Source organism: Oncorhynchus masou, chromosome 23, assembly GCF_036934945.1.
Source record: "Oncorhynchus masou masou isolate Uvic2021 chromosome 23, UVic_Omas_1.1, whole genome shotgun sequence".
NCBI lineage: Eukaryota > Metazoa > Chordata > Actinopteri > Salmoniformes > Salmonidae > Oncorhynchus > Oncorhynchus masou.
This window is the reverse complement of record NC_088234.1, coordinates 55000221-55144399: the sequence shown is the minus strand read 5'-3', so window position 1 is coordinate 55144399 and position 144179 is coordinate 55000221. Positions and strand designations below refer to the sequence as shown.

Genomic DNA, 144179 nt, shown 5'->3' with positions numbered 1-144179 from the left:
ATGTGTATTCAGCACGAGCACACCAACACAAAGGAGCCTATCTCGAACTGTCGGAAATATTACATTTTTTCTGCTCTCGTCCCCGAGGTAACAGTGAAACAGAAAATAGAAGAGAGTCGCACACTCTAGGAGCTCAGATGCAAAAATGTAATTATCAACGTTTCGACAGCCAAGCTGTCTTCATCAGGGTATGATCACAAACACTGCGGGATGACTCGTTTATATAGTGTCAAAAGACACAGGTGTCTGTAATCATGGCTTCAGATCAAAGTCTATGTTGAGACCGAAGGGAGCAAGGGTCTTTAAGTTTAAGCTCCCTTCGGTCTCAACGTAGACTTTGATCTGGAGCCATTCTTGTGATTATTGTGACTTTGCCATTGTAATTGTTTGTAAGCTTGTGTAGTCTAAAATGAATCTATGAACGTATGCTATCCAAATCAAATCAAATCAAATTTTATTTGTCACATACACATGGTTAGCAGATGTTAATGCGAGTGTAGCGAAATGCTTGTGCTTCTAGTTCCAACAATGCAGTAATAACCAACAAGTAATCTAACTAACAATTCCTAAACTACTGTCTTATACACAGTGTAAGGGGATAAAGAATATGTACATAAGGATATATGAATGAGTGATGGTACAGAGCAGCATAGGCAAGATACAGTAGATGGTATCGAGTACAGTATATACATATGAGCTGAGTATGTAAACAAAGTGGCATAGTTAAAGTGGCTAGTGATACATGTATTACATAAGGATGGAGTCGATGATATAGAGTACAGTATATACGTATGCATATGAGATGAATAATGTAGGGTAAGTAACATTATATAAGGTAGCATTGTTTAAAGTGGCTAGTGATATATTTACATCATTTCCCATCAATTCCCATTATTAAAGTGGCTGGAGTTGAGTCAGTATCAGTGTGTTGGCAGCAGCCACTCAATGTTAGTGGTGGCTGTTTAACAGTCTGATGGCCTTGAGATAGAAGCTGTTTTTCAGTCTCTCGGTCCCAGCTTTGATGCACCTGTACTGACCTCGCCTTCTGGATGATAGCGGGGTGAACAGGCAGTGGCTCGGGTGGTTGATGTCCTTGATGATCTTTATGGCCTTCCTGTAACATCGGGTGGTGTAGGTGTCCTGGAGGGCAGGTAGTTTGCCCCCGGTGATGCGTTGTGCAGACCTCACTACCCTCTGGAGAGCCTTACGGTTGAGGGCGGAGCAGTTGCCGTACCAGGCGGTGATACAGCCCGCCAGGATGCTCTCGATTGTGCATCTGTAGAAGTTTGTGAGTGTTTTTGGTGACAAGCCGAATTTCTTCAGCCTCCTGAGGTTGAAGAGGCGCTGCTGCGCCTTCTTCACGATGCTGTCTGTGTGAGTGGACCATTTCAGTTTGTCTGTGATGTGTATGCCGAGGAACTTAAAACTTGCTACTCTCTCCACTACTGTTCCATCCATGTGGATAGGGGGGTGTTCCCTCTGCTGTTTCCTGAAGTCCACAATCATCTCCTTAGTTTTGTTGACGTTGAGTGTGAGGTTATTTTCCTGACACCACACTCCGAGGGCCCTCACCTCCTCCCTGTAGGCCGTCTCGTCGTTGTTGGTAATCAAGCCTACCACTGTTGTGTCGTCCGCAAACCTGATGATTGAGTTGGAGGCGTGCGTGGCCACGCAGTCGTGGGTGAACAGGGAGTACAGGAGTGGGCTTAGAACGCACCCTTGTGGGGCCCCAGTGTTGAGGATCAGCGGGGAGGAGATGTTGTTACCTACCCTCACCACCTGGGGGCGGCCCGTTAGGAAGTCCAGTACCCAGTTGCACAGGGCGGGGTCGAGACCCAGGGTCTCGAGCTTGATGACAAGCTTGGAGGGTACTATGGTGTTGAATGCCGAGCTGTAGTCGATGAACAGCATTCTCACATAGGTATTCCTCTTGTCCAGATGGGTTAGGGCAGTGTGCAGTGTGGTTGAGATTGCATCGTCTGTGGACCTATTTGAGCGGTAAGCAAATTGGAGTGGGTCTAGGGTGTCAGGTAGGGTGGAGGTGATATGGTCCTTGACTAGTCTCTCAAAGCACTTCATGATGACGGAAGTGAGTGCTACGGTGCGGTAGTCGTTTAGCTCAGTTACCTTAGCTTTCTTGGGAACAGGAACAATGGTGGCCCTCTTGAAGCATGTGGGAACAGCAGACTGGTATAGGGATTGATTGAATATGTCCGTAAACACACCAGCCAGCTGGTCTGCGCATGCTCTGAGGGCGCGGCTGGGGATGCCGTCTGGGCCTGCAGCCTTGCGAGGGTTAACACGTTTAAATGTTTTACTCACCTCGGCTGCAGTGAAGGAGAGACCGCATTTTTCCGTTGCAGGCAGTGTCATTGGCACTGTATTGTCCTCAAAGCGGGCAAAAAAGTTATTTAGTCTGCCTGGGAGCAAGACATCCTGGTCCGTGACTGGGCTGGATTTCTTCCTGTAGTCCGTGATTGACTGTAGACCCTGCCACATGCCTCTTGTGTCTGAGCCGTTGAATTGGGATTCTACTTTGTCTCTGTACTGACGCTTAGCTTGTTTGATAGCCTTACGGAGGGAATAGCTGCATTGTTTGTATTCAGTCATGTTACCAGACACCTTGCCCTGATTGAAAGCAGTGGTTCGCGCTTTCAGTTTCACGCGAATGCTGCCATCAATCCAAGGTTTCTGGTTAGGGAATGTTTTAATCGTTGCTATGGGAACGACATCTTCAACGCACGTTCTAATGAACTCGCACACCGAATCAGCGTATTCGTCAATGTTGTTATTTGACGCAATACGAAACATGTCCCAGTCCACGTGATGGAAGCAGTCTTGGAGTGTGGAGTCAGCTTGGTCGGACCAGCGTTGGACAGACCTCAGCATGGGAGCTTCTTTTTTTAGCTTTTGTCTGTAGGCAGGTATCAGCAAAATGGAGTCGTGGTCAGCTTTTCCGAAAGGGGGGCGGGGCAGGGCCTTATATGCGTCGCGGAAGTTAGAGCAACAGTGATCCAAGGTTTTTCCGCCCCTGGTTGCGCAATCGATATGCTGATAAAATTTAGGGAGTCTTGTTTTCAGATTAGCCTTGTTAAAATCCCCAACAGCAATGAATGCAGCCTCTGGATAAATGGTTTCCAGTTTGCAAAGAGTTAAATAAAGTTCGTTCAGAGCCATCGATGTGTCTGCTTGGGGGGGGATATATACGGCTGTGATTATAATCGAAGAGAATTCTCTTGGTAGATAATGCGGTCTACATTTGATTGTGAGGAATTCTAAATCAGGTGAACAGAAGGATTTGAGTTCCTGTATGTTTCTTTCATCGCACCATGCCTCGTTAGCCAAACGGCATACACCCCCATCCCTCTTCTTACCAGAAAGGTGTTTGTTTCTGTGGACGCGATGCGTGGAGAAACCCGTTGGCTGCACCGCTTCGGATAGCGTCTCTCCAGTGAGCCAAGTTTCCGTGAAGCACAGAACGTTACAGTCTCTGATGTCCCTCTGGAATGCTACCCTTGCTCGGATTTCATCAACCTTGTTGTCAAGAGACTGGACATTGGCAAGAAGAATGCTAGGAAGTGGGGCACAATGTGCCCGTCTCCGTAGTCTGACCAGAAGACCGCCACGTTTCCCTCTTTTTCGGAGTTGTTTTTTTGGGTCGCTGCATACGATCCATTCCGTTGTCCTGTTTGTAAGGCAGAACACAGGATCTGCGTCGCGAAAAACATATTCTTGGTCGTACTGATGGTGAGTTGACGCTGATCTTATATACAGTAGTTCTTCTCGACTGTATGTAATGAAACCTAAGATGACCTGGGGTACTAATGTAAGAAATAACACGTAAAAAAAACAAAAAACTGCATAGTTTCCTAGGAACGCGAAGCGAGGCGGCCATCTCTGTCGGCGCCGGAACTGTTGTTTGTATGCTGTTCTTGGTTCGCCATTTTAATATTTGATAATTAACCAATAATATTAGGCCACTCTTGGCCATGATTACAGACACCTGTGTCTTTTGACACTATATAAACGAGTCATCCCGCAGTGTGATTGTGATTATACCCTGATGAAGACAGCTTGGCTGTCGAAACGTTGGTAATTACATTTTTGCATCTGAGATCCTAAAGTGTGCGGCTCTCTTTTATTTTCAAGTTTTCTACTCCGCTAGCCAGCACCTCGCCTAAATAGGTGTGCGCTTTTTTTTTCTAGATAACTCTGAAACAGAAAACAAATATGAATGCAGTTTTCAGCATAGGCTTTGTATTTGTATTTTGCACAGGTACATGAGTCGTAGGCCTACTTTCAAATGATCTGATTCTGGGAAGAGTTTGAGAGAGCGAGTTCTTGGAAGTGTAGAGAGAGACAGACCACCCTTTGTGGAGAATGAAGTTAATAGGTTCCTCAATGGATTCGATAGATCTATAACATAGAATGTAAAATCAGAGATCTCCAGTTTTGACTTTCCACTTATGCAGAGTAGAGTGCCCTTTTCCTAAGCCTATAGAGCCCCACAGTGTAGGATTCACAATACCCATAAACCTTAGTGTTCAAACAGGGAAATGGTTCCAGTCATTTTTCCCAACATTCATTTTTCCCATAGGGGATTTTAGAAACACTTAAAACAAGGTCTGTGTTTCGTATAGGCTTACGCTAGCATAACATTTTGATGACCATACAAATATCTCTCAGACAATGGGACTTTTACCGATATATTCGGCTCTATTTACTCTCAAATCAAAAATACTAATTGGCATCAATGTAGACATCATGCAAGACGACAAATCCCTGCAAGCTCCTGCACGTCATCTCTACCTGACACATTTGCTAACAGGCATGGTGTCAATTTAACAAGATAGTTCACAGAATTGTAAATGAAAGACATTTAGCTAATTTATTCATTACTACATTTAGCTAATATTAGATAGTTCAAACGATCGGACCCTTTTTTTCAATTTTCACCTAAAATGACATACCCGAATCTAACGGCCTATAGCTCAGGCTCTGAAGCAAGGATATGCATATTATTGATACCCTTTGAAAGGAAACACTATGAAGTTGGCGGAAATGTGAAATAAATGTAGGTGAATTATAGCACATTAGATCTGGTAAATGAAATGCAAGAGAAAGGCCATTATATGGCGGCAGGGTAGCCTAGTGGTTTGAGCGTTGGACTAGTAATCGAAAGGTTGCAAGTTCGAATCCCCGAGCTGACAAGGTACAAATCTGTCGATCTGCCCCTGAACAGGCAGTTAACCTACTGTTCCTAGGCCGTCATTGAAAATAAGAATTTGTTCTTAACTGACTTGCCTAGTAAAATAAAGGTACATTTAAAAATATCACTGAGGAGTCTAGACTCAATTTGGATTTTGTCCACTAGATGGCTGCAGTGCATGTGCTGATCCAATGAATCACTGCATTACTGCCAAAATGTGCCGAATTGATAAATCTTCAAGTACATAACTATAGAGAACATACAAGAATGATATGGTAATAAAAAATGTCAGTTTACACACTCCCAGGAATGTCATAAATGGTGAATAATTAGCTTCCCTACAGAAAAGACACTAACCTTCACACATCTAGATGGGAGTAGGGGGACACGACAGGGGTTCAAACTGTAGAACCCAGTTTCTATATTTGAATATAAAAACAGATTTTATCAAACAAAACTATGCTACATTTTATCTCTGGGACCCTCAGGATGACAAATCAAAGCAACATTACTGAATGTAAGTACATTATTTACCTTCAGAGGTGAATGTATCAAACCAGTTGCCGTGAAAAAAGTTTGTTTTTGTGCACTCTCCTCAAACAAAAGCATGGTATTTTGTCACTAATAGCTACTGTAAATTAGACAGGTCAGTTAGATTAACAAGCATTTAAGCTTTCTGCCCATAAGTCATGTCTATGTCCTGGGAAATGTTTTTGTTACTTACAACGTCATGCTAATTACATTAACGCACGATAGTTCAACCATCCTGTGGGGGGGACACACCAATCCCATAAAAATTAATCCAGAGAGATCCTTATCTTTTCCTCAATTCGACAGTCTCGTCATGGCATTTGTAGGTCTTTATGAGAGCCACATTAGGATGTAATTAGGGGGGGGGGGGTAAATACAGGTGACTATATTGATAAATGTAGGAGTGTAACGTACTTAAGTAAAAAATACTTTAAAGTAGTACTTAAGTAGTTTTTTTTGGGGGGGGGGGGGGTATCTGTTCTTTAAATTTTTGGCAACTTTTACTTCACTACATTCCTAAAGGAAATAATGTACTTTTTACTCCATACTTTTTCCCTGACACCCAAAAGTACTCGTCCAATTCACACACTTATCAAGAGAACATCCCTGGTCATCCATACTGCCTCTGATCTGCCGCACCCATTAAACACAAATGCTTCATTTGTAAATGATGTCTGAATATCTGAATGTTGGAGTGTGCCCCTGGCTATCCAGAAAATTGTGCTGTCTGGTGTGCTTAATATAAGGAATTTTAAATGGTTTATACTTTTACTTTTGATACTTAAGGACATTTTTAGCAATTCCATTAACTTTTGATACTTTGGTATATTAAAAACTTTTAGACTTTTACTCAAGTAGTATTTTACTGGGTGACTTTCACTTTTACTTCAGTCATTTTCTATTAAGGTATCTTTACTTTTACTCAAGTATGACAACTGAGTACTTTTTCAACCACTGGATAAAAGCCATATTGTCCTAGAGAGATTTACACGGTTATCAAAATGTCACGCCAGGGTAAGCCTACAGGAAACACAGCTCTTACTGTAAGTGTTTCTAAAATCCCTTATGGGAAAAATGAATGGTGGAAAAACGATTGGAACCATTTCCCTGTTTGACCGCTAGGTTTTATGGCTATTATGACTCATACTGTGGTACTCTATTCCTAGAGTTGTAAGCAGATTTCATTTTTTCCTGGTATGGTACGCTACCTTCTATGCGCACCAAAAACATGTGGTGGCCTAAACAAAACATATAGCATCCCTATTAATTTAATACAATCTCTGTGGTCCTAATAGTAAAGATTTGTCATTTAACTTTGAAAATCTATTACTTTTTAATGTTTCATTAACATAATGTTTTCTTTGGATTTTAATTTGTATTTTATTTGACCTTATTTTGACAAACAATCATGGCTCCTCTAAGCCTGACTACTTGCACACGTTAAAGCACAATAACATAGAATGCCAGCTGCCGATAAACCCCACAGAAGAAGGGGTTTTCCTGCAGGCACTGTTTTCCCGCAGTTCTAATGATGGTGAGGGCCGGTGTTCGTCAGGCGGGAGTGAAAGACACTGTGTGCTAGCTTAGCCAGCTGGTCCTAATGAAGACTCCAGTACACAGCAGGTGGGAGGCGACACCGTGTGCTATCTAACTAGAAAGCTAGTTAAAAAATGGTGTCACGAACTAGCATGGTAGCATACTGTGTCACAGCCTCCCCGCCTGCTGTACTAGCGGGAGGCGGGGCAATTGGTAGACAGTGTCCTTTGCCCCCGCCTGTCGGGCACTGTTTTCTCGCAGTTCTGTTAACGATGGAGAGGGCAGGTATTCGGCAGGCAGGAGCAAAAGACACTGTCTATCAGTGTCGCTCCCACCAGCTAGCAAGGAGGACTCTGGTAGGCAATGGTGAATAAACTATGGAGTGCTCAAGGGTAGGGTGGGGGGGGGGGGGGGGGAATCATGTAGGAATCTAATTCATGTAGGAATATAATTGTGGTCTGCAGATGCACACTATTGAAAAAATGGCCCTGTTACTGTCAAATCACACCACATTCTGGAGCATATTACACACATTTGAAATGAACAGCCTTCACCTCAGACAAGGGCCAAAGCTTCTTGATCATTCTAAAGCCCTTGAACCTGATTCTATGCCCTACAACTCACACAGAGCAAATCAGAGTGGATTTTCACCCAAACCCCAGTTCACTGGAGGCGGAAAAGTATCATTGCCTCTGAAGCAACAACATGAAAGATATATTCTCATCTTTGATGCCTATTGGATTTTGCAAGCACAATGCATTTCAAAGGATCTCCCTGGTGGAGGACTATTTTGGTTATTCTCTGGAATGGCTTCAGGTACAGACAACACACCTACAGTGTGAGTGTATATATATATATGTATATATATATATATATATATATATATATATATATATATAGATAGATAGATAGATAGATAGATAGATAGATAGATAGATAGATAGATAGATAGATAGATAGATAGATAGATAGATAGATAGATAGATAGATAGATAGATAGATAGATAGATAGATAGATAGATAGAGAGATAGAGAGAGAGAGAGAGAGAGAGAGAGAGAGAGAGATAGAGAGATAGAGAGATAGAGAGATAGATGGATAGAGAGAGAGAGAGAGAGAGAGAGAGATAGATAGATAGATAGATAGATAGATAGATAGATAGATAGATAGATAGATAGATAGATAGATAGATAGATAGATAGAGAGAGAGAGAGAGAGAGAGAGAGAGAGAGAGAGAGAGAGAGAGAGAGAGAGAGTGAAGGCAGTCAGTTGAAGTCGGAAGTTTACAAACACTTAGGTTGGAGTCATTAAAACTAGTTTTTCAATCACTCCACAAATGTATTGTTAACAAACTATAGTTTTGGCAAGTCAGTTAGGACATCTACATTGTGCATGACACAAGTAATTTTTCCAACAATTGTTTACAGACAGATTATTTCACTTATAATTTACTGTAGCACAATTCCAGTGGGTCAGAAGTTTACATATACTAAGTTGACTATGCCTTTAAACAGCTTGGAAAATTCCAGAAAATTATGTCATGGCTTTAGAAGCTTCTGATAGGCTAATTGAAATCATTTGAAGTCAATTGGAGGTGTACCTGTGGATGTATTTCAAGGCCTACTTTCAAACTCAGCGTCTCTTTGCTTGACATCATGGGAAAATCAAAAGAAATCAGCCAAGACCTCTGAAAAAAATTGTAGACCTCCACAAGTCTGGTTCATCCTTAGCAGCAATTTACAAACGCTTAAAGGTACCACGTTCATCTGTACAAATAATAGTATGCAAGTATAAACACCAAGGGACAACGCAGCCGTCATACCGCTCAGAAAGGAGACGCGTTCTGTCTCCTAGAGATGAACGTACTTTGGTGCGAGAAGTGCAAATTAATCACAGAACAACAGCAAGGGACCTTGTGAAGATGCTGGAGGAAACAGGTACAAAAGTATCTATATCCACAGTAAAACGAGTCCAATATCGACGTAACCTGAAAGGCCGCTCAGCAAGGAAGAATTCACTGCTCCAAAACCGCCATAAAAAAGCCAGACTATGGTTTGCAAGTGTACATGGGATCAAAGATTGTACTTTTTGGAGAAATGTCCTCTGGTCTAATGAAACAAAAATAGAACTGTTTGGCCATAATGACCATCGTTATGTTTGGAGGAAAAAGGGTGAAGCTTGCATTCTGAAGACCACTATCTCAACCGTGAAGCACGGGGGTGGCAGCATCATGTTGTGGGGGTGCTTTGCTGCAGGAGGGACTGATGCACAAAATAGATGGCACCATGAGGTAGGAAAAATATGTGGATATATTGAAGCAGCATCTCAAGACATCAGTAAAAGCTTGGTCGCAAATGGGTCTTCCAAATGGACAATGACCCCAAGCATACTTCCAAAGTTGTGGCAAAATGGCTTAAGGACAACAAAGTCAAGGTATTGGAGTGGCCATCATAAAGCCCCGACCTCAATCTTATAGAAAATGTGTGGGCAGAATTGAAAAAGCATGTGAGAGCAAGGAGGCCTACAAACCTGACTCAGTTACACCAGCTCTGTCAGGAGGAATGGGCCAAATTCACTCAACTTATTGTGGGAAGCTTGTGGAAGGCTACCCAAAACGTTTGACCCAAGTTAAAGAATGTAAAGGCAATGCTACCAAATACTAATTGAGTGTATGTAAACTTCTGACCCACTGGGAATGTGATGAAAGAAATAAAAGCTGAAATAAATCATTCTCTCTACTATTATTCTGACATTTCACATTCTTAAAATAAAGTGGTGATCCTAACTGACCTAAGACAGTGAATTTTTACCTGGATTAAATGTCAGGAATTGTGAAAACTGAGTTTAAATGTACTTGGCTAAGGTGTATGTAAACTTTCGACTTCATCTGTACAGAAATGGTACTGAGCAATCAGCATACATCACACAGCATACATCACACATACATTTCACATTTCAGTCAGTGATTCAGCCACCATGCAACAAGAGAGGAGAGGTTTTCCATCATATAGCGCTCTGGTCATCTTCATTGGCTCCAGTCAATGACTCCTTAATTGGTTTACAGCAGGTTTTAGAGAAGTACTCTACCTGAGTGATCCCTGTTGTGGTTGGGATAGTAAACAGGAAGTTAACAAGCAAGGAAAGTAAATAGATAATTTATATTCCTAACCTTGATCCATATCTACATGTTTCCTGTTGGATCAAAACACATGTTATATTTAGTGCATCTCTGAAGGTTTACTCGTGTCTGAATCAGCTCAGTGGGAGGTCCACACCACTCTCATCCTGCTGAAACACAACAGGGATCATAGCAACATCGAATGGCAGATAAAATTGTCACAAATACAGCCCAGGACGACTAGCGTACTATCACTGTTGTGACGCCCCCATAGTGCAGCGGACCAAAAATTAGATGCCACATCCACCCAGGAGGGCGGAAGAGTCCCAGGACCACGTGGTCCAGGCTGGGCTGGTGCTCCTATGATGGAGAGGGTAATTAAAAGTGGAGAGAGAGCTTCATTAATACTGTATGAGGGAGGAAGAAGAGAGAAAGAGGATGTAAATTTGATGTGAACCTGAATCCCCAGTGTTAAGCATCATTCCCTCTGTCGTCCCCAGCTGACTATGGACACACACTCAGGGGACCAGACAGCAGGGGTCAGGCTGTATACAAACACACCCACACACACAAAGCCAAGTGTGTTGTTCCTCATAAACAAAACACCCATGCATGCACACACACACACACCTTGATTAACATTCTCCCGATTTTCCAATGAATAAAGCAGATAAACAAGCAATACTTTTTTTCTCATTTCTATTTGCCCATCTATGTTTCGTTTGTCTGAGATGGAGCGAATGAGAGGAATTGCATATGTGAGCAGGCGTAAAGGGGGAATAGATAGACGCATGAGAGAAGCAGAGTTATCTGTTCCTCCTGATGGTTAATTTGTTCCATGTGAAATACTTTTTTTGTGGTTCAGGTGTAGTTGTGCCTGAAGGGGGTGTTAAATTGGGTTAGACAGAATTAAGAAACTCTAACTGAACTTTCCATACTCTATGAAGCAGACTTAATGGAACCAAAAGCTTAGCAAGAAAGAGTCACGCATTGTTGTTTTCAGATTTCCAAGCAAATGTTTAAGTCACGCATGACTCCAGAAGCAAAGGAGTTTAACACTGTTGACCTGTGCTACATGATCCCTTTATGCCAAAACACTTCACTCCATAATATTCTTTAAGGTTCATGAATGCTGTCAAATACCAGTATCTTCACTTCTATCTTCCCGTTACTGAATTAAGAGCAGAGAGTAAGGCTCCACAATGGGCAACATTAAATGTGCAATATGCAGAAATCGCTCAGCCATTTCCTAGTTGCTAAAATTAGAATAGTTGACCAAATTTCAGTTTATGTGGCAAAACAAGCAATGTGTAGTGTAGAAAATCAGTGCACCATCTAAACCACTGTGAAATATCTTCTCATTAAGCAAAAATATTGTATTTTCAGCTTTTTGAAGCTGGTGTACAAAACCGAAAGCAAAAGAATGCAAACATGAAACTTAAGAACGAGAAGCATAGAAATAGCGCACATAGAACAGCTCTACCACTTCTTAGATTTGCTTTAGATGAGAATGACACACACTACATTATCAAAAGTATGTAGACATACTTGTCAAACATCTCATTCCGAAATCATGGGAATGAATATGAAGTTGATCCCCCCTTTGCTGCTATCCACTCTTTTGTGAAGTCTTTCCACTAGATGTTGGAACATTGCTGCAGGGACTTGCTTCCATTCAACCACAAGAGCATTAGTGAGGTCGGGCACTGATGTTGAGTGATTTGGTCTGGCATGCAGTTGGCATTCCAATTCATCCCAAAGGTGTTCGATGGGGTTGAGGTCAGGGCTCTGTGCAGGCCAGTCAAGTTCTTCCACGCCGATCTCAACAAACTATTTCTGTATGCACCTCGCTTTGTGCACAGGGGCATTGTCATGCTGAAACAGAAAGGGCATTCCCCAAACTAATTTGGAAGCACAGAATCACCTAGAATGTCATTGTATGCTGTAATATTAAGATTAGCCCCTTAGAAGACCATTATTCTTCCTCCACCAAACTTTACAGTGGCACTATGCATTGGGGCAGGTAACGCTTTCCTGGCATCCGCCAAACCCAGATTCGTCCGTCGGACTGCCAGATGGTAAAGCGTGATTCATCACTCCAGAGAACACGTTTCCACTGCTTCAGAGTCCAATGTGGGAGAGCTTGACACCACTCCAGCCAACGCTTGGCATTGCGCATGGTGATCTCAGGCTTCTGTGCGGCTGCTCGTCCATGTAAACCCATTTCCTGAAGCTCCCGATGAACAGTTCTTGTGTCCTGACATTGCTTCCAGAGACAGTTTGGAACTCGGTAGTGAGTGTTGCAACCCAGGACAGACGATTCTTACACGCTTCAGCACTAGGCGGTCCCGTTCTGTGAGCTTGTGTGGCATATCACTTCGATGCTGAGCCGTTGTTGCTCCTAGACGTTTCCACTTCACAATAACAGCTCTTACAGTTGACAGAGCCAGCTCCAGCAGGGTAGAAATTTGATGAGGGTGACCAATAATAAACTTGTCCTGACATCTCTAACACTAAGAGCATTGTGTTTGGTACAAGTCATTCCCTATGTTCTAGACCTCAGCTGAATCTGGTAATGAATGGAATGGCTGTTGAACATTGAGTTGAGGTGACTAAATTACTTGGTGTTACCTTAGATTGTAAGCTGTCATGGTCAAAACATATAGATTCAATGGTTGTAAAGATGGGGAGAGGTCTGTCTGAAATAAAATGAGGCTCTGCTTTTTTGAGACCACAGTCCAAAAAGCAAGTCCTGCAGGCTCTAGTTTTGTCTAATCTAGATTATTGTCCAGTCGTGTGCTGCAAGGAAATACCTTGATAAGTTGCAGCTGGCCCAGAACAGAGCGGCACATCTTGCTCTTCATTGTAATCAGAGGGCTAATATAAATACTATGCTGCCAGTCTCTCTTGGCTAAGAGTTGAGGAGAGACTGACTGCATCACTTAATTTTATAAGAAACATTAACGTGTTGAAAATCCCAAATTGTTTGCATAGTCAATTTACACACAGCTCACCAGACATTCCACCAGGGGTCTTTTCACAGTCCCCAAATCCAGAACAGTATTATATAGAGCCATTATTGCATGGAACTCCGTTCCTTCTCATATTGTCAAATGAACAGCAAACCTGGATTTAAAAAAAACAGATAAAGCAACACCTCACGGCACAACGCATCTCCCCAATTTGACCTAGATAGTTTGCGTGTATATATTGATATGTATGATACGTGTGCCTTTTAAAAAATGTATTTAGTTCCATCCTTGAACTGTTCTTGTCTATTAATGTTCTGTATTATGCCATGTTTCAAGTTTTGTGTGGACCCCAGGAAGAGTCACTGCTGTTTTCGCAACAGCTAACAGGGATCCTAATAAAACACCTGCACGACAGTAGCGCTCCAGGAGGAAGGTTGAAGGAAGGTTGTCTAACCCCTGCTAGTTTAGCTGGACAGGAACCTCCCTCTGCGTGGCCTCCCTCGGTGTGGTTGTCTCACTCCTGTGTGGTTCACAGGTGGCTGATAGCACCTTAATTGGGGAGGACAGGCTCATAGTAATGGTTGGAATGAAATGAATGGAACAGTATCAAACACAGTTTCTGTGTGTTTGATACCATTCCATTCACTCCATTCCAGACATTATTATGAGCCATTTCCTCTCCAGGCCTCCTGTGGTGTGGTTGTTTCCTCTGCCCCTAGGCACAGCAACTTCACAGGGCACCTAGCCAGAGGGGAGGATTAATATTAATTCCCTTTGAATAACTCAAATATTCAATTATGCAAGATAATGCAAATACAAGGTCTTTCAGGTCTGTTTTTCTTTTCAGAAATCCACCTCTTTAAATAGCATCCCCCTGTATAACGCTGACACATCTGTGTCTCCTTCAGTCATGCAGTTTTCTCTTTCTACTTCCTGTGTGACATGGGGCTGAATGGGCCTTTCTGTGATGTGTCTGGTGTCATAACTCTCCTGTAACGATCTGAAGGATCAGGTAACAGTGGGTCCACTCTACAGCGTGCTCTCGCTCAAGAGAGCGGGAAGTCGGCTGTTTTATGACGGTCGTAAAAATTCACTGCCTCTATGCTCTGTAGTGTTTGAGATTGGAATGTAAATTGTGGAACACAGAAAGACAATTGGATGTCAAAAGTTTGAATAATTAAACAATATTTCTATTTTTGAGAATGTGGGAGTGGTCCGTGGACACTTCTCATGAAGGACAGGAAACCCACATTACTGTATCTCTGTTTGTGCACACTTATCAATTATCAGGTTTACATCTAAATGTTGTTAAACGTATGTGATTACATATAAAACTATTTGTGAAAAGATTAAATGTGATGTTAGCTTTCTAAATGAGAGTATGGATTTTCATATAACTTCATATAATTTAACTAGTCAGTGGCCACACCCCCGTGAGCCAGACATTACATCAGGCATCATGGAACCGCCCTTTTCTACTCCAGAATAAAAGGACTCGTCACAACATTTACATTTAGTCAAGATAGGGAGTTCCCACATTGAAATGGCTGGAACTCTGACATTTTCAACAGAGAAGAAGTAATACTCGATGCCAAAGAGACCCACGGTAAGCCGGACGTCTCGAATGGTTAAGAAGACCAAAAAATATGACGCTACATGTTGAAATGGTTAAGAACTACAACTCTACCAAAGGAGAAGACCAGAGAACACCAGGGACCTTTTCTTTGTATCATGTAGCACCCAATGTATAACTAATTGTGTGTGTGATTATGTAATTCTGTGATTGATTAAGTTAGTTAGTAAGTAAACAATTTAACCAATTTGTATATTGCTGATTCATGATTTAGGCTAGGGTTCGTGCAGATAACCAAGGGTTTGCGACGTTCAAGAATATGACTGATGAGGTAATAATACTACATTAATACAAGACTGTACCTGATAAGATATAAAAATATATTTTGAGTTATATTCAGAAGTTGAAACTCTATAAACAACATATTCCCGTGGTGCCCCGACTTCCTAGTTAATTAAAGTTACATGATTAGTTTAATCACATAATTAAATTACACATAGAGAATTGATTTGATAAGATACAGTCTTCACATTTAATGATAGTCAACGACACGATATTTGATGCTCCCATGTGAGGAATCTAAGATAGAATGAGGCATTTATTTTGATTCAGCCTATATAAAATTGAAAAGCAGATTGCATTATACACCCATATTATGTTAAACTGCAGGGGAGTTGTAGACAGGAATTATTAGTTGTGTGTGTTTCCCCATAGAAGTTGTGCCGGTGTCATGTATCTGATAACGTCTTATGAGTTGGTAAAGCACGAACCACTGCTGAAAGCGCGAACCACTGCTTTTAATCAGAGCAAGGTGACTGGTAACATGACCGAATACAAACAGTGCAGCTATTCCCTCCGTAAGGCTATCAAACAAGCTATGCGTCAGTATAGAGACAAAGTAGAATCTCAATTCAACGGCTCAGACACAAGAGGTATGTGGCAGGGTCTACAGTCAATCACGGACTACAAGAAGAAATCCAGCCCAGTCATGGACCAGGATGTCTTGCTCCCAGGCAGACTAAATAACTTTTTTGCCCGCTTTGAGGACAATACAGTGCCACTGACACGGCCTGCAATGGAAACATGCTGTCTCTCCTTCACTGCAGCCGAGGTGAGTAAAACATTTAAACGTGTTAACCCTCGCAAGGCTGCAGGCCCAGACGGCATCCCCAGCCGCGCCCTCAGAGCAAGCGCAGACCAGCTGGCTGGTGTGTTTACGGACATATTCAATCAATCCCTATACCAGTCTGCTGTTCCCACATGCTTCAAGAGGGCCACCATTGTTCCTGTTCCCAAGAAAGCTAAGGTAACTGAGCTAAACGACTACCGCCCCGTAGCACTCACTTCCGTCATCATGAAGTGCTTTGAGAGACTAGTCAAGGACCATATCACCTCCACCCTACCTGACACCCTAGACCCACTCCAATTTGCTTACCGCTCAAATAGGTCCACAGACGATGCAATCTCAACCACACTGCACACTGCCCTAACCCATCTGGACAAGAGGAATGGGTCTCGACCCCGCCCTGTGCAACTGGGTACTGGACTTCCTGACGGGCTGCCCCCAGGTGGTGAGGGTAGGCAACAACATCTCCACCCCGCTGATCCTCAACACTGGGGCCCCACAAGGGTGCGTTCTGAGCCCTCTCCTGTACTCCCTGTTCACCCACGACTGCGCGGCAACGCACGCCTCCAACACAATCATCAAGTTTGCGGACGACACAACAGTGGTAGGCTTGATTACCAACAACGACGAGACGGCCTACAGGGAGGAGGTGAGGGCCCTCGGAGTGTGGTGTCAGGACAATAACCTCACACTCAACGTCAACAAAACTAAGGAGATGATTGTGGACTTCAGGAAACAGCAGAGGGAACATCCCCCTATCCACATCGATGGAACAGTAGTGGAGAGGGTAGTAAGTTAAGTTCCTCGGCATACACATCACAGACAAACTAAATTGGTCCACTCACACAGACAGCATCGTGAAGAAGGCGCCGCAGCGCCTCTTCAACCTCAGGAGGCTGAAGAAATTCGGCTTGTCACCAAAAACACTCACAAACTTCTACAGATGCACAATCGAGAGCATCCTGGCGGGCTGTATCACCGCCTGGTACGGCAACTGCTCCGCCCACAACTGTAAGGCTCTCCAGAGGGTAGTGAGGTCTGCACAGCGTATCACCGGGGGCAAACTACCTGCCCTCCAGGACACCTACACCACCCGATGTTACAGGAAGGCCATAAAGATCATCAAGGACAACACCCACCCGAGCCACTGCCTGTTCACCCCGCTATCATCCAGAAGGCGAGGTCAGTACAGGTGCATCAAAGCTGGGACCAAGAGACTGAAAAACAGCTTCTATCTCAAGGCCATCAGACTGTTAAACAGCAACCACTAACATTGAGTGGCTGCTGCCAACACACTGACTCAACTCCAGCCACTTCAATAATGGGAATTGATGGGAAAGGATGTAATATATATCACTAGCCACTTTAAACAATGCTACCTAATATAATGTTTACATACCCTACATTATTCATCTCATATGTATACGTATATACTGTACTCTATCATCTACTGCATCCTTATGTAATACATGTATCACTAGCCACTTTAACTATGCCACTTTGTTTACATACTCATCTCATATGTATATACTGTACTCGATACCATCTACTGTATCTTGCCTATGCTGCTCTGCACCATCACTCATTCATATCTTTCTGTACATATTCTTTATCCCCTTACACTGTGTATAAGATATTAGTTTTGGAATTGTTAGTTAGATTACTTGTTGGTTATTACTGCATTGTCGGAACTGGAAGCACAAGCATTTCGCTACACTCGCATTAACATCTGCTAACCATGTGTATGTGACAATTTTTTTTTGATTTGATTTGATTTGTAAAGTTAGTGACAACATTTCTAGTACTTGGATAACAATCCTGCTAACTACAGAAATTTGAGAAATAGACACCTTGGGCCAAACATGCTATTTCTGTCTCCTGTGTTTCAGAACCGGGTAGACTCGGTTGTTATTAATTTCTCAAACGAGAACACAGAGCCAGCCGATTTAAATTTGAGGAGATATTAGCTTGACAAAGCGATAATTCTATGTCCCTTGCAGTTTCAGTAGCGTGAGTAGCCTCTGTGTATTTCTTTGTTTACTGCGCCTTCCGGTTAAAAATATCTTTAAAAATATTGGCAAACAGTTTTGAAAGTAAGACGATTACTAGCAAAACTGTTCCCTTGTTTAAGGGGATCCTATGTTATGCTTCAAAGTGTACAAAGTAGGATTAGCTTGCACGATTTGCTAAGCTAACAAAGGAGAACAGCCATTTTGTTTTTCCTGTGTCACGTTGAAATTCCTCCATCTTGGGCGATGGAAGTCCCGCCCTTTGTAGTTCTGTTTGACTTCAGCTTTCTGTGATCAGTGACCCCTAAATAATTATTTAGGTGACACACAACATATACCATGTTTAACAAGTGGTTACTTATGATATCCAGCCAATATCAACTGATTGGATATCGATGTCTCATTCAATTAAACTAATAAGTAAAATTGCCAGACTTACCTTTTTCAAATGGACATGTTAAATAATATCCAAATCGATTGGTTTCTACAAATGAGACAATTTAAACTTTCCACATTAACCTTGATACAGCAACACTCTCAGGTTAATTAAAGTTTAATTCCCAAATTGCCTATACAGGTTTGATTTATCATTAACATTGATTAATCAGTCAAATTTGCTTTTGCAAAGCCCATTCAGTACCACCCAGCACTGAAGGAATTCCCGCCTTCGTGGGAATTCCATGTGGCTTCGGCCTTAGGGCTAAGTGACCCTAGTGGTGACATTTGAACTACTGGTTACACTTATGATAATTCAGACAATCTCAATTGATTGGATATCATCGTCTCATTCAATTGAATACGTTAATACGTCTAATAATGTACAAGCTATCAGAGGGAGTGGTCCCCACTCCACCGCTAATTAGTGAACCCTCACCCATAAAAGGATTGATCTCTGACCTCAGCAGCAATACCAACCCTAACTATGCCATTAGCGGGAAAAACTACAGCGTGACTACCCAATCAAGCAACCGGAGGAGTCCGGTACTAAAAAGAGTGAAGACGATAGAAGGTTTCAGACTTTGCCTCCCTCATGTGTCCCTCGATCTTCTCCTCTTGGCCTTTCGGCCCCAATTTCCCCACAGGATGCTGCCAACCCTCTCCGCCCGGTCGGCGCAGAACGCCTTGACAAACTCGTCAAGAATTTACCCACCTTTGACCCCATTCCAGGTCACCCAAACGATATTGAGACGTTCCTAGCTGATATAGAGGACGAATTGGATGGCTACCGGAATGCTACAGGTTCTGGCAGGGTTTACCTGTTGTAGCAAACGTCGAATAGACACGTGACATGTTTCATTCGTCTTCAACAGAAACACATGCAAAATGACTACGCTAAACTTGCCACAGCAAACACAATAGCTCACTGGCTAACACTGTCAAACAAGCTCGCAATTAACATCCACAAGCTTACTATCATAGGCTTTGTTCAGCTTACTTTGGCCGACTCACTGAAACAGGAATGGAAGAGCTGTTACCACTGAAACAAATGTTTCTGTCGAACATGTATCCCACCTTCATTACCTACTTGGAACCCTACAGCCCACGTTGGCTTGCCTATCTTACAACTCAGAGAGCTTGCAAGCACAGCTTTTGAGGCAACTGACCAGATGACTCCCACTGGTGAAACAGTTTGCGATATCACAGACAGATATCCTCGTCTCAGTTCGCAGGGACTGAAGAGGTTGCCACACGTGGACGCTGTGGTGACTGACAGGCCTCGACAGCCACTGAGCATTTTGAAGCACCTACACCAGGAGATTTGGTTGAAAGGTTACGGCCATTCTCATAATGCAGATGCTGACAACTTGCACATAGGGTCCGACCTTATCGTTTTGTGCCTCGGATACCAACACCAACACAAAGGGGGGGATAATAGCCCAGGCACATGGAGAGGGGGGGGGGGGGGTCGAGACTACGTGCAACACTGTACGAGGCAGCCAGAGAAGAAAACAAATCTAGTTGTAAACTCCCCTATAAGAACAGTGAGGAGCAGACAGTCCCCTAAACGGGATAACCTTAGAACACATCTAAGATATTACTAAGGTGTACGACACTGGTTGTAAAAGAAGTCCAGTAGATGTTCCACCTCCAAGACAAATGGCAAAAATAATCATGCCTTGTCATGTGTAGTTTCATCTACAATGCAACTAGTAAACTGTTCTAATCATGTGTTCCAGTAGGATAACATTTCAGAATAAATTGGTAGGACAACTGGAGTACCAGTATCAATGCCAGCATAGTCAGTCCAGCAACAAGGATTAGAACTCTCACAAGTCAAATTGCTATTGATAACAGCAATAGAGTTAGTAGCCACTCAGATGGCAACAGGTGTAAGGGAATCTCCAGAACACTCTTCTGATAGTTAACACACATGCAACTAATAAATAGAACCCTCCATTCAGGAGGAAAGCTATCAGAAGTCATGAACCATGATCCCACCGCGTACAACTGGTGAGGTTAGCTCCTCCGTGGATAACATAGCTATGAAATTGACTCCTTTATACCTATCACCACTACAATGGTGTAAGACACATTAACTTGTAGTAAAATTACTACAGGTCCCCTTTACACACCTTGAGGTCGACATCAATTCTTACTGACCTCCAGGCAATGACCTGGAAATTATCTGATGACGTCAGACTCATTCTGAACAGGTTGCAGCCTACCTGGATACTTGGTTCCTTTCCCTTGGTATGTGCGCTTGTGTAAGCACAAACACACATGTAACATTTAATGAAGATTTATGCTCGGATCACTTAAGGGTCAGAACAAAATACCAACCTTAGTAAAGTTGAAAATGTATTCTAAGTCCTTTTGACTCTACAGCTACAGTACTCACCAGTTTCCCCACAGAGATCCATAGGTCATCCCTGTAGACTGCCCGAAGCTGGGTCCTTACAGCCGTAGACTTATCATGTAGTTATCAACTTAAAATAGTGCCCTAAGCAACACACCACAAATTAGGAACGCCCTAGATATGGCATTAGACAATGCCATGATAGGGCCATTTTATTTATGCTTTCATTACTTTTCGTTTCACTTCCTTTGACACTTAGGAAGTGATAGAGCCATAAACAAGTTCCCCATACAACAGTCACTTACTGCCACAATGCCGCTTATTTGGGTAAAAATTGTAATTATGTATTTCATGAGTGTGGGTGCGTTGTTAACATCTGCCTAAGTTACTGCCAAGATCAACCAGCCTGGACGACTGGTCCAGAAAGGCAATCCCAATCCGGACATCCACAGCCCATCCTTGTGGCGGCCTGCTCCATTTGCAGAAATCCTACCCGGGTTGACCACCAGAGGGGAACTGCAACGGCAATCATCAACCAGACATCCACAGCCCATCCTTGTGGTGGACCGCTCCGCTCTCAGAGAGCCTACCAAGGTCAACCACCAGAGGGGGACCGCAACAATGATCCACAACCAGGACATCACGTGGTCATTATTGTTATGTTGGTTTGCAACTTGCAGGATAAACACAAGATATAACCCACCAGAGGGGGACAGTCATAACTCTCCTGTGACAATCTGAAGGATCAGGTTACAGTGGGTCCGCTCTACAGCGCGCTCTCGCTCATAGAGGGGGGAGAGCGGGAAGTCGGCTGTTTGATGGCGGTTGTAAAAATACGCTGCCTCTCTGCTCTGTAGTGTTTGAGATTGAAATGTAAACTGTGGAACACAGAGAGACATTTAGACATCAAAAATTTGAATAATTGAACCATATTTATATTTTTGAGAATGTGGGAGTGGTCTGTGGTCACTTCTCATGAAGGACAGGAAACCCACATTACTGTATCTATATTTGTGTACACTTATCAGGTTTACATCTAAATGTTGTGAAATGTATGTGATTACATATGAAACTATTTGTGAAAAGATAAAATGTGATGTTTGCCTTCTAAATGAGAGTATGGATTTAACTAGTCAGTGGTCACACCCCCGTGAGCCAGACATTATCAGGCATAATGGAATCGCCCTTTTCTACTCCAGAATAAAAGGACTCATGACAACATTTACATTTAGTCAAGATAGGGAGTTCCCATGTTGAAATGTCTGGAACTCTGAAACTTTCAACAGAAAACAAGTACTACTCGATGCCAAAGAGACCCACAGTAAGCTGGGCGTCTCGAATGGTTAAGAAGACCAAAAAATATGGAGCTGACGCTACATGTTGAAATGGTTAAGAACTACAACTCAAAGATATCTACAAAGAATAATTATTCAGACTGCAGCTGTTTAAATACTTTAGTCTGGTAAATGCATCCGATTCTAAGAACAATTCCGAATGGTACTTTGAAGTATCAATTCTAACTACGGCAGACTGTGACTTCTGGGAAACGCAACCAGAGACTTTTCTGTCAACTCTCTCCAGCAGATGGACCGGCGACCAGAGAGAGAGAGACAACAAGACATACGCTCGTAAATATGTCAATTGTACTTTCTTTTCAAATCAGCGGTTGTTCATATTCAAAGTATTAGCAATTTCTATGAGTGTAGTTATCAGCTATGAGTTTCCCGCTCTTGAGCTGTCCCCATCCCCTTTCCTTTGTCTACCAAGCCGTCATATCGGTTTCATATAGTTTAATCGCGTAATTAAATTACACATAGAGAATTGATTTGATAAAATACAGTCTTCACATTTAATGATAGTCAATGACACAACACTCAATAAAAGGTGGGCTGGCATCTTAGGGGTATTACCAGTGCTAATGCAAAATAATACAACTAATATCTGGCTCTGGCTTCTAACCCAGCTCAATATCAAACATTCCAGCGCTGTCATCATCAAGGTGCATCCCATGGAATGTCCTGATCAGATCAGTTCCCTGGGTATCACAGAAACTTCTGACACTCAAGAGTGCCCCAAGGTATGTTTCTGACTGTCAGCCTCTCTGAAGTCAATAAAACCACAGCTATTTTATACTGTCAAGCTAGTAACTGGGTCTTCAGATGTGGTCTGCTGGCAGTCAATCAGAAAATTCTCCAGAACATGGCAGCGTAAATTAAACAGACAGCGGAACATGGAGAAGAGAGGAGAGAGACCCCTTGAGAAGGGATCAAGAAAGAGAACGCGTACAGAGAGACAGACATTGATTGAGAAATGGAGATGGAGGGAAACAAATATCCTAAGCAAAGAAGAAGAAAATAATACTCAGAGAGGGGGAGAGCAGGAGTGAGACTACTTAGATTGCAGTGTGCACTCTCTGGTCCTGTGTGTTATTGTACAGTACATGAACTCGCCCTGAAGTTACATCTAGGGGATTGCATTCATGTTCACACCTTACACTCTAACTTTAAAAATGACAAAGTCTCTCACCTCTCCCTTTAAGTCCCTATCCACACCCTTGGCGTCAGGGTCAACTGTGTAAAAACATTTACAATCCTACTGGGATTATATCAGAGAGGAATAGGATTTAGGTTGATCCACCGTACTGAATATAAAGTCTGAATGTACAAGTTTGTAAGCATTCCCTGTTTTACTATGCATTGAAACTGTACGTGTTTTCAATCCCACAGGTAATCTGCTGTGGCTGAACCAAGACACTCCATTGGGATCAGTTAGAGCATGGGTGACAGAGCATGGGTCGTCCATCTCCCATCAACACTGTCATGCACGTGTACGCTCGAGCGCACACACACCCTAACATCCCTCTTCTTCTCCACTGAATTAAGACAGACTCACCTCCGAAGTGGGACATAGAAAAATAGAAACAACCCCAGCCTGGCTCAGATAGCTACCTAGCCCTCTATTAGTTATCTGGCTGGTCTGAAGACATGAAACAACCCCAGCCTGGCTCAGATAGCTACCTAGCCCTCTATTAGTCATCTGGCTGGTCTGAAGACATGAAACAACCCCAGCCTGGCTCAGATAGCTACCTAGCCCTCTATTAGTCATCTGGCTGGTCTGAAGACATGAAACAACCCCAGCCTGGCTCAGATAGCTACCTAGCCCTCTATTAGTCATCTGGCTGGTCTGAAGACATGAAACAACCCCAGCCTGGCTCAGATAGCTACCTAGCCCTCTATTAGTCATCTGGCTGGTCTGAAGACATGAAACAACCCGAGCCTGGCTCAGATAGCTACCTAGCCCTCTATTAGTTATCTGGCTGGTCTGAAGACATGAAACAACCCCAGCCTGGCTCAGATAGCTACCTAGCCCTCTATTAGTCATCTGGCTGGTCTGAAGACATGAAACAACCCCAGCCTGGCTCAGATAGCTACCTAGCCCTCTATTAGTCATCTGGCTGGTCTGAAGACATGAAACAACCTATTACAATGCAGGTCACACACACTTAAGAATACAGATAGGCTAGTGGCTCTTTCTGCTGTGCCAGTCAATTATTTAAGGTGCAAGATTAAAGAGGAGCCCCAAGTGTGTGTGTGTGTGGTGATGGTTGTGATGAAACAGTATTTTCACTGGTTCCCAGAGTGTATACTTCTGTGCAGGTGTGTATCTTCTTAATTTGGCGTTTCAGGAGTGGGGTGGTTTTAATCACTCCAAAGTTGGCGTTTTGTGAGTGGTTTTAATCACTCCAAAGCTAGCATAGCATTATAAGAGCCTGTGGGAGAAATGTCAGGCAGCACCACTGACAAGGAGACTCCTGCATGCGTGTGCACAGGCGCGTACGAGAAATACACTGAGCAATTATTCCAGTGTCAACAATGGAGTGTCTCCACCTGTTCACCACTATATTGAGGCACAGATGGTCAGTACTTCAGTGCTCATGCCACCTGGTGGTCATTCTGGCCAAATGAAAACCACAGAGAGGTGGCAGAGACATGAACACAGGAAGACAGGCAGATTGGGAGACTGATCTATAGTATAAAGAAATTATAGCCTGATTTACATTTAGACTGACCGGAGAGGAATTAACAATCCAATTAACCTCAGGGAAATCCACCCCCTCCCCCTTTATTACATTTATATGTATTCACATTTTATACACTTAAAGTAAACAGCAACCATCGCTTCTGATAGTCAAATCGAAATTCAGAGTTGAGCTCACTCTCACGTCTACCTGAAATTCAAACATTCATAATGAGCTATGAAAAGAAGTAACACTTGGAACTCTGGGCAATCCCTTCCATAGACATACTGTCCATCTTGACATTGCACTGAAACCATACATTTTCACAGCTTATGTTGGCATGTCTTGTCATGTTCAGACATAATCATGTGTACTGTATGTCTCCCATCTATTGACAACCACTGTTATAAAATGTCAGGTTGCCAGATATTCAAACAACTAAAGTGTTTTGTTGGTTAAAGAGGCTGGGGTATTAGCACACGTCTCTATTAAAACAGCTGTCAAGCAGGAACAGCGGTCTAAAATGTCAATATGTGGTGTTTTAAGTATAAAATGCTTGTTTCTATTGTGCAACTCAGTCCGAGTCTGTCAGGGTGAATGAACAAAGAATTGGGGGGGGGGGGAGAAGCAACACACTCCCAGAAAGCACTAACGGGGATAAACAGAATACAGTCATGCATAGTGTCTTTACACGAATACCTCAAGTTCTCTGTATAAAATGTTTGCCTCCTGAGGCTAAGCCAGTCAGTATGTTAATAGCAGAATGAATACACAAGTATTTCTCACACAATACCAGACATGAGAAAGATACAGTGGTGTACTGAAAGTAACTTTATTTGAGTTACAATTATTTACATGTAATCAAAGACAACGTCCTCAATACTGGTACAAACTTTTTTCGTCCTGTAGGGGGCTTTGTATTTTTTTGCTTTTACTTCAAAATGACAACTCAGAAATATTGTAGAAAATAAAAATATCAGTTTCAGAAAAGTAGTCTAGCATTCTAACATCCACTAACCACTATTTACAGGTGTTTACATTCTGAAATTCCTTTCATTATAGAAACCCTTTAACAACCAAACGGAAGCAAACAGAAAAACGGAACGGACCTAACTGAATTTGTCCAATAGAAACCCTTTTTTTGTTTGTAAAAACATTTCGCAACAGAATCGTCATCATGAATATATCCTAGATTTGCAACTCAACTTGCAGGTAACATGTCTGTTCAATTGCAGCTCTACAAATCAGAGGGAAATGCAAATCTGTATGGCAGTCATTCAATCAGTATCTTATTGGAGCACAGGACTAGTTAAGAGTAGCTGAAAGGAGGTTTAGGGGTACTGGTTCACCGCTCAGAGTAGGACGGTCATGTCCAACATGATGACTTAAGACACAAGGGGCAGTAAAGAAACACTACAGCCCTGCCCAGAGGCTACCACCACAAGCAGATTGGAAAGGATAGGTATAAGCAGTATGGTAGTTACTTCACTTTTCCCTCCGATAAACTAGGTAGAATTGTCACCATTTTACTATCCAGTACTCACAGACTTGGGGGTGCCTAGGGGGGTTGGAGTTAGGACAGGGATCACCAACGCAGGGTACTAGGTGTGCAGGCTTTTGATAATTACTGCAGGGCTGGATGCAACCTGCACCCCCTGTCCAGGACCAGGTGGTGAACCCTGGGCTTGGTTCTGGATCAGCGCTACTTGAAGTGATAAGATACAATGCCCACCAGAGGAGGCTGGTGAGGGGAGAACGGCTCATAGTAATGGATGGAGTGAATGGAATGGTACCAAACATGTGGCCATTCCAACCATTACTATGAGACCGTCTTCTTCATTTAAAGTGCCACTAACCACCACTGAGACCCACAGTATGGGCAAACAATGTTCAATGAGGATTATGCCAGTTGGCCGAGGTTTGGTTATTATTAATGTTAGTCCGGTTTACCAGGGTTTCTGGGAGTGTAATGAAAACCGTACAAACAGCAGTTATTATATCCAGCCACTTCAAGTGATGTGTTAGGTGGAACATGTAAAAGGTAAGGAACTGTAGAGACTTGAAGCATCTCACACAGCATAACCACAATCATAAAAACAACCAATTGCAAATTTAAAACACAAAACTCAGTTTGACTGTAAAGTCAAATTTGGAAGGGCAATGAGTAAAACAATTATTCAATTCAATTATAACAAGTATATAAGTGCCATTATTTAAAAACAAATACTTAAATAACATCAGTCATCCTGAACTGATGATTTCTTAAATGTAGAATGATGTTACATTACATGACCTTGTGAGAATAACTTAAACAAGCATTGAAGAAAACTCCAGAAGATTTCAACTTGACCGCAAGCTTATGCAAATGGTCATAATCAGAACTTCCCTTCCCTTTTCTACAGTTCCCTTCCCTTTTCTACAACCATCACAGGCCATTGTGTGTGGTGTGTGTCTTGTTCTTCAGAGTGAGAACACATGTTGAAGCAATGCCGGGGACACTGTTGGGACACCGATGATCTCTGGTGGATTCTCTGTACAGCCCGTCCTGCTGGGGACGCCACATCTGACATAACCTTGCTAAGGTTGCCAGATCTGGTGGGAACCTTGTTGGGTTGCCAGATCTGAAAAGATGTCCCCTTATCTGCACTCAAGAATGCAAAGAAGGGTTCACTAACAGTGGTCCAGATAGTCTATGACACGAGAGATGGACTTATGCCCTGTGGTGCCAAATGCACACTGAAAAAGAGATTAGAGAGAAAGTTAAGTTAGCTTGTATTGTGCTCCTATGTAAAAGGAGAAAGAGACGCTCGGTCATTATCAAAAGACGTTGCCTACTTACAGTAAGGTTCATGAAATTTAAGAACTTCTTCAGCATTTCCGTCATTATTGAGAAATCTCCCTTGGGAAGGTTTTCCCGCACAGTTGTCACATTAACCTGAGGAGAGAGAATGAAGCAAATACACATTAAGGGGTAAAATTTCCCTCTCGCAAAAATACGCAACCAGCTGAAATAACTAAGCAATGACAAGTTATTTTCAGCTCACCTTTCGGTGCATCTGCACAGATCTTGGTCAACTCTGCACCGATGTAGGTTGAGCAGAAAATGACTCATGAGGTGTTTAGGGGAGAAGGCTACGAGCTTTCCCACGAATTTCCATTTATCGATGGGCTACAACGGTACTCAAGCTTTGAACTACACTTTTATGTTACCTATATTAGTAAAAGAAATAGTAATATAAATAGTTAAAATTAGTCCAAAAAAAACAAAACTTTGTTTTTATGTATTCTGCAATTGTATTGTGTCATATTAAGTTTAATAGTTTAATAGCCTTTGACAGACTCAAGCTCTCGCAAGTGAAATCTAATGCAGCATTTATGCAACTGAACTGCAAATGAACTGGAATCAGCGATCAGGTTCTTTTTTTCTGCTTCCTCTCATATTGTTATTTGTTTATCAGCTAGGACAGAGGTAAAGGGGAAAGAGAGAGCGTTGCTGAATAAGTGTTCCGGATTCGATCGCATGCTGCAGTGGTATAGGAGTTCTCGAGACAGTGGCTTAGACCACCATAGGGTTATTCTATTCACCATGGACAAAGTAGAGCACTGCAGTTGCCTTTACTTTTCACTTACTTGTTAATAAGTATATATATATACATATATTATTATTTTTATTTCACCTTTATTTAACCAGGTAGGCAAGATAAACCTGGCCAAGATAAAGCAAAGCAGTTTGACACATACAACGACACAGAGTTACACATGGAGTAAAACAAACATACAGTCAATAATACAGTATAAACAAGTCTATATACGATGTGAGCAAATGAGGTGAGATAAGGGAGGTAAAGGCACAAAAAAAAGGCCATGGTGGCAAAGTAAAAACAAAATAGCAAGTAAAAACACTGGAATGGTAGATTTGCAGTGGAAGAATGTGCAAAGTAGAAATAAAAATGAGGTGCAAAGGAGCAAATTAAATAAATAAGATAAATACAGTAGGGAAAGAGGTAGTTTGGGCTAAATTATAGGTGGGCTATGTACAGGTGCAGTAATCTGTGAGCTGCTCTGACAGCTGGTGCTTAAAGCTAGTGAGGGAGATGAGTGTTTCCAGTTTCAGAGATTGTTGTAGTTTGTTCCAGTCATTGGCAGCAGAGAACTGGAAGGAGAGGCGGCCAAAGAAAGAATTGGTTTTGGGGGTGACCAGAGAGATATACCTGCTGGAGCACGTGCTACAGGTGGGTGATGCTATGGTGACCAGCGAGCTGAGATAAGGGGGACTTTACCTAGCAGGGTCTTGTAGATGACATGGAGCCAGTGGGTTTGGCGACAAGTATGAAGCGAGGGCCAGCCAACGAGAGCGTACAGGTCGCAATGGTGGGTAGTATATGGGGCTTTGGTAACAAAACAGATGGCAGTGTGATAGCCTGCATCCAATTTGGTTAGTAGGGTATTGGAGGCTATTTTGTAAATGATATCACCGAAGTCGAGGATTGGTAGGATGGTCAGTTTTACAAGGGTATGTTTGGCAGCATGAGTGAAGGATGCTTTGTTGCGAAATAGGAAGCCAATTCTAGATTTAACTTTGGATTGGAGATGTTTGATGTGGGTCTTGAAGGAGAGTTTAGTCTAACCAGACACCTAGGTATTTGTAGTTGTCCACGTATTCTAATTCAGAGACGTCCAGAGTAGTGATGTTGGACAGGCGGGCAGGTGCAGGCAGCGATCGGTTGAAGAGCATGCATTTACATTTAACAGTTAAGTCATTTGGCAGACGCTCTTATCCAGAGCCACTTACAAATTGGTGAATTCACCTTATGACATCCAGTGGAACAGCCACTTTACAATAGTGCATCTAAATCATTTAAGGGGGGGGTGAGAAGGATTACTTTATCCTATCCTAGGTATTCCTTTAGTTTTACTTGTATTTAAAAGCAATTGGAGGCCACGGAAGGAGAGTTGTATGGCATTGAAGCTTGCTTGGAGGGTTGTTAACAGTGTCCAAAGAAGGGCCAGAAGTATACAGAATGGTGTCGTCTGCGTAAAGGTGGATCAGAGACTCACCATCAGCAAGAGCGACATCATTGATGTATACAGAGAAGAGAGTCGGTCCAAGATTATTGCCATAGACTTTGACAAGATTCAATTTCTCTTCCTGATAATTTGCAAGGGGAAAATACTAGCACTGCACAGATAACACTATTAGCAAAAGGCTCTAAGGAAAACGCCACTAAGAGACCTACCATCAAGACAGAAGAATGGCACTGGTTTGCAGTAGCCTATACAGATGTAGGATCTTTATTTGATCAGCCTGTTGCAGGACAACATTCCTGTAATTTAAAAATTGTAGGCTATTTGAGGTTTAAAAAGGCTTCTGAGGTTCATAATTTCCACTTTGGAATTCAAGACATTTTCTGTAATGGAAAATCAAATCAACCACTAATGTCCAAGTATAATCCACATTTCCTGTTGCTGCAGGATTATTTTCTTGCTGTAGCAAACTGGTTCAAATTAAAATCCTACATCTGTACTTCAAATCCGCAAACTTAATCCAGCCCTTTATTGATTAGTTGAATCAGGTGTGTTAGTGCTGAGATGGAACAAAAGCCTGCACCCCCAATGCGAGGAATGAGGAACATGGCTGTTGCTAGTTTGCCGGAAGCTTACCTGACTGCCCTGACACAGACAACCCAGGAGCAGAGCTGTGTAGGAAGCCACAATGCTGTCCTCCATGTGCTTCCCAGCATGCTGCAGAGCTACACCACCACAGAGAGAGAGGGTGAAGGAGAACAACACTCGACATGGAGTAGTGATACTATTGGAAACTGTTACAAAAAATTAATTTTACACAGAACCACATCTTTACCTTTGTTGAGATCCAGCTCCTCGTCTTCCTCGTCTTTCTTTGTGTCCTTTTCCTCGCCATTCTCACCGTCGTTGGTTTCTGCAGCGACCCACTGGATCTCGCCCGATGTCTCCTGCCACTCCCCGCTCTGGTCCTGGGGCTTGGGGGGTTCACTGATGAGGTCATCAGTCTGCGCCTCAGCCAATATGGCTGCTCGCTCCCGCTCCAAGAAGAACTGTGGACGGAGGAAAAGACAGTCAAACTCCTGCCAGACAGACATTAGCTCTGGCCGTCGGCTAACCATCTGGTTACAGACTCATTTTCAGCCGGCTACTTATTCCACTTCATATTAACTACGATGAACAATAGGAATCTTTCTAGCAATCTATTGATAGGACAGGCTCCTGTCAGTCACAAAGCAAGCGATGACAGGGAAACACATTCTGCCTCCCAGTACAATGTGTGTGCTTGTGGTTGGTTGCCGTCAAATTTTTTTTTACAGAGGAAGAGAACATGATGCTCGTGAATCTGCATGTGGTAACAATTAGTTGAAATCCACGACGGCCTAATTATTGTTTTCTGGCACATTCATTCATTTCCTTTAGAGTGTTTCACAGTCTATTTACTGTGCTTTGACAACTGAACAGCAAGTGTTGACTAGTTTATAAAAAGGTGTCCAACAGACTGAAAAAAGTCGATCTCCTATATCCCTTTACCATTGTTAAATCGTGCAAAGTAGTTATATGTCCACGTTATCGCATTGGGGCAAGTAAACCAAAGGATATCCTAGGAGGTCGGGTTTTACCAGACAGTGATGCTAAAAGTGAGTGACTCGTGTAGTCGGTCAGTCTGGCCTAACGATCGCGTCGGCGAGAGAGACGTTAATTTGGTTCACTACTTTGCACAGGCTCCTGATGTGCCTAGGCTTTTTGGAGATTATCTGCAGATAAATTATAACAACATTCAATGAAGATGGTGAATCATCACTGCAGGAACAATAGGTAGAGGAGAGCCTCATTCTGGTCCAAATATGATCACATGAGGGCCCTCATGAAATCCAGGCATTAAAACAGAATTCAACAACATTCAAAAATGTATTGACCTTAGTAGGGAATAAACTAAATGTATTGAAAAGGCATTATTTTCCCGAGATAATCATACGACATGAACAGAATGCATGCCTGAATCCCATTTCCTGCAACTTTCTAAAAACCAACGAGAATGCCCCCATCGGTGTGTGTGTGTGTGCGCACACGTCTACCACTTTGTGTAGCCGTTAGCGATGATTTTGACAGTCAAAAATCTACATCTCAGATTTTTCCCAGACCTCAGAAGTGGTCTCATATGGCTTAAGCATTGTTGTGGACTTAGAAAACCAACTAAATTGGATGATCTATAAAAAATAAATAAAAGATAAGTGATCGGAGAGCAAAAACCTGACAAAATATAGAACATTTGGGAACCAGGAAAAAAACAATTTGACAAAACTAAACGGGATCAGGCAACAAATAAAACAGATTTTATAGGGCCCTACCTAATGATCTATTGAAATGAATTTAGGCTAAGTAAAATCAGAACGATATAACTCTTTACTAAATATTCCTGATCATATAGGCCTAGACGATATCCAAAATAACTAACACATGTAATTCATACATTTTCAGTCATTTAAATTGTAAAAGGTATTGCCTTTCGACAATTCACGACACATTTTCCAATCTGGGAGGTAAAGTCAATAATGTCGCTGTGTATTTCTGATGGAAATCAAGGCATTAGAATGTACCAGAGGACAACAAAAGAGCTCATTCGGCAAAAAGGAATTCAGCCGGGGACTACTCTATGTACTTGTGGAAGACGCAGACAAATGCACAAGAGTAACTCAATTACCTGTGTTTTTCGATCTTCTTGCTACAAATTCCCTTCAAAATGATTCTGAAGTGGTAATAACAGAACTATTACCTGCACCAGAGCAGCCAGGGCACTTGAAGAGGAGCCCTTGGTCTTCTTTTCAGCCTCACCCTCTGTAAGGGCTGCTGTAGCTGGATCTGTGGAAGCTAGGAATTGTTCAGGGGTCTGGGTCTCTTCTCCCCCTGCCTCTCCCTGGATGCCTTCAGGGCTCTGGGTCTCTTCTCCCCCTGCCTCTCCCTGGATGCCTTCAGGGGTCTGGGTCTCTTCTCCCCCTGCCTCTCCCTGGATGCCTTCAGGGGTCTGGGTCTCTTCTCCCCCTGCCTCTCCCTGGATGCCTTCAGGGCTCTGGGTCTCTTCTCCCCCTGCCTCTCCCTGGATGCCTTCAGGGGTCTGGGTCTCTTCTCCCCCTGCCTCTCCCTGTATGCCTTCAGGGCTCTGGGTCTCTTCTCCCCCTGCCTCTCCCTGGATGCCTTCAGGGCTCTGGGTCTCTTCTCCCCCTGCCTCTCCCTGGATGCCTTCAGGGGTCTGGGTCTCTTCTCCCCCTGCCTCTCCCTGGATGCCTTCAGGGGTCTGGGTCTCTTCTCCCCCTGCCTCTCCCTGGATGCCTTCAGGGCTGGTTGAACTGGTGAACTCCATGTCCACCAGACAGTGGCGGTTTCTGGCACTGTACTCCACCAGGTTAATCAGCAGACCCAAGCCCTGTACCAGCGTGCACACACACAGACAGGAGGAGAGGAGTGATGCTGTTAAAAAGGCTCAAGGACATACATTTCATTGAGACCCATAATAAAACATTGAGCACAAACAACCTGCAATTACTACATTGACGCGTCGGTTTTAATTACTACCTAGGCATTCATTAAGTGGCACTTCAATGAAGTGGGTACACAGGAACCACATGTTTCAAAGATGGGTACAAGTAACTGGATTTGTGTAATCATTTCCATGCAGGCCTACAACACACACAGCGCCTCTCACCAGGACTCTGATGTCAAAGCGTTGTTCCTGAGGTATGTAGCGTGGGACCCGTAGGACACAGTTGAGTGCTGTGATGATGAGCCGGTCCTGCTCTCCAGTCTTAGTGCTTCCCCACTCTAAAAAAAAACACAGTACAGTCCAGAGTTACCTCTCTGCCGCCACCCTGCAGCTAGCTGGGGTGTGTTATGAAGACTCTAGCACAGCTGGGATGCGATCAAAAGAGACGAGGAGCAGAGAAACAAGGCACTAGGATTGGGAACGCATTGCGCTAGCTACAATGTTGCTCGATGTAGAGGTCATGTTGATGCAGTGATATTACCATTGTCGTGGGTGAGATTGAGTAGCACCCCTATGACTGCCCTCATGCAGTCCTCAACGGCCTTGCCCACGTTGCTGAAGCTGCAGTGGGGCAGCGCCGTGCCTGACGAACACAGAGAGCTGTTCACCTCCCGGCTGTAGCGCTGAATCATGTCCTCACAGTACCGCAAACCTCTGAGAGACATGAAGCAAGAGAGAGAAATGAAGCAAGAGAGAGAAAGCGAGATGGCGCGAGCGATAGAGAGAATGCAAGATGGAGCGAGCGAGCGATGGAGCAAGCGAGCGTGGGTGTCAAAAGATTAGCATGCGTTTCAGTCTCACCTGGCAGAGGACACTATGAGCTGAGAGTCCTTGTAGGCGATCAGGTAGCCCTGGTTCTCTGGGTTCTGGACAGTCACCTGCAATGGAAGGACAGAAAGACACACTAGACTGATGTTGAAATGCCTTTTCAATTGTCAAATCAAAGCTGGTTAGATGAAGCAGAGAGTGCAGAGTCAATGTACTTCCCCCTCTTGTATTCAATGAATGGATTTCAAACCTCTGAGCCTGCCAACACTCCTTGATGTTGTACTTACACTGTCCAGTACTCTTAGACACCTCTCTGCCCCCCATAGCGATGACACCAGCTTCTCCTTGTCTTCCTCTTGGCTCAGGTTCTGAACACATTCTTTCACTGCAGAAGACAATAATTCACATGTATGCCAATGACTATGTTCTAACAAAGTAAGATGTCCTAGATAGGAAGTCTCATAAGTTGCATCTTAAGTGAACATATTATTACTATTATTATTAAGTAGTGACTTGTATTATTCAACATTAATGATCAAATAAATACAACAAATGCAAAATATTCAAATAGTTGCAGTTATTTCAATGTTTAACAGTATATGAAAAGTGTATTTCCCAGTACTGACTTTTACATGAGTCCTTTGTATTGCTGTAGACTTCACTGCCAGATGAGACCAACTCAAAGTAAAAAGGACAAATCAAACATATCATAACCTACCTGGCAGCCTTAACAAAAAATAAACTCAAGTCAAAACTGTTACAACACACACACACACACCTTTATCTACAATGTGGTCCAGGCCTCCCAGTAAGCGCAGCTCCTCTTTGAACCAGTCCCCGGCCCTCTTCGAGGTCAGAGACAACAGGGTCTCCATGGCCAGGTGACACGACTGCAAAACAAACGAAGTGCTATAGAAATCCAACTCACCATCATCAATACAAAGACATTATTCTGATTGACCCCGCGTACCGTGATGTTCTCCAAGTCCAGGTGCTTGTTGTGAACCGTCTCACATAGCTTGCGGATTTTCTCCTTGACCTTGGTCATCTCCTTGGCAGTGAGCTGGTCCTGTTGGTGGCCCGAGTGGTCGTGCTCCAGCTCCAACAGTCTGATCATCAGCTCCAGACTGGCCCGGTCCAGGTCCATGTTTAACCTGTCTCTGCTTAGGATGTACATCAGAGAGGCAGTACACAGGGCCAGGTTCTGGAGAAGAGTGAAGGGAGAGCGGCAACAATCAGTTCAAAAGCAGTTGGTTGCAGGGGAAGACCTTAAATATTGCCCTTGTTTATTCAAATTCAGGTTCAATAGCAAAATGTGAAGTGTCTACAGGACAAATAGGTCATAGCAACAAATAAGCAGAGGTAGATTTATTGAAACACACTGGTTTTGTTACCATTAGTTTGGGTCAGTTACTACAGTTTGAGTCAATTGTGGTTGTAGACGTCAGATTCCTACCGGATGCAGCGGGGCATCATTCAACATCTTGAAGACCTGAGCCACCTTCCCTCTGGCCCGTAGGTGCATCCGGAAACTGGGCATTGCACACCTTGCGGCTAAACTGATTATACTAGAGAGAGGCGCAAGAGAGGGGGAGAGTGTTTGACGAAGTTCAGAGGAGAAGAGCACATAAAAGGATTAAGTGGACAAGTAAAAATATTCATATATATATATATATATATAAAATCGCTCCATGTTGTCCTCTTGGATTGAGCACTCAGTGCCTTTGGAAGGTATTCAGACCACTTGACCTTTTCCGCATTTTGTTACATTACAGCCTTATTCTAAAATGTACTAAAATCGCACCCCCCCCCCTCAATCTACACACAATACACCATAATGACAAAGCAAAAACTGGTTTAAAAATATCACATATACAGTTGAATTCGGAAGTTTACATAAACTGAGTTTAAATGTTTCACAATTCCTGACATTTACTCCTAGTAAAAATTCCCTGACTTACGTCAGTTAGGATCACCACTTTATTTTAAGAATGTGAAATGGCGGAATAATAGGAGACAGAAGGATATAATTCAGTTTTTTTATCTCTTTCATCACATTCCCAGTGGGTTAGAAGTTTACATACACTCAATTAGTACTTGGCAGCATTGCCTTTAAATTGTTTAACTTGGGTCAAACGTTTCATGTAGCCATCTACAAGCTTCCCACAATACGTTGGGTGAATTTTGGCGGATTCCTCCTGACAGAGCTGGTGTAACTGAGTCAGGTTTGTAGGCCTCCTTGCTCGCACACGCCATTTCAGTTCTGCCCAGGAATTTTCTATAGGATTGAGGTCAGGGCTTTGTGATGGCCATTCCAATACCTTGACTGTGTTGTCCTTCAGCCATTTTGCCACAACTTTGGAAGTATGCTTGGGGTCATTGCCTATTTGGAAGACACATTTGAGACCAAGCTTTCACTTCCTGACAGATGTCTTGAGATAAATATATTTTTCCTCCTCATGCCATCTATTTTGTAAAGTGCACCAGTCCCTACTGCAGCAAAGCACCCCCACAACATGATGCTGCCACCTGCGTGTTTCACAGTTGAGGTGGTGTTCTTCGACTTGCAAGCCTACCCCTTTATCCTTCAAACATAACGAATATCATTATGGCCAAACAGTTCTACTTTTGTTTCATCAGACCAGAGGACATTTCTCTAAAAAGTACGATCTTAGTCCCCATGTGCAGTTGCAAAACGTAGTCTGGCTTTTTATTGGCGGTTTTGGAGCAGTGGCTTCTTCCTTGCTGAGCTTTTCAGGTTGTGTCGATGTAGGACTCGTTTTACTGCGGACATAGATACTTTTATACCTGTTTCCTCCAGCATCTTCACAAGGGCCTTTGCTATTGTTCTGGGATTGATTTGCACTTTTCGCACAAAAGTACATTCATCTCTAGGAGACAGAACGTGTCTCCTCCTGAGCGGTATGACGGCTGCGTGGTCCCATGGTGTTTATACTTGCTATTGTTTGTACAGATGAACGTGGTACCTTCAGGCGTTTGGAAATTGCTCCCAAGGATGAACCAGACTTGGAGGTCTACAATTTGTTTTTCGGAAGTCTTGGCTGATTTCTTTTAATTTCCCATAATGTCAAGCAAAGAGGTGCTGAGTTTGAAGTTAGGCCTTGAAATACATCTACAAGTACACCTCCAATTGACTCAGATATCATGACTTTAGAAGCTAATTGACATATTTTTAAAAAGGCACAGTCAACTTAATGTATGTAATCTTCTGACCCACTGGAATTGTGATATAGTGAATTATAAGTGAAATAAGTCTGTCTGTAAACAATTGTTGGAAAAAATACTTGTGTCATGCACAAAGTAGGTGTCCTAAACGACTTGCCAAAATTATAGTTTATGAACAACAAATTTGTGGAGTGGTTGAAAAACTAGTTAATGACTACAAACTAAGTGTATGTAAACTTCTGACTTCACATTTACATAAGTATTCAGAACCTTTAGTCAGGACTTTGTTGAAGTACCTTTGGCAGCGACTACAGCCGTGATTCTTCTTGGGTATGCTTGGCACGCCTTTATTTGGGAAATATCTCCCATTCTGCTCCACAGATCCTCTCAAGCTCGGTCAGGTTGGATGGGGAGCAATGCAGCACAGCTATGTTCAGGTAGCTCCAGAGATGTTTGATCAGGTTTAAGTCTGGGCCACTGAAGTACATTCATACACTTGTCCTGAAACCACTCCTGCATCGTCTTGGCTGTGTGCTTAGGGTTGTTGGGTTCGGGTTCGTGGTCACCTCCCTTACCAAGACCCTTCTCCCACGATTGCGCAGTTTGGCTGGGCAGCCAGCTCGAGTTAGTGTCTTCCGAACTTCTTCCATTTAAGAATGGAGGCCACGGTGTTCTTGGGGATCTTCATTGCTGCAGAAATGTTTTGGTAACCTTCCCCAGGTCTGTGCCTTGACAAAATCCTGTCTTGGATCTCTATGGACAATTCCTTCAACCTCATGGATTGGTTTTAGCTCTGACATGCACTGTCAACTGTGGGACCTTATATTGACAGGTGCCTTTCCAAATCATGTCCAATCAATTGAATGTACTACAGGTAGACTCCAATAAAAGTTGTATAAACATCAAGGATGATCATTGGAAACAGGATGCACCGTAGCTCAATTTCAAGTCTCTTAGCATAGGGTCTGAGGAACTGAATACTGCTTTTTATTTTTAATACATTTGCAAAAAAAAATAATCTAAAAACCTGTTTTCATTTTGTCATTACGGGATATTGTGCATAGACTAAATGAAGAAAATTCCTCAATGCATTTTAGAATAAGGCTGTAACACAATAACATTAGGAAAAAGTCAAGGGGTCGGAATTCTTTCCGAAGGCACTCTCTGTGTGTGTGAATATGGAAATGTTAAATAAGAGCTCTTTTTGCCAAGGTGGACAATGTTGAGTGGGTTTATCTTACCTAAGGCATCGTGTGTTGAGTGGCTGGCTGCTCTTCAGGCCTGTCTCCAGGTACTCAAAGTCATCAGTGAACTCCTGGTTTTCACCAAACTCTACCACATCGTTGAAGTGCTTCACATTATGCACAACTGTGTACAGCTACAAGGGGGAAGAGATAATGACTGACATTTACACAAGAAAATGGCACTGAACATTGAGCAAAATAACCATGATTTAAAATTGTTATCTAATGCAAGTGTCTGTGTGCATGTGTCTGTCCAAAGAAAAAAAAAAGATAACATTTTCACAGCATGTAAAGCGGCTCCACTCGATTAGTTCCATTAGCTGACTGGGATAATACTCCCTTATCAATAACTATGTGTGTGTACGCAGGCCACCAGAGGTTTTCTAAGGCGAAGACACTGCCCAACGAGATCGAGTCGGTTCAGTTCCTCTTGGTAAGGGGGATGTGCAACCAACAGTCTGGTCAAGAGCACAAAGACAAATCTGCTAGTTGTGGCTAGGCCTTAATGAAACAGCATGCTCCTCAGGAACGCTCCTGCCCATACTGTGTTTAAAATTAACAAAGACAAGCTTTACACGGCGCTCTAAATGGACATCAACAGTCTAAACTGTGTTTGGAATGAATAACGACAGAGTGGCCTGCGGGAGAGAAAAAAAATAATCCATACAAGCACGCAAACGCAAATTGTGAAAATGGCAGATAAGTGGTCGGGTGATGTTAACAGTGCAAAGATCATGCCGACTGTCGAGGGAGTGAAGCGTCACCCAGCATGCCTGGCTCACCTCCTTGTGTTCCTTCCTGCATTTGAGAGCTGTGACGATGTCCTGGTAAGGCTGAGTGGGGATGGTCACAGACTTGATGACTTTGGGCGGTGGGGGAGGCGCTTTGAACAGACCGTCGTCTTTGTGAGAATTGGTGTCCTTGTTACTTCCGCTCGACATGCTGGCCTGGAGAGGGGAATAAATCAAAAGCAAAGTTCGAGACAAACAAAATCTAGTTCCAGGTGCCCTTGGACAATCTAAAATGTCTCCTATTGGGACATTTTCAAAGTCTTGACTAAGCAGAACACAGCTAATATGGATTTATAATTTCCCCCTCTGAAATCTCAAGTAGGTGAGGCTGCTATTTGGGCAATGCATTATTTCTAGGACAACGCATTGTTATCGGCTTACTCGAGATCGCAAATGCAATACATGGTGTGCGTGCGTGAATCTGTGTGTGACCAGTGTAAGGCAGAGCCCTGGCAGTGTCATAGAGTAGTTCTCACCGGAGCAGTGTGCGCGCAGGCAAGGGGTGGCAGGGGAATCTCCTCAGGCTCAGGCTGGTTCCAGTGGCGAGCATTGTACACAGCTTTAGCAGGGGACTGCACAACACACAACCACAGGAACAGGGTAAGTACAGTAGCACTGGGAATGAATACAGTACAGCTTTCAGTAGTAGTAGAAAGGATTCATGATGAACTAGCAAAACAAACCTAGACTTCCTCAGTTTTGGGAACAGTAGGTACTAGATAAATCTGACTTATTATTAGCCTCATCACAATACTATAGGAGCTAATAGCGGAGAATTGTATAATAAACAACTTCATAACGTCTAGACTTATGAAGCTACGTGGCTCGTTTCATCAAGTTGCTTTCTGAAGACTCCTGGACAAAAACGGTTACTTCTTTTCACTTTGACCAAAACAGACTTCCAAAATAAATACATTAATCCCCTAAATTGCACCTTGGGGACATTGAAGTTCATCTTATACTATTATCCTATCATCTCCACGACTCAGGAAGCTCACTTTAATAAAAATTCTATCCATTTGGAGAAAAAAAACATTAGATCTGCTATAAAAGTGGTGAGTTTGTGATGGAAGGAATACAAACATCAGACATGCTTTATGTTAATGATACCAAATAGGTCTACCTAAAAAAAATGGGTATGTTCAGACACTGCATTCTAATGGAAAACTATCCATTTTTGAAGTCGTCTAGTGCAGGGTTTAACAAACTCTGTCCTGGGGCCCCCCCTTGGTGCACGTTTTGGATTTTGCCCTCGCACTACACAGCTGATTCAAATAACCAACTCATTATCAAGCTGTGATTCTTTGAATCAGCTTTGTAGTGCTCGAGCAAATAAAAAAAACATGGACCCAGGTGGGCCTCAGGGCCAAGTTTGGGAAAACCTGGTCTAGTGCATGTCCTGAATATGACTTGCCTATATTGAGAGGTGTTGTGATTAACACAAACCATGTGGTTTTCTTTTTAGCTATGAAACCAGCAAACCGATTGGTATCAAAAAAACATTACTTGCATCATTTCTGATTCAATTTCCCCCCCTTGCCCTCACCACCACCACCACCCACCCATGGTTGGAGAACCTGATTGAAACAGTACCCGTCAACATATTTTGGACACACCTACTCATTCAAGGGTTTCTTTATTTTTTACAATTTTCTACATTGTAAAATAATAGTGAAGACATCACAACTATGAAATAACACATGGAATCATGTAGTAACAAATCAAAATATGTTTCATAGTTTATGTATTCATTATTATTCTAGAAAATAGTCCAAATAAAGAAAAATCCTTGAATGAGTAGGTGTGTCCAAAATGTGTTGACAGGTACTGTTTCCATCAGGTTCTCCAACCATGGGTGGGTGGTGGTGGTGAGGGCAAGGGAAGGTGGTGGTGAGGGCAAGGGAAACTTTTGACTGATACCGTGTGTGTGATATATATCTCACACACACACACAAACTATAAAATATTAAGAACCCTCCTAATATTGAGTTGCACCTGGTCAGTATGTCATAGAAAGAGCAGGTGTTCGTAATGTTTTGTACACGCAGTGTAAAGTACTCCTATTTGTTCTGGACTCCAAGTGAATCGGCAAATCAACCAATCCCCTCATGTCCACAGACTAATCCTTATTTCCCTATCACAATTGTGCTACATCTTGTTTTACTGTGATGTCACAAGGGTCTTGAAACACTATTTGTACCTTGTCTACAGATATTGCCCAACAAATAAATATTTTACCTAAGAGTATAATCATATTTTCCATGAATAGACTGGTTTTTCAGATCTAACAGTACTGTTTGTAGGTTCATCTGAACACAGACATTAACAACCACTGCTAGACCTGACTGCAAATGCGAGCTACCGAAAGACAGTACAAAAAGAGATGATCTATTGATTCTGTTTCTTCATTGCAGTCTTTTCACAGAGCTGACTGTTCAATGCCCCATACATTGCACATTATTTGTGTGTAGCGGGAATTTTAGTTTAAATTGAAAAGAATGGATTGATGCGTCAAATGTTTTGTATCAGTTCATATTGTGACATGAAATCTGTTCCAACTGTCTTGAATTTTAAGCTGTATGTTGTCAAACCTCTCAACCTGAAGTGAAACTGATATATTTTATGATTCACACTAGTAATTTTAAGCCATGCATGGTTTTTGATTGGCGGCAGACAACCTAATTAATTCCTTTCTCTTTTGAGTAATTGCCTTTTACATTTTTGTGGCAGAGCTACAATGAGCGGTTTATATTTTTGCATGTTCCATCAAAACAAGTATGTGAGTAAAGTATGTCAGACCAAAAAATAGAATGACGGAGCTGATGGAAAGAGCAAATGTCTAATCCTTTCAAATGTCGACAAAACAAAATACGCTAGATATGGGTGGATAATTTGTCTTCTGTGAAATAGATCATGTGACAAATGGCAGCGGAAAAAAATTATTACCTAATTGTTGATAGAATAACTAATGTCTTGGTAAATTACTCAGACCCCTTGACTTTTCACTTTGTTACGTTACAGCCTTAATAATTAATTAATATAAAGAAATAAATATCTATATATTACAAAAAAATCCTCAGCAATCTACAAACAATACCCCATAATGACAAACCTGTGGTAAATTCAATTGATTGGACATGATTTGGAAAGGCACAGACCTGTCTAAATAAGGTCACACAGTTGACAGCGCAAGTCAGAGCAAAAACCAAGCCATAAGGTTGAAGGAATTGTCCGTAGAGCTCCGAGACAGGATTGTGCCGAGGCACAGATCTGGGTTAGGGAACCAGAAAATGACAGAAGCATTGAAGGTTCCCAAGAACAGTGACCTCCATCATTCTTAAATGGAAGGTTGGAACCACCAAGACTCTGCCTACAGCTGGCCGCCCGACCAAACTGAGTAATCGGGGGGGGGGCCTTGGAGGTGACCTTCAAGGAGGTGACCAAGAACGAGATGTACCTCTGACAGAGCTTCAGAGTTCCTCTGTGGGGATGAGTGAACATTCCAGAAGGACAACCTCTGCAGCACTCCACCAATCAGGCCTTTATGGTAGAGTGGCCAGGCAGAAGCCACTCCTCAGTAAAATGCACGTCAGCCTGCTTGGAGTTTGCCAAAGGCACCTAAAGACTCTGACCATGAGAAACAAGATTCTCTGGTCTGATGAAACCAAGAAGGAACTATTTGGCCTGAATGTCAAGTGTCACGTCTGGGGGAGACCTGGCACCATCCCTACGGCGAAGAAAGTTAGTGGCAGCATCATGCTGTGGGCATGTTTTTCAGTGGCAGAGACTGGCAGACTAATCAGGATTGCGGGAAAGATGAACGGCGTACAGAGAGATCCTTGATGAAAACCTGCTCCAGAGCACTCAGGACCTCACAATCGGGCGAAGGTTCTCCTTCCAACAGGACAACGACTCCAAGCACATAGCCAAGACAACGCAGGAGTGGCTTTGGGGACAAGTCTCTGAATGTCCTTGTGTGGCCCAGTCAGAGCCTGGACTTGAACCCGACCGAACATTTCTGGAGAGAACTGATAGGCCCCAATAAGTACACAGACGATGCAATCGCCATCACACTGCTGTCATGACTGGCCTGTGAGGATCATGTTACTGTGGATCACAGTTCTACAGAGATCTCTCTCACTCCCGCAGAGGGGGAGAAGTATAGAGGGATTGAGGTCTGTGTCTGAGTTTACAGCCCAAAACTACAGAACATCAAATTAATGGCTTGATTAGAATGTCTAGTTTGAGAAACAGACACCTCACAAGTCCTCAACTGGAAGCTTCATTAAATAGAACCTGCAAAACACCAGTCTCAACGTCAACAGTGAAGAGGCGACTCCGGGATGCTGGCCTTCTAGGCAGAGTTGCAAGAAAAAGCCATATCTCAGACTGGCCAACAAAAATAAAAGATTAAGATGGGCAAAAGAACAGACACTGGACAGAGGAACTCTGCCTAGAAGGCCAGCATCCCGAAGTATGCTCTTTATTGTTGACGTTGAGACGGATGTTTTGAGGGTACTATTTAATGAAGCTGCCAGTCGATGACTTGTGAGGCATCGGTTTCTCAAACTAGACACTAATATACTGGTCCTCTTGCTCAGTTGTGCACCGGGTCCTCCCACTCCTCTTTCTATTCTGGTTAGAGCCAGTTTGCTCTGTTCTGTGAAGGGAGTAGTACCAGATCTTTAGTTTCTTGGCAGTTTCTCGCATGGAATAGCCTTGATTTCTCAGAACAAGAATAGACTGACGAGTTTCAGAAAAAAGTTATTTGTTTCTGGTAATTTTGAGCCTGTAATCGAACTTGCAAATGCTGATGCTCCAGATACTCAACTAGTCTAAAGAAGGGCAGTTTTATTGCTTCTTTAAACCAGTTTTCAGCTGTGCTAACATAATTGCAAAAGGCTTTTCAAATGATCAATTAGACTTTTAAAATTATAAACTTGGATTATCAAACAAAACATACCATTGGAACACAGGAGTGATGGTTGCTGATAATGGGCCTCTGTACGCCTATGTAGATATTATTTTTTAAATATATCAGCCACATTCAGATACAATGTCTCCACTATCTGATCAATTTGATGTTATTTTAAAATGGACCAAAACGAATACGTGCTTTTCTTTCAAAAACAAGGACATTTCGAAGTGACCCCAGACTTTTGTACAGTAGTGTACATATTACCTCGACTAACCGGTGTCCCCGCACATTGACTCTGTACCGGTACCCCTTGTATATAGCCTCGCTATTGTTATTTTACTGTTGCTCTTTAATGATTTGTAACTGTTTCTTCTTTTCTGCATGTTTTCTTAAAACTGCAGCGTTGGTTAAGGACTTGTAAGTAGACATTTCGCTGTAAAGGCCTACACCTGTTATATTCGGCGCATACGACAAATAACATTTGATTTAACATGCACTGGATAGATACAGCAGGTGTAAACGGTACAGTGAAATTCTTACAGTGCAGAGTACTGTTGAGGAACTGTTGCTGAATTGACTCAGCTACTGTGGCTGGTGCAGTTAGTACTTATTATTGGAATTAAAACAAATCTGTTGGTCCTCTTAACTGGCTTAATCACTCATTTTCATGGTCAATCTAGGCATGTCAATTATGAAAATGGTGCAACTTTCCACTTGATTTGGTAAAATGTTTGAGTGGAGGAGAGAGGTTCTTGTGACGTTTCTGAAGAGTCATGTAATTAGGCCCGTCCCATTATTCTGCCTGGCAAAAAAACACTTTTATATATCCAGTGAAGCAAAGCAGACGTGATCCTGTCATTGATTCCAGCACAATTATGCCTTCAAAAGAGAATGTTCTCTGGCTGCTCACTCACCCTTGAGTGCTCGAAACATATTGAACATATCGTCCCCATAGTGACAGCAATTATTGCTCGTATCAGTGTTCTCATGAGCACAGCTACACACACAAACAAAACTCTTTCCATACACAATCTCCATCTCACTCACACACACATATACAATCCACACACAGAAACAGACTTCCTAACTTCCTCATAGGGATCTGAATGGTTAACCGTTAAATCGATTAGCCGCCGAAGATGCATTTGACAGGTTATCGGTCTATAGGTTAACTTGCATAATGATGTGTATTAAATTGGTGCGTGTGTATTTTCATTAGTCGCTAAGTATCTTAGTTGTCACACGCGCACAGCATACAGAGCCTAGTTTGAGGAGAGGAACAGCACCTGTCAGACAGCACCTCCTTAAAAAGCTGCCACAGGAGTAAAACATTATTTTATAAGCACCAGTCATTGCGCAATGTGTCAATACCAACAATTCTAAATGCAGAATAGTGTTTCAAACAGATGGCCACAATTACAGCTATATTTATTTCTCAACGTAATTCAAGCGCACCTCTCATTCGAGTGCATAGGCTATAATCAACAGCAGGCAGACTATCAGCGAGTCACCCACCACTTTGCAACTTGAGCTTGAGGCAGTATTTATTTTTATTTATTTATTTGTTATTTTACCTTTATTTTACTTGGCAAGTCAGTTAAGAACAAATTCTTATTTTCAATGATGGCCTAGGAATAGTGGGCTAACTGCCTGTTCAGGGGCAGAATGACAGATTTGTACCTTGTCAGCTCGGGGATTCGATCTTACAACCTTTCGGTTACTAGTCCAACGCTCTAACCACTAGGCTACCCTGTCGTCCCAATTGTTGGAAACCTAAATAGTTAATTTTACTTCAAATAATGAGGCATGTCTTTCTTACCTTGCTTCAAAGTAGCCTAGCGAAATCCAACTAGAGAAATGTGGAGGCAATTATTATTATTTTAATAAAGACATCATTTCTCTCCTGTTCTATTGGTTTTCATATCAACTTTCTTTCATTAGTCCAGAAGCACTATCCTAGTCATATTAGCGACCCATCCGAGTGGTTGCTATTGGATTCTCCATCTTCCTAAGTTTAACGCTCGCATTAGCTGCACTGTTTAGAAATGTGTTTTCCAGCTAATTGCATTTTGGCAAATATTTAATGCCGCTTTATTAGCGGTTTCATTACAAGAGTTGCGTGTTCAATAATAGGCTATAGCCTTTTGACTAAGACGATAGGCTTGCTATTATCTGTTCCTTGTATGCATGCATGCATGCATAGCAGGCTATTTTCTGTGGGTCGCCTAATTTTACTGTTGGGAAGAAACGGAACTGTTTGTTGACCAGTTAACGAGGTTAGGTTAGCTGGCAGCAAAATGGACAGAAATGTGCATCCCTCCTCCCTCACCTTTTTTGGTCCACTGAAGATCTTCCTGCCAATTTCCTTGGATGTGTCCCCTTGTTTTCCTGAATGACCCTTCTGCTCTTCAGACCCACCAAGGTTAGAGTCATCAGAAAACTCCAGAATATCTGAGTGGGGGAGCAGCACAATGAGGTTAACAGTGGAATCAACATGATAGAAATACATCTACAATAGAAATCCAGTTACATGGTGAAGGCAAACTGACAGTAAGCAAAGCATGAGCCTAACAAACTATCATTGTTCACACACACACACAAACAACAACAGTCGTGAAGAGGGCACGATAATGCCTCTTCACCGCCAGGAGGCTGAAAAGATTTGGCATGGGCACACAGATACTCAAGAGGTTCTAAAGCTGCACCATTGATAGCATCTTGACTTGCTGCATCACCACTTGGTATGGTAACTGTCTGGCATCCGACAGCAAGGCACTACAAAGGGTAGTGCGTATGGCCCAGTACATCAATGGGGCTGAGCTCCCTGTCATCCAGGACCTCTATACCCAGGCGGTGTCAGAGGAAGGCCCTAAACATTGTCAAAGACTCCAGCCACCAAAGTTATAGACTGTGCTCTCTGCTACCGCATGGCAGGTGGGGCCAATGCAACAAGTCTGGAACCAAAAAGATCCTGAACATCTTCTACCCACAAGCCTGCTAAATTATTAGTCCGGGTAGCTATTGGTTAACTATCTGCATTGAACTATCTGCATTGCACAAACTTTTAACTCACATACGCTGCTGCTACTACTGTTTATTATCTATCCTGGGGGCTGAATAATTTTGCACGCCCAATTTTTCAGTTTTTGATTTGTTAATAAAGTTTGAAATATCCAAAAATTTCGTTCCACTTCATGATTGTGTCCCACTTGTTGTTGATTCTTCACAAAAAAATACAGTTTTATATCTTTATGTTTGAAGCCTGAAATGTGGCAAAAGGTCGCAAAGTTCAAGGGGGCCGAATACTTTCACAAGGCACTGTAGCTGTATGAAAAACAGGTGAGAGAGGCTAAAGCCTTTTTTACCTATAGACAAAAAAAAACAGTATATATCACCTGTATTGCTGCTGCTCTGGCTGTCCTGAGAGTCGCTGGGCTGAGGGCTATCCACACTAACAGCCATGGCTGCTACCGCCACTGCTGCAGCCTTCTTGGCCTTCCTCTTCACTTTGACATGGGTGCCATCCTCTTCGTCACTGTCACTCTCGCTGAGGTCGTCAAAGCCAAAGTACTTGATCTTGTAGCTGCTGCCACCGGCCGTGGGTTCCGCACCATCCTCCCCCTCCTGGTCACCCTTGTCCTCAAAGCCGAAAAATTCCAGCTTGGTCTCCTTCTTGGATTTACTCTGGGTGGTGCGGAACCTGATGTTACAAGAGGAGAATCATTTAATTTCAAATCAGCAGCTGACATGGAACACATGAAAACATAGTCGAAAGATTCAAATGTCTTCTAAAAGCAAAGAGGTGCTTAAATTGGGTCTCAATGTAGTAGAACAATTTGGTAAACCACATATAGAAAACAATTATAGGGGCAAACTAAAGTAAGTGGGTATAAGAGACATTACGTGCTCAACGGTAAATGTATACCACCGTTCAAAAGTTTGGGGTCACTTAAATGCCCTGGTTCTTGAAAGAAAAGCACATTTTTTTGTCCATTAGAATAACATCAAATTGATCAGTAATACAGTGTAGACATTGTTAATGTTGTAAATGACTATTGTAGCTGGAAACGGCTGATTTTTAATGGAATATCTACATAGGCGTACAGAGGACCATTATCAGCAACCATCACTCCTGTGTTCCAATGGCACGTTGTGTTTGCTAATCCAAGTTTATCATTTTGAAAGGCTAATTAATCATTAGAAAACCCTTTCGCAATTATTTTAGCACAGCTGAATGCTGTTGTGCCAATTTAAAGAAGGCGACTCCGGGATGCTGGCCTTCTAGGCAGAGTTGCAAAGAAAAAGCCACATCTCAGACTGCCCAATAAAAGATTAAGATGGGAAAAAGAACAGACACTGACCAGAGGAACTCTGCTTAGAAGGCCAGCATCCTGAAGTCGCCTCTTCACTGTTGACGTTGAGACTGGAGTTTTACGGGCACTATTTAATGAAGCTGCCAGTTGATGACTTGTGAGGCATCTGTTTCTCAAACTAGACACTAATATACTTGTCCTCTTGCTCTGTTGTGCACCAGGGCCTCCCACTCCCCCTATTCTTGTTAGAGCCAGTTTGCACTGGTCTGTGAAGGGAGTAGTACACAGCGTTGTACGGGATCTTTAGTTTCTAGGCAAATTTCTCGCATGGAATAGCCTTCATTTCTCAGAACAAGAATAGACTGACGAGTTTCAGAAAAAAGTTATTTGTTTCTGGTCATTTTGAGCCTGTAATTGAACCTGCAAATGCTGATGCTCCAGATACTCAACTAGTCTAAAGGGCAGTTTTATTGCTTCTTTAAATCAGCACAACCATTTTCAGCTATGCTAACATAATTGCAAAAGGGTTTTCTAATGATCAATTAGCCTTTCAAAATGTTAGACTTAGATTAGTTAACACAACATGCCATTGGAACACAGGAGTGATGGTTGCCGATAATGGGCCTCTGTATATGCCTACGTAGTATTCCATTTTTTTTTTTAAGAAATCTGCCGTTTTCAGTTACAATAGTAATTTACAACATTAATGTCTACATTGTATTTCTGACCAATTTGATGTTATTTTAATGGAGAAAAAATCCAATTATTTTCTTTAAAAAATATGGACATTTCTAAGTGACCCTAAACTTTTGAACGGTAGTGTACATTTGTACAATATCAAGCAAGTAGTACCAAGCATGTCATGAAGGACCAGTGGGAGGGAGGAGATAGAGTGTACTCTCTGGACCACAGCCAGTGGAGTAGTTTACCTGTTGGGTTTGGCTGGAGGTACGTCTGCCTTCTTCCTCAGCCGTCCCACCTCCCCCAGGTCAGTAGGGGGTGTGCTGGTGATGAGCTCGTCCATGCTGCGCTCTATGGAGTCCTGGATGGTGACGTTACACACCGACAGGCAGGATGGATGCAGCACCGTGTAGTCCCGTACCCGACCCCTGCCAGCAGGTTTGGCCACCGTCGTGCTAGCATTAGCACCGCCACTACCGCTGGCAGCGGACACACTGTTGGACTTCAGTGCAGCCGGAACGCTGGCGGCTACAGGCAGTTTGACGTCGCAAGCAGCAGAAGAATCTGGAACGTCAGAGGCCTTGTTGGGTTTGGGACGGATGTATTTCCTAGTGTTGCAGGGCCTGAGGAGGAACGGGGAGGGGGGAAGGTTGTCAACAACAGGCTCGGCCGGGGCCTCCTGTTGAGCACTTTTCATCCCAGCTGAGAGCCCATCCTGGGAAGAAGAGAACTGTGAGTCTCCGCTAAACCCTGGTGCCTCAGCTGAGTCTTTTTCCTGGAGAGGGTCCATACTAGAGGTAGAAGACCTCTGGGTCCCTATTAAGCTCCATTCCACATAGGGGTCCTTGGGCACAGTCTTTGTAACAGAGGACTGAGCAATAGGCTTCTGGTTACTGTCCGATTTACTTCTGTACAAGGACTGGCTACTCTTTTCTGCACCCTCATTAGACAATGTTTGCTTGCCTGTGAGCACAAAGCAGATGAAAGAGCAAGTTAACAGAAGGAAGCATTATACATTCTACACAAGCATTATATTGTAAAATACAGTTTCAGACTTTGTTCAACACGGATTGTTTGGTTTGTATCATTTCTAAATCAGGAATTCTAAATGAAATGGGTACAGACCTGCTGAGACGATAGTGTTACAGTAAAGCCTGATCTCTCTTTAGAGCTATCAGGGAGAGACAAAGACGAGATAAGCTGACACAGAAGCTGCTAGCAGAGTGTAACAAGCTCACAAGGGAGCCCTTCACTTTATCTGCTCCAGAAATATCCACACACCACCGCTCTCATCATAAGCAATATCACAAGGATCATGTGAAGCAGTTGTCCTTACATAATAAAAACGCAACAAAAAATGAAATACAAGAGACATGCATGGTGTTCTTTAGCTACTGTAGACATACAAGTATTCTACAAGCACCTGTGGAAACATGTTCCCACCAGACACATAGCGCACACATCAGCTCTACTGAAGGTGGTTGGTGCTGCAAAACACTAGCACTTTAAGACAGACACAGGCTCAAGCTAGACTTTTGAGTGCCTCCTCACATGAAAACATGTCCAACATGTTTAAAGCCAACAGTAAGTCAGTTTTCTTGCATCCAGTTCTTACCTGTAGCTGTGTTCCTACTGTTATCCACTGGGACTGTGGATGTAGCAGGTGGCGTATTACTGGCCTCAGCTTCAGCTGGTTCAGACTGGGGCACACTGTGGGAGGTGACAGGATTGGACTCATCGCCGCTGTCAAAACCAAAAGGATCCTCTGAGCTGTCGTCATCCTCAATGCGGGGCCTCTTGAGTAACTCGACTACCTCAGGCTTTTGAAGGGGCCGCTTGGAGCCCAGCTGGGCCTTGTAAGTGGTTTCTCCCCATTTGGTGCTCAGTGTGGCCTTCTTGTTGGAGAAGACCTCATCAAATTTGGAGTTGGCCTCCCCTCCCTTACGGCTGTAGGTTTTACCAAATCTGGATGTCATGTTGATGTATGTTACATATTCTCTGTGGGTGTAACACGAGAAAACAATACATTTAGTTAACTAGAACAATATTTATCTCATGCAAAGCTGGTGGGTGGTGTGAAGGCCTACCTGCAAAATAGATTGGATGTTGTTTTTCCCTGAATAGTTTATAATGTAGTAGCTGATTAAATCAAACGACTAGCTATCAGCTTTAGCTCTGCCGTTGAGGTTCGAGACTACGTTGCTAATAAATTAGGTGTGTTGGGGGTCATTGCAATGTTGGATTCACTAAAACCACAGTAGCTACATACAGCATCTAATTAGCCGACTAAGCTCAAGCAATGTTAGTTAATTCGGCTAGATAGCTATCCAGCTCTCGTTAGTTAACGTTTCCTTTCAACACTGATCTCAATCTATGATATTTTCAGCACTAGTAACGTTAACAGCTAGTTAACCAGCTAACTAGTTACACATCGGCGCGATGTTGCGTAGCCAGCTCATTGGCCAACTAGTAACGCTCAACTCATGACACGGCTGACTGGGACAATGTAAGAAAAAGGCCGGACATCTACTAAAAACCAGCATTAGCCATGTATAGTAGTTAGCTAACGTTACTGCTAACTGTAGCTAGCTATGTTTACATGTCTAACGCGTTAACGTTTGCTAGCCAGCAAATGCAACGTTAAATATGTTATTTTCTGTAACAAAAAGGTGTCGAAATGCATCTCTCAAAATTAGGTACCTAGTTACATATTAAAACAAGATATGGTCCGAAATGCGCTTTAAAACACCGAAAACACACCTCTCTCAACTCAGTGGGACCGCTTCTTCTGCACCCGGCTGGGCCTAGTCTGACTCCGGCGTACTGTAATCGCACAAAACAAGCCTTAACTTCGTGAAACAACGATAGCAACCGTTTACAAATACGACGCAGATGTACCAGGAAAAAAACGCGTTTAAAGAGCTACATTGATAACCGAAATTGTCATGAATTCTTCCCAGATTCCGTACTTAATTTATTTTACAGCGCCAGTGACTGCCATTAAAATTTACCCTCCCTTTGACTTCGGATGTGGCCAAGAAAATTGCGTCACTTCTCCACAAGATAGCCGTTGACCAATCATCGAATATAATGTTTTGTCGTGCCCAAGCGACTTTGAGGAGTTGTATCAGTAAACGTGTGTGTGATTGGATAAAAACTTAACGAAAAGTGTTTTCGATGGAGCGCAAAGAGAGGGTGTGGGAATACATTTCTGCATAGTTCTGCAGAAGTATACTGCCCCCAGTGTGGAATGAGCACATAACTACTGTAACGCCATAAAATCTGATATTTGAGATCAGTGTTTGTAAATTATAACGTCCTTCCTTGACGATAAAATAAAAATGTGCCCTTTCTGGAAAATCCAGTTTACCTGGTTGACCAGCTTGGTCAAGCTTGACGAGCTTGGTGAGCTGGTTGACAAGCAGTAGCGGTGCGTGCCTCCACTATTCCACTATTAGCCTACAACCGACCCAAAATTCGAAATAAAGTTGTAGCATGTATAAAAGCATTTTAAAATACAAATAAGCTTTATTTAAATGAACACTGCTTCATGAACAGCTTTGGGGCAAGTGGTCAATGCTGAAATCACTGGCTATTACTCAGACTGTAGGCCTACGTCTGAGCAAGGAGAATGTAATGATTGATGTACAATCACAGAAACACAAGTGGAAAGCTCATGTCCAACCACAGGTGAGGGGATGAGGGCTCTTAATAATTCCTGGAATGGAGTAAATGGAATGGTATCAACCACATGGAAACCACGTGTTTAATGTGTTCGATACCATTCCAATATCCAATTCCAGGTGTTACTACCTCCCCAATTAAGGTGACACCAGCCACCTGTGTGTAGAACATGACTCATTGCGACTGGTAGAGATTGCCAGGGGACTAATCTAAAACACAGGTATCATAACCCCTAGAAGTCAGTTTAGCTCAGCTATGTGCAAGACATCACATGGCGATGGTTAAAAGAAAGTGATTTCGGCCTCCAAAGAAAAGTATTTGCATAAGTTCCTCTGACCTATAGGTACTACATCAGGCTAACAAGTCTGAGGACTATATGATCAAACTAAAATGATTTCTGGGTTAGACATGGACAATGCTTAGTCTAGGTAGATACATTTAAAATACAACATTTTACACTACAAGGTCTAGCCAAATGTTTCTATCTAGATCAATCTCTGAGTTTGATTACACATGTAACCAATCTAAGCCAATTAACACATATTGACACAGCAGGGCTAATACACAAGAGGCATGAGCTAATGCCGTCATGGTCCTTATGACTGAATGTTTGGACACAAACCCTGGCTTCATACATAGGCACGCCTTGCCCTTCACAGCTGAATACACCACTAGACTTATGGAGTCACATGTGCTTGATGTTTTCACTGTCTCTGGGTCAGTTAGCAACCCCACTGGAACAATGTTTTTGCAGAGTGATGTGAAGGCTATTAATGGAACACTTTCAAACATCTGTGTGATGGAGAAAGAAAAAGTCAAGTTGAATCCTCCATGAAGTATTTTCATTGTGTATAAGGATGTAATGCTTCATAAAACCATTAGATGGTAGCAGTTGCTTAACTTGCATTTCCTTTTTACTGTTATTGAAATGCGCTACCACACTGTTTCTTGATACACATCTAACGTATCATAGTAGATCCGCTCTCCTATACATTTTACTCTGTGTAACATGTGAATACTGCATTGGGAAGATTACAATTCTGAGCCACAACATCTGTACTGCACTAGGTTGGCTCAAGTGGTCTCTGTCATTTATGCCCAAGGATACATCCTTTTTATGCTATTCATCCACTGAAATCAGGTATAATCTAGGCCTACATCAACTGAAAACCATCACTTTTTGGGATAATATAACATGTTGTTCCCTATACCCAAAATATTATTGTATTTATGATAACACACACAAGTGCATACAGTGGGCAGTTTACTGTGATCATGTCCTGCCCATAACCTGCTTGCCATGATGTCTAGAATGTGTACCAGTCCTCTTACATGATTGTGTTATGCCTGTAGGCTATGCCTATGAAGTGATGGCAGGGACTTTTAATAGTACGACTGCATCGTGATGTATTGGCAAAGGACTTGGGTAGAGTGTCTTCATGTGAGTGTCTCATCATCCGTAGGACCTCATCTGGATCACATTGGTTGACCATTCCCCTCCCTGTGAGGTCAGCCTACAGCCAGGGCCCCTGGCCCAACTGCCACACCAGGCCAGTATCAAACCCTTATGGAGGCAGTACAACTAAATTAAAAAACAACCCCGCATCAACTTTGTCTTCCTCGTGAGTGTGTGTGTATCATGGCAAAGCTCATACTCACTCAAATAAAATATTGTAAACCTAACCTGTCAGGATGCAGTCCATCACAGTGTGTGTGTGTAAATGAGAGAGATAGAGAAAGAGAGAGAGAGAGTGCTTGAAAAAGATTGTCAATGAGAGACGTGAGCCCTGCATGTTGATCCTTACATTTCCAACATTAGAATTACGATCATAAAACGCAGTTACAAGTCTTTATTATCTTCTTCGTAAATGTCATTGACAAACAAACCATAAAACTACAGTACTTAGGTAAGGAATTTAGAAAACAATAATTGCACAACTCGCCCAGAGCTGCTCTCCACATTGTTTTAGATTGCCATGGTGGGCCTCCATCTGAACAATCAGTCAGTATAAAACAACAAAACAGGCAGATCACAACAGGTCAACTGTCTTGTGTTTAACAGTAAACAGTAGTAGAAGCGTATAATAATAAAAGTGTAATACACATGGATGAGGAATTACAACTCTGCTGAGATGCTCTATACAAGCGTTCCTTTCCAAAGCAGTCTTAACCTGGCTGGACGCATGGCGCCACAAAACCCTAAAGGCCACAGATACTCCATGGTGTGTGATTAAAAGCACACGTCCATATAAGGTCTATTGGTGATGGTAATGAGCACCAACTCATTGGTGCGGCTGGGGGGGTCAGGGGTCGATCTCCATGGGAGTGATGGTGATGATGGAGTCCTCGTTACCACGGCGAACCACCACCTGCAGCGTGGTGTCCTTCTTGATGATGGTGCTGACGTCGGTTGCAGAGGTGATCTGCTGGCCGTTGATGGAGATGATCACATCATGCTCTTTCAGACCGCCACTAAGAAGAGAAGGACACATCATAATGAGAACTACAGAAAGAAACACGCTGGATGGAACGGTTAGGTATAATGCTGGGCAATATGGACAAAATATCAAATCAGAAGATTTTTCAGATTTTTTACAGTAATTTATGTTTTTTAATAATAAAAGTTCTAAATATTCTTTATGAGTAGTTCATTACCCAAGACCCAAGAGTGGCAACACATACATTATATGTGATTTCAATTGGGTTTTCTCCAATCTAATCATACTGTCTATGTGCAGGGGTACTGTTCAATCCAACTTCAAACCCCAAAAATATTTTCAGCAGTTTAAATCCATTTCTTGCACGTTTGTCGTAATTTCCTCAATGTGCACGACATTTTTAAAATAGAAAAACAACTAAATGTACAATGTTTAAACCACATCAGGAGACCGCTTTTAAAGTTGGAAAAAACATGAAACACGTTTTTGATTTTTGAGTTGATTGATGCAAATAATCATGGTACCATTCTGTCCGGTAGGGATAAGCTACTTTGTAGCTAGTTAACATTTAATACGGTTTTGGGGAAAGCCTTTCCATCTACCAGAAGACGAAGGCTACCAGAAGACGGTTAGGTCTATCATTAGCACTGCTATATTTTTCCGGTTCCTTCATTGTTTGAAAGCTGGATGTTTAACTTCATCGTAACGTTAGCCTATAGACAAAAATCGCACCATAGAAGTGTGGAGGCAATTATTTTATATGACTTTATATGCGTTCTCCTGTTCTATTGGTTTTCTTTCATTGTCTAGCAGCCAATGGCATTATCCTAGTCATATTAGCAACCCATGATAGTTCTAATGGATATATATTTCATATTTACATCTCTGTCCATGAAACCACTTGCATGTGCGGTGTGCATTTTAGAACACTGTTTTCCTGTTATTTGTATTTTGGAACATTTACAGATTGGCCTACCACTGTGAACCTTGCTGCAGTGAAAATGTGTAGAAATAATAGTTTATCAACATTTTAAGCTAAACATTCTGAAATATTCCATCAGACGTATTAATTCATATGGCGTATACGTACCTCTACTACACTACCTTGATACGCACCGTGGTAAGAAGTGAGCGTATGGGTATAATGCGTACACCATTCACTACAACACTGCTCTTAGTACTGTACATTTAGCCACCTAGCTAGCCAGCAAACTAGCAATTGACATTGGCGGCTAATAAGCTTTATTTCAGCCAAGAAAAGACAAACACAAAATAATAGTGTAATTATAGAATGCTTGTAGAAAGCAGCATGTCACCAACATCTTGTTGCAACTATCTGACCATGCAGACTGCAGAGTGAACAGCAAGAAAATACTCGTGACTCCATGGTTTAGCAACTGCTCTCTCCTTGAGTGACAGGGGGCACAAACCAAACATTGAAATACCGTCATAGAAGGTTAAGTAAAAACCCAAACTGGTCCATGCATCAATACCGGTATATAGTAGGCTGTCGCATCTTTTGACCAATTGGAAAATAATATGTTAATTGTGGATAATCCTTTAAGAAAACCAATGGTCCAAACCTCATGTCTCTATCATAATCAGTTCAACCTTTATTTGCGTTTTTACCCTTGTAGGTAGGATTGTCAAAATTAAGGTGACTAAATGGGGGCCAGAGAAAAAAAGTAGTAAATAAAAATATAAAAATAATTAGGAAACTAGCATCGCGTCAGCTAGGCAGGATGCTGGGCGAGAATATATGGTACTTTCAAGACAACTGGGAACTAGCTGAAATCATGATGTCAGTGATCTTCAGATCGGAAAGTCTTGGAAATCCGAACTGGATGACCGTTCATAACTATTTTTCCCAGTCGGAGCTTGTTTATTTCTGAGTTCCCAGTTGAATTGAACGGTTTACCATTGAACTCGTCATATTTCTTCTCAAAACAGGAGGACATATGCCAAGTTCAAAACAACTGGGGACAACTGAGAACTCAGAAATCTCTGACTTCCGACTGCAGTGCTTTCAAGATAATGGGGAACAACTGGACAAACTAGCTCTGAAGGGGGAAAATAGTTTGAACTGTCATCCAACTTGGAAAATCAGCATTGTTCTAGAGCTCTGACTTTCTGACCTGAAGACCACCGATGTCATGATTTGACCTCATTCTTTTCCGAGTTCTCAGTTGTCTTGAAATCACCATTAAAACAATATGGGTACGATAGATGTCGAATTTGAGACATGATGTTGTATTCTCATATTTTAGTATACACTGTTCATATTCATTTGAAGTTCCTGTTCTTTTTCAAAGACTTCTCACAAAACAAGCGCATCTCTGTGAAATGTAAATGGTGCACTGAGCGTCCCGCAAGCTTTTTATTTTCAAAGCCTTTTACATTTAATCTTGTGTCATGCTAATTTTGCTATTTGCGACCTGCGGAAACAACTTGGAAGATGGCGACCACAAAATGTAAAATCCTCAAATGCTTCGGCAAGAAAGCTGTGTCGCTCTGTCAACACAGCTTGGTGCTTATTATGGGATGTATTAGGTTATGAAATCCGACTTTTTGGATATAATCGTAATGTATGTTAGAGGAAGACCCCACTGAACGAATCCCAACATATTTGTCTTGGTAAAATGTATTTCATAACATAAGGAAGGAAAATGTCATCACCAAAGCACATATTCAACCAATCAGAGCAGAGTTGGTGGACACCCTATATATAGTCAAATGCAATATACCGCTCAGTACTAGCTATAAGATAGTAATTTTAAGGTATAGACTCAATATTGGTCTTTATTGCACTGACAATCAGCTAAGAATGGATTCCATTGGCCTTGTTGCCTTTCACACATTCTATGATGCCTTACTTTATAGTGCTACAATGAACACAAATTGACCCCTTTCACGTATCCTTCATCAAGACCACAATAATTACAGTAAGTCAGGTGGAGACTGCTTTGTGCAACACACTCCCATAGACCAAACACACCCAGAATAGAAATCTAGTAAAACTAAATTAAACAAAACTGGAGCGGTTACCAGAAGTGATATCAATGCCTCCAATTTGCACACAGCTACTCTCTAATCACACATGTGAACAGTGGCCGCCACCCCCACTTATAATACAACCACACTTCCACATATTTTTTTATTTTTATTTTACCTTTATTTAACCAGGCAAGTCAGTTAAGAACAAATTCTTATTTTCAATGACGGCCTGGGAACAGTGGGTTAACTGCCTGTTCAGGGGCAGAATGACAGATTTGTACCTTGTCAGCTCGGGGGTTTGAACTCACAACCTTCCGGTTACTAGTCCAACACTCTAACCACTAGGCTACCCTGCCGCCCCTTCTCCTCATACTTCTCAGGAAAACACGACTAACACTTATACCTCCAATGAAACACAGAGAGTGTACTAGGTTTGGGTGAGTGGTCCCAGGAAAATCACAGCATAACCCTTGCTGCTTGAGGGAGGAAGGGGATGGCTGACCTCAGTGTCCCCCAACCCCTCTCTGGTAGAACTGTGGTTGGGAGGGGATTCTTGAGTGGGTAAACAAGAATTTTAAAGTGAGTCTCAGCAATATTTTAGTAAGGGGGGTTGTGTGTGTGTGTGTGCGCACCCTAACTGGAGAGAGAGTGTGAATGTGAGCGAGTTTGTGTGGGGAGAGTTGGGAGTTGAGGGTCTATATAAATTTGAAACATGTGTACAGTCAGCGGAAGGAGCTAAAGCAAATATCCCTTAGCACAGAAAAAGTCAGACAACTTGTCCTCACACTCATGAGAAACCCCCACTGTTGGTGAGACGGAGTGAGTTTCTACTATCCCTGTTAGTTTGTACTTACGCCGCGGCCGGCGTTTTAGATATCACCTCCATGACGTACGCTCCAGAGGTGACATCGGGGAAGTCTTTGTGTCGAACCTTCAGCTCCTTGGTTAACCTACAGAGTGAAGGGGAAGAGGTGCTCCGTTTTAAGAAGAAGTCCTCTGTTTTCCGTATCAAACTGAAATGCAGTTCACCAGGTCCAGTTCAAATACATTCTTTTTGACAGCTTTGAATAACTGCATTTTCCAGTTTAGTGTACACATTCACAGTCTCAAATCTTTCTTTGCACTTATCGGGAGTTGACGGTCCTAGAGAGGAAAAGTACCATCTTTATCCATTTCATTGCAAGTATAACCAGCGACTAAGGATCTACTTACGCTGGGGTGAGTGTCATCATCCTCACACCAATGTATCTCTTCTTTGTCACAGCTCTTCCTACGGAAACACAATAAGAAGAAAACCACCAGGTTTGCAATGGGGTTTACCTTTTGACTTGGAAGATGTTTGAGTGATTCTGAACCTAGGCCATGGGTTAAGATTAGTTATAGAGGGGCTTGAATCAAAACGTCTGGAAGTGTTTATGGTTATTCTCAAAACATGTGGATAAGAGTGTAGACAGGACCTTACACTAAGGGGACATATTTAGATGTTACACACAGGATGACCACAGGGATTTAACATCCTACCTCGGGACAGTCTGTCGTAGGATTCAGTCAGGAACTCTTGGATCTTGTCGGAGGGGATGGCGAATGAGATACCAGCCGTCACTTTCAGAGTGTTGATCCCGATCACCTCACCATCCTTCAATAACACAGTCAATAATAAAGTCATTCATGTAGTGTCTGAACCATACTGACCAGAATCACTCATGATCAAACAAAGTGACACATTAATGACACCGTAACTGTAGGGGGGTGCATACTGGCGGCAGAAAAGTCAGGCGCAGGAGAGCAAAAACTGATTTACAACGGCGCAGTTTAATAAACAAAACCACCGTAAACAGAACCCGTTACACACCAGCATAACGTGTACAAGCACTACAATAAACAATTCCGGACAAGGACATGGGGGGGGGAACAGAGGGTTAAATACACAACATGTAATGATGGAATTGAAACCAGGTGTGTGGGAAGATAAGACAAAACATATGGAAAATGAAAGGTGGATCGGCGATGGCTAGAAGACCGGTGACGTCGACCGCCGAACGCCGCCCGAAGAAGGAGAGGGACAGACTTCAGCGGAAGTCATGACAGTAACACGCAATCACACAGTTGCATACAGTCTCAAAATATTATGTGCCATCATTCAGACACATTATCTGCTGTCTATTAGACATGTACAAAAACTGTTTAGCTGTCAATAAACAAACAGTATTCTCACCAGATTCACCAGAGGGCCTCCTGAATTACCATACTGTAAACAGAAAAGAAGATTACTTCAGTTCTCAGTTCACAATCCTTTGTGATGTGTGTGTATGTGTATGTGCATGCATGTGTTCACAGACTCACGTTGATAATAGCGTCTGTCTGAATGTATTCCATTTCAGAGTTGCGTAAGCCCAGCTCCTTGCCCCCTCGTTGGGTTGTGCTGACTATCCCTGTGGTAACTGTGTTCTGGAGGGAGAAGGGGCTTCCGATGGCCACCACAAACTCCCCAGGCCTCAGGTCTGACGAACGCCCCAACATCAGCACAGGAAGCTTGATCTGTAGAGGGGACAAGTTAGGGGGAGATATTTAATAGGTACACATCCCTCAGTAACATTGATAAGCAGCAGCACTAGAAACTGTGGGCCGTAAAGCTATCCTTCCCCACATACATACCATTAGAGGCTCCTCAAAGGAGGAATGGGAGGACCATCCTCAGTGAATTTCATAAAAATGTAAATAGTAAAACATTGAAAAAGTTATCATTTTTTAGATAAAACTATACTAAATATATTAATTTCACCAAATAGTCTACAGTAGCCTCAATAGCACTGTAATGAGTGCGTTGAGAGTCAGGAAGCAAGTACAGGGAGTGAGTGTTTTAATAAATAAATAAACCAGTAAACATGAACCACAAACAATGCACCGACATGAAATAGAGTCAATAACACCTGAGGAAAGAACCAAGGGGAGGGACAGATATAGGGAAGATAATCAAGGAGGTGATGGAGTCCAGGTGAGTGTCATGAGGCGCCGGTGCACTTGACGATGGTGACAGGTGTACGGGATAATCAGCAGCCTTATGACCTAGAGGCTGGAGAGGTAGTATACGTGACAAGCACTCTATAGGGTAGCACCATGGTATAGCCGGAGGACAGCTAGCTTCCGTCCTCCTCTTGGTACATTGACTTCAATACAAAACCTAGGAGGAACATAACATAACACTTTGGGGCAAAAAAAATGACAAAAAGTTAATTGCTTTGCCAAATCTTATACAGTATTACTTTCGTGCCTTGTTGTAAACAGGATGGGATGCATGCTTTTGAATATTTTTATTCTGTACAGGTGTTATTATTTTCATTCAGTCAATTTGGTTAGTATTGTGGAGTAACTACAATGTTTTTTTAATCCATCCTCATTTTTCTCCTATCACAGTGCATCTCTTTTATTAGTGGCCACTGGCTAGTACCTCATAAAAGAGTACAAATCCATTCACGTTAAACTCTTCAACAACTGAGACTCCATGGTAAGGAAACCATGAGCCAGAAACAGTGCCTAGACAGACAGAGGGTATATTTATCCATCCACAGTTTCCCTGTCTGCATGAAATCATCTCCCTTCTGTCCAGTCATAGCCAATGAGTGTATGGTCATAGCCTACGCGTCGCCACATCACGTTGAGTGTGTGGTTCCCAACACACCACCCAACAAACTCCAGACAACAGCACAATCTTGAGAGACCTTTCACAGTTGTTCCCCTGTATCCATTTTGTTTACCCTGGGTTATAAATAGAGTCACAGTGTGGAAGCTAAGGTAACTGAGACTGACTGGCCAACAAGCCAAAGATACACACAGACAAAAGTCTCTGTATGCAAACACAGAAACAAGTCCTGTAATCAACTACCCAGGGATATTCATAGTGCAGTGCAGATAACACTACATTTTCCTTTTCAATATGGTGTACACACTTGGTTATTACATGGTGATTGTCAACTCTGCGGAGTGACGACACAACATAAGGGACACTTTTGACTGCTGACCGTTGCCAACAATAGCTGAATAGGTCTTTATACAGTATTAAATCCATCTAACATTATAAGACGCCATTTTAGCTTTTTGGGTTGCAGGAACTGAGTGTGAACTTGACCCCTGAGGTGTAGCCTAGGTATTAATAGAAGATGACAGTTAGAAGATGAAAGTGCATAACCCCATCTCCCCTCCCTCTAATTTCTTTCATCCAGACTTGACACCGGAATAGCAGTCTGTGAACTGCTATCCAGTCTGGACTCCCCACCCTCACACACACACACCACCCCGTACCTTGACCCCACCGAGTTAAAGGGATAAGCAGATGGAGGGAGGAAGTGAGAGAAGTCAGCCCGATCTGAATCCCAAACACTGAGACGGTCTACCAACCGCTTGCTGTGGTGATACTGGCAATAACAGCGTGATCATTATAAAATCGTCCTGTCGCTTATTGAAATGTCTCAGCCCAGTGAATAATGAAAATCACAACTTGACACACACCTGCACATATCCATCTGCTTACACACAATGTGGCCACTGATTTGTGGGCGGTACAGTCATGCGTACACACATTAACTCATACACTGTGGATGCCAAGGCTAGCTGATATGAGCCCTTGAGTGTCTAGGTGTGAATAGGAATAAAACAAACATCAAATGGCATGACTATTCATGTCTGAGGACTGTTAGTCTAGCTATCACCTACTAAACACTTGTACTCAGCTACTTTTTGATACCGAGACGAATACTGTGTATGTAATTTTGGTGGTTCTGACTTTCTCTTGACCATAAGTGACTCACCAGGTTATTTTGGACCATGGGCTGCATTAACACTCATCCAGAGTTCTATACTTACTTTTTTCCACTGGTGGCACTGTTGCCCCAAACTTTTTCAGTTGGTGGCACCAGCACATGATTTGGTCGCACAATTTTTTTAAATTACAAACAATGAGAATTGACCTGGCCTGTGTCACATAATGTTCTTGCATTCCATACAAAACCAGGCTAACAATGGCTAGCCATCTTTCAAATTAGCTTGTGTTCTTTGAGTTGGGTAAATTAACTCTAACAGCAAAGAAAAGAGACTGTTAAAATAAAGTGCAACATTTATTTATTGCAAATGTCAAAGTGCCATGTGTTATTTTCTATGCAACCTTCCAGTGGGTAGAATATGAAGTATACTTGGTACCAAAACCATACAACGGCAATAAAATAGAGAGCTGGACTGTCATTTCCCACATTCTTTTTCTCTCAAAAGCACCCGTTTTAATAGAAAAACAACCAAATTGGATGTTATATGTCAACAACAATGCTTAAACCAAAATAGGGAACCTTTTTTTGAGGTCTGGGTAAAATCTGAGAAATTTAGAATTTTTAGTGTAGGACCCCTTTCATTCAGGTGCACACCAGCCAGACAGTTGTATTTGGCTAGCAGTGTTTTTGTAGCATACTTGTGATGGTTTTCAAAACAAATGGCCACTGGATTGATGCAAATAATCATGATTCTGCCAGGTAGGCATAGGCTACTTTGTAGTTAACTTTTAATTGCCTTTCCATCTACCCAAAGACAATTAGGCTATCATTAGTATTGCTAATGGCTACAAACAGTGGTAGACATATAGTCTACATGGCTACACGCATCACACATAGCAAGGCTTGACATTCAGTTAAATTTTCCAGTAGTACACAGGGCCAGTGCCCTGCAACTGAAAGCTACTGGCTCAAAGGAACAAAAATACTGGCCCAGGTCAAGACTTGACAGGAAACTGAATGATGCGTGCATCATTTCAATAGCAGGTAATTTGATCTTTCATACAACAACTAAAAAGCCTATAGAAAAAAAAACTAAAATTGTATGTAAAGTTAGTACTTTAAGAATAATGCCTTTTTTAATAAGCCTACCCAATGGCATTAAGCATTGACATTCACATCATTTTTTCCTTCTAAAATACACTGAGTGTACAAAACATTAAGGACACCTGCTATTTCCATGACATAGACTGACCAGGTGAATCAGGGTGAAAGCTAAGATCCCTTATTGATGTCACTTGTTAAATCCACGTAAATCAGTATAGATGAAGGGGAGGAGACAGGTTAAAGAAGGATTTTTTTGCCTTGAGACAATTGAGACATGGGTTGTGTGTGTGTGCCATTCAGATGGTGAATGGGCAAGACAAAATATGAATGTGCCTTTGAAAGGGGTATAGCAGTAGGTGGCAGGCGCATCTGTGAGAAGCACTGGAGTAAACATGGGCCAGCATCCGTGTGGAACGCTTTCGACACCTTGTAGAGTCCATCCTCTCACGAATTGAGGCTGTTCTGAGGGCAAGGGGTGGGGTGCAACTCAATATTAGGAAAGTGTACTTAATGTTTTGTACACTCAGTGTATGTCAGAATAATGTGGGAATTGCCTGACTAAATAGACAGCATGTACTCGACACAAAAAAAACAGCTTCGGGAATCAATCTTTTTAATCATTTACATAGCCAAGATTAAAAATAGCATTATTAAAATGCCCAAATATTTTCACTGGCCCAAGCTGGCCACAACAGGGATGATTGACTGGTCTGGAGGGTTTCCAAAACCTCCCATTCATGTCAAGCCCTGACACACACAGACAGGGGCATTCCCGTGCCATTGTTACCTCTTTAGAAAGTTGGTTTATGTTTTGTCAATTGCACATTACAGTTTGAATAAATCACGAAGATAAAAAAAAAGCAACACGTGAACCAAAAATGTACGTGACCAGATAAATTAGTTTCACTGGCACTCTTGCGACCAACTAAAAATGTGTGTCGCACTGCCCAGTCAAAAAGTTGCAAAAGCGACTGTTTTGGTCACAGTATCGAACCCTGTCAACCCATGACAATGACCTCATTAAGGAGAGGTGGTGAGAGGGACAACAAGAGGAGCAGTCAACCCTCACCTGCATTGGCCGTCCCTATCATGTGAGATGCTTTCAGTTAAATGCACTACTGCCTTGTTCTAAATTTCAACCTTTCTATTAATAAAAAATACCCATTTCCCAAGGTCTCCACTGGCTCATACAGAAGATAACTGAGAATGGCACAATAGGCTTTATCCTGTCATCTCAACCAAAATTGTACTGTACATCTAGAGTGTCTGCCATGTGAGATTGTGGAAGGACCGACGAGGAAAATACCTCCTTTGTTGCTGTAGACAAGTCTTTGTTTCAAATTACAGTTTTGGCTGTTTGGAATCACTTAAAAACCCATTACATTAACTTTTATGACTTGATCCCAGGTGCAAACTTCACGCTTTGATGGACTGTCGCTAATAATTTCGAAGGCGTATGCAAACCTGAGAAAAAGGGTTACTTTTACATCAACCAGAACAAAAATCAACTGTAAACAGCACAGAAGCATGCCAGTGAAACACACACAATACCCTCTGTTTGGTGATTAAACCTATAACCACTTCTTTGCTGTGATCACTACTGTGCTTTTCTTATAGGGGACTTCAAGGCAATACGCAAATTGTAGTGTATTCAAGGTTTTAAAAAATGCTTCTAAAGTTACTAATTTCCGCTTAAAAATGTCAGGACTTAATTTGCGGTAACAAAACATTTATCTAATAATGTATCAACCCCTACAAAATGTATTATAATCCACATAATAATTCACATTTCCTGTTATTTTCCTGCTGTGAGAAGCAGGGTCAAATTAAGACAGCACATCTGTAAGTATTATGTTAACTTTTTAGTCCTATGCTACCATGCATACATATCATGAGGCCACTAGCAAATGGTGTGACTGTGTGTGGGTGAATGCTACTTTGGCTACACATAAACTTTGTCCCAAGGGATGTGCCTCAGTGGATAAAGAGGAGCTTGATCCAACATGATAATACCTGCAGAACCATCAGCTCTGGGGATCAATATGGTGCACATGTTGTTGTAAATGCCACAGCCAACACAACAGCAAACACATGGTCGTAAACTCCCTCTGTGTTCCCAGCATGATTTACAGACACCCTGGAAGACTGGATGGCATCTCACCAACGGGCGGCTAGACACCACACGCCTTTAATCTGTGGGCCATGCAGATCTGATAAGATGCGGTTGGGATGTATAGGTCTCTCTTCCACTGCATCGCTGGCCTGGGAAACAACCATCTACAAACTAGGCCTTGACTGGAGCATTGAATAAAAGAGCAAGGCCAGTCTGCTTCCCTTGGCCCTCATCCCGACACGCTGCTTCCGCAAGGATGGAAGCAATTGTGGGAGAGCGAGTGAAATGAAGGATAAGACGAGGATGTGATTAATTTTCCCTCTGCTTCTTTCTGAAGGACGCCACTCTTTCCACTGAGAAACAGAGCATGTCCTGGATGTCTCCTTAACAGGGACCAATAAGAGCCGTGGTCGGTCTAGCCAGCGCTAGTCATCCTACCACCCTTTAGGAGGTGGACGACCTGGGGAGCATACAGACTAACATTGTGCTTGAGTACTAAGACACATATACTCACTGTATTCATTGATGAGGATGTGGTGTCTTTATTTGGTTGGGTGTGTTTAACTGTCCTCAGTCTGTTGACATGACGCCCATGAACAAAATCATCTCAAATATTCTAAACTGAGGACACCGACAGTGCGCTACCTTTCACCTCAGACAGTTGAGGAAGTGTATAGGGTTAACAAGCTGCTCTTGCCCCGCATGATGACTTCTAGCTTTACCTTCCCAGCGTCACATCACACAGCCATCTCATTAGCCTATTAGATCACTTAGCTTTGCAGACATATGGATCTGTTTTCCAGGCCACATTCCCTCTGTCTTTGTCTGCCTCTCCATCACATTCTCTCTCTGTCAGAAATGAATGTAGCACTTTTCCCCTTTCTCCTTCCCATCCTCTGAAGTCCCAACTTCTGCAGACAGACTAATGTAGCTGCAGACGTGTAATGTCTTCCCCAGAGACAAGGGTACACCACACAAGAACGGACCAAACCAGCCTCCAATAAACGCTGCTTCTCATGAAGCACCGAGGGGGAAGAGAGGGTATTCTACATTCAAAAAGTCAACTTTCAAAGCTCACAGTCATAAACATGTGATTGATTCTCTCTCAGTGTGCTGATATGAAATACAAAGTTCGACAGAAGTCACCCATACTCATGACGCACACTTGAGGCAAGAGAGGGACAGATGGAGAGTGAGGAAAAGAGGGAAATAAATACATATTTAAAAGAGTACAGACCTGAAGCCGGAACTGTATTTACTGTATTTTTCATACAAATTAGGAAATTCCAACTTTTCCTTTATTTTGGCCTTTAATTATCTCCCTCTCTCTTTCATCCTCTAATTACTCTCTCACTGACACTTTCCATCTCTAGTCGACTCTTTCCCTCACATCCACCCTCCCCTGTCATACCCACTGTCTCATTAGCTGGGGTGTCATGAGTCAGACCCCCTCCCCTCTCCCACTAGCCCATAGCCTCTGTCCTGTCCCACTGTGGGGGTTAGTCATGGAACTGGGACTGTGCCCACTGGGCAGACTGGGTAGACACTTTCTCACACAGGAGAGAAAACTGGGGCAAAGATTTCAACAGCTGTCTTAGCTATGTAGCCAGAGTGGGGCACGGGGTATATGGTCAATCCACAGTCAGGTACTGGGCTGTCATGGTCAACCAGTAGTTGGATGGTAGTCTTACCACAGGGCACAAATCATTCGACTTTTCAGTGTCTTGAAACAGTTTTTTGAGAAGTAATGATGCTGTATTTTCCATCCATAATCTTTTCTTCAGACGTCCATGGATCACTGCTTTGGGTCTGATATCACCTTCCAGTTGTCGAGTATGTGTATTGAATGTAGACAAGAGTGTATAGCACAGTAGTCTTCCAGGGCCAGTTCGGGGAACCACTGTAGGCCGCATAAAAGAAAACATAACCTTGTGCTTGTCTTGGCGTTTTGGCCGATGCTGTGTGCAGCCCTGTCCTTGTCGTGAGTGTCTTTTCAGCTGTGCATTGAAGCGAGGGAATGCTCTGCGAGCCATTCTGCGGTGCAGTTACTCCTAGCCTGTGGCTTTGACTGGGTGCCAGACATTCCTTCATATGGCTGTCGAATATGATTCATGTGAGATGTGTATCCCACTAGTCCACAAAGCAACAATCTCTCTATGTTACTGTACGCTGCCTCGGCAAAAACCTTGCATGGCCTGCCTCCATGCCATTTATGAGCAGAACTTTTGCTATCAAAACTATTTGCTCATTGGAGCATGAAATGGGTTTTCATCTGCTGGTAATGAGTCTTTGCAGAATGTATTCCAAGTTTATTTCAGAGAATCGTTTCCTAATGACTGTTGTCTCTGAAGTATTTTTATCTGAATGCCATTGCCAACATTAACTATGTGTTGAATGCCAGCGTTTACAAGGACCACTTCGTTGCACATGTTGCACCTCTCAAATAATCAGCTGTGTTATCAAGCTGAACAACAACTTTCTACCAATAACATCTTGCTTCATCTTGTAATTCTGACTCCGCTGATGTTTAATAGGGAATGATATTAAGCCATTGTTATTGTTCAATTGTTGCTCACATTTACTAGTGGTGTCTAGATTTGCAGTTGTAAGATATTGGAAAGTACTGCACCAAGATGGCTGCTGTTGGCCTGGAAGGCTGTACTTAAAATCCAATCTGCCTCCTGGGAGTTGAAACTCACAATGTCATTCCCACTCACGCTCATAGGCAGGGATTAAATAGCATGAGAGCTACTGTGTAAAGTCACACTCCTCAAACCCTCTTATTTATGCCACTTATAATATTCCATAAAGTTTCAACTTGAAGGAATATTGTGAAGATCAGCAGTTACTAACCTCAATTCCGGCTTTAACTTTGACTCATCTGCCCTGGGCTCTTTCTTCAATTCCGGGCTGCCCATGAGAAAATGTTGGCAACAAAACAGGCAGGAGAGGGGGAGTCCAGGCGAGGTGAAGACAAAGGGAAAACCGACCACCTCTCCTCTCCATTCTATTGGCCAATGGCTTGGTAATAAGATGGACCTCCGATTGCAATTTTGCTATCATTGTGAAGCTTGTAACTGCAATATTCTCTGCTTTTTTGAAACATGGCGTTCCGACAAGATGCCCCCCATGGCTATCCAACTCAATGGATTCTCCATTCACCGAGCGGACATGACAATGAATTCAGGGAAATCGAGAGGGAGAGGGTTATAACTCTCCATCAACAGCAAATGGTATGCTGAAGTTTCGACCCATTGTTCACCCGTCTTGGAATACCTGATGGTCAAATGCTGACCCTTCTGCCTTCTCAGAGATTTTTCAGCTGTTAGCATGACTGCTGTATATATTCCACCTCAGGACAAGAAATACAACGAGCTGGCACTTAACAAACTGTACCGGAGCAACAAGTCTGACACCAACAGGCTCCTGAACAGCTTCTATCCCCAAGCCATAAGACCGCTAAATAGCTAATAAAATGGCAACAGGGACTATCTGCATTGATCCTTTCATTTATTTTTGATTTTTGTACTCACTCACACACAATCACATTGACACTCACACACTTAATTTGCTCACACACATAACATGCACACACATTCATACTGACTCTACACAAGCACACACACTCACATATAATCATAGTATACGCTGCTGCAACTGTTTATCATATACCCTGATGGCTAGCCACCTTACCCCTATATCTACCCTTACCACTCCAGTATACCTGCACATTATTAATATGGTATTGGCACTGAACCACTGTTTCATACAAAGACTGTGCCGAAGAACATGGCTGACGTTCTACATTCTCCCAACCAATTGTGCAATTTTTTTATTTTTTGGGGTGTATTGTGTACATAATGTTGCTGCTACCGTCTCTTATGACCGAAAATAACTTCTGGACATCGGAACAGTTTGCGGACTGGAAGAAACCTTTTCCTTTAATGAGTCCGACGAGAAGGATATCCTGCTTTCACTGGAACAGGCCCAGATCTACGCCTTTTGCGTGAAGAAAAGACGCGAAGAAAGGGGACACAGACGCCAGAGGCGAGCGAGTAATCTCCCACTGCCTTGCATTCTCCTTGCTAATGTGCAATCATTAGAAAATAAAATTGATGACCTACTATTAAGGTTATCCTACCAACGGGACATTAAAATCTGTAACATCTTATGTCTCACCAAGACGTGGCTGAACGAAGAATTGACAATACAGGGCTGGCAGGATTTTCTATGCACCGGCAGAACAGAGATGCTACCTCTGGTAAGACGAGGGGTGGAGGTGTGTCTTTTTGTCAGCTGGCACTGGCACTTTTTGGAGCTGTCACTAAGACCGCTCTCAACAAACTCTATAAGGCCATAAGCAAAGACGAAAATGCTCACCCAGAAGTGGCGCTCCTAGCGGCCCGGGGACTTTAATGCAGGCAAACTTAAATCAGTTTTACCATTTATTTTACCAGCATGTCACATGTGCAACCAGGGGGAAAAAAATCCTAGACCACCTTTACTCCACACACAGAGATGCATACAAAGCTCTCCCCGCCCTCCATTTGGCAAATCTGACCATAATTATATCCTCCTGATTCCTGCTTACAAGCAAAAACTAAAGCAGGAATTACCAGTGACTCGCTTAATACGGAAGTGGTCAGATGACACGGATGCTACACTACAGGATTTTTGCTAGCACAGTCTGGAATATGTTCCGGGATTCATCCAATGGCATTGTAGTTGCATATTCCTGATTTCCCTGAAAAGTTGCATATCGTGGGGACTATTCGAGGCTAGTGTAGTATATCCTGTGGCGTACTGCACTAGCTTTGAATAGTCCCCGCGATATGCAACTTTTCAGGGAAATCAGGAACCAATACACACAGTCAGTTAGGAAAGCAAAGCTTAGCTTTTTCAAACAGAAATTTACATCCTGCAGCACTAATTTAAAAACGTTTTGGGACACTGTAAAGTCCATGGAGAATAAGAGTACCTCCTCCCAGCTGCCCACTGCACTGAGACTGGGAAACACTGTCACCACTGAGAAATCCACAATAATCGAGAATTTCAATAAGCATTTCTCTACGGCTGGCCATGCTTTCCACCTGGCTACCCTAACCCCGACCAACAGCTCTGCACCCCCAACAGCAACTGCCCCCCCTCCCCCAAATCCAGACAGCTGATGTTCTGAAAGAGCTGCAAAATTTGGATCCCTACAAATCAGCTGGGCTAGACAATCTGGACACTCTCTTCCTAAAATTATCCGCCGCCATTGTTGCAATCCCTATTACTAGTCTGTTCAACCTCCCTTTCGTATCGTCTAAGATTCCTAAAGATTGGCAAGCAGCCGCGGTCATCTCCCTCTTCAAAGGGGGAGACACTCTAGACCCAAACTGTTACAAACCTATATCCACCCTGCCCTGCCTTTCTAAAGTCTTCGATAGTCAAGTTAACAAACAGATCACTGACCATTTCGAATCCCATCGTACCATCTCCGCTATGCAATCTTTCCGAGCAGGTCATGGGTGCACCTCAGCCACGCTCAAGGTCCTAAACAATATCATAACCACCATTGATAAAATACAGTACTGTGCAGCCGTCTTCATTGACCTGGCCAAGGCTTTCAACTCTGTCAGTCACCGTATTCTTATAAGCAGACTCAACAGCCTTGGTTTCTCTAATGACTGCCTCGCCTGGTTCACCAACTACTTCTCAGACAGAGTTCAGTGTGTCAAATCGGGCCTGTTATCCGGACCTCTGGCAGTCTCTATGGGGGTGCCACAGAGTTCATTTCTCGGGCCGACTCTTTTCTCTGTATATATCAATGATGTCGCTCTTGCTGCGGGTGATTCTTTGATCCACCTCTACACAGACGACACCATTCTGTATACATCTGGCCCTTCTTTGGACACTGTGTTAACAAACCTCCAAACAAGCTTCAACGCCATACAACACTCCTTCAGTGGCCTCCAACTGCACTTAAATGCTAGATAACCTAAATGCATGCTCTTCAACCGATCGCTGCCCGCATCCGCCCAAAAAACTAGCATCACTGATTGGGATGGTTCTGACTTAGAATATGTGGACAACTATAAATACAGTTGAACTCTGAAGTTAACATACACACCACAGCATGATGCTGCCACCCCTGTGTTTTATGGTTGTGATGGTGTTCTTCGGCTTGCAAGCATCCCCCTTTTTCCTCCAAACTTAAAGATGGTCATTGTGCCCAAAAAGTTCTATTTTTGTTTCATCAGATCAGAGGACATTTCTCCAAAATGTATGATCTTTGTCCCCATGTGTAGTTGCAAACCGTAGTCTGGCTGTTTTATGGTGGTTTTGGAGCCGTTTCTTCTTCCTTGCTGAGCTGCCTTTCAGGTTATGTTGAACAGGCAGTTAACCCACTGTTCCTAGGCCGTCATTGAAAATAAGAATTTGTTCTTAACTGACTTGCCTGGTTAAATAAAGGTAAAATAAATAAAATAAAATATAGGACTCGTTTTACTGTGGATATAGATACTTTTGTACCTGTTTCCTCCAGCATCTTCACAAGGTCCTTTGCTGTTGTTCTGGGACTGATTTGCACCAAAGTATGTTCATCTCTGGGAGACAGAATGCATCTCCTCCTGAGCAGTATGACGACTGCATGGTCCCATGGTGTTTATACTTGCGTACTATTGTTTGTACAGATGAACGTGGTATCTTTAGGTGTTTGGAAATTGCTCCCAAGGATGAACCAGACATGTGGAGGTCTACAATTTTCTTTTCTGAGGTCTTGGCTGACTTCTTTTTATTTTACCATTATGTCAAGCAAAGAGGCACTGAGTTTGAAGGTAGGCCTTGAAACACATCCACAGGTACACCTCCAATTGACTCAAATGGTGTCAATTAGCCTATCAGAAGCTTCTAAAGCCATGACGTCATTTTCTGGAATTTTCCAAGCTGGGTCCTGTGTGGCTCAGTCGGTAGAGCATGGCGCTTGCAACGCCAAGCGTCGTGGGTTCGATTCCCGCTAGGGCCACCCATATGTAAAAGTAGTGGCCCCAGCCGACTTGTAAGTCGCTTTGGACAAAAGCGTCTGCTAAATGGGATTTATTATTATTATTATTTAACAGCACAGTCAATTTAGTGTATGTAAACTTCTGACCCATTGGAATTGTGATATAGTGAATTTTAATTGAAATAATCTGTCTGTAAACAATTGTTGGAAAAATGACTTGTGTCATGCACAAAGTAGATGTCCTAACCGACCCGCCAAAACTATAGTTTGTTAACAAGAAATTTGTGGAATGGTTGAAAAATGAGTTTTAATGACAGTGTATGTAAACTTCCGACTTCAACTGTACCTGAGTGTCTGGCTATAATGTAAACTCTCCTTCCAGACTCACATTAAGCATCTCCAATCCAAAGTTAAATTTCGGAACAAAGCCTTCTTTACTCACGCTGCCAAACATACCCTGGTAAAACTGACTATCTTACCAATCGTTGACTTCGGCGAAAAATCACTGACGTTGGAGACATATCTCTCTCACTAACTTTAAGAGTTAGCTGTCAGAGCAGCTTACCGATTGCTGCAGCTGTACACAGCCCATGTGTAAATAGCCCATCCAACCAACTACCTACCTCATCCCCATATTTGTTTGTGTTGTTCTGCTCTTTTGCTCACCAGTATTTCTACTTGCACATCCTCATCTGCACATATATCACTCCAGTGTAAATTCCTAAATTGTAATTGCTTCCCCACTATTTGCCTATTTAGTGCCTTACCTCCTTACTTAATTTGCACAGGCTGTATTCAGATTTTTCTATTGTGTTATTGACTGTGCGTTTGTTTATCCCATGTGTAACTCTGTGTTGTTGTTTTTGTCGCTCTGCTCTGCTTTATCTTGGACAGGTTGCAGTTGTAAATGAGAACTTGTTCTCAACAAGTAACCTGACTAAATGATTACCGCCCCGTGGCACACACGTCAGTAGCCATGAAGTGCTTTGAAAGGCTGGTCATGGCTCACATCAACAGTATCCTCTCGGACACTCTAGACCCACTCCAATTCGCATACCGCCCCAACAGATCCACAGATGATGCAATCTCAATCGCACTCCACACCTCCCTTTCTCACCTGTACAAAAGGAACACCTATGTGAGAATTCTGTTCATCGACTACAGCTCAGCATTCAACACCATAGTGCCCACGAAGCTCATCACTAAGCTAAGGACTCTGGGACTAAACACCTCTCTCTGCATCTGGATCCTGGACTTCCTCGCGGGCCGCCCCCAGGTGGTAAGAGTAGGCAACAACACGTTTGCCACTCTGATCTTTAACACTGGGGCCCCTCAGGGGTGTGTACTTAATCCCCTCTTGCATTCCCTGTTCACCCACGACTGCGTGGCCGAACACAACTCCAACACCATTATTACGTTTTCTGACGACACAAAAGTGGTAGGCCTGATCATCGGCAACAATGAGACAGCCTATAGGGAGGAGGTCAGAGAACTGGCAGTGTGGTGCCAGGACAACAACCTCTCCATCAATGTGAGCAAGACAAAGGAGCTGATCATGGACTACAGGAAAAGGCAGGCCGAACAGGCCCCCAATAACATCGACGGGGCTGTAGTGGAGCTGGTCGAGAGTTTCAAGTTCCTTGGTGTCCACATCACCAACAAACTATCATGGTCCAAACACACCAAGACAGTCATGAAGAGGGTACGACAAAACCTTTTCCCCCTCAGGAGACTGAAAAGACTTGGCATTGGCCATCAGATCCTCAAAAGGTTCTACAGCTGCACCATCGAGAGCATCCTGACCGGTTGCATCACCGCCTGGTATGGCAACAGCTCGACATCTGACCGTAAGGCGCTACAAAGGTTAGTGCGAACGGCCCAGTACATCACTGGGGCCAAGTTTCCTGCCATCCAGGACCTATATAATAGGCGGTGTCAGAGGAAAGCCCATAAAATTGTCAGACTCTCCAGTCATCCAAGTTATAGACTGTTTTCTCTGCTACTGCATGGTAAGCGGTAACGAAGCGTTAAGTCTAGGACCAAAAGACTCCACAACAGCTTCTACCCCCAAGCCATTAGACTGCTGAACAATTCATAAAAATCGCCACGGGACAATTTACATTGACAATAAATAATACAACCTGAAACTTGATCTTTGTTATATAATGGGTAGCACACAACACAGGCGAACTACCACATTTTTGCAACTGTTCCTAAGTGTAAAATTCTTCCCTATGACAGTCTATTAATGGGTTAAGTTGATCGAATAAAGTAATTTGTACTAAATTCTGAAATGTTGAGCTATGTCTGTGACCTCTGGTGTCCCCTCTTACCGGTGAGTCGATCTTGAGGAGTGCGATGTCGGACTTCTCATCCATGTCTTTGATATTGGCGTCGTAGGTGGCACCACTCTTCAGCTCCACCTTTACTCGATGTTTATTGGCCACAACATGGGCGTTGGTCACAATCTGTCCATCCTCTGACACCACAAACCCTGAGCCACTGGACACTGCCACCTCCCGTTTAGAATATGTCATCCTGAGAGAGAGGAAGAGAGGGAGATAGATATGCAGAAAGGGAGAGAAAGAGAGATACATTTATAGAGAGAAAGGGAGTGATTCATAGAAATAGGGAGGAGAAGGTGGATGGAGAGATGAAGAAGACAGGGAAAGAGGATGCAAGGCAGAAGGAGAAGTACGTTAAAAGGGAGGGTTTTAACTTAAATGTTTTACCAACTAGTGTGGTCTCACATCCAGGTTGTAAATTAAACTCTGGTATGTGTCTACAGATATTCAAGGATGAACACATGCACATACACACACACACACAGCTGTGTTTTCATGAAATTTCTGGACTTTTTGGAGTGTAAAAGTTTCACCATTAAAAATTATATTTTCCCTAACCCTAAACCTAACCCTAATCCCAAAACCTTAAATCTAACCCTTCAATTTAAAATAGCATTTGAACAAATTCAGGACCTGAAAAAAGTTCTTGTTTTCCTACCTTTTCAGGACATTAAGGTGAAGTGTTAGGACATTGGGGTTCTGATAATGTAGGAAAACAAGTACACACACACACAGGTGCGCTCTTACTTGCGATAGAGTTCAATGTGAACCACGGCTGGGGCGATCCTCTCCACCACGTCAGCGATAAAGTTGTATTTGTGTCTCAGACTGTTTGGGTTGTCCTGGGCTAGAAATACATCAACAGAGACAGGACGTTGGGATAAAAAAAATGAACTCAAAAACAACCACAAACACAAATACAACGAAATGATGTAACAGCAATGCAAGAATAAGCCCAGTATATGAAACTGGTCCCAAAGAGAAATGGAAAAGATGACAGTCCATTTGTGGCATAGACAGAGTCTTCCCCGTGCTTCTGTCTCTTTCTGTAAGTGCATTTGACTCTTCTGTAAGAAGATAAGTCAGAAAATGCTCATGACTGACCATGTAATTACATCATACTGAGAAGGCATACAAGTATTTTTCCAGGCTGTGAATTAGAGTAAGTCTTCTCTGAAGATTATCATAGACATTTGGCTTTTTAAAGATAAGATAATCATGTTTCATCTCCTTCATCTTTCCACACCCCTCAAGTAATTGTGTTTAAAATAAAGAAAGAAAGCACCATGGAGGTTTTGTCATACAATCCAAAACCTTGCTGTAGTTTGCAAAGGTTGTTTAGTTCAATTATATTACATGGGAAAGAGAAGCCCATAAGCCTAGCAGATGGGTTGTGAAGAAAAAAACTTCCTGCTTGAGGCACAGTTAAACCAACACAAGAGTAGAATGAGCACAGTCTTGGCATACTGTATCCTACTTAATTATATGTTGAGAATACCCCATTTCTTTCCTGTGTAAGAAGGGAAATTCCATGATAGCATCCATATCCTCAGGATAGCTGTAATTTGCCCCAAGATATGGGGATAGTATGATGGCATATGTCCCTGGTTCAAATGTTTAAGATATGAGTGCATCGGTCCGCGGGCCTGCTCCGGTATCTAGACCTGAGATCAATCTGAAGTATCTAAAGAGGTCATCTTTACCACTTGACCTCTTCATTGTGCAATGTTATGATGATACTTGGCACGTCCTCTTGACACAGACAGACTGATTTGTTTCCACAGACACATCATTGCATTGGAAATGAAGGAGAATGGGGTTTTGGCCAGTTGATGACAAAATCTTTCTTGCTGATTTGGGAAAATCACAAAGCAGATGTAGTCAGTGTGTGGTTCTTCCATAGCAGTGCAGGTTACTATTGCCAGTGTTGCCTCGTCTGTAGACCGTGACAGGATATTTCTTAATGAGACACTCTGTCTGAGGAGCTGGGGCTCAGATCAGGTCAACGACTGCTGGGATGAAGTCGACCGCTGGACAAATAGAAAAGCATATGGACCAAGGATGAGAGCATCTACTTGAACCTCAACTCCCTCCAAAATCCGAATATCATTGGAATGCCTTTGAAAAGGAGTTTTAATAACTAGCGGTTTTTACTGTTCTGAAATGATGGAGGACTGTATGTTGAGTCGACCCACAGTTACATACACATAAGCCTAACAGAACTACATACATACAGTATGTTGAGTCGACCCACAGTTACATATGCATAAGCCTTACAGAACTACATACATACAGTATGTTGAGTCGACCCACAGTTACATATGCATAAGCCTTACAGAACTACATACATACAGTATGTTGAGTCGACCCACAGTTACTGTCTGCCAGAAATTGACAGAGTAAAATAAATACAAATTCAAGATATCCTATGTACGCACGCGCACACGCACACACACACAGTTAAACCGAGATAATGGCTTTTTGATTGAAGTGTTCTGACCCGAGGCAGGCATGCTTCACTACAGACTGAGAGAGATGAGAGAGAGGGGGACCAGGGGAGACGCTCTTAAACCGCTATACAGGCTATACATAGGTTTAGGTTATTCAAGCATCAGGCTTCAGGTCTCATTTTTAATTGAACAATGTCATATTGATGAAATAAATCAAAACTTAAATTCTACAGAGGCAAAGCAAAGCCTATCCTATCAGGGTGTAGATGTAGTCTGTCTATTGCGGCTCCCTGAAAGGTAGTCCTTGTTGTCCTATCAGTTACCTTCTTCTGGCCTGGCTGTCTGGCTGTGCTCCTGTAGTCTTCAACTTCACCTCCTCAGAGGTGGGGGAACCAGACGAAAGAGTGGAGGAGGAAGGGGGTAGTATAGTTATCCTAAATGGTTCTGTAGTGCCACATCTTCTCTCGACTTGTCTCATTACGTCTATGCAACATATAGCAATGCACAAAACCACTCATAAGCTCATACGGCAGGTAGCTCAGTGGTTAAGAGCGCTGGGACTGTAGGCTAACCGTAAGGTCACTGGTTCGGCTCCCCGAGCTGACGAGGTGAAAAATCTGTTGATGTGCCCTTGAGCAAGGCACTTAACCCTATTTGCTCCTGTATGTCACTATGGATAAGGACATCTATTAAATGACTCAAATGTAAAAAAATATAATGAAACAATGCGCTTGTCATGCTGTCCATGGGCCAGCTCAGTAACCTCCTGTCAAAGAAACATTCCACCCCTGGCATTCCATCCCTCTATTAGACACTGCGTCCATCTCCCTATAATTCCCATATGTCTGTTATACAAACTCACTGACCTCTCCAAGAAAAGAACCCTGATTCTTGTATCAAGCACTCCCCAACACACACTGGTCTGCCTGCCTGTCCACACTGTTGCTGCTTTAAGAGTTTTTCCATAAGGAAGCTGCTCTTCCTTTCCCCCATCCTACGGGCAGAGGGATTGGGTTGCAGTGTCAGTGGGGTTGTATTCCCTCTGCAGTATTACTGTAGTCCAGGTCCCTTGCTGCAAGGCTGTGGTGCAGCAAATGCATTGGCTCCACTGAATACACACTCACTAAGTCTTTGAAAGGGTCCCCTAAGTCACATGAAACATATTCCCTGAGCTGTGTGAACGTTCACGGAAAAGCCCAATCCCAATTCAATCCCTCGACCATTGTTTCGTGATAACCTTACTGATGAATTTAAAGTGCCAAGAGAGGAAGGGGAGAGGGAGAGAGGGAGAGAGAAAGAAAGAAAACAGAGTGCTGAAAGGGAGAGTGGCAAGTGAGAGGCAGAGACGAGAAGGCTGGGAGAAAATACTTGTACGATCAGCATACTGTACATGATCCACCAAGCATAATCACAGACAATTTTCATTCTCTAACTGTACACCAACACAGCTTGCCAATGTAAAGATAGCAAGCCCCAATCACTCACTAGAGCTATGCATTATGTTGCTGTTCCTTTGGGTGTGTATTGAAATGAAACGCATGAAAAGGTTATTCTCAACATCCTAAAGTCAACATGTTTATTCTCTTACCTCTTGTAAAATATCAATACATCTCAAACGTGTTTCTGCAGGCCATATATGCCATTCGGTGACTAAATTAGTTCATTAAGAAAACACACAACGGGCCCACGGGACAGCAAGATTTGACCTGAATCGTGTGCCAGCTCAAACAGCTTGCATAATCGACAACTTCAGAAAACAGATTCAAATGACATCATGCACCAGTGTAATTTAATGTGTTTGCTTTAAGAGAAGCCATTGAGGCCAGTGGTCCGGAGCCTCTCTTTACTTGGCCAGGGGCCTTCATGTAGCTTGGCACAGAGCTGCACTCTGTTTTCTTAGGCTGTCTGGAGCTGGAGAGGAGCTGGATCAAATGTTTGCATCCCAAATGTTTGCAAAATCACTGAGGAGACAATCTCTGACATAACTTTGGCATGCCTTGTGTGTCCTTGTGTTGGAAAAGGTAAACATGTGGAGATATTAAAAATAGATAGTCTACTGTCATACACATACTGTACATAATGTGCCTGCACACGTACATTAACTGTCTGACAATGAATAATCTAGAACCCAAAAGGGTTCTTCAGCTGTCCCCATAGGAGAACCCTTTGAATAACCCTTTTGGGTTCCAAGTAGAACCTTTTCCACAAAGGGTTCTACTTTGAACCAAAAAGGGTTCTACCTGAAACCAAAAAGGGTTCTCCTATGGGGACAGCCGAAGAACCCTTTTGAACCCTTGTGGTCCAACTAAGAACTAAACACATGGGGCCTGATTCCGACGTACGAAGTGACGCCTTTCCTACACACTCCTTTCCTTGTCACTTCTCAGTAGTTGGAATTCAGACTAACATGAAGATGTGTGAAGGACTTTGCAGGCGTGATTCCATTCCGCAAGCTGAATGAATGTAATTCAATCGCTGAAAACCCTCCCACTCGCTGGACAAGAGATTTTCATTCAATGCGGTTTTCAGTACATTTATCTTAAGCCATCCCTTTAAATACAGTGTACCTTTTAATTAGAATTTTGTCGACAGGTTTAATAGAATATATCGAGAGAACAGGTTCAGAATATTAGCAATCAATGAAAGAAAGCCATCTACAGTATATGCATATGTGTCTTTGTTTCAGCACCAATTGGTAGCTTTAAAAATACTCTGATCTTGTAGATTATTTAGGGTTAGGAAAGTATTTATGAATCATAAAGCTGAATGAATCACAGGCTTGGAGAGCCTTTGGCATGAAAGAAAAAAACGGTGTTTTGATCCATTCTGAAAATTGCCACACTCAGTTCTTTAACCCACGGTAATGTTGGAAGATAAGTGTACATAGAATTACAATAGGGAGAATACTGCACAGAGGAAGCAAATTAAGGTAAACTAAACAATGGAATTATATGGAATGATAATGTAGGCCATACCAACTGAAGGGAACTAAAAGTACATTGGCAGTTGAATATGTGTTATTAAGCCTACTGACAGACGATACTGATAGAGGCTAATATTTAACATGATAGAAATAGGAAATAGAAAAAGTCGGAGTAACTCATAATTAAAAGATTCGAGAGTACCCATCCCTGCAAGTTAAAAGGTTGTACAATTTAAATTCTGCATAATGGCACAGCATTTCATAAACTTTATTGTGGGAAAGTTGATATGTGAATATGCTTCAGTTTGCTCTCATATGACTTTTTTCACACTAAGATTGAATCATACTACACCGGCTCCGACGCTCGTCGGATGTGGCAGGGCTTGCAAACCATTACAGACTACAAATGGAAGCACAGCTGTGTGCTGCCCAGTGACACGAGCATACCAGACGAGCTAAATCACTTCTATGCTCGCTTCGAGGCAAGCAACACTGAGGCATGCATGAGAGCATCAGTTGTTCCGGACAACTGTGTGATCACACTCTCCGTAGCAGACGTAAGACCTTTAAACAGGTCAACATACAAGGCTGCAGGGCCAGACGGATTACCAGGACGTGTGCTCCGGGCATGTGCTGACCAACTGGCAGGTGTCTTCACTGAAATTTTCAACATGCCCCTGATTGAGTCTGTAATACCAACATGTTTCAAGCAGACCACCATAGTCCCTGTGCCCAAGAACACAAAGGCAACCTGCCTAAATGACTACAGACCTGTAGCACTCACGTCCTTAGCCATGAAGTGCTTTGAAAGGCTGGTAATGGCTCACATCAACATCATTATCCCAGAAACCCTAGACTCACTCCAATTTGCATACCGCCCAAACAGATATACAGATGATGCAATCTCGATTGCACTCCACACTGCCCTTTCCCACCTGGACAAAAGGAACACCTATGTGAGAATGCTATTCATTGACTACAGCTCAGCATTCAACATCATAGTACCCTCAAATCTCATCACTAAGATAAGGAACCTGGGACTAAACACCTCCCTCTGCAACTGGATCCTGGACTTTCTGACGAATAGCCCCCAGGTGGTGAGGGTAGGTAGCAACACATCTGCCACGTTGATCCTCAACACTGGAGCTCCCCAGGGGTACGTGCTCAGTCCTGTACTCCCTGTTCACCCACAACTGCATGGCCAGGCACGACTCCAACACCATCATTAAGTTTGAAGACGACACAACAGTGGTAGGACTGATCAACGACAACAACGAGACAGCCTATAGGGAGGAGGTCAGAGACCTGGCCGGGTGGTGCCAGAATAACAACCCGTCCCTCAATGTAACCAAGACTAAAGAGATGATTGTGGACTACAGGAAAAGGAGCACCGAGCACGCCCCCATTCTCATCGACGGGGCTGTAGTGAAGCAGGTTGAGAGCTTCAAGTTCCTTGGTGTCAGCATCAACAACAAACTAGAATCGTCCAAACACACCAAGACAGTCGTGAAGAGGGCACGACAAAGCTTATTCCCCCTCAGGAAACTAAAAAGATTTGGCATGGGTCCTGAGATCCTCAAAAGGTTCAACAGCTGCAACATCGAGAGCAACCTGACCTGTTGCATCACTGCCTGGTACGGCAATTGCTTGGCCTCTGACCGCAAGGTACTTCAGAGGGTAGTGCGTACGGCCCAGTACATCACTGGGGCAAAGCTGCCTGCCTTCCAAGACCTCTACACCAGGCGGTGTCAGAGGAAGGCCCTAAAAATGGTCAAGGACCCCAGCCACCCCAGTCATAGACTGTTCTCTCTACTACCGCATGGCAAGCGGTACCGGAGTGCCCAGTCTAGGACAAAAAGGCTTCTCAACAGTTTTTACCCCCAAGCCATAAGACTTCTGAACAGGTCATCAAATGGTTACCCGGACTATCTGCATTATGTGCCCCCCTAACCCCTCTTTTTACACTGCTGCTACTCTCTGTTATATGCATAGTCCCTTTAACTATACCTGTACATCCTACCTCAATTGGCCTGACCAACCAGTGCTCCCGCACATTGGCTAACCGGGCTATCTGCATTGTGTCCCACCATCCGCCAACCCCTCTTTTTATGCTACTGCTACTCTCTGTTCATCATATATGCATAGTCACTTTAACCCTATCTACATGCACATACTACCTCAATTAGCCTGACTAACTGGTGTTTGTATGTAGCCTTGCTACTGTTATTTTCAAATGTTTTTTTACTGTTGTTTTATTTCTTTACTTACCTACACACACACACACACACACACACACACACACACACACACACACACACACACCTTTTTGTTCGCACTATTGATTAGAGCCTGTACGTAAACATTTCACTGTTAGGTCTACCTACACTTGTCGAATTCGGCGCACGTGACAAATAAACTTTGATTTGATTTGACTCCAGCAATTCTAATGTCAAATTTATCTGAAACAAGTGTCAATCAGATTAGTCATTGACCTATCTCTTATCAATAGCTCTTATCAAGTTGCATGGAGTATGTTATTATTTATATCAGAAAAAAAGTACGTAGATTTTCCACTTGGAACCGGTAGGTTCGCGAGACCTTATTCATGGTTTCCTCGAGTGTGAAAGTGGTGGAATTAAGTCATGGTCAGAATACAGCATATTTGTAGACATACCTCTGCATCACCTTCATTTAGTCTAAACTACATGACCAAAAGTATGTGGACACCTGCTCGTCAAACATCTCATTCCAAAATCATGGGCATTAATATGGAGTTAATATGGAGTCCCCCCCTTTGCTGTTATAACAGTCTCCAATATTTTGGGAAAGCCTTCCACTAGATGTTGGAACATTGCTGCAGGGACTTGCTTCCATGCAGTCAAAAGAACTTAGTGAGGTTAGACATGATTAGGGCTGGCTCGTAGTTGGTGTTACAATTCATCCCAAAGGTGTTCGATGGGGTTGAGATCAAGGCTATGTGCAGGCCAGTCAAGTTCTTCTACACCGATCTCGACAAACCATTTCTGTACGGACCTTGCTTCCTGCACGGGGGCATTGTCATGTTGAAACAGGACCTTCCAAAAACTGTTGCCACAAACTTGGAAGCACAGAATTGTCTAGAATGTCATTGTATGATGTAGCATTAAGATTTCCCTTCACTGGCACTAAGGAGCCTAGCCCGAACCATGAAAAACAGCCCCAGACCATTATTCCTCCTCCACCAAACTTTAAAGTTGGCACTATGCATTGGGGCAGGTAACGTTCACCTTGCATCCGCCAATCCCAGATTTGTCTGTTGGACTGCTAGATCGTGAAGTGTGATTCATCACTCCAGAAAACACGTTTCCACTGCTCTAGATTCCAATGGCGGTGAGCTTTACACCACTCCAGCCGACACTTGGCATTGCGCATGGTGATCTTAGGCTTGTGTGCGGCTGCTCGGCCAAGGAAACCCATTTCATGAAGGTCCTGACGAACAGTTCTTGTGCTGATGTTGCTTCCAGAGACAGTTTGGAACTCGGTTGTTGCAACCGAGGATAAACATTTTTTTCACGCCACATGCTTCAGCACTTGGCTGTCCTTTTCTGTGAGCTTGTGTGGCCTGCCACTTCGCAGCTGAGCCATTGATGCTCCTAGATGTTTCCACTTCACAATAACAGCACTTACAGTTGACCGGGGCAGTTTTAGAATGCCAGAAATTTGACGAACTGACATGTTGGAAAGGTGGCATCCTATGATGGTGCAACGTTGAAAATCACAGAGCTCTTCAGTAAGGCCATTCTTCTGTCAATGTTGGTCTATGGAGATTGCATAGCGGTGTGCTCGATTTTATACATCTGTCTGCAATGGGTGTGCCTGAAATAGCCAAATCCACTAATTTGAAGGGGTGTCCACATACATTATATATATAAAAGTATCTCTACCCACAATGAATAGCAGGTGAATAACGCACTATAAAGGGAATTCCATTCCATTTCGGGTCGGAATCGGGCCCCTGGAGCACATCAAACACACAAACACAGTTAAAGATCACTGGCTCATCTCTCTACCACCTGTAGGTGAGTTGTGAGTGTGAAGGTTGTCTTTGTACCCTCCTCAGAGACACAATGCACGTGCAATTAGAAAGTTGAGGGAAATGGAAACCACTTAAAAGGCTGCCACAAATCTAATGTTATGATATTTCATAAGGAAAAAAAATGTCTGGGATGGATAGATGGTCTGGTTTATGTTGTGTCCCACTGACTCTGATAACAAGTGTCTCAGTTTGCAGGTCAGATGCACTGGCTGAAACTGAGGACTCACAGAATGGAGTCCAAAGAAAGAAATAATACATGATCCATGGTGAAGTCAGCAACAATGACCTATTGCATTAATTATGCTACTTTAGATAAATTAATTTAGAGGGTTATTCCCATGTGACTGTACGCATACCAGAGCTAATCCATACCGTTAATAACAAGTTAATAGAATTAGTGACTTAGTTCAAACAAGCAAAACTAAGCAAGGATTACTGCTTTTCATGTGTGAATGAACAAAAACCAGCGCATTTCAATGGTAGCCTTTGTTTTACTGTCAAAGGACACTTGATGTTTGTGCCCGTGGGATGCATAACCAGCTGCCACATCTGGATGTTGTTGCCCACCAGACTGTCACACACTGATTCCTTTCTGGCGAGAATTCATTACTCTAAATATCAGCAAGGCTGAATCTTATTTGATATAGATTAAATGGAACAATTATGCGTAATCGAGTTATGCTGATTTAAAGTTAGGAAGCAACCAGTAATAATGATTATGAAATACACACAAACAGCACATTCAAGAAGGTGAAATGAAAATTATATGTATAATATTCTTCACAGCCTTTACCTTTCCCACAAGCTCCCCGTTGAATGAACATAACAGGTGGCTGATGAAGTTTCAGTGCCCGGTTGCTGACTCTCTTGAGCTCGCAGATGTTACGGTAAGATACACCGTCGCTACCACATACAGGGTCCGTGGTTTTGCAGGCGCAAACGCCGCTCTTCCCTCTTCTTCTGACAGTGGCAGAGTACCCCACTCCGCCGGACACCGAACACTCCAACCCCTCTCCGCACACCGGGTCTCCAAGCTTTCCATTGCCGCCGCACGCTTCGCCCTCTCCAGAGGCACACACGGGGCAGCAGTTACATTGGTCCAGGACTTGTCCTGCTAAGCACTCCGCTGGCATACGGGGACACATCGCCTTGTGACAACGACTGGGACAGCTGATAACGTACCTATTGGAGATCTGTGCTTCAGCAAGTAGGGATGCCAAGCAAACGGTTACGCACAATATTGACCAAAACATGGTGGTTTACTGTGAAACACAGTTTCAAAATATGGGAAAGTAAACAAAAAGTGTCCGGGCTTCTCTAAACTTGCAGTACTTTGGTACATGTGATCTGAGGAGTGTAGAGCAGAGCAGTTGATGTAAGGGATTAAGAGAAGCTCCACTTCCACTGTGCACCAATAAGCAACTGAGTTTTTTAGCTGGCACTGCATTTATATAAAAGCCTACTCAATTCCACATGACGCGGCACACTTTCTCGGCAATAACAATACGCATTACTATGGTTGGTGTGTGTGTCACGTGCTAAAGGGAAGCGCTTTGGTATGTATTCATACCTTTTTTCATTAGGCCTATTTGAATGAATTCTATTTTGAAATAGACGAAATTTAGAATACGCTACACATTTGGAATAGGCTTATCCTGGATCAAAATGTGATTTTATGGGAAGCCATTGCATGTTTTATTAAAAACAATGCAACTGCATTTGCATCTGAGCTGAATAAATCACAATTAAAAAGATATCTGAATTGAAAAAATTGTTAATGACACAAAAAGCAAACACTTTCTTCAGCCCAGGTAGTGACTACTCTTTTCAACCTAGTCTGAGAGCATTTCGTATTATTCTGTACGTAAATCCGAGAACCTTTATTTAGTATAATATGTGACGTTTCGTATGCTATGCAGTAATTCGAGGATGTCCATCGCCCATTTCGTATTATATGTTACGAATTAGATTCGAATTTGCAACCTATGGGACATATGGGATTTGACTCCAATTTCATTCAGATTATTAAAATACTATATGCCAATACGTCGCCACAGTAATAACAGGCAATATCTGCTCTGTTCCTTTGAGAATCATTCGAAGTAGCAGGTAACGTGATTTCATCTCACCTTCGCTACTTTAATTGTCGATGGAGCCCCTGACACACAACCCAAAAAATAGACCAATATCTCTCAATTCTACGGATCACGTCAATTTATTATACACCGACAATATCTTACTTTATCTAGACAATGTACTGCAATCCCTCCTTAAAGCTTATAATTCATGGACAAATTCTTCATTTCCATCTCAAGTTGTAAAATAAATCGAACCAAATCTGCCCTACTGCCTCTCAAGACCCCGATGAGGACTCCATCTCTACTTCTGAAATCCCAATCGGTTCCCATTTTAAATATCTGGGAAAAGATATACAGTATTTCCTTCCTTCCTAAAATCATTGGCAGAAACTTTAACAGAACACTCAAATAAATTCAATATCCCAGTTGCTTTAACTGGCAGAATATCTATTGTAAAAATGCACATACTGCCACAGCTGAATTTCTGTAGCTCAATGCTTCCCTTGTCTCCCCCTTCTGGCTATTGTGATAAAACCATAGTGCAGTTTCAAAATGTATATGGCAAGATAAGTGATTCCAGATCAAATTAACAAACTTGCAAAGAGGGAAAGACGAAGGACTATCCGTACCAAACTTAAAACTGTATTTCCAGGCACTAGCATTAAGTCCACCCCCTGGCTGAGTATAGAGATACATATGGTGTCTCCTATTGCTCTGGAAGAGGTGGTCTTCACTGATATACCTTAAACAATGTAATCTATGCTTCGGTCCTATTATTACTCACACAATTTCTTTGGCATGCCCATACTCCAAAATGTCACTATAACGCCTTACAATCTGGGGGGCGACCTTTTGCATCAACCCAATGGTCAAAATCTTGAATCCTTCTCTTGCCAATACCATGGACAGTAATGGTTTGAGAACATTCCAAGATTTGAAAGACACTTACACTTATTTAGAACTTAGGTCAGCTACGCTGGCCTATGGAGCACCTTGGGAAATCCAACAACCGAACCATCCAATGATGGGATTTAGAAATAAATTATCTGGGCTCCCGAAAGGACTGATCTCTATAATACACGGAACAAAAATATAAACACAACATGTAAAGTGTTGGTCCCATGTTTCATGAGCTGAAATAAAAGATCCCAGAAATGTTCCATATGCACAAAAAGCTCTATTTATACGAAGGAAATGTTTTACAGTGAAATTGGCCCCAACTTCCAACTACTCACTGTGTCTCTTAAATCAAGTAGGCACATTCCTCCATATGAAGCGGGAGTGCCCTGCAGTTAAATGCTGCTGGTGACAAATTACAAAGTAAATATTCAATGCATTGCATCTATTATGTTACTTAACAATGACACCTTAGCTCTTTAAATATCTCAAACAATCAGAGATGATTACTGATGGCATGCAGCACAGCCACAAAACTGATGTTGGCTCTTAGATGGCAATCACCTCACTCTCTCCCAATGCGCCAGTGAGTACAGGTACTGTTAGAAGTTATAACGTTAGAATTATCGACAGCGAGACTGAATGGTGCTGGTCAAGAAACATTTGAGGCCTGGACGAATATACTTGACTTTGTAAAGAATAATCTCAGCTAAATCCCAACACATACATCACATGCAAAAAAAATATATACAGTATACACTGAGTGTACAAAACATTATGAACACCTGCTCTTTCCATGGCATAAACTCACCAGGTGAAAGCTATGATCCCTTATTGATGTCACCTGTTAGACTCTGTATGTATTTCTTACATTTGTAATTGTAAAGTGGCAGCCTACAGGTCCATGTTTTATAAACGCATCATCTGAAGTGGATAATGTACCTGTAACCCCCCCCAACATAAAATAACAAATACAAATGTGGTCCTGAAAACAGAGGAATATGTAGGCAGACTACATATAGACTGCCTACAGCAGGAGAAATCACAGGAGAGGTCATGAAGCATGTACAATTCTGGATTCTGGATTTTCAGCCCTAAACATGCTGTTTTTTTTACTGTTCCCTATATGACTTAGTCACTCTTGGCAACTTACTCAACTCATATAATCGGGCTACAAAAATAACAGAGAGGGTGGGTGTGAGGCGTTCTAGGATTGCTGTGGGTTATAAGCCATTTATAAAATAATTAGTTATCTCAATCTTATTTTAAAAAGTAAACAATTTGCCCATTCATTAATAATTTCATGTGAGGTCAGAAACTAAACAATCAACAGAAACCAATATTTGAGTGAACTTGCGTGATGATGAATCATTACCAATTTTGTAAGCAAAGCTAACATTCAAAGCTTTTTCATTCAACCAACATTGTTCATAAGATCATTAGAAAACTTTTTTTTTTGTGGTATTCTAAAAGAAAGCTTAAACTGTTTGCTGAAGTTGTACAAATTAAAGACTAAACAAATTGCTCTCATTAGAGGAAATATTGGCCAATTTCTAGCATGAAAAGCATGTATTCCAATGTTATAGCTCGTGGCTTATATACTGTAGTGTAGCGAACAACAAATCTCTGTCAAGTTGGATGCCTGTGGTGGGCTGTAAAAGATCCAGTAAACAGTGGACCAATGAATCACTGCTATAAACTATGATTGGTTATGGGCCAGGGATATTTTAATGACTATGGTTTAATGAGGTGGTTGGACCAATACTCAGGGCCCAGGCATTGAGATGGATGTTGCCTAAGGCCCCTTGTGGTGCTATGGGGTTTGTCTAACATGCTCCTCCCATAACCAAAGGGGTACATAGTGAGGAAAGCACAGGGATGGAGAGGGTCCTGTTTTCATAATGGTTTTCACTTTGTCTTGCATTGAAAGGGTGAGGGTATGTGGAACAATAGGGACACTGGAGTTCATGAGGTTTGGTGTTATAAACACTCTTCCCATTTGAATGTATAGCTTTGGAGGACAATATTATGTTGTGAAAATAACATGGCAACCTTTAAGGTCAACATCAACCCATTAAAACATATTCAGATGAAAACAACCTGCTTTAGGTTACACCCTAATAAGTTAAAGAAGACGAGATTTGTCTTGCTAACTTGGACCCATTGTTGATGTGAGCTGTATGATTCCGAATGAGCACATGCAGAGGTCTCTCTAGGGCCAAACAGCCACTATATTAGTCAAATCAAATTTCATTGGTCAAATGCACATATTTAGCAGATGTTATAAGGGACATTGATTAAAATACAGTAGAATAGAATAGTGTATACATATGAGATGAGTAAAGCAGTATGTAAACATTATTAAAGTGACTAGTGTCCCATTACTAAAGTGACAGGTGATTCCATGTCTATGTATATAGAGCAGCAGCCTCTAAGGTGCAGGGTTGCGTAACCGGGTGGTAGCCTGCTAGTGATGGCTATTTAACAGTCTGACGGCCTTGAGATAGAAGCTGTTTTTCAGTCTCTCAGGCCCCGCTTTGATGCACTTGTACTGACCTCACCTTCTGGATGATAGCGGGGTGAACAGGCCGTGGCTTGGGTGGTTGATGTCCTTGATAATCTTTTTGGCCTTCCTGTGACATCGGGTGCTGTAGGTGTCCTGGAGGGCAGGCAGTGTACCCACGGTGATGCTTTGGGAAGACCGCACCACCCTCTGGAGAGCCCTGTGTTTGCGAGCAGTGAAGTTGCCGTACCAGGCAGTGATACAGCCCGACAATAAGCTCTCGGTTGTGCATCTGTAAAAGTTTCTGAGGGTCTTAGGGGCCAAGCCACATTTTTTCAGCCTCCTGAAGTTGAAGAGGCGCTGTTGCGCCTTCTTCACCACACTGTCTGTGTGGATGGACCATTTCAGATCGTCAGTGATGTGTACGCCAAGGAACTTAAAGCTTTCCACATTCTTTACTGCGGCCGTCGATGTGGATAGGAGCAGTCTCCCTGCTGTTTCCTGAAGTCAACGATCAGCTCCTTCGTTTTGTTTACATTGAGGTTATTTTCCTGGCACCACTCCACCAGGGCCATTACCGTGTCGGCTTTCTCGTCATTGTTGGTAATCAGGCATACTACTGTTGTGTCGTCTGCAAACTTGAGTTGGAGGCGTGCGTGGCCACGCAGTCATGGGTGAACAGGGAGTACAGGACGGGGCTGAACAAACACCTTTGTGGGTCCTCTGTGTTGAGGATCAGCGAAGTGGAGGTGTTGTTTCCTACCTTCACCACTTGGGGGCGGCCCGTCAGGAAGTCCATGACAGTGTGCAGTGCAATGTCGATTGCATCGTCTGTGGATCTATTGGCGCGGTAAGCAAATTGAAGTGTGTCTAGGGTGTCAGGTAAGGTAGAGGTGATATGATCTGTAACTAGCCTCTCAAAGCACTTCATGATGACAGAAGTGAGTGCTATGGGGCGATAGTCATTTAGTTCCGTTACCTTTTCTTTCTTGAGTACAGGAACAATGGTGGACATCTTGAAGCAAGTGGGGACAGCAGATTGGAATAGGGAGAGATTGAATATGTCCATAAACACTCCAGCCAGCTGGTCTGCGCATGCTCTAAGGATGCGGCTAAAGACGCTGTCTGGGCTGGCAGACTTGTGAGGGTTAACACGCTTAAATGTCTTACTCACGTCAGCCACAGAGAACGAGAGCCCACAGTCCTTGGGAGCGGGCCATATCGGTGGCACTGTGTTATTCTCAAAGCGGGCGAAGGCGTTTAGCCTGTCTGGGAGCAAGATGTTGGTGTTTTTTTCCCTTTGTAATCCGTGAATGTCTGTTGTCTCTGCCATCAGTGGTGATTTTAGCATGTAAATCTTGGTGGGGGAAAAAAAAATGTGGCATGCAAGGCAACTACACTACACAACACAACACTAAACAATACATTATTACACTATAACGGTGATAAACAGTGCCCACAAGCTGTAAAGCTGTCCCAACAGCAGTCCCAACACCTTACCACTGCTACAGCTGGCTATCGCCAGAGTCTTGTCTGGCAGCGAAACAGTTCATTCATCCTCATTTAATGCCTTTTTAAAAACATAGCTGATTTGGCTGACTTGCTTAAACAAATGTTGGTTTCTACTGACAATTGAAATGTAAAAACTATGGCATACGGGGACAACAAGCGGATAAGAGGCAATCGGTAATTTCTATTAAGACATTAATGAGCAAATTAGGATGGACCTAGTCAATATAACTATTTGTTCAGCACTTTTGAAATGTACAGCGAATTCAGAACATGGGTGTTCTCCCTGTACACCAAGTCAGAACCACGGGATAAATAAAGCAGACAATGAAAGCTCTTACAATATTCGATGATTACATTTCTCTAAAACAGGTTATAGGCTGCATGTACACCACCAAGTTAGAACAGCAGGCGAAATTAAGAGGGGAAAATAGACCAAATTATTAGGGTGAGGCACATGGGCTAATAACAGCTTACTACACAACATACACTTAGTATTACTTTCTTAGCTACAGTATACATATCTCCCTGACATATTATATCATTTATGCAGCAGCATATAAGACATTTTTGGAGCCACCTTGTTGTGCTGTGCTCACTTGAACAAGAAGGTGGAGCGGCGGTCCTTCCTGGCGGTCCTACTTGGGTACATTTTGTCATCAACGTCTGGCATTCTCTGGATTTATGGTGCTTTCAAGACAACTGGGAACTCTGAAAAAAGGTTGAATCATGGTGACATCATTGATCTAGAAAGATGCCTGAGTTCCCGATTTACAATTTTGAGTTGGATGACTGTTCAAAACTTATTTTCTCAGTCTGAGCTAGTTTTTCCCCCGAGTTCCCAGTTGTCTTGACTCACTGAAGTCCGAGACTTCTCAGTTCGGAGTTGAATTGCTACTCCACTTTGTCTCTACTGACGTTTTGTCTGTTTGATTGCCTTACGGAGGGAATAACTACACTGTTTGTATTCAACCATATTCCCAGTCACCTTGCCATGGTTAAATGTGGTGGTTCGCGCTTTCAGTTTTGCGCGAATGCTGCCATCTATCCACCATTTCTGGTTTGGTTGGGTTTTAATAGACACCGTGGGAACAACAGCCCCTATACACTTCCTGATGAACCCAAGTCACCGTGTCCGTATAAACGTCAATGTTATTCTCTGAGGGTACCCGGAACATATCCCAGTCCATGTGATCAAAACAATGTTGAAGCATGGACTCTGATTGGAGTCTCTCAGAAGCCCAACAAAAGACACTGTTGCAGGCCAATAAAAGCATAAACAGACTAGGCTACCTCACCCACTTCTTACTGGCCCTGAGTCAAGATGTAGATGTAGTTGTTTCTGTTTTCCACAAGCAACCGTATGGCATCATCATTGGTCACTGTGAGCCTCCATTCGACTAAACACAGACTTGACAGGTCAATGATTGGACACACAAATAATGCTGACTGACCATCATTACCAAAGTTCAGTCTGTATAGGAGGGAGTCAAATGTAGTGGCATTTCTACCCCGGGAAGAAAGTTAACCGTGCACATTTCACCACCAGGGGGCAGAATGGTCATACAATTAAGTGTGAGGCTACGTAAGAGCAGTTGAACCATTTCTTAGTAATTAGCAGTTTATTCCAGTTTTTTATGCATTCATAGAATTGTCTGCTTTATCTGGACTTCGTCCTTGATTTTATTTCAAAATGTGTTAATGACTAGTGAGAGTTGTATGAGCAGCTGCTGATCTTGATTGAACTGATTTGCAATAATTAAATCAACACATGAACATTATCAAAGTATTTCTTTCAAGTCATCCACGTAATAAATAGCAACACAATTAAAATCTAGTACACAAGACAAAAAGGATTAAAATAACATTTTATTTTTATAGAATTTATGGCACTTTAGCAGCTATATGGTTTGGCAAAACCACTACTGAGAGCTATTGAAATAAGACCTTTGAGTAGTATTGTTGGGTTAACCTCCACTACCTGGCAATACAGGCACAGGGAGGTTCAAACGGAAATATACATCTTACCACATCATTTTACAACATAAAATAAAACCATCCCATACAAACTGTTGAAGAAAACCAATGTTATAACACGCACAAAACAGCAGCTGTCATTGTCATAACTCAACAAATAGGGCAGCAGTCATTAAAATGGTTGAAGCCATCATCTCTGCAAGACACTCTGGCCATCCCTTCCCTAGTAGTGACTGCTGTTGACTTTGGTCCCGTACTGAAGCCACCTCACTCTGTCGCTCAACTCACTCCCCCACTAAGCTCCTATTGGTACAAGTCCGAAGATAACCCCAAAACAGTACCCTGCAGGATTAGGCAAACATCCGTGGATCGTCGCACGAAATGAGTGCGTTTTGCTTCCCTTTAATATGTTAAGTAAAAATTGTGCACCAACAACACATTTAAGTCTGTTATATTAAATGAAGTAGCCTTTAATATAGACAACACAAAGAATTCAATAAATCTGATTTTTTTGCATCTGAATAAAGACTTGCTAAAGTTGAAAATGTGCTCTTTATGACAGAATGCTAATTAAGGTGATTTTCTAAATTATTTTTTTACCACTTTATACTTCTCAAAAAGGCACCGAATTGGTGGAATGACCCACATGGCTTGCTTTGGAGCTGCACATTCCTCTCGTACCAGTCCACAGTGTGTGCCAACAACTTTCTAACTGTAATACTATGGTGTGGATCTTGAGTGGGATTGTAAAATCAGATGACGAAAATGTCTGTTAGAATAATTTGGGTCATACACCATACAGTAAAGTAAAAAAATAAAGACAACGTTCAATAAGAACAACAGTGAATGTATGAAATGACCAGGCATGATTATTTCTGTAGCTTGACAACTATTCCCTCAGACAATATAGCTTGCTCCCTTAAAATATACACTCACTAGCACACAAATTGTTGAATTAATCTTTGTGTGTAGTCAGGAGTTGCAGGTAAAACTCTTCATTGCATTTTAAATCTAAATGTGTAGGCGAACATTAACGTTTGATCTGAGGTGGGAGAAGATGGCGTATCTTTGGCATAGAGCTCAGTGTGAATCCCACCCCACCCACACACACACACACACACACACACACACACACACACACACACACACACACACACACACACACACACACCCGATTGCATGACTTTATGCATGTGTACACAGGCCTCAACTTCAACTGAGCAGATGACTAACAATGAAACACCAGGAGAGAACGCAACCCCTTTGTCCCTGAGTGACTTTCAACTCTAATATCTGGCCAGGGTTGACTAGTTGGGTTAGGTAACGAGATGGATGGAGGTCAGACATATTATACAGTCATTCACTTTGGCATGGAGTCCAGATCCTGCTTTCTGCCATTTCTATCCAGATGACTTCTGGTCAGTTTGGTGGAGGAGACCAGCAACCCCCTGGTTCTGCTTCTCTCAGTTATTCAAAAGCACTCCTCTCATTTCCTCCATTATCACTGTTGTCTCACATCATCTCCTACTTTGTTGGTAGGGGTCAGACTTCACTGACTGGCAGGTCGGTAGGGTCCAAGTCAAGGGGGGGGTTCTGGTGTGTAGCCCTCAAAGGTTCTGCACCGTCTCCATGGCGACTCGAGGGCGGTGGCAGCAGTCACTTGGACAGGCGTGTCTCCTGCAGTGACAGTCGGGCGTGGCTGGGTCGTGGCAGGAGGCTCATGAAATGCTCGCTGTCCCACGCCAGGCTCCGGGCGTGCGCCGCCCGCGACAGCAGGGCACTCTGGGTAGGGTGGCACTGCAGATATGGGCGAGCGAGGGACGGGGGGCCCCGGGTGGCTGCTGTAGAATGTGGAAGAGGAGGAACAGCCACAGTGCTCCTGCTGAGAGAGGACAGAGGGGTGTGTCCCACAGAATCACAGTCAGACAGGCACCAAGGGTGGTGACGAAAATCTAATTTGGAAAACAGTTGTGAATAGAGTCAGTGGCAGACTTGTGGTGTAGCGGCTGATGCAGCAGCGGTGGTACTAGTAGCAGACAGTAGAAGTGCTGGTAAAGCTGTGACGGTGGTAGTGCAAGCAGTAGTAGTAGCAATAGTGCTTGTTTTTTAAAAGTTAATATTTCACTGTCATTTCACTCTCTGTAAAAACAAGAGGGGGTGAGGAATAAAGAAAGACCATGTCAGTGGCCAGTTGTTGGTGTTGTTACGGATCTGCCCCTTTAAAAATAAATATATTTTACATTTTTGCCTAAAATGACATACCCAAATCTAACTGCCTGTAGGTCAGGCCCTGAAGCAAGGATATGCAAATTATTGGTACCATTTAAAAGGAAACACTGAAGTTTGTGGAAATGTGAAAGGAATGTAGGAGAATAACACAATAAATCTGGTAAAAGATAATACAAAGAAAAAAAAACATTTTGTATAATCATTTTGAAATGCAAGAGAAAGGCCATAATGTATTATTCCAGCCCAGGTGAAATGTAGATTTTGGCCACTAGATGGCAGCAGTGTATGTGAAATGTTCTAGACTGATCCAATGAACCATTTCATTTCTGTTAAAAAAATTGTATCAAGAATGCCCATGTGCTTAATTTGTTTATTATTAACTTTATGTTCAAAATTGTGCACTCTCCTCAAACAATGGCATGGTATTATTTCACTGTAATAGCTACTGTAAATTGGACAGTGCAGTTAGATTAACAAGAATTTAAGCTTTCTGCCAATATCAGGTATGTCAATGTCCTGGGAAATGTACAACCTCAAGGTATTAGCCTACGTTAGCTCAACCGTCCCGTGGAGGTTGTTAAGGAGGGAACAATCCAAGTAGCACTTATTAGATGTTAACCCAATCCATTCACCCAGCAAAAACAGTTTGTGACCATAAATAAAATAAAGCCTGATTGCCCATGCTGGCATTTCAAATCCCCCCCAATCAGTTCAAAATGATATGTATAACATCAAAGTCATCATAATTCTGTACCATTAATTCAAACATGCAGCCGGACAGAGAACATGTAAAAATGTGCAGTACCAACCGAAAGTTTGGACACACCTACTCATTCCAGGGTTTTCCTTTACTATTTTCTACATTGTAGAATAATAGTGAAGACATCAAAACTACGAAATAACATATATGGAATCATGTAGTAACCAAAGAACGTGTTAAACAATCTAAATATACTTTATATTTAATATTCTTCAAATAGCCACCCTTTGCCTTGATGACAGCTTTGCACACTCTTGGAATTCTCTCAAACAGCTTCACCTGGAATGCTTCTCCAACAGTCTTTAAGGAGTTCCCACATATGCTGAGCAGTTGTTGGCTGCATTTCCTTCAATCTGCGGTCCAACTCATCCCAAACCATCTCAATTGGGTTGAGGTTAGGTGATTGTGGAGGCCAGATCATCTGATGCAGCACTCTCCTTCTTGGTCAAATAGCCCTTACACAGCCTGGAGGTGTGTTGGGTCCTTGTCCTGTTGAAAAACAAATGATAGTCCCACTATGCCCAAACCAGATGGGATGGCGTATTGCTGCAGAATGCTGTGTTAACCATGCTGGTTAAGCGTGCCTTGAATTCTAAATAAATCACTGACAGTGTCAACAGCAAAACACCCCCACACCATCTCCTCCATGCTTCATGGTGGGAACCACACATGCGGAGATCATCACCTACTCTGCGTCTCACAAACACATAGAGACATCTCAAATTTGGACATGTCACACCAAAGGACAGATTTCCACCGGTCTAACGTCCATTGCTCATGTTTCTAGGCACAAGCAAGTCTCTTCTTCTTATTGGTGTCCTTTAGTAGTGGTTTCTTTGCAACAATTAGACCATGAAGGACTGATTCACAGTCTCCTCTGAACAGTTGATGTTGAGATGTGTCTGTTACTTGAACTCTGTGAAGCATTTAGAGGTGCCTACCTGCAGCAGAGGTAACTCTGGGTCTTCCTTTCCTGTGGTGGTCCTCAAGAGAGCCAGTTTCATCATAGTGCTTGATGATTTTTGCGACTGCACTTGAAGAAACTTCAAAGTTCTTGACATTTTCCAGATTGACTAAACTTCATGTCTAAAAGTAATGGACTGTTGTTTCTCTTTGCTTATTTGAGCTGTTTGTTCCATAATATGGACTTGGTCTTTTACAAAGTAGCGCTGTCTTCTGTATACCACCCCAACCTTCTCAAAACTAAACGGATTGGCTCAAACGCATTAAGAAGGAAAGAAATTCTAGGGTTGCTACTTTGAAGAATCTCAAAAAGAAAATATTTTTTGATTTGTTTAACACTTTGTTGGTTACTACATGATTCCATGTGTGTTATTTCATACTTTTGATGTCTTCTCTATTATTCTACAATGTATAAAAGAGTAAAAATAAAGTAAAACCCTGGAATGAATAGGTGTGTCCAAACTTTTGACTGGTACTGAAAGAGCAGTTTAATTACATGACTTGAAGCAGACCATTCAACAGAAACACCTACACCATAACGGCCTGTGTGAGAGCAAACAAAGGGCTACGTGATTCTTCAGGTATGCTAGGTCAGTTAGTTCATGAGCTTCCAAGTGTACATATACAGTGGATGTCATCATACAAAACATACATAACACAAACATAAACAGCTAAACAGTTATTTATGTGAAGATGATTGTGGTATAGCTCCCAAAGATAAAGTTAATTCTCATTTTCTAAATAAAGTTTGAAGTTAACTGGGTTATGCAAGTCGACGGTGTGAGAGAGTAAACAGAAATACAGGCACCGGACAGGAAGTAGAACTAGTGACAGGCAGGATGTGAGACGTCTAAGACAGGTATACAGCTGCAGGAGACTGCAGAGACACAGAGAGAGAAAGAGAGACAAGGAGAGTGTGAGAGCACATATGAAGTGATATAGACAGAAACAGGAAACAGGTCTGTACAACATTTTTTACACAACACTGCAGCACATCTTAGCGAGGTAGCGTCCCAATTCTCATGAAGTGTGCATTCATACACTCCCTCCCTACGACGCATTTAAAAAGAATTGGGTGTTTCCACCATATTGTCCTTTACTTTTAAATCCATCAGGGGAAGTGAACAAGTGCACACTAAGGTAAGATTCAAAATCAGGCTGTCTCCAATATACACCCCTTGGACAATTAGAGCAACTTACAGGAGCAATTAGGGTTAAGGTGCCTTGCTCAAGGGCAAAGACAAATCTTTCACCTAGTCGGCTCCTAGCGACCTTTCGATTACTGGCCCAATGCTCTAAACCGCTAGGCTACCAGCGGTTAAGAGCGGGATGAGTGTGTGTGGAAGTCAATGGGAGGCCGTGACTAGCTGCAGAGGTCCAGGGTAGTTAAAGGGATACTGGGAGACGGAAGTTAGCGGTAGAATTGTGAGCCAATGCTAACTAGCATTAGTTGTAATGACAAAGTCTACAGGTACGGTAGCATTGCGAAACTACCACTAACGTCCCTAACACAGCACACAGAGATCTAAAAATGTATCAACAAGTTCATCGGACTGTAAATTCCAGAGTTTCGCAGTATCCCTTTAAGCTACATTAAGTCAAGGGAATGAGTTTATGGGACTAACCCCAGAGCTGAGGTAGAGCATGAACAGGATGACAGGAAAAGCAAAGAAGCAGAGGTAGAGGAGAGAAGGTCTGAGTTGGAGTTACAGAATGGGCAGCAGGGTGGAGAGGTTAGAGCCCACACAGGGAGGTCATTTAGAGTTTGTTTTTTAGGGAGGCAGAGTGGTGACTCTCCAGTCCACTCCATGACATCAAAGACCAAAGGTTAGTGAAAAACAACAGTACAGAGAAGAAGCTTTGGGGAACAGGAGCTGACATACGTGCTGCACTCCCCGATTCGGGCTGTATACCTCTGTATACAGGGGTTCGACAGCCGTCTGGCTTGCCGCATCTGCAACAACACAGTGGACAGCTAGATTAGAGCAGGTTGGGAAGGGCCAGGCTTGCCCACAGTACAGGGGGAAAAGAGAGGGAGTAGAAGAGAAAAGAGGAGATGTGGCGACTGCACTACCCATACTATGCCAGGGGGGCTAACACCTACAGTAGAAGGGAGACCAACCTCGACCTTCTGGAGTGAGTACTGAAAGTGACACATACTTTACACTCCTCCCTGTTTGTGTGTGTTGGGCTGCCATGAACACGTGACACAAATAGTGAACAGATCAATGTGTTTCTACAAAGGACCAGACAGACGGGAGCCCTATAATCCCAGTGACGTGGTGGGTGGTTACGTACTGTGGCTGCAGATCTCCCAGGTCCCCGCAGGGCTACAATGGCCCCAGAGACAGCCTTGATCCAGCTGTGCATCTCCTGTGGACTGTCAGCCTGCAGGGAGAGGAGATAGGGGACAAAAGGGGCAGATTGTAAAGGGGGAAAGTCAGAGGTGAGAGAAATACATATACTGAGTGGGATATTTCTTAAAATTAATCTAGACATATGTCATAGAAGAAATACATATGTTTAATCTCTTCTCACCTGAATGTAAAAGGTCCTAGAAGTGGTGACAACCTCAAAGAGATTATCCCTCATCATGATGTCACTGGAAATAAAAATATAAACAGTGATCAAAATTAAAGTTACATGCAATATATGTGGATGTAGAGGCTTCCTTCAACCATGACAATGCTGAGAGTTGTGCAGTACCTCTGTTTGCACTCCTGAACTTTGTGGACCTCCTTCAATGGAATAATTCTCAGAGGGTCCTTCTCCTGGAGAGGGGGGGGGGTCAAGAGGAAGATATGTAATTACATTATATTTTAAGAACCCCAAATTAATAACAAACTGTTTTAACGTGCTATAGCTAAGTTCTGGTGACTTTTTAAAAGGACATTCTACTCCAAAATGACGAAAATGCTGACGATCTAAAATATAATGTCCACTTCCAGAATCAAGCTAAAGAACATATTATTATTTATTTTTTTCACCTTTATTTAACCAGGTAGGCAAGTTGAGAACAAGTTCTCATTTACAATTGCGACCTGGCCAAGAAAGCAAAGCAGTTTGACACATACAACAACAGAGTTACACATGGAGTAAAACAAACATACAGTCAATAATACAATAGAAAAATAAGTCTATATACAATGTGAGCAAATGAGGTGAGATAAGGGAGGTAAAGGCAAAAAAAAGGCCATGGTGGCAAAGTAAATACAATATAGCGAGTAAAACACTGGCATAGTTGATTTGCAGTGGAAGAATGTGCAAAGTAGAAATACTGGTGCAAAGGAGCAAAATAAATAAATAAATACAGTAGGGGAAGAGGTAGTTGTTTGGGCTAAATTATAGGTGGGCTATGTACAGGTACAGTAATCTGTGAGCTGCTCTGACAGCTGGTGCTTAAAGCTAGTGAGGGAGATAAGTGTTTCCAGCTTCAGAGATTTTTGTAGTTCGTTCCAGTCATTGGCAGCAGAAAACTGGAAGGAGAGGCGGCCAAAGGAGCAATTGGTTTTGGGTTAAAGTATTTGTAAAAAAATATTATAACATAGGAGGGGGACCAACCTCTACCCTCTAACATTAAATCCATATCGTCAGGTATGCTATTAGCAATAAGCATTATCACCTGTAGCCCCACTAATGCAGCATAGTGGCTATAAATAAATAGGCTGAAGCATGGAGTTGCCTATCTGCATTTACACTGGGCTAATCATTAGTAGAGTCCTGCATCTGTTCGGATACATGTTCCCGTGAGAGAGCCATACATTTAAAACAAATTGCGCCGTTCTGACCCATATTACGGGCGCAACAAGTTATCTTCCTATAGAGGATCACTGGGTCCGTATTTTACATTCAGAAAACAGGGTTGTTGTTGTTCAGGGAACAAGTATTAAAAATAGCAAAATTGCCAGGTGACTGGAGTGGGCTGGCTGGTCATTTGGACAACGTTATTAAATTACTGAGGTCAACACCACGACATTCAGTCGCGAGAGGGGGAAGGGAGGGAGACATAACGTTCTGTGTGGATTTCCAGTGCTTAAGAATGGATTTCCAACCGCCTCGCTGTCCTTTTCCCCCGTAGGATTCCAAGTTGAAGAAGACCCGTTTTGAGCTCCTTACTAAGGGTTAGTATATCCCCTGATAATGACCCTTTTCGTCCAGTGGAAAAACTGAAAACTATCTGTTACTGGCAGAGAGATGTGGAACTCTTTCTTATAGGTCTATTAACTCATTGACCGCCTGGTGATGTCACCAAGAAGGCCAAAACTCCATCCCACCAAAACAAACTGAAATGTCAAGCAGTCTTTTCAAACAGCTCTTACACTAAAAGGGCATTATTGTAATTTTCACAATTTTATACCAAACTCAGTGTGGACATATATTTTAAAAAGAAATATATAAAACAAAAAAAGAAATGTTTGAGTACACTGGGCTTTAACCTCATCTGCCCATTCCTGCTATTTACAGGGTTACCGTGGAGACGGTGATGGATTTTACTAAAACCAACCCCCCTCCCCACACACACCAATGTAGCTTCTCTTTCAACATTTTGCTACGTTACAGCCTTACTCTAAAATAAATTACACCCAATAACCCTGAATGACAAAGCAAAAACAGTTCATTTGAAATTTTTGAAAATGTATTACAAATTAAAATCTAAAACAGTACATTTACATAAGTACTCATAAGTACCCTTTACTCTAGAGGTCGACCGATTAATCGGAATGGCCGATTAATTAGGGCCGATTTCAGGTTTTCATAACGATCGGAAATCGGTATTTTTGGGCGCCGATTTCCGATAATTTTGTTATTTTTTTTTTAGACCTTTTATTTAACTAGGCAAGTCAGTTAAGAACACATTCTTATTTTCAATGACTGCCTAGGAACTGTAGGTTAACTGCCTGTTCAGGGGCAGAACGACAGATTTTCACCTTGTCAGCTCAGGGATTCCAATCTTACAACCGCACAGTTAACTAGTCCAACGCTCTAACCATTGCACTCCACGAGTAGCCTGCCTGTTAAGCGAATGTAGTAGAAGCCAAGGTAAATTGCTAGCTAGCATTAAACTTATCTTATAAAAACAATCAATCAATCATAATCACTAGTTATAACTACTGATCCAGTTTAGCAGGCAACCAGGTGAAATTGTGTCATTTCTCTTGCGTTCATTGCACGCAGAGTCAGGGTATATGCAACAGTTTGGGCTGCCTGGCTCATTGCGAACTAATTTGCCAGAATTTTACATAATTATGACATACATTGAAGGTTGTGCAATGTAACAAGAATATTTAGACTTAGGGATGCCACCCGTTAGATAAAATACCAAACGGTTCCGTATTTCACTGAAATAATAAATGTTTTGTTTTCGAAATTATAGTTTCCGGATTCGATCATATTAATGACCAAAGGTTCGTATTTCTGTGTGTTATTATGTTATGTTATTATGTTATGTTAGTCTGATTTGATAGAGCAGTCTGACTGAGCAGCAGCAGGCCCGAAATCATTGATTCAAACAGCACTTTCGTGCAATACTAGAGTGCCTATAAGAACATCCAATAGTCAAAGGTATATGAAATACAAATGGTAGAGACAAATAGTCCTATAAATACTATATTAACTACAACCTAAAACCTCTTACCTTGGAATATTGAAGTCTCATGTTAAAAGGAACCACCAACTTTCATATGTTCTCATGTTCTGAGCAAGGAAATTAAACGTTAGCTTTTTTACAAGGCGCACATTTTACATGGCACACATTTTTACATGGCACATATTACTTCTCCAACACTTTGTTTTTGCATTATTTAAACCAAATTGAACATGTTTCATTATCTTTTTGAGGCTAAATTGATTTTATTGATGTTTTATATTAAGTTAAAATAAGTGTTAATTCAGTATTGTTGTAATTGTCATTATTACAAAGAAAAAAATTAAAAAGGCCGATTAATCGGTATTGGCTTTTTTGGTCATCCAAAAATAATCGGTCAACCTCTACTTTACTCAGTACTTTGTTGAAGCACCTTTGGCAGCGATTTCAGCGATGAGTCTTCTTGGGTATGGCACTACAAGCTTGGCACACCAATATTTGGGGAGTTTCTCCCATTCTTCACTGCAGAGCCTCTCAAGCTCTGTCAGGTTGGATGGGGAGTGTCACTGCACAGCTATTTTCAGGTCTCTCCAGAGATGTTCGATTGGGTTCAAGTCCGGGCTCTGGCTGGGCCACTCAGGACATTCAGAGACTTGTCCCGAAGCCACTCCGTTGTCTTGACAGTGTGCTTAGGGTCGTTGTCCTGTTGGAAAGTAAACCCTCACCCCAGTCTGAGGTCCTGAGAAGGTTTTAATCAAGGATCCCTCTGTACTTTGCTCCGTTCATCTTTGCCTCGATCCTGACTAGTCTCCTAGTCCTTGCCGCTGAAAAACACACCCCCACAGCAGGATGCCGCCACCACGTTTCACCATAGGGATGGTGCCAGGTCTCCTCCAGACATGACACTGGGCATTCAGGCCAAATAATTCAATCTTGGTTTCATCAGACCAGAGAACCTTGTTTCTCATGGTCTGAGTCCTTTAGGTGCCTTTTGGCAAACTCCAAGAGGCTGTCCTGTGCCTTTTTACTGAGGAGTGGCTTCCGTCTGGTCACTCTACCATAAAGGCCTTATTGGTGGAGTGCTGCAGAGATGGGATAACCTTCCTGAAGGACAACCATCTCCACAGAGGACCATCGGGTTCTTGAGCACCTCCCTGACAAAGGCCCTTCTCCCCCATTTGCTCAGTTTGGCCAGGTGGCCAACTCTAGGAAGAGTCTTGGTGGATCCAAACTACTTCCATTTAAGAAGTATGGAGACCACTGTGTTCTTTTTTTTTACCCCCCTTTTTCTCCCCAATTTCGTGGTATCCAACTGATTTTAGTAGCTACTATCTTGTCTCATCGCTACAACTCCTGTACAGGCTCGGGAGAGACGAAGGTTGAAAGTCATGCGTCCTCCGATACACAACCCAACCAAGCCGCACTGCTTCTTAACACAGCGCGCATCCAACCCGGAAGCCAGCCGCACCAATGTGTCGGAGGAAACACCGTGCACCTGGCAACCTTGGTTAGCACACACTGCGCCCGGCCCGCCACAGGAGTCGCTGGTGCGCGATGAGACAAGGATATCCATACCGGCCAAGCCCTCCCTAACCCGGACGACGCTATGACAATTGTGCGTCGCCCCACGGACCTCCCGGTCGCGGCCGGTTACGACAGAGCCTGGGCGCGAACCCAGAGTCTCTGGTGGCACAGCTGGCGCTGCAGTACAGCGCCCTTAACCACTGCGCCACCCGGGAGGCCCCGCCACTGTGTTCTGGGGACATTTAATGCTGCAGGCATTTTTTGGTACCATTCCCCAGATCTGTGCATTGACACAAACCTGTCTCGGAGCGCTACAGACAATTCCTTTGACCTCATGCCTCATGCTCAGACATGCACTGTCAACTGTGGGACCTTATATAGACAGGTGTGTGCCCTTCCAAATCATGTCCAATCAATTGAATTTACCACAGGTTGACTCCAATCAAGTTGTAGAAACATCTCAAGGATGATCAATGGAAACAGGATGCACCTGAGCTGAATTTCAAGTCACATAGCAAAGGGTCTGAATACTTATGTAAAAAAGGTATGTTTTTTTTTAGTTATATAAATTTGCAATCATTTCTAAAAACCTGTTTTCGCTTTGTCATTATGGGGCACTGTGTGTAGATTGATGAGGAAAATGCGTTATTTAATTCATTTTAGAATAAGGTTGTAACGTAACAAAATGGGCAAAAAGGGAAGTGGTCTGAATACTTTCCGAATGCATTGTATATTAGACTCTGGGAATTCCCTCTTAATTCCCTCGCACTCTTAACTTGAATGCTCCTCAAGAGGAATATTTCTCTCACACACAAGCTGACGAGGTAAATAGATAAACTATTTTACAATGGGGTTGTCTGATTTTTCTATTCATTATTTGTTTTGTTTGCAGAGGAAATGTAAATGTGGACTGTTTTAGCCACTTCAAAGTGCACCTTGGACAATTATTTAAAAATATATATATATAAAAGAAAATGTAATGCATGGGTCTTTTGGACTCCTTTCTGTTGAGCAAAACCAACTTTCAAGGCCTTATTGATACAGTATTATTTGGAACGCAAAGAAGACAAGGGAGAAAGACTGTCCTTGGGCATTGTTGATGATAAATAGACACATGCTGGAGAAAAGTATGGGCAAGCATGGAATTTCTTCGTGGAGGTTGTGTGTAGTAGGGCACATAGACAAGGACATGCTAGGACATGTGTAGCAGAGGCACAAGATTCCAGGAACATGAGGTGGAGCATGCCAGGACAAGCGAGTGTGTGAGTCATAAGTCATTCTAGTATGCTTTCCAGTGTTGATGAAAAGGACTTACCAGGTCTGATTTGAAGTAACTCATTGAGTTCTCCTCCAGTAAGAAATATCTCCTTTTCCAATTCCTCATCTGAGGAAAAAGAGCATAAAAACACACATTCCGTCTTCATTCTACTGCCCCCCGACTGTATCACTCCAGACCTCAAACTAAGAGCCCCCCTACTGTAACCCACTATAGTCCCCTGCACTCACCACAGCTCCCTGCTTCACACAATAGCCAGACTTGATGACCGTCTTGTCTTGGGGCGGCCTGCCCAGGAAGTATGGCAGCTGGTTGTGGGATCTCTGCAGCAACTCTCGCTCGGAACCCTCATGGCCCTCTCCCCTTTCCTGCTTTTGGGTTGGGGGGGGGGGTACACCTGAGTTGTGTAGTCCCCTAAAAATGGTCTGTAGATGCTCAAACTATCAACTGCAACTCTCCTGAAAATGAACTAACTAGGGTTAGGGATAGATAGGGGCTAGCCTTGCCTACCTGCATCTGAGTGATGATGGGAACTCCCCCGATGATGTCAGTCCTGTAGGAGACCTGCTTCTTGGGTCCCAGGTTGTCCAGAAGGGCGTTCTGGGTCTCCACATTCTGTTGGCCATCATAGGACTTTGGCACCTGCAAGAGAACATGGTGTGAAAAAAACATTCCTAACATGTACAGGATACCTTGATTCCTCCTGTTTTACTACTTTTACTGATTACTCCTGCTTCTCGCTCTGTGGTCGAACCAGCGACCTTTCGGTTACTTGCCCAACGTTCTAACCGTTCGGCAACCTGCTGCCCAGAAAGGTCTCTCCTAACAATAACCATCCTGCCAGTCACCCTCTTGACTATCACACACATGGGAAATCTTGAGATTTTACTCACTTTACTAGGAGTCTATGACTTCAGTCATTAACAGGAAGTCAATTTTCTAAAGAGGACTAGGCTATGTATTCTTGTGTGTGAAACAAGTCCTCAGCACTAAAAGACAGTGTAGCATTTAGTGAGAGACTCACAGTGATTTTGGTGGCCTTATTGAGAGCGTTCACCCAGTCTACCAGGTCCTGCTGATCATTGGCCTGGAGGAAGAATTTCCTCATGCCAGCGTTGATGACTGAGAAAGAGGAAGGGAAATACCAAGAATGGGATGGAAGACATCGAAAATAGGCTTAATAGGGAGTGACACATTCAAAAGAGAAAAGAAATAGCACAAATATATATATATATATATATATATATATATATATATATATATATATATATATTAAAAAAAAAATTGGGTCCCTGGTGACAATATAGAAGTTAAAAGGCTGTAGCTTAATTAGAGCTGGTTGAGAGGAAATAGAGTGGATTGTCCTGCCTGCTCTCAGACTACACGTAACATAGCAAATGTAAATCTGAGACACTAAAATTAGTATGAGATTTTCCATTTGGTATGGTTACATAAGACAGGTTACTTAAGGCAAATAATAGAAAATGCTCTGACCAGGTTGGATTGTATGCTGTTCCTAATAGGACAGGGCATAGCAGGAGCATTGGGTCCATTATATGAGAGTGGAGAATTGCATCAAAGCAATCATCAGCTCATTCTAATGACCTTCAACCAATATGTTAACAAAAGGGGCTCAAGACTATTACAAATTACACGCACCAATGACAAAGGGTTTTTAGGTCAAAGCCAGTGATTCTGGCACAGAGTGCTCCTGTCACCATCTTTCATTATATCTTAATTCTCTTATCCCTCCCTTCACTTTCCCGCTTTCGCTTTCAGATCATTGGGTTAAATTACATTGCATTATAGCCTGGGTGATGGTGCAGCGAATAGCTCTAAGCACTAGAACCTTGTGACACAATGGCCATCATTCTTTTTAGTTTCTATGAGCGTGGGTGTGCACGTGTGTTGCTTGCGCCAGTGACCAAACAGACTCACACTAGCTAGTCAAACTTGTACATGCCATAGGTTATCATTCCATCTGGTCGTGCCGGTTTTGACCGCATCAAATCATTGTAATGAAGCTAGCTAAGATAACCAGCTATGTTAGCCAGCTAGCTCACTAGCTACCAAGGCGAAATTAGGCTATTTTGATGCACTTCCCGTCCTTGTCTACAACTCCATTCAAAATCAATCAATTTTTTATTCTTGTAATTATTCGAATACCAACGTCCATTTGGATATTCGAATAACCATCCCCAAGTTCCACTTGTTCTGACCACACAAAAACCGCAGTGATTGAAAGTGAAAAACTGAAAGGAGACATCGCGACCATTGACTGAACATTAATGGTGTGGAATGAATGAGTGACTCAATGAGTGGGAGGTGATAAGTAAGAGGCTGTCATGCCATGGGCATTTTGTTAAACCTACTGACAACGAGATCATGGAAAAAGAAAGACGAGGTTATAAATCAATCCAAGTGACAGAATTGAAACAAGAAGAAACAAAAATCGTACCAATGTGGCATACACGGGTGTATGCCACATTACCACTTACAATTTACCCCACTATAAACTGTAAGTCTGTCTGAAGGGGTGTGTAGACCAAGGGTGGTGGGGGCTCTCAAAGGAAGTGAATAATAAGCTGGGAGGGCGATATCTAAGATCTGACTCACAGCTGCGATCACACACAAAACATGTGTGTTGTTGAGTCACACAGCTGGGCCGCAGCATCAGAGCCACACACACACACACACGGACAGGAATCCTAGCTTGCCACTGATCCTTGTTTTACTGTAAGCCCATCTGGAAGTATGACAGCCTTTCCCAAACGACTTTTCCTGAAAACACCAATTAAGAGCTACTTTTAAAAGACATAAGAGTTAGGAAGGGGTGCGATGGTAATAAATGTGGAAATCAACAAAAACATGGCATGCAAACAGTGGTTTAAAAATACCCCAGACTTTTGAGAATGGGTTCCGATTCGGATGCCAGCATCCTGTCAAAACCCCAACACACACACACAACGGTGTGGTGATGACGGGGTCGGTTCTGTCACACACACACTTGTGTTTCCTTCTATTGAGGGCGAAGGGGGGAATGCTGACACACACACACACAGGCCAAAAAGAGATTGTATTTTAAAATAATAATTTCAAACCTTTTATTATATTGAGACATGATCACATAGGCCTATGTCTGTTTTTTTGTTCGTGGGAGTACTTGGGAACAGAAAAAAATCAAATTGGTCCGTGGGCCGCCAGTTGATGACCCCTGATGTACAGTATCCTGATCAGCTGCTATCCTGCATGTCTCTTTTAGATAAACAGCTGAAGCTATGCAGGGTTGTCCGTAGCGTGGAGACAAGCCACAGGAAAATCAAGCTGAGGTGAGAGAAGGGCAAGAAGGATGCATTCCTCCCTTAGGTTCAAGTCAATCTAAACGACCCAGCTTTGTGTACATGGTGGCATCTGTCAGGGCAGACCTTGAACTGAGAAATTCTGGCTCTTTGAGATGTCACTGTCATGTCAATCCTGACAAAAAGCTGGATTTATTGCTGAACAGAAACATGGACTCACCTACCGCCCAATATCATTAGTCATTTCAACTCATGCAAATGGGAAAAAGAGCCCTTGGCCATATAAATAACGGAACTTTTGGTGTCCACTAACATTCTAAATCTAGAAACTAAGTTTGCTGAAATCTGTATATCTATAGCTGTGGTTTAGTAGGAGTTTAAAAATACTGAAGGTCATGAAAAAAAGTTGAGCCAAGTTACAACCACTTCCCTATTAATTGAGCAGAGGAACTGAGAGGAAAGAGAATAGTTGTCCTCAATCTTACCGAAGCAATACTCTGCCTTGGGTCTCTGCTTAGTGGCGTCGCTGACCTACGAGGCAAGAGAAGTACAACAACCTAAATTAATTAATTTAATATCCCTTTTTCAACAAGCACATCAATTATTTGCACATTCTTCAGCAAATCTCTTACCTTGGAGATGTAGGTGAGTTTGAGTGAGCCAACACAGTCCGCACTGATGGGCAGGTTCTAATGGAAAAATGTGGGTGAGGAACTATTAGATACCATTGAATACTGTCCATTGTTGCAAACCCTGACCTTATAATATGCGGGGTGCTCTCATATTATGTATTTGGATTACTCTAAAGAAGAGCGACTTGGTGGTTGGAGGGGACTGGATGGGGGTGAGAACTTGAGTAATCAATTCAAGGTTATTCCATTGTTGATAATCTAATACAAGAACAACAAATAGCTTATTTCTCTCCAATTTTGTTTACATCCCAGTTAGTGAGTATTTCTCCTTTGCCAAGATAACACATCCACCTGACAGGGGTGGCATATCAAGAAGCTGATTAAACAGCATAATCATTACACAGGTGCACCTTGTGCTGGGGACAATAAAAGGCCACTCTAAATGTGCAGTTTTTTCGCACAATGCAATGCCACACGTCTAAAGTTGAGGGATAGTGAAATTGGCATGCTGACTGCAGGAATGTCCACCAGAGCTATTGCCAGCAAATTTAATGTTCCTTTCTCTACCATAATCTGCCTCCAATGTAATTTTGGAGAATTTGGCAGTACATCCAACTGGCCTCACAACCACGCCAGCCCAGGACCTCCACATCCGGTTTCTTCACCTGCGGGATCTTCTGAGACCAGCCACCCGGACAGCTGATGAACTGGAGGACTATTTCTGTCTTCACAAACTCCTTTTGTGGAGAAAAAAACGAATTCTGATGGGTGGGTGGGCCTATGCCCTCCCAGGCCCACTTGTGGCTGCACCCTTGCAAAGTCATGTGATATCCATAGATTAAGGCCGAATGAATTCACTTTAATTGACTGATTTCCTTATATGTACTGTAACTCAGTAAAATCTTTGAAATTGTTGCGTTTATATTTTAATTCAGTAGAGAGAGAGTTGAGAAAGAGAGAGATTATTTCCAATGCCCATCCCTACAAGTAACATCCACAGACCTGGGTGATTCTCATGTTGAATCCAGTACCCTATTTTTCTCAATCCTAGTTATATTAGCAACCCATGCTCTTTGTTGCATCTTTAGAGCTCCCCTCTTTCTAAATTTCTAACAGATATTTTAATCTGTCACATGAAACCGCTTGTATGTGCAGTGCGCTTTTGACAACAGTATTTTCCCGCTAATTGCATTGTACCTAGTCGATCTGTGCAAGAAAATAGCCTATTCCAAACAGACTCTGGGACAATAGATCCCATATTCATACAAGCAGTAGGCCATGGCAACATCAAAAACAAACTTTAAAAAGCAAATGAGGCTGATGCAACCGATCAGAACGTTTTGCTGAAAATGTTGCTCAACTTATTTCTTCACATTATAAGTGCAGCAATACGCACAAGGCAGTAGACTACACACGAATGTTCATTCCATAATGCAATTAGCGGGAAAACACTGTAGTCAAAACCACACTGCACATACACGCGGTTTCATGTGACAGAGATGAACCTATAGACAGATAAGCATGACCGATCTCTATTGACTGGTATTTCCATCAATGAATAGGCTACAAAGCATTATTTTGCAATGGGATTTCCCCCCTTATAGAGGACAATTGGTCAGTGGCAGTTTAATTGATCTGCTTTTCATTTTTATTACCGGCTAATGGAAACCCTGGTACAAATACTTGTCTGAGGACATGAGTCTCATTACGTAACACTTTTACAAGTTCCTGTAAAAAAAAACAATCAGTTTTTAAATAACATTTTATTCACCTATGAGGTATCATCTGGAGTAGTAAAAGTTATTTTATTCACTTATATGCCTTCAGAATGGGGTTCTTATGTTCAAAACACTCATTACCGAAACGGCAAAGAAGCTCAAGTTCAGGAAAAAGTCTGATTTAAAGTTATAATAATGTTATTATTTTATTTGGTTTTATGTTTACCTCAGGTCTTTTCATTAGGGGAGCAATGTTGAAAAATATTTGAATTTGATTTGTGTATTACTTTTTTGGACTGATGCAGTAATGACAATGTTGTGGAAATTGTGGTCAAATGCATATTATCTGATCAATAAACATAATTATGAAATAGATAAGAACATATGCTAATCCCAGTAGTGAAAAATGACAGTTTTGTGAGAATGACCCAGCTAATGCTAGCCATCAGTCGTTCTGTGTTACCTGAGGGTTGTCCATGTACCACACCAGGCTGCCCGGTTGGGTGTCCAGGATGAAGTAGCGACGCAGGAACTTCCCACTGCTCTCGTTTTCCTCGATGTCCAGGAAGCCACAGATCCGGTTCTGCCGATCCACGTAAGGCATCTCCCAGCCGGCACATTCCCTGGCCCAGGGGCCGGGAGAGAGGAGGGGAAGAGGGTAGATGGAGGACAGCCTGGAGGGAGGAGAGAGGGGGTACTGAAGAGTTGCGGTCTAGTGCTAGAAAGCCTTGCCTGCCTCTCTGCTACTCTGCCCCCTGGTACTGGCTACACTCGGGATCATGTGACAAACTTCAACCCCGCCTCCTTTATCCCTTTCCATCTAGCCTAATCAGTTTCCCTCGGTCACCCATTCTACCATCCCCCTCTTGCTCCTTTTTTCTCCTCCCTCCGGCTCTTCATTCACATCTGGTAAGCCTTTGCAGTCTTCCCAAGCCTTTCCTTCTTTTACCTCCACAAAATCAGAGCTGAGAATTATTATCCCAGGTCTACTTAAGTTATTCATTAATTTCCTAGAAGGTAACCGGACTGAGAACACAATTTCATTTACAGTACAGTCCAGGAGCTCAGTCATCAACACAACAATCAAATACTCTGAGGAGCTGGGGTGAGCATTATTTAACCCAAAGACTAAGCAGCCAGCCAACTAACTCACTGACATCTCCTGGTGGATAAAATTGTATTACAGATATCAGCTCTCCAACTCAAAGACTGGTGAAAGATTAAGACATGCAGTTCAAAGTAAAAATTGTGGGGGCATAATACTGTATACATTGCTGTAATTCCTGATTGAAGGAATTGGAGTTATTAACAGACCTTTTTAGTCCACGATAAAGGACCCTCTTTCTCTCCCTACCTCTGCCTCAGATAAAGAGGCTGGGACATTATGAGCATTGTGTGGGAGGATAGGGGCAAAGCTGGGACAAAAGGCCTGCTTGTTGTGCATTGTGTAAAGGGCTGACGACATCAGGGCTAGCCCCCGCAGCCCCTGGAGTCTTTCAGTAGACACACGCACAGACGCTTGACGAAACTCTGTCAGGGCTGATCCTAAACATTGATTTTAAAGAGTGTATGAAGGGGAGGTTCAGACTAGCTGGAGATGCATCTTGGTCAACAGTGACTGGAGCATGTGTACGTCCACACTTACACAAGAGTACCATAAGATTTTCAGGGGGAGATTTCTATAGTATTGCAACATGCGAGGCCTCTAAATCCAACTGACACTTTGACTGTCAGGCAACATAGAAAGTAGGCTTTCCATGTGTGACGAGAGAGAGCTCAAAAACAGAGAAGAGGGGGGTAAGCAACAGACTACAGAACCACCATGTTAGAAAGGTCAAATAAGAGAAGGTCAAGGGGGGTGAAGCAGATCATGGACTATGGGCTTGGTCCCAACTCAAACATCAGTGTCCACATTCATTCCTCGTATAATGCGAGAGAGCGGCTTTGTCCACCACTGGCAACCAACGGCTGGGCAATAAAACAGAACAAAAGGAGAGGTGTAGAGAGGGAGGGAGAAAGAAAGTGACAGAAAAGAAGGAGATCATTGGGGAAGTGAGACAGGAGAATGACGGAACGGTAAGGGAGTGAAGTGGCTTGTGATGAAGAACAATGGCTACCTACTGTGTCATCATGAGTAAGGGAGGGCGAAGGTCAACTTTGTGCGACTTTCATCTAAACATTCTTCACTAGTTCGAATAGGTCAAATTAATTCCAGTCTCACAAAAAGATTCTGCAATGAGTTTGTTAAGATTGCGGCAGACAAGCCTAATATTTATTAAGAGTAAAGATTCTTGTCCCAGGCACCTACTCTGCGTTCTAGCAGAGCAATCAGTGAAGAGAATAGTCCAACTGGGGGGGACATTCCTTGATTTGAGGGGTAAAAATGTAATAAAAATGTTTATACTGATCTAAAACAATGCATAAATCCATGATGCTTTTTAGGCTAGAAACAAGTGATAAAATGCCCTAGGAAGATGCAACTGATGCACATTGGAATATCTTTGGTTTGTCTCTATGAGCTACGACCTTCTAAAGTCAAGGAGTAAAAGAAATTGGATTTTGCTTGGGAAGTAATCTTATTCAATGTTTGACTGTCGATATCAATACTTTTTGACCGTACCACTTTGATTTCAACAAAACTTTACATACATATTTGCCATTGGTAGAAGTGGCATTGTGAACCTGAATGCCAAAACATTCATTAGATAGAGGTGTTGAAAGTTCACACATTTTGCATTCCCAGCCATACAATGAGACATCCATGTCTTCATCACTGGAAAAGATAAACGGTTGTGTTTGATATCGTTTAAAAGCTTATTCAGGTTTGTCAAACTATTTGATCATTTCTTGAAAAATTCTACATTTTATCTTAGATCCTAATTTACATAATCTGAGGTGATTGTGTGTTGTGCCCGCCATCAATTGACACACAGCATGCTCTTGAATGTTTTGGCATCCAGGTACAAAAAGTCATTTTCTGACCACTTCCACCATGCGCAAATATGTACGGCAAGTTTCGTTCAAATCAAAAAGGGGTGCGGTCAAAGAGTGATTGAAATCAAATGGAACGATCTCATCACCAGTCTCTCACTCTGCCGTTCTGCTCAGACTAGGCCTTTTAGGCGATATATCTTTTTAAATATGTATTTGCCTCTCCTTCACAATATGCTCAGTCTCAGCACGCCTGGTGAAGTCAGACCAAAAGGTCCACAAATTAACTAACAGACAGTTAAGACAATGCTACCGACAAGCCTGGTCACGCTCCTGCTGGCATGCACCATTATCTGCAGTTTGGTGGGGTTTCACACAGGAATCGACCAACAACCAAGTCAAGCACTTCAGTCCACCCACAAAATATTGTTAAAACCATAGCCGGCCAGTCTCAAAATAAACTATAACAACATTATACTGCCATGGCGTGTGTTTATGTCAGTATGCACTTGTGAATTCCTGAGCCTTTGAGCGGAAAAATATCACCTGTCAGACAGAACATCTGAGTCATTGCGCAACAATTCTAAATGCAATCGCATGTTAAAAACATAGCCACGGTTAACAAGAGGATCCCAGCTTTATATAGCTACCATTTTTGTTTCTCAACTCCTAATTGAAGCCCGTCATCCATTAGCTATTCTAGTGCATAGGCAATACGGTAGGCACGCATGTCACCCACCACCTTGCAATTGGAGGCAGCATGCATTTTGAAAACATACAGGATACTTCATTGTTTGAAACCTGGACGTTTTACTTCATATTATGAGGCATGTCTTACATTGTATCAAAATAGCCAGCCGAGCCAAATCCAACCATAGAAACCACTATTTCTCTCCTGTTCTATTGGTTTTCATATCAACTTTCTTTAGTTGTCCAGAAGCCAGAGGCACAATCCTTATCATATTAGCAACCCATCCTAGTTGTTGCATCTTTATTCCCTCTCTTTAAGTTTCTAAAGGAGATTTTCATCTGTCACATATGGATCAGGTGCCCCACGTAGAACAGAGAATTACATTTTGCCAAATGTTTGAAATTATGTTTTACATTGGCTGCTTATTACAGTAGTTGTATTTTCAATAACTTAGCCTTTCGGTTGTGAGACAATTGGCTTGATGCTATTGCATGTTTCAATTAAGCTCTATAATGTAAAAAGTATGTTTCTTGTATGCACGCATAGTATTTTATGTTGGTCACCATTTTAATATTTGGAACAAATTCAACCGTTTGTTACCCGGTTAATGAGAGTTGGTAAGTCAGGAAAATTGACATCCCGAGTTGACAATTTGCATCTGCAATATCCGTGGCTTGGCACTCCACTGTGTAAATTAAATGTACAGGTCAATTCAATTCTGTTTGCCAGCGAGCTTAGTTTTATTTTTGCCATGCTTTACAAAAGGCCTGGGCTTTGCACACTGTTTGATAAACAGTTTCCCTGTAAATTGGATGATGTGGTCCATCATAAACACGAGGCAGTACTTGATGCAAGACCATATGATGCAAGAGTAGGCTACATCACATGCCTAACACGTTGGTTAGTGTTAGCTATAGAAACAGAAAAGGTAGTATTCTCACTAAATCAACAGAAGTTCTATTGGATTGTTTAAATACTAGGCAACACAACACAAGTGTAATAGGGTGTTTTAAAGCCCTCCAAGCAAAGCCCAGTCAGAAGGAGCACGCCCCCATCCACATGGACAGGGCCGCAGTGGAGGTGAACAGCTTCAAGTTCCTCGGCATAAACATCACTGACAATGTGAAATGGTCCACCCACACAGAGTGCGGTGAAGGAGGCCCAACAGCAGCTGTCCAACTTCAGAAGGCTGAAGAAATTAGTCTTGGACCCTAAGAGCCTCACAAACTTTGACAGGCGCACCACTGAGAGCATCCTGTCGGGCTGTATCACCAACTGCATCATCAGTCGCCTTGGATTTATTTATTACAATTACAAAATGCTAAACCAAGAAGTTCAAAGACATTCAAAGTTCCTCCATAGAAGCCTCTTCTCTGTAGGTATAATTCTGTGGGCCTAATTCAGATAATGCATGTCATAACATGATGCCCAGCGCTTCAAGGCAAGCGTCCATCGCTCTCTTCACCATCAACATTTGTTGCATCTCGTGCTCTACACTGTGACTGGCAGCAAACTGCCTGTTTCTCTTTTATTATGATTAAATCATGCTGTTACGGCAAAATACAATTTGCTGTTAACGACTTACCTATATTTCTTTATTATTATATTTCTTTAAAATCGCTTACTCGCTCCACAGTGTGGATAGCTGCTCTATCCACACTGATTGGTGAAGTAATTTAACGTCAAGCTAAATGTAAAAAAAATAAAAAATGTAGAGGTTTAAAAAGGAACGATAGAAACCGGTATTTTTTTTATTCTAAATTGTTTAGAACCTTATTTTGTTGGTCGGAACAGTGGAACTGATCAAAAATAATTTGGTGCCAACCCCTGCATGAAACATACATTATGGAAAATATGCATCACACTCACTCATAATGGATTGGAAATAATTTGGCAGTCAACTTTTAGAAGGTTAGGCAACTGCTGACTTTTGAGAACTCCTCTGGTTTATTGCATAGCACATTGTATACATTTTGCCAAGTTGATTGTAATGCAAGCTACACTACTGGTCAAAAGTTTTAGAACACCTACTCATGCAAGGATAATTTTTTTGTGTGACTATTTTCTATAGTGAAGAAATCAAAACTATGAAATAACACATATGGAATGACTTGTTTCAGGTTCATTTGTGGAATTTCTTAATGCATTTGATCCAATCAGTTGTGTTGTGACTAGGTATGGGGTGGTATATGGTATACAGAAGATAGGGCTATTTGGTAAAAGACCAAGTCCATATTATGGCAAGAACAGCTCAAATAAGGAAAGAGAAATGAAAGTCCATCATTACTTTAAGACATGAAGGACAGTCAATACGGAAAATTGCAGTCGCAAAAACCATCAAGCGCTATGATGAAACTGGCTCTCATGAGGACCACCACACGAATGGAAGACCCAGAGTTGCCTCTGCTGCAGAGAATAAGTTCAGTAGAGTTATCAGCCCCAGAAATTGCAGCCCAAATAAATTCTTCAGAGTTCAAGTAATAGACACATCTCAACATCAACTGTTCAGAGGAGACGGCGTGAATCAGGCTTTCATGGTCGAATTGCTGCAAAGAAACCACTACTAAAGGACAACAATATGAAGAAGAGACTTGCTTGGGCCAAGAAACACAAGCAATGGACATTAGACAGGTGGACATTTGTCCTTTGGTCTGGAGACCAAATTGGAGATTTTTTGGTTCCAACCGCCGTGTCTTTGTGAGACACAGTGTGGGTGAACAGATGATCTCTGCATGTGTATTTCCCACCGTAAAGCATGGAGGTGGTGTGATGGTGCTTTGTTGACGACACTGCAATTTATTTAAAATTCAAGGGACACTTAACCAGCATGGCTACCACAGCATTCTGCATATATATACCATCTCATCTGGTTTGTGCAGTGGGACTATCATTTGTTTTTCAACAGGACAATGACCCAACACACCTCCAGGTTGTGTAAGGGCTATTTGACCATGAATGAGAGTGATGGATTGCTGCATCAGATGACCTGTGCTCCACATTCGCCCGACCTCAACCAAATTGAGATGGGTTGGATGAGTTGGACGGCAGAGTGAAGGAAAAGCAGCCAACAAGTGCTCAGCATATGTGGGAAGTCCTTCAAGACTGTTGGAAAAGCATTCCAGTTGAAGCTGGTTGAGAGAATGCCAAGAGTGTGCAAAGCTGTCATCAACGCAAAGGGTGGCAATTTGAAGAATCTCAAATATAAAATATATTTTGTTTTGATTAACACCTTGTTGGTTACTACATATACGTGCAGGATATGCTGTGTTGGCAAAATATGCATATGCAGCTGTAGGTTTTTAAACCTCCACTCTAGCATTCATGACACACATCTTTCTATCTTCATACTTTTATTTGGGTTTCTATGCAAAGTATATGATTGAATGTTTCTTTGAGCCTGCAGCTAGTTACTTGAAATGAGACAATCATGCATAAACATGATTCAAAAATGTGATTCACTGACAGAGAAAGTTAATAAAACACTAGCCTCCTGAGCAGGTAAATTGACATTTAAAAATCTGGCTAAGCTAGTCAAACTAACTTTGGCTAGCTTTCAAAGAATTGACTAAATGTGACCCGTTTCAGGAAAGTAGGCACATGTCACGGGTCACTACGTCACAGGAAAAACGTTTGAACAAACTTTATTTATTTTTTATCAAAATGTGTTTTTTTGTGTGGCAGAAATGCCTTCTCGAACGTGAACTTATGTGCCGTAATTACAAACGTGTATGTCATTTGTAAATACGAATAAAATTGTTAAATTACGAGCCTGGTTAGTTTAGCAACAGAAAAAGACTAAACTTCCCGCTAGCCATGATTGGCTGAGATAATGAGTGGCCTGGACATGCTGAGAGATGAGTATGGATTGGTTTGCCATTTAGCACCATTCTGTCTATTTGAGATGGTCAGTATATCTAGGTAATCCTGTCTAATGCAGCTTTAAAAATGTATTGCGTAGTAAAACTGCATAAGCCTAATGTCAAGTTAAAGTGTACTGTTAGCTAGCTAACGTTAGTTGGCTGGCTCGCTAGTTAACGTTACAAATATTTTCTTGCTCATATCATTTAAATAAACAAGTCGTTAAGTGTAGGCCATAAGCAAATAGGTAAAGTGGGACAAGACTAAAGAGTTAAATCGTGAAGATGTTTCCACCAAAAGACAGGTATTTTCATATCCATGGTATCAAGATGTTATCTATTTTTGCTAACTTTCTATTAAAAATGTTTTGTAGTGAGATCATTTATTTATTTTGGGATATGAGTACCGAGTATGTACACTTCAGACCATTTTATTGGAAAACTACACGATAATGTTAAAGTTACATTTTTTTGTGATCCAATACGCAATAGCATAATTTGGTTGTAATCCAGACCAGGTAAAAAATTATCTACAGTATGTAAAGATGATATTTCAAAATAAGGTATGTTTTTTTATTTGTAATACATTTTCAAAAATCCAGTTTTTGCTTTGTCATTTTGGGGTATTGTAGATTGATGAGGATCATCCATTTTAGAATAAGGCTGTAATGTTCAAAAATGTGGAAGTCAAGGGGTCTGAATACTTTGCGAATGCACTGTGTGCAGTGGTTCGTAGGGGCAGGGGGTAAGGACTTCATTACAGGATGCTAGGGCAAGGGTATTGAACAGGACAATGTGGTAGTGGTGGTGGTGTGGCTGAGAGGAGGGGTGCTAGTGGTAGATGGAAATGGCCAAGTGATTGAAAATCTGATAGAAATCAAATACCTGGTGTGCCTGAATGATGCCGAGGGACCAGGATGAATGTAGCCAAAAGGAATGTTTGGAGGAAAAAGGGGGAGGTTTGCAAGCCGAAGAACACCATCCCAACAGTGAAGCACGGGGGTGATAGCATCATGTTGTGGGGGTGCTTTGCTGCAGGAGGGACTGGTGCACTTCACAAAATAAATGAAATCATGAGGGAGGAAAATGATGTGGATATATTGAAACAACATCTCAAGACATCAGTCAGGAAGTTAAAGCTTGGTCGCTAATGGGTCTTCCAGATGGACAATGATCCCAAGCATCCTTCCAAAGTTGTGGCAAAATGGCCTAAGGACAACAAAGTCAAGGTATTGGAGTGGCCATCACAAAGCCCTGACCTCAATCCTATAGAACATTTGTGGGCAAAACTGAAAAAGCTTGTGTGAGCAAGGAGGCCTACAAACATGATTCAGTTACACCAGCTCTGCCAGGAGGAATGGGCCACAATTCACCCAACTTATTGTGGGAAGCTTGTGGGAGGCTACCCGAAACATTTGAACCAAGTTAAACAATTTAAAGACAATGCTACCAAATACGAATTGAGTGTATGTAAACTTCTGACCCACTGGGAATGCAATGAAAGAAATAAAAGCTGAAATATATAATTCTCTCTACTATTATTCTGACATTTCACATTCTTAAAATAAAGTGGTGATTTTCACTGACCTAAGACAGGGAATCTTTGCTAGGTTTAAATGTCAGGAATTGTGAAAAACTGAGTTTAAATGTACTTGGCTAAGGTGTATGTAAACTTCCGACTTCAACTGTATCAGACACACTACCGTTCAAAAGTTTGGAATCACTTAGAAATGTTCTTGTTTTTGAAAGAAAAGCAAAAAAAATAGTCTACTAAAATAACATAACATTTATCAGAAATACAGTGTAGACATTGTTAATGTTGTAAATTACTATTGTAGCTGTATTTTTTTGTAGTTGTATTTTTTGTTGCTGTTTTGTTGTTGTATATAACAGATTAAAAACACCAAGAAATCAGCTCCAAGTGATTTTAATTTAAGAAATCTGTTCAAGTATTCCCATGGATAATAAAGAGAAACATGTAATCATATAGAAATGTAAGCAAGGTTTGAAATTATTACGTTTTAGTCAAACATATCCTTTGTGCTTCTATCGGTCAATTTGCTGTCTACAAATTATTTGTAATTATTATCATCCGGACCCCCGACAATCCACTCAAGAAGAAAAAAATACTAATAATAAAATTGTCCCGCTACTGAAACGAGTTGATGATTGCTGCAGTATAGTGTATAATTCGGCAGCCCAAATCTCACTGGAAAGACTAGATGTCATACAGGGGCAAGGACTCAGAATATGAAGTGGGGTGTTTCAGACCTCCCTAGTGTCTGGACTACAGATTGAGATGGGGGATATGCCATTGCAGATTAGGAGACAGCAGCTGGAAATTAATTATTGGGTCAACCTACAGGGACATTGGGTGTCTCATCCTGCAAAAGGAATTCTACAGGCATGCTGGGAACATGAGCGAGGACAGAACACGAGCTTTGGGTGGATGGGTGATACTCAGGCAAAGAGAGACGGGACTGTAAGGAAGGAAGTTTAGCCTCACGGTAGCTATTACTGTGAACCCACCATGGCTACTCCCACCTCCAGTAGTTGATCTAGAAGTGTTGGAGAGACTACAGAAAGATAGTGACTGGTTTGATCCATCTGATTTGTTTATTAATAGACTTCTGGATACTGTATATCAGGATTTTGTGGCCATTTACACTGATGGCTCAAAAGATCCTAGGACAGGACACACTGGGTCAGCATTTGTAGTGCAGGAAAGTGGGGTGGCGGTCAGGAAACCTATTACAGATCACCTGGCTGTATATATGGTGGAGCTGATGGGTGTACTGTTGGCCTTGCAGTGGTTGGAAGAAGGCAAGCTAGACAGAGTAGTTACTTGCTCTGACTCATGTGCAGTGTTGATGAGTCTGCAGTCCTTTAGCTCACATAGCAGACAAGACCTGCTGTATGAGGTACTACAAACCCATGGCAGGGTGAGACAGATAGGTATGCAGACACGTTTTCTTGGGTCCCAGCCCATGTGGGGGTGGAGGGGAACGAGGTAGCTGGTGTACTGGCTAAACAAGCACTTAGTAGTGGGGATGTTGTAGTTTCAATGAGCAAGGCAAAAATTTTGATATGGACAGTGATGGTGCAGAGATGGCAGGAGCAGTGGAATAGGGACACTAAGGGAAAACATATATCTCAAATACAGAGATAAGTCAGGGAGGGGAGGGCGGCAGGAAGAGAGGAGGCTATTTTTACAAGACTACGGGTGGGACACAGCCGGTTGAATAAGACTTTAAATGTTATTGGAAAACATCCAACAGGAAAGTGTGATTATTGCCAGGAAACAGAGACAGTGGAGCATGTATAAATGTTATACTGTAGGAAACCATCCAACAGGAAAGTGTGACTGGCAAACTGTGCCAAAATATCCTCCAAACAACGGCTGTATCACTTTAATACAACGGTTTACCAACATATTCAAATAATGATTGAACATTTTTATGAATTTATTCATAATATTTCATCCTTCCACAAGATATAGTCCCGACCCAAATCTAGGGTTTTTACCTAAGCCGGCTGGTCGTTCGTTCTATCGGTTCGGTTGCTAGAGACGCAACCCAGTTGTTCGTTCTAAATGTTCCATTCCCATAATGGCTGGCAATGTTCTTATTAGAGGTCGACCGATTAATCGGAATCGCTGATTAATTAATTTCAAGCTTTCATAACAATCGGAAATCTGTATTTTTGGAAACCGATTTGGCCAACTTAAAAAATATTATATTTTTTTTACACCTTTATTTAACTAAGCAAGTCCGTTTGGAACACATTCTTATTTTCAATGACGGCCTAGGAACGGTGGGTTAACTGCCTCGTTCAGGGGCAGAACGACAGATTTTCACCTTGTCAGCTCGGGGGATTCAATCTTGCAACCTTACAGTTAACTAGTCCAACGCTATAACCACCTGCCTCTCGTTTCACTCCACAAGGAGACTGACTGCCTGTTACGCAAATGTAGTAAGCCAAGGTAAGTTGCTAGCTAGCATTAAACTCATCTTATAAAAAACAATGAATCAATCATAATCACTAGTTAACTACACATGGTTGATGATATAACTAGTTTATCTAGCGTGTCCTGCGTTGCATATAATCTGACTGAGCGGTGGTAGGCAGCAGCAGGCTGTAAGCATTCATTCAAAGAGCACTTTGTGCATTTTGCCAGCAGCTCTTTGCTATGCGTCAAGCATTGCGCTGTTTATGACTTCAAGCCTATCAACTCCCGAGATGAGGCTAGTGTAACCGATGTGAAATGGCTAGCTAGTTAGCAGGGTGCGCGCTAATAGTGTTTCAAACGTCACTCGCTCTGAGACTTGGAGTAGTTGTTCCCCTTGCTCTGCATGGGTAACGCTGCTTCGAGGGTGGCTGTTGTCGTTGTGTTCCTGGTTTGAGCACAGGGAGGAACAAGGAGAGGGAAGGAACCTATACTGTTACACTGGCAATACTAAAGGGCCTGTAAGAACATCCAATAGTCAAAGGTATACGAAATACAAATGGTAAAGAGAGAAATAATCCTATAATTCCTATAATAACTACAACCTAAAACTTCTTACCTGGGAATATTGAAGACTCATGTTAAAAGGAACAACCAGCTTTCATATGTTCTCATGTTCTAAGCAAGGAACTTAAACGTTAGCTTTCTTACATGGCACATATTGCACTTTTACTTTCTTCTCCAACACTTTGTTTTTGCATTATTTAAACCAAATTGAACATGTTTCATTATTTATTTGAGGCTAAATTGATTATATTTTTGTATTATTTTAAGTTAAAATAAGTGTTCATTCAGTATTGTTGTAATTGTCATTATTACAAATAATAATAATAATAATTTAAATAAAAAATAAAAAAATTAACCGTCCGATTAATCGGTATCGGCTTTCTTTGGTCCTCCAATAATCGGTATCGGCGTTGAAAAATCATAATCGATCGACCTCTAGTTCTTATCCCATGCTTTCTAGCTAGGCAACTACGGCTAACTTACAGTCACGTCATAAAGTGCAGCCAGAATAACAGCAAAGTAGCTGAATTTGCATTTGTTTAAGCTGTTTTCTAGTGACATTTGTGTGGAGCTTATGAGGTGCAATTTCGCCTGGTTTAGAAAATGTGCTCACTGGTCAGGACACTGTTGTTCAGAGGAACTAGCCAACAACACAGCAAACACAATCCCTTCAAACTGAAGCTGGAAAGACTGCAAACTAGCTGCACTGTTTCATTTGACCTTTTTTCAAATTACATTTCTTTGTATAAATATCCATAAAAATGATGCCGGAGCTGGAGATCGAATTTGAATATTGAAATAATGTTGCAAATATTGAGGAGACAGACAATAAGGTTAATACAAATCTTTACTGTTGAAAACTAAATGTTAGTCTAAAAGAAATGTGAGATAATGTCCAGATGCTTTTTATAGTGGAGATCAAGTGTATAAAGTGCCTGGGTGGGGCTGACGAGACAGTGGATTGCGCAGTCAGATGGAACAGAGTAAATAGGCATTTTAAGGTCATAGATTTAGCAGGTGGTAACTTGTGGAATAGACACCAGCTGGAATTCGGTTTTAACCAATCAGCATTCAGGATTAGATCCTTGTATAAAGGAGCTTACTGAGTAGAATGTCATTAGATACAGTTTCAAATATTTGTTTTAAGAAATGGGGCTGGCTGGCTGGATTTAGTATCTCCCAGTCTCTGGCCCACAATCCAGTACAGTAGGTGGGGGTAATCCCAAGTGGCGCAGCGGTCTAAGGCACTGCATCTCAGTACTTGAGGCGTCGCTACAGACACCCTGGCTCGAATACAAAATGTATCACAACCGGCCGTGATTGGGAGTCAAATAAACAGCGCACAATTGGCCCAGCGTCGTCCGGGTTTGTCCGTCATTGTAAATAAGAATTTGTTATAAACTGACTTGCCTAGTTAAATTAAAAACGAGGTTGGATGCCAACCACCGATAAACTCCACCGAAGAAGTAGTAGTCGTTTGGCTAAACAAACGTTATAACGAATTGTGGCTTTTATTTAGGAAGTATAAGGCTAGCTTAGCAGCTAAAAACACAACACACTTCTCGTGTAGTGATAGTTCTACTTTGCAAACTACTGCTTTACTTAACTAGTGAAACACAGAATGCAGCGGACGGACTTTGTTCTCCTTCACTAACGTAGTTAAGTAACGTTACTGGCCTGGCACAGAATGAGCTCTGACAACTAGCTCTAGTTAGCTAATTTGCATAACTGTAGCTAACCCATTCATAGACGCTAACTGCTACGGATCAGAAGGGTTTTTGAAAGGTAAACGTTAGCTAGCAAATGCAATTCAACTGTTCGCCAGCTTCACGTCAAGGCTTTAACTATAGCTAGCTACCAAAACTTTGTCTCGAATAAACGTTTACATGTATATTTGGCAGCTTGCAACCAGTGCAACTTACTCAAGTTTTCTTCACACAGGAGCTCATTGATTCAGCCTATCCTCTTGTTATGCTGGGTTGGATGAGTTCCCACTCACTGTATAAAACGTAGCTAGTGTACTAACTTTACACTGCTACTGTGTGTGTGTGTTAAACATGGATATTTTGCCCCATCTAGCGGCCACAATCAGAACTGCTTTTTATAAAAACAATTGCAAAGCGAAAAACTTTATATTCAGCATAATTTCCCGCTAAAGTACGCTCGTAGCTCCTTTGCCTGATCTACTTGCCGTCACATCAACTAAGTGGCGTGTATTCATGGATGGACCCGAAAAATAACAAAATAATGTATATTTCGTCTCTGTGCTTCATCATTTTCCTTCAATTCGCAAGGCTGAATGGGTGCTGTCTGGTGAAAAATTATATGATATTGCTGGCGCCCATAGCGTTGAATAAAGGGAAGCCGGTGAGCGTTTGGCCTCCCTTGATAAAAAATAATAAAATAACCAATCAGTGTTGAGGTAAACTGAGCGAGCTCAACTGTGAATGGTCCTGGAGCACCAAAAAAAGTGTCAAGGGAAGACAGCTTGGATTTAGCTTCACACCATTCACATCAGACAAAAATGGAATTGTTGCATCTCCTTTTGTTTGTGGCTAGCTAGCTAGCTAAAATTGTCCCTTTCCTACATTAACTGTGGATGGAGATAGATATTTGGACTTCATTCTCTGTACTGGCCAATGATATAATGGCAATTTGGATCCAACCATAAATACACACATTATGCCCCTGGCCTGAAAGGCTTGAAGTTCAACATGTAGCTTGATGTAGTTAACTCTCGAGCTGCACAGCGGTGCTAGAGGCGTCATTACAGACCCTGGTTCGATCCCAGGCTGTATCATAACTGGATGTGAGTCCCATAGGGTGGCGCACAATTGACCCAGCATCGTTAGGGTTTGGCCAAGGTAGGCAGTCATTGTAAATAAGAATTTGTTCTTAACTGAATTGCTTAGTTAAATAAAGGTACAAAAATACAAATAAACTAGCTGGCCTGGCATTATAGGCAGGTAACCTTGGACAACAAAAACTAAAAGTGTGTATTGTATGACATAGTCATAGACCTTTTAGGCAACATGAAAGAGGAGGATGGCATTGACGTTTCTCTACAAGTAAGGTGAGTCAACACTACCTGTACATACAGAAATCAGTACCATGGACAGCAACGTCATATTTAGCTTTGTTTGGACAAATAGTTTTTCACTGTTTTAAACTAAGCATAGGTGATTAGATGATGTTGCAGTTGAAATGGCGCAGGAATAGTGGAGGCAGTGCCAGTTCTTTGCAACTTGCAGTAACTCTCCCTGGTTCTAAATCAATAGTTGTTTAGTTGGCCGAAAATCTCGGAAACTTTAACTTGCTTGGCCATACTGTAGGTCATGTAAACGGTTTGTTACATTAAATATGTTTTCTGGACTTCACCGACTGATGTTGCTCTCCGGTTTAGTGAAGAACCAAAACTGTTGTTTAATTTATTCTGCCACTGTGTCTTCTTATTGTCTCGGCCTTAGGCCTATATATCACGGTGTCATGGCATATGAAGTAACAGGTTATAGAGCAAACAATGCAGTTATTACAAGACGGGTTGTAATAAGGCTTTTATTCCTGACTTGGCTTTTTCAGTGATTTTACCCATGCACCAATACTGCTTCAACTACACCTAATCATTTAATACGTAAATCGTAAGAGCCAATCAATGATTTTGTGCCTGAATAAAAGAGTTGGCTGCGCCCCCCCCCCCCCCCTCATGTGAAAAGCAAACGAAGTGTAGGCTGTGTAAACGGCCCACATCTCTGCTACAGCTATCAAAGTCCGCACCCTGGAGGCCATGGCATGCGAATGTTTATTTTCTTTGTGGAGTTCTGTACCACCTCTGGCGTAACATCTGCATTGCCGTCCAATTTACCAGTGTGTTGTGAACAATATCAGCGTGAGCAACGATAGTGTAATCGATGATTTATCTTCAAAATAAAAGTCCCCACTGATGCAAACGGATAAAAATAGCAGAATCATGCCACAATTGGACTAGATGTTATATACATTTAACAAGACAATTGTGTGTTAATTTGACCCACCGAAAAGTGAAAATCAGTTGAAATCTCACATATTTGCATTGGGGGCATACTTTATTTATTTAACCTTTATTTAACCAGGAAGGGTTACAGTACAGCCTAACATATGGATTGTGCATGAAATGGGGTATCAGCCTACTCAGTGACACTCACAGAACACAACTGTGTAGAGTTGACACAAATATTAGTGCCTTAGCTCTTATTGTGGGACTCTAAAACTACTGAAATTAGCTACATTTAGCTCACTAGTCAATCTGTGTATTGAACATTCATATTGCAATGTACAGCCCAACCTATGGATTGAGCAATCAAATTGCCATCAATAAAATCGAATTGTGTACATTGTCCGTAGCTTATGCCTGCCCGTACCATAACCCCACCGCCACCATGGGGCATTCTGTTCACAACGTTGAAATCAAGAAAACCGCTCGCCCACACAATGCCATACAGTTGGTCTGCGGTTGTGAGGCTGGTTGGATGTACTGCTCAATTCTCTAAAATGACATTTGGGGCTGCCTATGGTAGAGAAATTAACATTCAATACTCTGGCAACAGCTATGGTGTACATTCCTGTCGTCAGTACGCCAATTGCAATTTTCGTTCAGCTCATTTTTTATATTTTTTATTTAACTAGGCAAGTCAGTTAAGAACAAATTATTATTTACAATGACAGCCTATGAAACATGAAACCAACACTTTACATGTTGCGCTTATATTTTTTTCAGTGTATATAGTTTACACAAATATTAGCTCTTGGATTAATTTGAATTGTTTACAGTTGTGTTGAATTTATATAACAACATTCCAACATTGTATAGCAATATCTAGGCCAATTGTGGCATGATTCCACAACTTCTCACCGTTTGTATCAGTTTCAATGGGGGACTTTTATTTTGAAGGCAACCCGTTGATTCCAAAATGTTTGCTCACGACACACACCGACTCTCTGACTGGCGACCAGCCGGGATTGAAAAGGTTGTCCGTAGTAGGCTCGAATAACTTAATTGAAAGGCAATAGAACATGGCATCGAATAGTTGCAGTGGAGTTCCCAAATGGGAGAGAAAAACACGTTTGTTTCTTTGTATCTTCGGTTTGTTTTTGTCATTCTATGCTCTGCACGTTGAGATTTCGCGAGAGAGGGACCCTGAGTATCGGGCGATGTGCGACCTAGGAGATTCTGTGAGCTGCTCTAAAGTTTTCACCTCGAGGTAAAATAGTGGATAATGTATTTTCTTCATGCATAGGCCTATAGTTTATTGGTATGTTTTGAAGCCGTTTTCATATTTAGTAATAGCCTAGGCCTATATCTTGTGCGATGTTGGGCAATGAATGCACTTCTATAACTCAACCAGCGTGCTAAACACAATTATCGCAGTTCCGTAGCATACGAATAGACAACGTTGTTCATATAATTCATAGATAAAAATAATCTATTATTTCAAAGAGTCGAGTGACCACTCTAACAATGGAAATACATGTCCTCGAAGATGGAAGGCAGTCGGGAGGAGAGATCAGGTGGAACCATTCTAGCCAATGACAGGGCAGATACGCGAGTGAACAAGGGGCACAACTCCGATATAAAGTAGTTTTTTTAAATTGCTGAAATGACACGTGCGTCTTGTTATCAGGGGATTTGTAACAACCGAAGCATTACGAACCTTCTATTCGATCAAATAAGCCTCACGTAGCAAATTAGCAATTACATTTGTTGTTTACCAAATAAAAAAATTCCTCACTTCGTGGTTATTTTCGTAAAACCTCTCGCTTCGCCTCTTCCTGTAGAATCTCCACCCACCCCCTCTCAATGCCACGTACATCCTACATTTTTATCTGGGCAGCACTGATTGCACTGCGCAGGTCCTTATCATTTTTTTTGTTTTTGTTTATTTTGATGACCTGCAACACATGCTGGCTTTTAAATTATTTACTTTTTTTTGTTAGGTGAATCTTAGTCAAGATGATACCAAAGAAAGTCTATTTTTATATCGCTGTTATGGCCTACTTATTATTTTCTATAGCTTGGGTGTGTAGTTTAGTCTTTGGTAGAATCTTGAATTAAATTGTGGCATTCAGATTAGACAAACAATTCACACATGACAGATAGGATACAGTGCATTGTAGTATTTCTAAAAATAGGCCTACACAGTCACAGTAATCAATTTTAATTGAAAAGCTGCACTGATGCCACACAATGCCATGCTTGTATCATACTTATCACATTATGCATGACAAAGCGTTGTTTTGCCTCTTTTTTTTTGACAGATGGGGACGTGGTTTTGGGCTTGTACAGTTCTTCTTTGCTAAAGACAGTGTACTGAATCAACCCAACAGTCTGCTGGGGATCATTTTCTACACATTGCAACTGGCTCTGGGTAGGTCAAATACTCTATGTAGGCTACTCTCTTGTGAGTTGAGATGTCTGTTTCTGATCAGTTTAGGCTAACTTTTGACCAACACAATACAGCTCAACTGACCAATTGTCACCCCCCTTTGGATTGTCATTAGCTGACACTGTGATGACAGCTAATCTTACTGGGTTGGGGGTCCATATATATTTTAGTGGTTATTATTTTGAATTATCACTAGGTCGTACATGAGAATTTCTTATCAAGTGCTTTCTAGGGTTGGGTTCAATTTCAATTCTTGAATTTGCTCAGTGGAGAATTTACATTGAGTTCAATTTGAATTTGAAGATGGTTGAAATTCAAATTGAACTCAACATAAATTCTCCACTTAATGAGAATTCAAGAATTTCAATTATGGGATTGGTATTAGACTGTTAGAATATTAGAATTGGAATTACATTTTTTGGAATTAATGCAGTTAGTATAACAAAATGTACTAAAGGATTTGCATTGAATTATATAAACTTGTATTTCTATATTGCCAGTATAACTAGGCTGTCTGAACAGTGACGTGATCAGCCTGAAAGCCCCGGGAATTGAATTCAAATTTGTAGATTTATTTTATGTTATGCAGGGATGCTATAATGTCTCCTTACTCACTGGTTGCATCCCAAATGGCACCCTATTCCCGTTTTGCAACACTTCTGACCAAAGCCCTATGGCGGCCCATAGGGCTCTGGTCAAAAATAGTGTACCAAATAGAGAATAGGTTACCATTTGGGACAAACAACCAACATTCACTGTCTCTTGTGTCTACAGGTCAGTCTGTGTCCAGTAGGGCAGCGTTCCTCCTGGTCTTGGCCTCCTGGGTGTCCATGGCTGGATCGCTGTACCTAGCCGGAGTACTTGCCTTCATTCTGGGAGATTTCTGCGTGGTCTGCGTCTCAACCTATGTGGTTAACTTTTTGCTGCTCTTCACCAATCTGAAGAGGAGGACGGGACTGGAAGCAGTCAAGACAAAGACTGGCTGAGAGACTATCTTTGTGTGCATCTCAATAGTCTAAGTAGTTTTTTCCCCCTTGCCTTCCACCCTACTGCACTGATAATATACAGCGTATTCAGAAAGTATTCAGACCCCTTGACTTTTTCCACATTTTGTTACGTTAGACTTATTCTAAAAATACGATTTAAGAAATTTTTGCACTTTTAAGAAAAATGGAAATATGACATTTTACTTAAGTAGTCAGACCTTTTACTCAGTACTTTGTTGAAGCACCTTTGACAGCGATTACAGCCTTGAGTGTTCTTGGGTATCACGCTACAAGCTTGGCAACCCTGCATTTGGGGAGTTTCTCCCATTCATCTCTGCAGATCCTCTCAAGCTCTGCTAGGTTGGACGGGGAGCGTCATTGCACATCTATTTTCAGGTCTCTCCAGAGATGTTTGATCGGGTTCAAGTCCGGGCTCTGGCTGGGCCACTCAGGACATTCAGAGACTTGTCCCGAAGCCACTCCTGCATTGTCTTGGCCGTGTGCTTAGGGTCGTTGTCCTGTTGGAAGGTGAACCTTCACCCCAGTCTGAGGTCCAGAGCGCTCTGGAGCAGGTTTTCATCAAGGATCTCTGTACTTTTCTCCGTTCATCTTTCCCGCAATCCTGACTAGTCTCCCAGTCCCTGCCCCTGAAAAACAACCCCACAGCATGATGGCGTCAGGTTTCCTCCAGACGTGATGTTGGGCATTCAGGCCAAAGAGTTCAATCTTGTTTCATCAGACCAGAGAATCTTGTATCTCATGGTCTGAGAGTCCTTTATGTGCGTTTTGGCAAACTCCAAGCGGGTTGTCATGTGCAAACCCCAAGCGGATGGCTTCTGTCTGGCCATTCTATCATAAAGGCCTGATTAGTGGAGTGCTACGGAGGTGGTTGTCCTTCTGGAAGGTTCTCTCATCTCCACAGAGGAACTCTGGAGCTCTGTCAGAGTGACCATCAGGTTCTTGGTTTTATTTTTTTTATTAACTATGCAAGTCAGTTAAGAACACATTCTTATTTACAATGACGGCCTACCAAAAGGCATAAGTCCTCCTGCAGGGGACAGGGGCCTGGGATAAAAAATAAATACAATATAAATATAGGACACAACAAGAGAGACAACACTACATAAAGAGAGACCTGGTAACCTCCCTGACCAAGGCCCTTCTCCCCCGAGTGCTCAGTTTGGCCCGGGAGGCCAGCTCTAGGAAGAGTCTTGGTGGTTCCAAACTTCTTTCATTTAAGAATGATGAAGCCACTGTGTTCTATTGGACTTTCAATGCTGCAGACATTTTTTGGTACCCTTCCCCAGTCTGTGTCTTGACATAATCTTGTCTTGGATCTCTATGGACAATTCCTTCGACCTCAAGGCTTGGTTTTTGCTCTGACATGCACTGTCAACTGTGGGACCTAATATTGACAGGTGTGTGCCTTTCCAAATCATGTCCAGTCAATTGAATTGACAACAGGTGGACTCCAATCAAGTTGTAGAAACATCTCAAGGATGATCAATGGAAGCAGGATGCACCTGAACTCAATTTCAAATCTCATAGCAAATACTTATGTAAATAAGGTGTGTTTTTTTACTCTGAATACATTAGTAAAAGAAATCTACAAACCTGTTTTCGCTTTGTCATTATGGGGTATTGTGTGTAGATTGATGAGAATTATTATTTTTTGTCCATTTTATAATAAGGCCACGTCACAAAATGTGAAAAAAGCCAAGAGGCCTGAATACTTTCCAAATGCACTGTATACAGTTAAATGTGCCATTTAGTAGACACTTTCATCCAAACTGACTTACAGCCATGCGCGTATACATTTTTTGTATAGGTGGCCCCAGTGGGAAATCAAACCCATCATCCATGGGTTGCAAGCACCATGCACTACTACCTACTGAGCCACCCAGAACCAGCACTAATCTTAACTGATAAAAGAACTGGACAGGTGAAAGCAAATCCCCCAATAGACCTGATACTTATTGCTTTTCACCAGTCAACCAAACCTTTTCCAATCAGTGGAAACAGTGAGGAAAGGAGATGAGGTGAGGCAGCCACTTAACATTGTTGAGATGCACCCTGCATTTTATTACGTGCCCGCAGGCAGTTGAATTGGGTACAAAAAATTGGTTACTGGCAAAGAAAATAAGCTAAATGGATCCTGTGAAAATTAAGCATAGGATTCTTTCAGACCCAATGTATCATTACTAAGGACATTGATGTATCAGTGACAGATGAGCCGTATTGTTCTTGCATTGGATGCTCTTGGGACTGGTACAACGGGTTGAGTACATTATAATTATGATACGACATACCCCTTTTCTGAAGTGAAAGCAGTTATTCCATCCACCCTTATCGACCAATTCACATTATACTTACATCATCCAGACTGTTACAGATAAATGGGCCAATTAATTCAATGTCTGTTTCTTTTAATAGAATAAAATCGTGTGTTCTCTCATAGCTGCATGTTTCTTCTACGCTGTTCAGCTGGCCAAGCTTGTAATACATGTTTACAGGTACAAATGGTTTATTTGAAGGGGGTATGCACACCACCTTTATGAACCAGTCATAACACCTTTGACGGTTGCAGTATCGTTCATGACACCGCCTTTAAATAAGTCCCCTTTTAGATCCTTATTTATCCATTGTACCACGGAAATGTGACATGCTATTCAAGCAACAGGCTGGGAGCAGCAGTGTCGGCATTCAAGCATTACCCTTGTAGCAGTTTAGAGGTAAACTGGTACACTTGTATGTCGTTTGCTATACTATACTGGACAAAAATATTGAAGTCGGAAGTTTACATACACTTAGGTTGAAGTCATGAAAACTCGTTTTTCAACCACTCCACAAATTTGTTGTTAACAAACTATAGTTTTGGCAAGTCGGTTAAGACATCTACTTTATGCATGACACAAGTCATTTTTCCAACAATTGTTTACAGACAGATTATTTCACTTATCACTGTATCATAATTCCAGTGGGTCAGAAGTTTACCTACACTAAGTTGACTGTGCCTTTAAACAGCTTGGAAAATTCCATAAAATGTCGTCATGGCTTGTCCAGTGCATGGAGGCGCTACCAGGAGACAGGCCAGTACATCAGGAGACGTGTAGGAGGCCGTAGGAGGGTTAAAACCCAGCAGCAGGACCGTTACCTCCGCCTTTGTGCAAGGAGGAGCAGGAGGAGCACTGCCAGAGCCCTGCAACATGACCTCCAGCAGGCCACAAATGTGCATGTGTCTGCTCAAACGGTCAGAAACAGACTCCATGAGGGTGGTATGAAGGTCCTACGTCCACAGGTGGGGGTTGTGCTTACAGTCCAACACCGTGCAGGACGTTTGGCATTTGCCAGAGAACACCAAGATTGGCAAATTCGCCACTGGCGCCCTGTGCTCGTCACAAATGAAAGCAGGTTCACGCTGAGCACATGTGGCAGAGTCTGGAGACGCCATGGAGAACGTTCTGCTGCCTGCAACATCCTCCAGCATGACCGGTGTGGAGGTGGGTCAGTCATGGTGTGGGGAGGCATTTCTTTGGGGGGCCGCACTGCCCTCCATGTGCTCGCCAGAGGAGGTAGCCTGACTGCCATTAGGTACCGAGATGAGATCCTCAGACCCCTTGTGAGACCATATGCTGGTGCGGTTGGCCCTGGGTTCCTCCTAATGCAAGACAATGCTAGACCTCATGTGGCTGGAGTGTGTCAGCAGTTCCTGCAAGAGGAAGGCATTTATGCTATGGACTGGCCCGCCCGTTTCCCAGACCTGAATCCAATTGAGCACATCTGGAACATCATGTCTCGCTCCATCCACCAATGCCACGTTGCACCACAGACTTTCCAGGAGTTGGCGGATGCTTTAGTCCAGGTCTGGGAGGAGATCCCTCAGGTGACCATCCACCACCTCATCAGAAGCATTCCCAGGCGTTGTAGGGAGGTCATACAGGCACGTGGAGGCCACACACACTACTGAGCCTCATTTTGACTTGTTTTAAGGACATTACGTTCAATGTTGGATTAGCCTGTAGTGTGGTTTTCCACTTTAATTTTGAGTGTGACTCCAAATCCAGACCTCCATGGGTTGATAAATTTGATTTCCATTGATAATTCTTGTGTGATTTTGTTGTCAGCACATTCAACTATGTAAAGAAAAAGGTATTTAATAAGAATATTTCATTCATTCATATCTAGGATGTGTTATTTTAGTGTTCTCTTTATTTTTTTGAGCAGTGTACTAATTGGGTGTATGTAAACTTCTGACCCACTGGGAATTTGATGAATGAAATCACATTTGAAATAAGTCATTCTCTCTACTATTATTCTGCCATTTCACATTCTTAAAATAAAGTGGTGATCCTAACTGACCTAAAACAGGGAATTTTTACTAGGCTTAAATGTCTGGAATTGTGAAAAACTGAGTTTAAATGTATTTGGCTAAGGTGTATGTGAACTTCCGACTTCAACTGTAAATCCAACATGCCAAAATTAACCATTTTAACCCACTGGGGATCCAGGACCTGCCAATCAGAATGAGTTTTTCCCCACACAAGTGATTTATTACAGACAGTCAGCTTTCCGGTCTCAGGTGATCCTGCAGGTGAAGAAGCCAGATGTGGAGGTCCTGGGCTGGTGTGGTTACACGTGATCTGGGGTTGTGAGACCGTTTGGACTTACTGCCAAATTCTCTAAAACAACGTTGGAGGCGGCATATCATACGTAAATTAACATTTACATTTCTAGCAAAAGCTCTGGTGGACATTACTGCAGTCAGCATGCCAATTGCACGCTTGAGACGTGGCATTGTGTTGTGTGACAAAACTGCAAATTGCTGTTTAATCAGCTTCTTAATATGCCACACCTGTCAGGTAGATGGATTATCTTTTCAAAGGTATCATGTTTTAAGGTATGACCCAGGTGCAGACAGTGTTGAAGAAACAACATTTTATTCCTCAAACGGGCATGCAAATGACAGGTCAAGGCAGGCAGGGGTCAATAATCCAGAGAGGGTGTAAGGTACAGGACAGCGGGGTCAGGTCAGGCAGAGGTCAGTAATCCAGAGTAGTGGGGCAAAGGTACAGGACGACAGGCAGGCTCAGGGCAGGCAGAACGGTCAGAACCAGGAAACAGGAGCAAGGAACAGGCGGGATCAGGGAAACAAAACGCTGGTAGGTTCTACGAACCTAACGAACTGGCAACAAACAGAGAACACAGGTATAAATACATAGGGGAAGATGGGCGACACCTGGAGGGTGGTGGAGATGAGCACAAAGACAGGTGAAACCGATCGGGCCGTGATGAAAGGAGAAATGCTCACTAATTTGTGCTAGGAATTTGAGAGAAATAAGCTTTTTGTACATCTGGAACATTTCTGTGATCTTTTATTTCGGCTCATGAAACATGGGACCAACACCTTACATGTTGCGTTTATATTTTTGTTCAGTATAAATTATATAGCAGTTTTATTGAATGGGCAGTCAAAGAGGAGCTCAGTGTTCAAAACTGAGTAATATTCAAAGGTCAGAGAGTCGTTAATTCCCCGGTCTCTGCGCCCTGAGGTGTTGGCGTGCGTGCACTCAAGTCACATAGGAGGTGAGGCCTGTTACAGACAAGCACAGGACGCACTATTGGCCAGGACTGCAGAGTGAAATCAAAGACTGTCAGTAAATGCACAATCTGCAATGAATACGCTATGGAGCAACAAAGAGAGACAATGTCCCACGAGCTACCGATGCGCCCCTGGCAGATAGTAAATCTAGATCTCTTCCAGCACAGTGGCAAAGACTTTCTGCTGGTAGTCGATCATTACTCAGACTTCTGGGAGATTGACCTCCTCCCCGACCTCTCAGCAGAGACAACGATAAAAGGCTGCAAGGCTCAGTTTGCCTGCTATGGCCAGCCAGATAGGGTAATTTCAGATAATGGACACCAATTCCTTCGACAGAAGACATGGATAGCAGCCCGGCCCAGGACCTCATGGCACGGTGCTTAACAGCAGCTCTGCCAGTAGCCAGTACTCTCCTGGAGCCATGTGTAGTGTCAGACGTGCTGGTGAAGCTATGTCACAGAATACAGGTCTCCAAGTTCTTCTACAACAATATCACAAAATACTTACCTGAGCTCAGGGTGGGTGAAACAGTGCGAATGAAGCCACTACCAGGGGACCGGACGGGCCTCTGGAGACTCGTGGTACCAAGCTCCTACTTGGTCGAAGTGAATGGATCACTGTACCGTCATAACAGGGTTGACCTTCGGATTGCTGAGCCAGCATCTGCTCAGAACCCTGATGGTCATAGGGGTCGCATGACAAAAGACAGAACCCCAGCAAGTCACACATGGGGCCTGAGGCATTGGGCCAGGGGATCACAGGTCGGCCGCTCCCTCACCCATCAATACTCCCCTTAGACAGTCAGGTGACATGCCTGTGCAGGAACCCGCAGTCCTCGCAGATAAGCCCCCTGTCTCTTTCCGCTGCGGGCGTCTGTCCCGGCCACCAAAATGACTTTAGGTTTTCCATTAGGGATTATTGACAGACAGAGATAAAAGTGAAGAGAGAACATATTTTGATAAAGTTGTTACCTGAAAAAAAACTGTTCATGTTGGAAATTATTACTAGGTTTGTTTTGTTAGTGGAAAAGCTGCAGCAGACAGTCTTCGTACACAAAGTACTTCCTCACAGTGTGAACAGGTGTGTCAGGGACTCTGTAATATTTATAAGTTGCCGGTATGAGGTATACTTTTCACTGTCTTCATGTAGTATTTTGGCACAGCAATACAGTTCACTGATCAAATGGGTCAGTATAACAATGGTCGGCCCGTTCATTAGGCAGGATTAGGTGGCCACCTGATTGACAGGGTTGCATTTTGTGAGCTAAACTGAACAAGACGCTTCTCCAACACATAAAACCTCACATAATTCTGCCCCAAAACAATGAGAATTTCTCTCAGATCATGTGTAACCCCACCAGCCCAGGACGTTCACCTCCGGCTTCTTCACCTGTGGGATCGTCTGAGACCAGCCAGCCAGACAGCTGATGAAACTACATTTGCAAAACTGAAGAATTTCTGCACAACAATGCAAAATTAGCATGTTTGGGATGCTTTCAAACTTCTGTTTGTTTGGATTCTTGCAGAGACCCCCAAACATCTGCAAGAACTTAACATCTCTGCATGTTTTTTAGGGGCTCTGCAAGAATCCAAACAAACTGAAGTTTCCTGCGGCATCCATGTTTTTCCAAATTGATAACTTGAACTGCCATGAACACACTGAGGTCGGAAATGTCCTAGTCCGAATATCCAAGTGTTGGAAGAAGAAAGAAAATGCTTAAATGAGAATATGTTTTTTTCAATAATCTACCTAATGCCCATATGTTATTTGGGGTATTTCTTACATTTTTCTATCATCTATTTCAGCCCCAAGTGCCACTAGAGGGCACTATAATATATTAACCTTAGGAATGCAATAGCCTTCCAACTGAGATCTAGCATTCCACTTGTACTGAAAACTGGGACAACATGGCCTGGCTGTCTCCGCCCTTGCTGTCTCTGCCTGGCCGGTTCCCCTCTCTCCACTTGGATTCTCTGCCTCTAACCCTATTACAGGGGCTGAGTCACTGGCTTACTGGTGCTCTTCCATGCCGTCCCTGGGAGGGGTGCGTCACTTGAGTGGGTTGAGTCATTGACGTGATCTTCCTGTCTGGGTTGGAGCCCCTCCTTGGGTTGTGCCGTGGCAGAGATCTTTGTGGGCTATACTCGGCCTAGTCTCAGGATGGTAAGTTGGTGATTGAAGATATCACTCTAGTGGTGTGGGGGCTGGGCTTTGGCAAAGTGTGTGGGGTTATTGTCGGATGGGGGGGTTATCGTCGGATGATGCCACAGTGTCTCACGACCACTCCTGTCTCAAACTTCAGTATTTATGCTGCAGTAGTTTGTGTCGGGGGGCGAGGCCAGTCTGTTATATCTGGAGTATTTCTCCTGTCTTATCCGGTGTCCTGTGTGAATTTAAGTATGCTCCTTCTAACTCTCTCTCTTTTTCTCTCATTCTTTCTCTCTCTCTCGGAGGACCTGAGCCCTAGGACCATGCCTCAGGACTACCTGGCCTGATGACTCCTTGCTGTCCCCAGTCCACCTGGCCGTGCTGCTGCTCCAGTTTCAACTGTTCTGCCTGCGGCTATGGAATCCGGATGTGTTACCTGTCCCAGACCTGCTGTTTTCAACTCTCTCTCGAGACAGCAGGAGAGGTAGAGATGCTCAATGATCGGCTATGAAAAGCCAACTGACATTTACACCTGAGGTGCTGACCTGTTGCACTCTCGACATCCCCTGTGATTATTATTATTTTACCCTGCTGGTCACCTATGAACATTTGAACATCTTGGTCATGTTCTGTTATAATCTCCACCCAGCACAGCACAGCCATCCCTCATAGCCTGGTTCCTCTCTAGGTTTCTTCCTAGGTTCTGGCCACAGTGCTCCATTAGCCATCCCTCATAGCCTGGTTCCTCTCTAGGTTTCTTCCTAGGTTCTGGCCACAGTGCTTCTACACCTGCATTGCTTGCTGTTTGAGGTTTTAGGCTGGGTTTCTGTACAGCACTTTGAGATATCAGCTGATGTAAGGGCTTTATAAATACATTTGATTTGATTTGATTTAGCTGCAAATAGATGACCACACCTTCAGGAGACATCTGTTACCCACGCCCAGTTTGACAACCTTACCATCCAACTGAAACAGCAGGAGCTCAACGACACACATCAGCCTGAACATTGCCCTAAAGTTCCTCAGATCAATGAAGTCCTGGGGCCTCATTTATGAATCATGCATTGGCACAAATCTGTGCATAAACCATGCATGGGATTATTTCCACTCAAAGTGTGAGATTTATTGATATGAACGTTTTTTTATTTTATTTATTTTACCTTTATTTAACCAGGCAAGTCAGTTAAGAACAAATTCTTATTTTCAATGACTGTAACGGCGTTCTTCGTTTGTCGAAAGAGAGTCGGACCGAAATGCAGCGTGTTGGTTACTCATGTTTTTAATGAAACAAATGACGATACATGACGATACATGAAATAACTTATAAATACAAAAACAACAAACGGAACGTGAAAAAACCTATACAGCCTGTCTGGTGAACACTAACACAGAGACAGGAACAATCACCCACGAAATACAAAGTGAAACCCAGGCTACCTAAATACGGTTCCCAATCAGAGACAACGAGAATCACCTGACTCTGATTGAGAACCGCCTCAAGCAGCCAAGCCTATGCAACACCCCTACTCAGCCGCAATCCCAATAACTACAAAACCCCAACACGAAATACAACATAAACCCATGTCACACCCTGGCCTGACCAACTAATTAACGAAAACACAAAATACTAAGACGTGACAATGACGGCCTAGGAACAGTGGGTTAACTGCCTGTTCAGGGGCAGAACTACAGATTTGTACCTTGTCAGCTCGGGTGTTTTGAACTTGCAACCTTCCGGTTACTAGTCCAATGCTCTAACCACTAGGCTACCCTGCCGCTTGAGAGTGTGCATGAATTTACCCACATTCATGACAATGAATATGCACAGGTGCCAAGTAGTGGAATAAGGGAACTGTTGAAAATCTCTGAAATTGTAAGAGTAATGAAATAATTTTTCGATTTCCATTGTGAATTCATGCAATATAACTTCACAGGCTATAGCATATAATTTGACCACAGTGAGTGCATTTGTTACGTTAAATCCATGCAAAGTACAGTCATTTGTTAAATTTGAGGCACATGTGAAAGTGACAAACCATTGTTGAAATACTATAACAATGTGATAATGGGAAATCGAATGCGAGATGGCTGACCTTCCTCTGTTGTAGGATTTGGCACACTCTGCAGAGAGCAGGGTTTTGGAGACAGGTGGGACTTTTTTGCATAAAGTACAGATTGTTTTTAGGAAACAAAATCTCCAAGGATTTTTGCGAGGATTTAAGACCTGTTTTAGAAAAGTAAATGCATGCTTTTCCAGTGCACTTCCAAGTGCTATCCAACCTCGGGTTTTTGGCAATGGGCACTTTTCAGCAGGAGCTTTCCCACCGGCATCTCACAGCCCTCAATGAGCCAATGTTTTGCATGCAATCATCAGAAAAACTAACAGTATCATACAATATCCATACAACATTATACAACAGGTTGAAGTTGAGGGGTTTCTTTGGTTCCTAAAACATTAATGGAGCGGTGGCGGCCCAGGGCAGGTGGGGATGAGCCCCACCTGTTTAGCAAGAAAAACAATTACAATTATTTTTTGTTGTTGCCTGTTTCGCATGTTATTTTGGAATTAATACGTGTCACATATCAGTTTGCAAACAATCCCAAAAATATTTTATTAAGTTTATAAAGCCGCCTACAAACATGGTCTCTCTTTTGCTTTCTTGAGTAAGGCAGCTCCAAAATGCAGGTGTTTCAGCCAAGCTCAGTGCTTTTTGTGGTAGTGGGGCAGCCAGTGGAAAATACAGAGCGTAGGGGTTGGTAATCTTCTCTAGTTGCACCATGATTGGCTCAGTGTTCTGTCACTCATGGGGACACTGTCACCAAAAAATCTTCAAGGAGAGCTAAGAAGTTCAAGCCCCCTTGGGTGCTGCCATAGATTTACAGTAAAAGTGCCTATCCAAGAAGTCTCAGGTCATTGGAAATAAATAAATAATCTACAGTAGCTTTGTTTGGACTAATGTCAAAATCAAAAGCTTAGCTAGCAAGCTTGACACGCAGTCATCATGAATCACGTCAACAATCTACTGGCAAATCCCTTTCAATCCTTGTCATGTGAAGATAAATTGTAGCTAAAATGTATCGGTCCTCATCAGCCATAAACATTACATACGTTGGAAATTGCAAATTCAACAATATGTGGTGTGTAAGGAATCAGTGCAAGCTAAATGCAAGCCTTTCAAAGCAATCACTATTTTTCTTCCCCTGCTTGATCTTCGGTTGAGAGGGTGTGTGGTCAAAGTCTGGGTTTAAGACTCTTTTTCAAGCTTAAAAGGAAAAACATTCACACTCAACACCATGGGCCAGAAAAGGTTGAATACATTGGCCATGCTGTCAATTCAGCATGATTTGTGCCAAGATCAAAGCAACTGGAAACTTAGAACTGGGAAATCTTAGACTTCAGTGAGTCTGAGACAAAACGAGCTCCAACTGGGAAAATACATTTTTGAACTGTCATCCAACTTGGAATTCAAAGTCGGGAACTCTGGACTTTCTAGAGCTCTGACTTGAAGATCACTGACATCATGATTCAACCTTGTTTTTTTCCCCAGTTGTCTTGAAAAAAACATAAATCCAGAGAATGACAGACTTTGATGAAAGTTTCATGACAAAATTTGCCCACAAGTAGGAATGCCGCGCCACCTTCCTCTTCAAGTGAGCACAGCACAACAACGGTGAGTAACAATGTCTTGTATGCTGCTGCATAAATTATTAAATATAACAGGGAGACATGTATACTGTAGCTAAGAAAGTAATACTAAGTGTATGTTGTGTAGTAAGCTGTTAGTAGCCCACGTGCTTTACCCTAATAATTGGGTCCCTTTCCCCCTCATTTCTTAGCCTACTGTTCTGACTTGCTGGTGTGCATGTAGCCTATAGCCTGTTTTAGGGAGATGTCAGCATCGAATATTGTAAGAGCTTTCATTGTCTTCTTATATACCCCTTTATTTATCCTACGGTTCTGTCTTGGTTAAATGCAGTAAATGAGGCTGAATGAACTGTTTCGCTTCCAGACAAGGATCCACTGATAGCCAGGTGTAGCAATGGTAAGGATTCACTCCATGGTGCTGAAAAGAAAGCCAAACTGTCGGGACAGCTTTATATAGGCCCTAACAGTTTGTGGGCACAGTTTGTCACTGTTATAGTGCAATTAATGATCAAGGCCCTTCTCCTCCGATTGCTCAGTTCGGCCGGGTGACCAGCTCTAGGAAGAGTTTTGATGGTTCCACACTTCTTCCATTTGAGAATGTTGGAGGCCACTTCTTGGGGCCTTCAATGCAGCAGAAATGTTTTGGTGCCCTTCCCCAGATCTGTGCCTCGACAAAATTCCTCATGGCTTGGTTTTTAGCTCTGACATACACTGTCAACTGTGGGACCTTATATAGACAGGTGTGTGCCTTTCCAAATAATGTCCAATCATTTGAATCAAGTTGTTGAAACATCTCAAGGATGATCAATGGAAACAGGATGTAGCTGAGCTCATTTTCGAGTCTCATAGCAAAGACTGAATACTTATGTAAATAAGGTGTTTTTTTATTTTTAATAAAATTGCAAACATGTCTAAAAACCTGTTTTCGTGTTTGTCATTATGGGTTATTGTGTGTAGATGGAATAAATACATCATTTTCCGGATACATTTTTGAATAAGGGTGTAACGTACTGTAACAAAATGTGGAAAAAGTCACTTGGTCTGAATACTTTCCGAATTCACTGTACATCAGTGGACATTTCTTGAGCAGTTTGAGCTGACGTTGCAAGCCAGCTCAGTGCTGCCACCTCTCATTGAGTTTCTCAAATTGAAGGCCGACCGGTGTACTGCAGGCTGCCAGTAGTAACTAAACTATCCTTCTTGTGTGCTTTTATTTTATAG

At 42.4% G+C, this 144179-nt stretch overlaps 4 protein-coding genes across 11 annotated transcripts; 1 reads left to right on the top strand and 3 right to left on the bottom strand.

Annotated features, from left to right (window-relative positions):
• Window positions 1–25697: 25697 nt before the first annotated feature.
• On the bottom strand, window positions 25698–52430 carry LOC135511069 (wings apart-like protein homolog). Of its 2 annotated transcripts, none has more exons than XM_064932569.1 (20): window positions 51439–52430; window positions 50967–51349; window positions 49600–50314; window positions 47753–48057; window positions 46687–46808; window positions 39916–40011; window positions 39431–39595; window positions 38646–38782; window positions 35675–35786; window positions 35189–35422; window positions 34997–35108; window positions 34506–34603; window positions 34252–34328; window positions 33932–34104; window positions 33613–33728; window positions 32686–33333; window positions 30748–30961; window positions 30549–30637; window positions 27727–27822; window positions 25698–27623 (listed from the first exon to the last, which is right to left on the bottom strand). In XM_064932569.1, exons 2-20 carry the CDS (start codon window positions 51325–51327, stop codon window positions 27558–27560), a joined length of 3936 nt encoding a protein of 1311 aa, XP_064788641.1. In that variant the 5' UTR covers window positions 51328–51349; window positions 51439–52430; the 3' UTR covers window positions 25698–27557. The 2 variants fall into 2 exon arrangements, with proteins under 2 accessions (XP_064788641.1, XP_064788640.1); XM_064932568.1 differs by having other exon boundaries at window positions 52112–52430.
• Window positions 52431–54870: 2440 nt separating this feature from the next.
• Window positions 54871–86636, bottom strand: LOC135510036 (serine protease HTRA1A-like). The gene is made up of 9 exons (XM_064930838.1): window positions 86013–86636; window positions 76519–76618; window positions 75760–75964; window positions 60811–61005; window positions 60683–60715; window positions 59989–60103; window positions 59680–59737; window positions 59322–59417; window positions 54871–55507 (listed from the first exon to the last, which is right to left on the bottom strand). Exons 1-9 carry the CDS (start codon window positions 86470–86472, stop codon window positions 55339–55341), a joined length of 1431 nt encoding a protein of 476 aa, XP_064786910.1. The 5' UTR covers window positions 86473–86636; the 3' UTR covers window positions 54871–55338.
• Window positions 86637–94057: 7421 nt separating this feature from the next.
• Window positions 94058–129985, bottom strand: LOC135511065 (pleckstrin homology domain-containing family A member 1-like). Of its 7 annotated transcripts, none has more exons than XM_064932561.1 (14): window positions 129926–129985; window positions 112632–112842; window positions 110451–110507; window positions 110304–110349; window positions 107544–107641; window positions 107030–107161; window positions 106750–106890; window positions 106559–106627; window positions 100842–100906; window positions 100674–100737; window positions 100434–100523; window positions 100019–100089; window positions 98944–99012; window positions 94058–96065 (listed from the first exon to the last, which is right to left on the bottom strand). In XM_064932561.1, the coding sequence occupies exons 2-14, from the start codon at window positions 112770–112772 to the stop codon at window positions 95840–95842; spliced, it is 1269 nt and encodes a 422-aa protein (XP_064788633.1). In that variant the 5' UTR covers window positions 112773–112842; window positions 129926–129985; the 3' UTR covers window positions 94058–95839. The 7 variants fall into 7 exon arrangements, with proteins under 7 accessions (XP_064788633.1, XP_064788632.1, XP_064788634.1 ...); XM_064932560.1 differs by lacking the exon at window positions 129926–129985 and adding an exon at window positions 126083–126169; XM_064932562.1 differs by lacking the exon at window positions 129926–129985 and having other exon boundaries at window positions 106750–106887; window positions 112632–113253.
• vkorc1 (vitamin K epoxide reductase complex, subunit 1) lies at window positions 129114–134022 on the top strand. The gene is made up of 3 exons (XM_064932567.1): window positions 129114–129397; window positions 130452–130561; window positions 131354–134022. Exons 1-3 carry the CDS (start codon window positions 129210–129212, stop codon window positions 131563–131565), a joined length of 510 nt encoding a protein of 169 aa, XP_064788639.1. The 5' UTR covers window positions 129114–129209; the 3' UTR covers window positions 131566–134022.
• Window positions 134023–144179: the final 10157 nt, after the last annotated feature.

What these genes read in the sequence shown, in the direction of transcription:
- vkorc1 (XM_064932567.1), top strand. Translation starts at nt 129,210, where the DNA reads ATGGCATCGAATAGTTGCAGTGGAGTTCCCAAATGGGAGAGAAAAACA. An exon ending in TCTAAAGTTTTCACCTCGAG is followed by an intron (nt 129,398 to 130,451) that starts GTAAAATAGTGG and finishes TTTTTTTGACAG; the next exon opens with ATGGGGACGTGGTTTTGGGC. An exon ending in CACATTGCAACTGGCTCTGG is followed by an intron (nt 130,562 to 131,353) that starts GTAGGTCAAATA and finishes TTGTGTCTACAG; the next exon opens with GTCAGTCTGTGTCCAGTAGG.
- LOC135510036 (XM_064930838.1), bottom strand. Translation starts at nt 86,472, where the DNA reads ATGTTTTGGTCAATATTGTGCGTAACCGTTTGCTTGGCATCCCTACTT. An exon ending in GAGGCCCTCTGGTGAATCTG is followed by an intron (nt 60,104 to 60,682) that starts GTGAGAATACTG and finishes GTGTTATTGAAG; the next exon opens with GATGGTGAGGTGATCGGGAT. An exon ending in TCTAAAACGCCGGCCGCGGC is followed by an intron (nt 55,508 to 59,321) that starts GTAAGTACAAAC and finishes TTCTCTTCTTAG; the next exon opens with TGGCGGTCTGAAAGAGCATG.
- LOC135511069 (XM_064932569.1), bottom strand. Translation starts at nt 51,327, where the DNA reads ATGACATCCAGATTTGGTAAAACCTACAGCCGTAAGGGAGGGGAGGCC. An exon ending in GCTTTGACATCAGAGTCCTG is followed by an intron (nt 33,334 to 33,612) that starts GTGAGAGGCGCT and finishes ACGCTGGTACAG; the next exon opens with GGCTTGGGTCTGCTGATTAA. An exon ending in TAAATTTCATGAACCTTACT is followed by an intron (nt 27,624 to 27,726) that starts GTAAGTAGGCAA and finishes TCTCTTTTTCAG; the next exon opens with TGTGCATTTGGCACCACAGG.
- LOC135511065 (XM_064932561.1), bottom strand. Translation starts at nt 112,772, where the DNA reads ATGCCTTACGTGGATCGGCAGAACCGGATCTGTGGCTTCCTGGACATC. An exon ending in CAAGGCAGAGTATTGCTTCG is followed by an intron (nt 107,642 to 110,303) that starts GTAAGATTGAGG and finishes CCTCTTTCTCAG; the next exon opens with TCATCAACGCTGGCATGAGG. An exon ending in GTTCAGGAGTGCAAACAGAG is followed by an intron (nt 100,738 to 100,841) that starts GTACTGCACAAC and finishes TTTTATTTCCAG; the next exon opens with TGACATCATGATGAGGGATA.